The following is a 121,896-nucleotide window of genomic DNA, read 5'->3' as shown; positions in this document are numbered from 1 at the left end:
CCAATTATCTTGACCAAGTACTACATCCTGCATACAAAAAACATGCCATTTCTACTTTTTTTTTTTTTTTTTTTTTTTTTTTTTTTCTGAGAGATAAATACCATCCAGTATAATCCTTGCAGTGCTACAATTGTTTTTGCAATTACTGCCATGTATTCACCGTCTCTGCAGTGCTGTTGACTGTTTTGATAAATCCTGTCTTTAGTCAGTGTTCTGGGGTAGAAAGGGAAAGAACAGTCTGCTTCATTTGTGAGAATTTTCCTACGCACATTATTTATCTCCTTTTGCTGACAGGGTCTCTGTCTCTAGGAAGATGGCCAAAAGTGTTGTGAACATGAAGGTATTTGTCTTGAACCCCTTGTCAAGCAGTTTGGCAGTTATGAACTAAGTGGTCAGCACATTGTTGTCGTTAGAAATGGTATCTGGCAGATAGATGAACCCCTTAACTTAATTCACTGACATTGTTTCAGCCCAAATTTTATATATAATTTCACAGAATGCAAGATAAGCACTCTGGCATGCTTCACTGATTGTTTGGAAGAACAGTTTTTCTCCACACCATCACAAATGGTACATGGCAGCAATGGTCAATCTTGTGATAATCACAGTTCAATCACAGTTCATAGGTTTCTATGCATTCAGGACTTCATTACAAGGGTGGGAGACATCTTCAAATGAAGACAGATGACAGGCTCCTGAAACACGCCAGCATGGTCAAAATCTCCAAAAGCTTTTAAGTATCATTTATATTGATATATTTTTGTCAGCAACAACCAACAAAGCAAAATTCAACAAAAAGCCTTCATGTTCCTTTTCCAAAAGTCTGTTTTCATGTGTTCTTGAAATCCTCTAGCTAAAGCACAAGTGACCTTTTTTTGAGAACTTTTCACTATTGACAGGTAGTTATCAAGGAGGTGAATTGTAGAACAAAATTGAACTAATTAACTTTGACAGCACAGTTATTTGATAAAGTATAATCTTGCAAAGCACAGAGTCAGTTACAGACACCTGCTGCCAGAAAAGAAATCATCATCAATCTGCTTAACCACAATGCTCATGTAGCTTCCAGATGCCTTCCAACACAGGTTCACAGGATTCCAGCGGCTGTGCATAAAGCAGGCAGGCAGAAAATCCCTGCTTCCTTCTTAGATAAAACAGAAAACCAGTGTATTGATTAGTAAGAACTATTTCTGCTAAGAGTGTTGAAGCGTAAACAGAACGGATTCATAGAGATCTGTAACAGATTAAAAATGAACATCACATTTAAATCTCTATTCAAAAAATTAACGTGCACAACACATGTACGGTAACTAGCAAATCTCAAATATATTTAATTCTGATAAATTGGTGCCAAGGAAGAGGTCCTGTGTCAGGGCCCCTCCCAAAGGATTGGCTCAGGGCCAGCGCAGCCATGGGGTGTCCCCTTCCTTCCTTGAGTGACTGGGGACAGTGGCAGAGCCACAGCAGGGCCAACCCCTGACAGTCGGAGCTGCTTTTGAACTAGGCCTCTGTCCTTTGCCCCCTATCTGAACTACAGCTTCCACCATGTTGTAGACCATAGCCCTGCTCAGCCGGGCCACCAGCAGGCCAACAGCCCAGCCCAGCCTGGGCCTGGCCCCAGCGAGGTGCCCATTGCCCCGGCGCTGAGGTTGCCCTGATGCCCCTGGTGCCCTGCTCATGGGGGGCTTGCTGGTATGGGCCCTGCCTGACCCACCCCAGGAGCCCCTATGGTGCCCTGATACTCTGTGGAAAAAAAAAATCAACATTCCTAATTTTCTATTGCTACAGCACAAGAACACTGCTAATGAGAGCATTACCTTTTACACTGCAACTGCTCATTAATATTTTCACTTATTTTGAGATGTGAAGCAAATAAATGACTCTCTACATAAGCTACGTTGCAGCAATTTATTTGCAGAGTAGGAACATGCACTAGCATACAAGGACAGAGAAGGGGCAGGGAGCACTCACCTGCCTGTGCCCCAGCAGTGGCCCCAGCGAAAATGAGCACAGGCAGTGTAATTCCCTTGTAAGTCAAACACTAACATGCTGCTGCACAAGCTTTCCATATTCTTCCCCAAGCCCTCTATCTGTCTGCTCTGGAGGCATGCCCAACTTGACCACAGAAATAGTAGGTAAGTGAGCCAACCCTCCTGGTCTCCAGAGCAAGGAAAGAAGCGGCATATACCATACTGGTGGCCCTGGCAGCAGCAACATTCACCAAACGCTCCTTCCCATCCACATCAGGTGTTTATCTGACACCATTACTACAAAGAGATCTTTGCTATCAGTTTTGCACAAAGCCAAATGTCTTAGCTGCCCAGGCAGAGGCAGCATGTTCGGGTGCTGCAGCCACTGCCATCAGCTGTTTTCAGCAGCAATGTAGGCACCATTTATCACTGTGTGCTTAAGGAGTGACAGTCTCTAAATTATCATAACATGTAACACTGCAGTTTTCATTCGGAAGCTCGAACGGCTACACTCATTAAACAAGCTAAGCTTATCTCTGTTTTTCCCTAAGCATCTTTTCCTATCTAGGAAACCACCTAGAGATGCCTTAGAAATCAACAGCACAAAATGGTTGCCAACCTCAGTTGGACCAAATTTCTACTAATCTAGCAGTTTTGGGGGCAATTTTTGTGACTGTGAAGAAGGACCTCAACTTTCAGAAACTGGAGAGGACACCCCTTAAGGGAGATCATCTCTATGGCCTATCCACCGGACACCTCTGCCTTTAAACAAATAGTATTGCCTGTTTTACTACAGAAATGGCCAAAAAATGCAATGCTTTCTTGTGTTTTGCCAACAACACCTAAATTGAAGAAAAAAATTGGAGTAGGTTCAGGACTTGAAGGACAACTCCAGGTTAAATGTCCTCATGGCAGTTTTAACAGCCTATGGTATCTCTTGGATAAAGGGATAATTTCAGGGACTAGAAGGACCACACCCCTTGTGTTCACCCATATCCCGGGAAGATTACCATCTTTGGTCCAAAAAGCCACAAGAGCTTTAGCCTCCACCCATAGCCAGGGCTGCAACCAAAACTGGAAGGTTGCTATCAGGTCAAGTGGGAGACCAGCTAATACAGAACTTCACAGATGCTACATTAATAAACTGAATTAGAAAGGCATTTATAATTCAAGAAAATAATTTTGTTCTAGATGTGAGGCTAATCTAATAGTGAAAAAAGAAGTTCATTTTAAAATACTTTCTATCTGGTTGTGCTGCAAAAACACTGATAAAATCAACATAACTGCTGATCACAGCAGAATCAAACTTTACCTTAATGCTAATATAAGCAAAAGCATCCCTCAGGTGAAAACACCTATGCATCATCTATTTTGTCATTTAACAATTGAACAGAAACCACAGTTAATCTGTGCTATTGCTGAGATACAAGAGGTACCAGAAGGAATTCAATAAGCAAGTAATAATAAAAATCAAATATGCAGGGTTTTGCTTTTTTCACTCCTGACCTCCAGAGATGTCTCAATATCCACGAGGATAATGAAACATTAGGAAGAACTATCAAGATTTCAAATAATTGTGATAGGATTAGAACTGTCAGACCTATAGAAAAAAATATATAAAATCACAGAATCATCTAGGTTGGAAGAAACCTCCAAGATCACGTAGTCCAACCTCTGACCTAACACTAACCAGTCCTCCACTAAACTACATCACCAAGCTCTACATCTAAATGTCTTTTAAAGACCTCCAGGAATGGTGACTCAACAACTTTCCTGGGCAGCCCATTCCAATGCCTAACAACCCTTTTGGTAAAGTTTTTCCTAATATACAACCTAAACCTCCCCTGGTGCAACTTTAGCCCATTCTCCCTCATCCTATCACCAGGCACGTGGGAGAATAGACCAACCCCCACCTTGCTACAGCCTCCTTTAAGGTACCTGTAGAGTGCAATAAGGTGGCCCCTGAGCCTCCTCTTCTCCAGGCTAAACAACCCCAGCTCCCTCAGCCACTCCTCGTAAGACTTGTTCTCCAGACCCCTCACCAGCTTCATTGCCCTTTTCTGGACATGCTCGAGTACCTCCATGTCCTTCTTGTAGCGAGAGGCCCAAAACTGAACACAGTATTTGAGGTGTGGCATCACCAGAGCCAAGTACAGGGGCACAATCACTTCCCTGGTCCTGCTGGCCACACTGTTTCTGATACAAGCCAGGATGCTGTTGGCCTTGGCCACCCAAGCACACTGCTGGCTCATATTCAGCCGACTATCAACCAATACTTCCAGGTCCTTCTCTGCCTGGCAGCTCTCCAACCACTCATCTCCCAGCCTGTAGCTCTGCTTGGGGTTATTGCGCCCCATGTGCAGGACCCGGCACTTGGCCTTGTTGAACTTCATGCAGTTGACCTCAGCCCATTGGTGCAGCCTATCCAGATCCTCCTGCAGAGCCTTCCTACCCTCGAGCAGATCGACACACGCACCTAACTTGGTGTCATCTGCGAACTTACTGAGGGTGCACTCAATCCCCTCATCCAGATCATCAATAAAGATATTAAAGAGAACTGGCCCCGGTACTGAGCCCTGGGGGACTCCACTAGTGACCGGCCTCCAACTGGATTTAGCTCTATTCACCACAACTCTTTGGGCCCGGCTACCCAGCCAGTTTCTAACCCAATGAAGCATATGCCTGTGCAAGCCAAGAGAAGCCAGTTTCTCGAGGAGAGTGCAGTGGGAAATGGTGTCAAAAGCCTTGCTGAAGTCAAGGTAGACCACATCCACAGCCTTTCCCTCATCCACCCAGCGTGTCATTCGTCATAGAAGGAGATCAGGTTCATCAAGCAGGACCTGCCTTTCATAAACCCATGCTGACTGGGCCTGATCACCAAGTGCCACGTGATGACACTCAAGATTATCTGCTCCATGAGCTTCCCTGGTACTGAAGTCAAACTAACAGGCCTATAGTTTCCCAGGTCTACCCTCTGGCCCTTCTTGTAGATGGGCATCATGTTTGCTAGCTGCTGGTTGACTGGGACCTCCCCTGTTAGCCAGGACTGCCAATAAATGATGAAAAGTGGCTTGGGCAGCTCCTCTGACAGTTCTCTCAGTACCCTTGGGTGGATCCCATCCGGCCCCATCGACTTGTGTACATCTAAGTGCCGTAGCAGGTCACCAACCATTTCCTCATGGATTGTGAGGGCCACATTCTGTTTCCTGTCCCCTTCCACCAGCTCAGGGTACTGGGTATCCAGAGAACAACTGGTCTTGCCGCTAAAGACTGAAGCAAAGAAGGCATTAAACACCTCAGCGTTTTCCATCGTCTCTTGTCACTAAGTTTCCCCCCACATCCAGTAAAGGATGGAGATTCTCCTTAGTCCTCCTTTTCGTGTTAAGTATTTATAAAAACATTTTCTGTTACCTTTAACAGCAGTAGCCAGATTGAGCTCCAGATGAGCTTTGGCCTTTCTAATTTTGCCCCTACACATCCTTACAACATCCTTATAATCCTTCTGAGTGACCTGCCCTGTTTTCCAAAGGTCATAAACCCTCTTTTTTTTTTTTTTTTTTTTTTTTCTCAAGCCGCAACTCTCTGTTCAGCCAGGCCAGTCTTCTTCCACGCCGACTCATCTTTGGGCACGTGGGGACAGACCACTCAGACTACTTCAAGATTTCCTTCTTGAAGAGTGCCCAGCCTTCCTGGACTCCTCTGCCCTTCAGGACTGCCTCCCAAGGGACTCTGCCAACCGGTGTCCTGAGCAGCTCAAAGTCTGCCCTCCAGAAGTCCAATACAGCAGTTTTACTGGTCCCCTTCCTGGCCTCGCCAAAAATAGAGAACTCCACCATTTCATGGTCTCTCTGCCCAAGGCAGCTCCTGACCACCACATCTCCCACCAGTCCTTCTCTGTTTGTGAACAGAAGGTCTAGTGGGGCACCACCCCTGGTAGGCTCACTAACCAGCTGTGTCAGGAAGCTATCTTCCATGCTCTCCAGGAACCTCCCAGACTGCTTCCCGGCTCACCTCTAACGAGTCTTATTTCATCCTTGTCCCTCTTCCTACCTAGTTTAAAGCCCTCTCAATGAGCCCTGCCAGCTCCTGGGCTAGGATCCATTTTCCCCTTAGAGATAGGTGGGACCCATCTGCAGCTATCAGGCCGGGTGCCGAGTAAAGCACCCTGTGGTCAAAAAAAAAATTTTTTTTGGTGTGTGGCTGCAAAATGGCAGCGATGCCTGATTTGTATACCAATAACTCCAATAAGCTCAGTGATAATGTGTTGTGAACATAAGGAGTTCTGGATCAATCATTTAAAAAGTTAAATATATGATCTGTCCTCAGAAGGCAATTTTTGCAATCAAGTAGGAAGGCGGTCTGAAGATTACCTAAATACACAGAAATAACAAAGCTACATAATTATGGATTTTCCTCACAACAGCCAAACTAGTCTGCACTGAATCATATCTCAACAGCCAGAATCCTAAAATAGATTCTGCACATCAGCACACTATGAGCAAGTGATCAGTCCCAAATTTAACGTTGCAAATAACTGCCTCTCACCAACCTAGAAGTTCAGCACAAAGCTACTGGAGGGACTTTTCTGTCACATTAGAGTTACCAAACACAATAAGGAACTGCTGTTTCATAGAGCAGACATGCCATTGCCCAGTTTAGTTCTTATTCTTATGCCCAGGAGAAATGCTGAAAGCCTAGAAAATGTATGCAAACCTGCAACAGAAGAAACACTCACTCTGCTCGTCCTTACCCCCACTGGTGCCACAGAACTGATCAGCAGCAGGACTTTAACAGACTGCAGCCACACAGAGCTGTGTTTCTTTCATCCACTCATCTTAATTAATAAACACAGAGAAGTGATTGTAGCATGGTAACTATTAAGGGAGTAATTAAAATGTTGCATGCAGATAAAATAAGTGATTTTTCTATGATAAAATACGTAAGGTCAGTACGGAAACTAAGATACCCCCCAGTGGAAATGAGCAGCAATTGCCAGCTTATCAGTGACTGGGCCTAATTTGTCACAGAGGCTTACAAACAGCACAATGATGTGATCACTCTCATGCTACAAAAGCAATTATTTTTGCAAAAATAAATAAATTTACATTCTGAAGCTACATAAGTAATTAAGATTCAACTAAATTTGTCAAAATACATAAACACAGTACTCTAAAACATTAAAGACTGTGCTTTATTCACATGATTTCAGTTCAGTGCATGTAACACAACCTTATGATTTTGCCCAAGGGGTATGTGAACCCCCAGAGCTGGAAGATCACATGGCAGGAACCTGGGGCTGGCAAGTTATTTCACTGCATTTGTAATGTCTTTCACTACCAAAGCCCTAAGTTAAATGAAATTGCCTAGGCAGTGTGCATGCTGTGAATCAAACAGTGCTTAAACTTAACATGGAGATTAATCTTTAGACAATTGGCATTGATTCTAACACTGTATTCCCAGTGATTCATGTAAGCCAATCAATGATCATGGTTTCTTTTCCTATATGCCTTTTATCTGCAATATCAAGCCTTGGGGATATGCTTTTTATCTACATCAATAGGATTTAGGGATCCATTCTACCTTTATAGAAACCTAACTTAAATTTTCCAATGGCTTGTGCATAAGTTAATAAGTAGATATAAAATATCTGAAAAAATGGCAAAATACTTTACTTTTTTTTTTTCTTTCTTTTTTTTTTTTTTTTTCCTATTTTATAGACCAATAAAACTTGCAGGCAAAAGGCACAGTTGTTACAGGCCACATTCAACACAAAGATGTGTTTCCTAAACACATTAGGCAGTCTGCCTCTCTGCTGGTCCATCCATTTGTCTTTGACACTCTTCAAGCCATCTGACCATCTTCAACAAATCTTTGACAGAGTAAAAATCTAAAAAAAAAATCCAAGTTTTCCCAGGACCAGCAGATAGTCTTTTGGGGATCATAAGAGCATCTGATAAAACAAATTTTATTTTCCAGGTATTCAAGAATGACAAATAGCTTTCTCCTTGCAAGAAAATCAAACTTTACTGGAAAAAGGCTAACTTGGGGAAAAAATGAAAAAAAATGGCAGCAGGCAAGACTGCTTCAAATGCAAGGCTTTGCTCCCTCCAAAGGCTTTGCTTTGACTCCCTCGTTGCTCTGCACCGCCACTTTGAGCAGATCCCAGTTCCTGTGTACCCACAGCAGTGTGGCTGCTCTCTGTGCAGCTGTGGTGTTGCAGGGTGAGATGCAGCTGGCCAGCTTGACCTGATACATGAGCAGTACATGACCCAAAAGGAACAGCATGTCTCCGCCTTTCTCCTTCTTCACACATGCAGGACTAGGGCAATTTCTCCCATCAAGAAGTGCTCCCAATGGAAGCCTCTGGGTAGACCTGAACTCCCTTTGGGAGCCTTTATTGAACCCCAACAGGACTCTGCACTTTTTCTCTTTCCAAAAAACCCTAACCCTAACCCTTAGCCTAAACCTAATTATGACTCTAGGGTTAGGATTAGGGTCATTAGGGATAGGGTCTTTAGCGTTAGGGTTAGGGTTATGGTTAGGGTTGGTGTTTGGGTTAGGGTTAGGGTTAGAGTTAGGGTTTAGGGTTAGAAGAATCCCCTTCTTCCAGACCAGGCCCCAGTAGCTCAGACTTGTGAATTCTGCTTATGGGAGCTTTGAATCACATGGTTTATCTCATATTGTGACATTTTAAGCAGAGATTATGATGTAGTTTGGATGTGAGAGAGATTGATTATCACTATGGAATTTCATTAACAAAATCAATCTTTGTTCAAGATGACGCCAGACCTAATACAGTTCTTCACAAAATATTTATTTACAGCTGGAAGGTTCTTTTCTTGAAAGGAAGATTTAGTGACCAACTGTTGCATATACTGGTGGGTCTGGGGTTTCTCTCGGGGCCTACACCAAACCCTTTGTGTTTTATCGTGAGTAGGGACAATATTCATGTTAGATAGTTTTAGGAAGGAAATCATTCAGCTTACAAATTTTACTTTTCTAACAGGAGTAGTAATTGAGTAGATTAATTCTGTGTTATTCCATTGCATATGACAAATGTTTCCTGCCACACAAGCACATTTGAAGAGAATAGCATGTTAATCTGAATTCCCATAGGCAGAAATGACTATGTCATAGTGCTCTTTTTTTAAGTTAATCACAGAACTCTGTGGTTCAGCTAACAGAGTTTCATTTCACCTGCATGTGGGAAATGTGTCTTTGGCTGTATCCAAATACAAGGATACCTAGTTTACACAATAAATATACATCATGAGTCTGAGGGGATTGGCAGTTTGATTGCATTGTACCTAAAAAATAAGCAAACAATTGAAAAGTTTGATAACCAAACTTGAAATGTTTAGTTTTCCATGTCCTAGAAAAAAATGTGAATCTTGTTAATGAAATCTCCAGAAGGGAAAGCTGGGGAATTTTGAGTGAATCTCAGGGGAACCTAAGATGCTTTATATCTGCATCCAAATGACAGCTAGTGCTGGGCCTAGTCTCTTTTGTCTTTAATTTTGTCTCTTTTGAAACTGGAGAAAAAAATGACAGTGAAAATGATAAGTGAAGGAAAAATGCCAATCTTTATGTTATTCAACATAGTTCTATCAGCATAAAATAAGATTTCTACATGTGTTAACAAGTTCACTGGGAAAGTGCAAGGAAATAGAGGAAATTTTTTAAATCTTAAACTCATTTTTATTTGTTGGAAGGCATTTGACCAAAATAACAGAATTTATCACTGAGAGATCTTCTGCTGAAATTTGTCAGCTAGTAGACAATTCTAGTAATGTAGGGTCAGGTAAAATGAATTCTCTTTCATCTTTCCATCACTGCTTCCTTTTTTAAGAGGACATGACCATCCTGACTCTGTTGGGTAGCTATAAATAGTATGATAAAGATGATTTTTTTTGTATTAGCTGAAGTTGAATTGCTTTTAGATTTTCACCATTTATTTATTCACCATTATCTACCAATTGCCTTTGTTTGGATAGGGCAATATTGACTTTGTCTGTCTAACCAGAGACTAAAAATTGAACAGGCAACCTTCAATTACCCTGTATCTATCCTTCCCTTATTAAAAGATGTGGTAAACAGCTCACAAGGACAGAAGAGAGATGATAAAGAGTCAATCCATTTTTCAATGGTAAGTATTTTGAGAAGTCATATAAGGTTCTAACTAAACTGTGAGAGCAGCTTGCATTGTTTTGTCAATTACACAGGCTTCTGTTCCATTTTTATTTTATTTTATTTTATTTTATTTTATTTTATTTTATTTTTTTATTTTTTTTATTTTTTTTTTTTTTAAGAATCCCAAATATCCTGATATTCAGGCCTTGGAGGAAATATTTTCAGCTTTCACATGAAGCTGCTTCTCTATTTTTTCATTTAGTTTTTTGTAGTAGAAGACAATGATACAACTTTATCTAGAAAAGAACAACAAATGTCTGAGACCTTGGATAAGAACATTATCCACACACAAATATCTGACTATACTTGTTTTTTAAGTTCTGCTTGTTCTCTAAATACTAATGAACTAACTGGACAGTGTGGACTCTGTCTGTGAGCAAACTTTTTTTTTTTTTTCCTTAAGTTCATCAGAAAAATTTGAATAAACCAAATGATGCAAAAGGGTTGATTAAAAATCTGGGATACATCCTCTTACCAAATCTGCAGAAGTCATTCATGTCCCTGTATTTTGCTTATCTATACAAGAGGGATGTTTTTTGTCCCGGTACTTCTGGTATTGCAACATATATCACATGAGGACAACCTCAAATATGTGGAGCACTTTGGGTCTGGCAGGCAGGCAATGAAAGCTCTGAAAAGTGTTTTGTATAGTTTCATAAATTGGCTATCTTGGCATCTTAACACTTCCTTATATCCTGTTTAATAACATCCATATCATAAAAGTTCAGAATGTTCATTCCAAAAAGGAAAAGCAAATATTTATTAAAGATTCATAGAGGGTGAAAGTAAATTAGCAACAAAATCACGTTTACCTAAAATAGGCACATCTTATCAAATATTATAGTCAAATGGCTAGACACTAGCAGTGTCTAAGATATCAGAGAGCAGTACTGTACATTTTAAAGGTAAAGCTTGCTAATATATTTAAGTCCTAGAGTACTCTGGGAATACTGTCTTTAAGCATGCATATACTATAGTATTTTAAGTCATACAAACACTAATAAATAATGCTTATGCATTTACAGTTGCATATTCACAAATATGCATATTCACAGTTGCATTACAGTTGCATATTCACAAAATCTATTTACAAATATGTTAAATTACTCATTACTTTACTATACATACTATACAAAGGCTATTTTAATAATTGCTTCAGTAACAGAGAAGCTGTACTTGGCAAGACACATATTTAGGACAGACAGTCTCTGCTAAAGAGAACTGGGGAGCATGCAGTATCAAAAGCTTATAAATGCATATATCTGAAACATTTAAACATATTCTCAGTCGATCTAATTGCTGAGTTCAATAGCATAAAAAGGCATAGAATTTGAATGTTTGGAACGTAAATTCAACACCCTCTCAAACGTGTTAGCTAAAGTTGTTCAACCCATAACCTCCATAGACAGATAAGGTTTAATATTGATTAATGTTTTAAAGATACATAACGCCATAAAAATTGACCTTTGCAATTCTTACAGTATTTGTAAGGCTGTGTACTCATGATATTTGATATATAGCACAGCAAGTGATATTACATATAGATGTTTCAGAGAGAAGCAAACAGGCTGAAAAAGCCCTAATGCTTGGATCACAGATGCTAAACGTACATCAGAACAGATTCTGAATTCCAGGTAAATCAGAGTTTGTTAAGTGTATAAGTGCATTGCAATTTATTAACTATAAATAATTTTGGGGAAATATTTTTAAATGATTTTTCGCATTTCTTTCAAGATTTTATGATGCATAAATAATAATCTTTAAAAAAAAAAAATATGTATGATGTATAATCTAAATGATTTTACCTATTAAAAATAAAACTCTAATCCCACAATTTCATCCAGTAACTATAAATTATAGGAGTGAAACCCTGTACACAACACCTCCCACCCACCCAAAACAAACAAACAAACAAAAAAAAACCTGTCGAAAGGTTTAATGTGGTGAGAAAAAGCAACATTTGTATATGTTTGCTTTGATTATGAGAAAGCTAAAGAGATCTCTCTCCTCCTTCTCTCACTCTGATCATGAAACAATGCCAGAGCCTCAGGCATGATGTAAGGACAATGCAATCCCCTTTGTAGTGTACAAGGTTCATAAGCACTGAAGTCCCTACGGAATGCAGATGCCATGCTACACACATTTGAAAGAGAGAAATCTTTAATTCAGGCAGAGCCTGGTCCAGATAGCTTCCTGAAATGCTGTATTTATGCAACTCCAACACTGAGAACAGAGCCATTGGGATTAATCTTCTGAGACATGGCACAGTGTCGCCTTAGTGGAGCCGCAGCTGGGCATCACTGAGTATCTCTGCTGACAGCCCACAGCTTAAAACCAGCTGCTCCCACCAGTTCCCTCATTTTGGAGCTGCTGCAGAGTCACGTGCCTGATGTCTCAGAAGAAGATACAGTTTTGGACTCAGAACACAAGCCCAAAAGACAAATTAGGCTTTTAAGTCCAGGACCACAAATCATACACACAGCTGGGATCACCCCTAGGCATCGGGTTTGAGTGAGCAGCGGAGGAAACACCATTGTGAAGACAAGGGGTACAGAGTAAACATTCCTAGAAGCCCTGTGATAGAGGCATGTTTGGTGCTGGTCCCCTGCTGCAGATTTCCTGCAGTATTTTGATTCTTACCTGAAAAACGAGCCAGGGGCCAGCTGACTGACCCAGGTCTCCTTGCGCCACTGAAAACTGCCATTCTTCTTATCTTGGTCTATTAAGTATTAATAGGAAGCTTCTCCTGCTTCATGAGTTGGGAAATAGCTTTGCCTGAAGCTCCCAATGCACTTGTGTCAGACAAAAAAGAAAGACACGGGCTTCCTGCAGGGCCCCCATCTTTATCATCTAACTTGACAAGCCAGCTGAGGCCAGAGCAGACTGGCCTTAGGGAGGGGACAATTGGAAAGATCATTTTTATTCTTCACACAGAGCTTGTAGTTAAATTTGAATTGGATTACTTGGGCACTTGTCTGACTGGAAACCCTAATTCCTGTTTTCTGATCTTTCATTTCAGTTCTAGCCCTTCATGGAATAAAATGTTATTTAAATATATAGCCTTTTCCTGAAGCATTTCTGTATTCTTTCTAGTTATGAACTTCAGTAGCCCAGAAGTCACAGCCAGGTACGCAGCCCAAGAACACAATGCCCTCAGTAATTGCAGTGACATAGGCCTAGTTTACAATTAAGATGAGAAGGTGTTGTGTATATGACTCTCCTTTGCCTTTCAGGAAAAAGGACAATCTTCTTTCCGAGGCCTGTGAAACAGGCTTTCTGCAGAACCGGAGTCCTGGGGGAAGAAGGGCTGCATCATGCTGGGCCATGAAAATTCCTTAAAACCGATCTTTCGGTCTGGCCAGTCCCCAGACAAAGTTAGTGGGCAGACGATTTTTACTTTTTATTCCTCAATATTAAATATGAATGGTTCTTTTTCCACTAAGTATAAATGCATCTTCTGAGCATTCCTGCAGTAACGTTCAGTCATAGTTTGACAACATTTTAAAATGACAAACTTCCCAGTTTAATTATTGTTATATGCATCAGACTCAATTTCAACTTAAAAGATGTGTCTGCAATAAGCAACCGTTGCAAGAATAACAGAGGACAGAAGCAGAACATGACTGTAGAGATGTCCTTCTGCTTTCTCAGACAGTAGAAGATAGTTGCCATCTGCTCTCTTCCAGCCCAAGGCCATTCAGAGACCAGGATCATTGGCCATGCTGTAGGCCGGGAAACCCAATTTGTCCATCCTACACGGAATAATTGGCTCACAAATTTTGTTATCCGCTAGTCTGAATTTCTTATACATTGAATGTTTCTCAATTGGCAGACTGTAAGGGGAAAAAAAATAATACCCTAGGTAGAAGATAAGGTTTGGAAGAGAGCCAGCAACTCCACAAAGCAAGGTTGACAGCTAAATAGCCAGCTGGGGATGGAAAGACCAAGCACAGTGATTAAAAAAACACAAGACTCATTTTCTCTGGTAGCTAATTAGCAGTAGTCTCAACAACGAAATAGAGGCATCTTTCTGAAGCAAGGCAGTACCATAGCAGGGGCCTCTCAAGATACCCATCTTGTAGCTCTGGTGAGGGGCCTGCTGTAAGTTCAGGAAAGGACCGTGAATCTTTAACACATGTTAAAGCTCATGTGCTGACCTGCATGTTAGGTTTCTGATAGCATGAGTAAAGCTAAATTGTATGATTGCCTCATACAGTCTGCTGGGGGGACATCTTCAGACTTCGACCCTGTTGCTTAAGCAGAAATTACAGGCACCTTTCACTACCAGGCACAAAGAAGCTTTCTGCTGCTATGCTTCATCGCTTCATCGTTTATACTATAAACCACTGCAGAGAATTATGGTATGCAATATATATTACAAAACTGTACACGGTCCACATGGACTTCCATCTCCAGTGACTGCCCTGTTTCGAGACATCCCTGGGCTAGATCTTTTCTATCTAAAGCAGAGAGATTATGTCTAATTATTTCCCGCTGTTCTCTCCGTATCTTTATTATTCCATTAAACAAACAGACAGTGTTTGGTATATGAGTAAGAATGTAGTGTAACAGAAAATATGCTAGAAAGGAAATGATTACTAATCACTGTTTTTTGCCCAAGACAGCTAAAATGACCTATTTCCTCAGCTCATCAGCTGAGCAAACTACTGACTTCAAGATGTAAGAAGCCATCCTTGTTCTTTGGTTCCAAACACAATTTTGTTTCTTTAACAAATTTGAAGGACTAAGTTCTATAACAGTAAATATGACCTGGACTGGAAAAGAAGCATACAAGAACTACATTCATCCCATAAACAGAAGACATGAATGAGAAGACAGACAAATCTAAAAAATAGTCCAATAGTTTATTAAATCAGTTTAATAATTTTAATATCTGGGACTTGGAAAGCATCAGTTATGTTAACATTTTCTTAGTACATTCCTGTACAGGTTATGAAGTAAATGTAAACTAGTCTTAAAACTATTCTATTGCTTTAAGCAGTAGGAAGATAAAAAGTTAATCAGAACTCTCATGTGACCTAATCGGATGGTAATTAATTACAGATGTAAGAAGCCTGATCCACTACCCACTGATCAACTACCTTACAAATACATAATAAATCCCCAAATGGATATGCTTCTGTTACACTCCATTAAACTACTCAGGTGTCTTAGTATTTCCAGGTCTGAACATAATTTAGTGACAAAATAATTGATCACTGTGTATGCTTTATAATTATTACTGTAAGCCATGTGCTCAGTTTTCAAATGTTTTGATTTAATTTTGTGGTGGCTTGTTTTTGCCAGGAATGCGAGGAGGTAGTCCTCAAACATCAGCTCACCTGAAAATTTCAAATGGCAAGTTAAAGTCATATATTTACAAATGGTTTGGGGGTTTCCCTTTCAATTTTCTCTGCTGAAGAACAGCACTAAGTGTTTCTTTCCCCTAAAACAAAACAAAACAAAACAAAAAACACCGCTCTAAACTGAAACAAAATAGCAAAACTTAACTAGAAAATATGGAAAAATATGGAGCTGTGAACAATGTTGTTCCACAATTTCAGCTCCAGGTTCTTCTCAGACCCATGCCAATGAGAAATGACCTCACTCACGATAAAACCCAGTCTTATCACGAACAAATTAGTTACTGACAATAGAGTTATCTAAAAACAAATACAATCTCAGGAAAATTAATGCTTTGGATTATATCCAGTTTTGTCTTCAAAAGCTATTAACTTTGTCCAAAGAAAGTGCCCACCTACATGGATCTTCTGCAGCCTTGCACATAAGCCTACACACAGGCTCTGTCTAAACTGACAGGTAGGTAATCCAGCTTGGTGCGAACGAACAAGTGAAGCAAAGGAGCTGGCACTAAGGCCTTTATCTCTACACTGGAGTTTCTACTCCAGCCTAACATAAGCCTGGTTGCTTGGACTCAGTGCTCCCCATCACAGCCACAGTCTGAAGCTGTCCTGTGGATCAACCACTAGTTCAAAACCCCATGATCCCCAGCAAGGTCTAGAGATGATTAGATACCTCCCTTGAACAGGGCTTACAGTTTACTTTCTTTGGAAAACAAATTAGTTTGCACTTTCCAACACCATCCTGAAAAATAATCACACAACGTTCATATGGATGCAACCACAGGCTGTGCTGGGGCACTGAGCTCTGAATTTATTCTCCTGTTGATGCTTCAGGGGCATACTGTTTGCCGAAGGATAAAGAGGGGGATCTTCCTCTGGAAGACTAAGATAATCATGCTGTTAATTCAAAGACACACTTACACAATTACAAGCAACTCTTGCTCCACGCTTCTCAGTTTGTTGTCCTCTGCTTTACACTGCTCCACTGCCTCATCCCCATGACACCATGCCTGTGGCATGTTAATTGATCTACAAGACAAATTCAGGTTTGCACCCTCACAGGGCTCATAAACATTTTGAGTTTGATCTTGTGCGTCCACAAGGAAGGCTGGGCCACATGCCTGCATATGGGCTTCTACTAGGTGTGCCAAACTCCAACTGTAGGAGGGATAAAACCTCCAGCAGTAGCTGAGGCTGGCTTTGCCCCAACCCCACCCCACAGCAAGCCATCTGCCTGTTAAGGATCTTCAGAGCTCGCCTCCTGTTGACTCTCCAAAATATGTGGAATGGCTCTCGCTCATGTGAACATTTTAGCACAAGTCTTATGGTCAGGAAGGCTGCCACCACTCCCCCGCTGGCCACCGCCCTCCTGAGGAACAGGGACATTTTAGGCTGCACGTGACTTTGGCCTTCCTGAGATACTTGCCAACCCTCCTTTTTAAGCTTTGTCGTCTTGAGATGTGAAAAGTGATATCATCAGGTTAAACGCTACAGAGGAACTCTATTACAAGGAAACCCCCAAATCCCCCTGCGAGATTTAAGATGCTGAAAAACTTCCGCAAAGTGTTCAGAAGGGCTTTGTTTTCCTCCTCCCACACCTTGCACTGAAAGGGCCTCTCAGTTTCCCAAGGCCGTGGCTCAGAAAGCCATGCCAGCACCCAGCCATCAAGGACCCTCGTGCGTGCAGGGCTGGGCCACGAATGCTTTCCCCTTGCCCAGATCTCAGGCAGAGGCTTTGGAGAGCAAACAGATCACGCTGGCAAACATTCTCCATTTATTTATTTCGGGTGTTTTATCAGACAAAAGCCACGAGCATGGCTGGCTACGGCCCCCCAGCTTTCCTGTAGCTCTCCAAGTGCCCCGGCATGAAGCCTGAAGGACCTGGAGGAGCCCCCAGCTCTGTTTCTACCCGGGCTGGGGTCACGAATGCCGGGCTGTGCCCCCCGCCTCAAAATGGCACCGGGCGGGCGTAGGGCGGCCTCAGACCCGCTGGGAAGGCGACGTTTTTGGGGGGTCAGCCCCCTCCGTGCCCCACTATCCGACAGGTGCCGGGGCATGGGGCAGCCTGCCGGGCTCTCCTTCCTCAGGAGGAGCCGCTCGGTGCCGCTCTCTCCCCCCGAGCCTCCGGCAGCACAGCCCGTGTGTCACACACACGTGCCTCGGGACAGCGGCGCCGCCACCACCGCCCCGCACCGGGCCCCCCGGGGCGGCGGGGAGGAGGAGGAGGAGGAGGAGGAGGAGGAGAAGAAGGAGGAGGAGGAGGAGGAGGAGGAGGAGGAGGAGGAAGAGGAGGGCGGTGTTTCCCTGCGCGGCGCTGCAGCCGTCGCCCTGCCGCCGGCGAGCGTCAGGCGGAGGGGGGGGGCTTGCTCCGCGCCCTTCCCCTTGCCCCCTCGCCCCGAGGATGGCAGCGCTGCCCGCAGGAGCGGCCGGCGGTGTCCCTCCTCTTTTTTTTTCCGGCGGCGGCGGCTCGCTGTCGTGTGGGAGGAGGGCAGCGGGGATGGACTTGATCTGCCGGGCGTGCTGCTGAGCCGGCACAGACAGCACCCGGCAGGGCCGCGCCGCGCCGCGCAGCGCCGGGCAGGGAGGGACCGTGCCGGGGGGCTCGGCGCTGCTCTCCCCCCTCGCCCAGCCGCACCGACACGCAGCCACCCTCCTCCTCCTCCTCCTCCTCCTCCTCCTCCTCTTCCTCCTCCTCCTCCTCCTCCTCCTGCGCCCTTTCATCCTTCCTCGCCGCCGTCCCCCCTCGCCCGTCTCCCGCCGCGGCAGATGCGCTTGGGGCCCCCGCGCAGCTGGGACTATGGTGAAATTTCCAGCGCTCACTAACTACTGGCCCCTCATCCGCTTCCTCGTCCCGCTGGGCATCACCAACATCGCCATCGACTTCGGGGAGCAGGTAAGGCAGCCGAGCCGAGCCCAGCCGGGCCGGGCCGGGCCCCGCCGCCCTCCCCCGGCTCCCCCCTGCGCGCAGCCCGGGGGCTGGAGCTGGCTACAGGGAGGGCGACTTCCACCTAAATATATATATTTTTTTCTCCCCAAGATTATATAATAAATTACATAATGTGTTCGGCCGGGTCTTGCTTTATTTATAATTTTATTATTATTTATTATTGTTGTTATTAGTATTATTATTTTTTCCCTCCCCGTGCCCACCGCAGCCCCAGCGCGGCGGTGCCGCAGCGGCGGGGTCCCCTCTTCCCGACGGGGGGGAGGTGGCAGCCGGGGGGGGGGGGGGGCAGCTCCGCATCCCCCCGGGGCCGCAGGTGAAGCCTCTCCCTGCCTCCCCCCTGGCGCACAGGGCCCCCGCCGTGAGGGAGAGCACGGGGAGAAGCACGGATTAGGTTTGGGATTGATGCCCTCGCCCCCTTGGCCCGAGGTTTTCCGTAGGGATGCTAGCTTGGCGTAGCATCGCGATGCGGAGAGCTCGCTGGTCGCTCCCTTGGGTGCTTATGACAGGTAAGGGCCCGGTCCTGTGTCAGGCAGGCATGCACATGTATAGGGGCTCCCTTTATTATAGGGCACAATGCATTGATGCTCCTGCACAAGCGTTAAGATGGGCAGCCACAGTAAGTATTGCATTTCGTGTCACTTTCTGCCTTGTCCTAAATCACTCAGTTTTGCTGAGAAGCTCTTGCTCTCTAACCAGAATAGGCACATGCTCCCTTGCTCTGTAAGCAAAGACACCAGAAAACGAGCGCGTACTTTCACCGATTTGTAAAGAGGAAAATCAAAGGACAGATATTGCGGTAGGAAAAGCAGTAAACATCAACCATGTGTTCATCATGGCTGTCCTAACATTATTTTGCTCCCTTTAAATTTGAGTAAGCCATGATATTAAAAAAAATGCAATTCCATCTTTGTCTAACAACTACGTACTTTCCTAGTAAGCCAGTCTTCTATAAATCACGGCTGGGGGAAAACAAGGAAAACAAAAGGTAGAGACAACAAGGAAAACGGGGCTTAAATGCTGGTAACTATGTCATATTAAAAACATAACAGAAGCTAAATTGAAAGCAGTTTATTTAGCAAATGTGGTATGACAGGTGCATGTATGCAGTTTACTTCATACAAGGTCAGCTTGGTTCAAAATCCTTGTCAAGCTCTTAAAAACATCCCATCAACTTCAGAATGCTCTAGAGTAGAATTTGAAAAATTAGCAAGTAAGAGATTGCAATTTTATAAATTAGGGCCCTTCGGTCTGACCTGGAACAAGTTACATGGCAGGGATGTTAACATGTGGATGTTATTTACCTATCTTATCTAACTTTTACAGCATCATGGAGAAAATGTCTCAGAAATTGGTTTTTGTTTGATAGCCATGTCATAGGTTGGGATTGGCCCCTCCGGGGGAGTTGGGGTATCTGCTGTCTCAGATGACTGGGTGGGTAGGTGCTTAATTAAAAAGGAAAAAAAAAACCAAAAACAGTGAGCAGGGAGACTACTGCAGAAAACCTTTAGTCAGGAATGGAAACTGGAAAGATGATTTTCATACCAGCCTGATGGGAGACTTACCTCCAAGGAAATCTGGAAACTGAGGCAGGGACAAGTTACTCCACATCTGAAGAGATCCCCTTACAGACAACACGCACAGTAATTTTATTTTCCTGTATGTAATACAGGGAGTTATTTTTTACACCTATAGGACATTACTATTAGACTTACATTGCTGAAAATACATTGACTTGCTGAGCCAGTCACGTTTCTGCTCTCCAAAACTGTAATAATTTTAATAACAGGCCTGAATGGAAGCAACATAAAAGAATGGGTGTGCCAACAGATAGCTCCGAAGAGGCTACGGTACATCCTTCTGTGAATGTATGCTTCAGATAAAAAAGATTTCTAGGAATGGTCATGGCAGCCAAATTAACATGAAGTGAAGTTACCCCCTCTGGACAGTGCTGTGAAAGAGACAGGAACTATAGGTCGGAAGTAAGAGGTGACTGTAGAAAATTGGGCAGAGAACTTGCCTTACTTGCAAAGGGAGGAAGAGGTGTTTAAAAATACCCTAACTCATAAACCCTTTTAAGAAGTTGTATTCGTACATTGCTCTCTCAAAAGGGGAAGAGTATTTGGAAGCTGTGTTCAAAGCAGAGCCTTCTTAACAAAACCTAGTAATAGTAGCCTGGGATTGAAAAATGAGAAACAGAGAATTTCAGGTTTTTTTTTTTTACCTGGGAGACTTTTCTAGGTGTTGAACAGTTTTGTTCAACAGCCAGCATCAGTAGGAAGCTGCCAGATCCTTGGTATGCTGCTGTCTCTAGATATCTTGCTTCTTTGTGGGAGATTTACAGGAAGGATATAGAATATTTGCAGAACATAGTTTGTGATTGTCATCCTTGCCCTATACGATACATCTCCCATGACAATTTTGTTTAGTTTGTGGAAAGTAAAAAATGCTGGAGCAGTGCCCATGAAAACTGATAAGCTCATCTCTTGCAGTCTGTTCCAGCACCACTATAGGCAGTGAAATGTCTCCTGGTGACCCTCGGACCCTAATCCAATAACACTTTAGGCCAAGGCTATATGACAGAGTTTTTCCAGTCTAGTCATCTAACCTCATCTGCTCACCTCATACAACCTTCTTAGACAAATACCTGTTGTTTTTTTTTTTCTACCAGAAAAAGCACTCCTGATGTGTGACCAGGTAAATCACTAAAAAGTCTAGTGAAGTAAACCATTTCTAATGCACCATTTCCCTTACAATTTATGTACAGTACAGCAAAGCTTTTAGGAAGTTTTCTGCTGAGAGTAAGGCCTTCAGGAAAATTATCCCAAATATTTTGGTTCAGTTCTCCTTTTCTGCACGAATGTGTGCATGTAGGCATGCACATGCAGATATGTATTTATCTCCATGTATACACACACATACAGACAAATACACACAACAGAGTTTTTCATCCAAAGAGCTTAACGCCACCAGAAGAGAGATTTTCCCCTTCATTCGGCTAGTGAGAGCATTCAGCTCTCAACATCTTGTTCCCAGATTCACTATAATTGGTTGCTGTAGATCAGAGTTTTCATTAAAAATCCTGGCTCCCATGGAAAATTTTGTTAGATGTACTTGCTTGGAAGTAAATAGATTAACTGCTCCCATGCGGTGGAGTGGAGCACAACCTCAAACAACTTACCCAGCAAATAACACTGCTGTTACCCTGTGAGCTCAAAAATTTGTTACCACTTCCATTGATTTTCTTTTTAAAACAGTGTCAAAGCTGCTCACGTAGGTTATGATGGCCTAATTTGTAATTTATGTGTACATTTGCATTAGTGTTATTATAAAGGGGAGAAAACAAGGTGCAAATTAGTTAAAGAACTTTCTCACAAATGCACGGTCAGCCTTAAGCAGGATGAAACGCTATTTGCAAGTGTGGCTGATAACTGCTGCTCACAGAATGGCAAAGGACAGACAAATAGCAGGATTTGGAAAATAGTCTGAACCCTCAGTGCAGGCCTATCTGCAGTTGTCCCGTAGTTATCCACTGAAACGGTAAGTTTTTTCCTTTCTAGCTACAATCACAGAATAGTATCACCAGGCCCTGAACCATTCGTTTCAACCGATGTCACTAGCAGTTGGTTGGGCAATTTTATTTACAAACAAAACTATTAGGTATGCAGACATAATGTTCAGTGGCATGCAGCTGCTTGGAAACTGAACCTAACCAAGCGGAGTCTGACTGCTGCTTTCTGCTGAGATCACGGCGTGTTCTTGTCCTGCAGAGAAGCTGCTGTATGTTGCGCACAGTTCAGTAGCTGGGTTCAAACAGCCAAGCCATAAGGGAGGTGCTAAACATTTTAGATTTTTTTTTTCAATAAGTGCTTGAAAAACAAACCTTCTTATTGTATTTGAATGGATTTCTTTTGTTTGTTTTCCCTAAGAAAACAAAAAAAAAGAGGGTTGCCAGAAAAGCAGAACAAGTCATGAATAATGTATCAAAAAGAATTAGTGAGCTTATCTTCTGTCCATGCCATTTCCAAACCTGGCAGGGGGTTAAACATTTTGATTAATGCTTTATGAAGCTCATTTTTTGGGTAAGTGTTATTGTCTGGACATTCAGAACAAGCAACTGGAGAGCTCATATTCCCAGCTGTTCCTGGGGGATTTGGGCCAAGTTACATAACCTCGTTGAGCTGCACACAGTCCACCTGGCTTTGAAGTGTGCGGGAACACCTGCCTACCTGTGTGTCACGGGGACGTAACGAGAATTCGTGTTTCAGAAGTGCCCTGAGATGAAAGGAGCCGTGCGAGTGCAAAGTATGCCTGTTACTGCTGCTGTAAGAGGTCAGTGACTCATTTAGATCGTGTAGGACTTTAGTACCATATAAACAAGGAACCCAGCAAGGTCTTACTAACTGACGTAGACAGTGACTGCATGTTATTACCACAACCACAGTATTAGTATGGTACACTGATGGAAATGCCTGATTTGTTATAAATCAATGTGAACTACGTGATACTTAATCTTCTTAATATTTAATTTAGATCAAATTGTGTTGCAGAAGCACACATCTCCAGAGTATACCATCAACAGATACTTGTTTTTTGTTTTTTTTTAACTTTACGTTTCAGTGATAATACTTTGAAGGAATTAATTTCTCCTACAAAATTCACAAGTCAAATAGTCAGGGAGTCTCCTAAGAATGATTAGTGAGATACATCTGTCTTCTCTGTTCAAAGTGAGAAAATGCAAGTAAGGCCTTATCTGAAGGTACCATATAGAATCAAAACCTGAACTATACACACACAAATTAGTAATTTTCAGTATTTCATCCTTAGCCGACTCCAGATTCTTTCTCTTTCTAAGCAAAGCACCTTTACTTCATTGTACATGCCAGCCTGAGCCCTGTAGCCCTAGCTCCTTAACAGTCTTCTGCTAAACACTGGAGGGGGTTTTAAGCCAGTGCTAAGTGGTCTGCAGACCACATGTATAATTCCTGAGTGATTAATTATGCTTTATGTGTACGTGAGTTGTGATGGGCGTTAGATGCCAGACAGAGTACTTGCTGGAGTTTCACAGCAAGCAGCACACGGTGATATCTGGGAAGAAGTCAGAGATCTAATAAACCATTAGCAGATAAAAGCCCAATCTCAGCAATGTGTTAATGTGCTTAAAGGTAACAAGGGCACATACTCTCATATTTTGTAGCACATAGGATACAAATAAGCAGGTAATGAAGAGCAGTGGGGCTGTTGAAGGTTTCGGACAGTACTAGAAATTGTGAGAATGAACCTCGGGATGAGAAGCCAGTCCCCTGCAGTGCTCCACGCTACCATATTGCAGAATATATAACCCAAAGCGAGGATCGGTGATACACCTCATTTGCCAGTAACTTTTTTTTTTATCCTACCCTGTTCTTCCTTCACAAAATCCATCAGTTCCCTGCTTCCCACCCCTGTTGCTTCCCACATGGCTGTGTTAGCACAGTTATAATGGTTTCTCTGGGCTTTCTTAAAACTTCACTGTTAAGAACTGGCAGGTTGTGTACTTGGTGATGCCTGTTAGGCATGTTTGAAGTAGTTGGCTAGCTGTGTAGCTGGAGAGCTAACCTATTTCCAGGAAGGAGTTGAAGGAGGGTGGGGGAAACAAGCTCAATCAACACCTGCCAGGCAGTTATGTTTCTGTGGAAGTTTAGTTCATCTCAGAAGTATGAATGCAGATGGCATTTGCCCAATAGTTTGTTGTGAAGTAAAACTTCTAGTCTGTGGGGTGGAAACAACCCTCCTTACGAGAAAATCAGCTAACGTGGTGGGAGACCAGGGGTACTTACCACTTTGCCTAGCGGTCCCGAGTCCCAGTCCCTAGGGCAGAGGGCTCTCTCTGGAGATGTTCTGGTCCCTCACTGGAAAAGGGTCATGCTGTGGCCGAGCACTTCAGCTGCTTCTTTGGGAGATAGGGCACAGCCTCAGTAAGGAAGGATGGAAATGCCCTGAGCCTAATTTTGAAACATAAGTTACAAAACTGAGATGTTGAAAGCGGTTTGAGCCACTGTATCCCAAAAGTAAAGCTTCTGGGTCTGGAGTTAAACTGACCGTTTGATTTGTTTTGGGATTTTTGTTCATTTATTTTGGTTGCCTTCTTACAAAAACAAGAAAGCCGATTTCTGATTGCATTTGGTTTGTCCTGAACTGATTTCTTTTTCATCTTTGCTCTTTTTGTTGCTGCATGGATAAGTTGGTGCTATATAAAAGCTTGTATGACACAGCCAATCTTATGACTGAAGATAAGTGGTTGTTTTTATATGCAAAGAAGGCACAGATGCAAGGCTTCATCTCTAAAAGTATAAATGCCTGCTATTAATTGACTTGCTATCTTGATCCTAGACAAGGCATTTATCCAGGCATTTATCCCTTTCTTTGTGTCAGTTTTGTCACTTCTAAAATTGTGATGTGTTTCACAAGGCAGTTACAAAGTTTATTCCTTCATGTTTATAAAACATGGATGTAAGTTGCTGTATAAATAGAAAATGTAAATATAACTGCCAACTCATGCAGAAACCTTGGTGCACAAAACTGAGCAATTCCAAACAGATTTTGCTTTGTAGCTACTTTCAGAAATCCGTGATGTTCTTAAATAACATGTATTACTGCAAAGCTCAATTCCAGTTTAAATGGCATGTCAGAACATGTGTTTGTGAAAAAAAAAATACAGCAGATTTGTAATGACCTCAGATTTTAATGAGCTCATCTAAGTAGGTATTGGTACCTCATCCTTTCTGTACTTGGCAATCTGTGGATTCTGAAGAGGGGGAAGCAGGAGTGTTAGTATGCAGCTAGAACGTCAGATTATGCTTCCTTCTGCTTGCCTGATTTTCTCCGACATGATGCTCCTGTAGCTATGGTTTTAGACTCTGCTGCTGCCTTTTCAGATAAGCTTTAGCCTGAGAATTAAAAAAAGAATGGCCATAAGAACAAGGGATCTGAATGACCCATGAACTTCAGTGTCTGAAACAGCAAAGCTCTGCAGTTCTCCATCTTCTCTCTGCTCCGCGGTATCACTCCCTTGGAAGGTTTTCCACAGAACTTTGTTACTGTACTTTAAATTTGTCTGCATATGCAGTTTTTATTGACTAGTTCTTTTCCGATATACTACTAAATAAAAATGCCTGTGTGAAATGTTAACTAAGAATATTCAAGTTCCAAAGTGTGGTGAAGCACAGCACTGCTATTTGTGAATGCTATTGATTTCTGTACCCATTTCAAGAGCATGCTAGGAAAGGACAAAGGAGAAGTATTGGAGAGTAAACAGCAGTTAGCTAAAAATAAAGTGTAGTGTTACAATGGTATGAAACCATAGTTAATTATTTTCCCCAAGATGATGCAAATAATTCACTGTTTCTTATTTGGCAGGAGTGTTACTGCTGGAGAAAGAGTGATCACTGTTACCACTGTTGAACACTTCCAGGGATGGGGCATCCACAGCTTCTCTGGACAACCTGTTCTAGTGCCTCACCACCCTCTGAGTAAAGAATTTCCTCCTGACATCTAATCTAAATCTCCCTTTTCTTAGTTTAAAACCATTCCCCCTTCTCCTGTCACTACCTGCTTGTGGAAAAAGTTACTCTACATTTTTTTTTATAAGCCCCCTGAAAGTACTGAAAGGCCACAATGAGGTCTCCCCAAAGCCTTCTCTTCTCCAGGCTGAACAACCCCAACTCCCTCAGCCTGTCTTCAGAGAAGAGGAGCTCCAGCCCTCTATTGATCTTTGTGGCCCTCCTCTGGACTCACTCCAACAGGTCCATGTCCTTCTTGTGCCAGGGGCCCCAGACCTGGCTGCAGCACTCCAAGTGAGGCCTCATGAGAGCAGAGCAGAGGGGGACACTTGCCTCCCTCCCTTGACCCGCTGGCCTCACCTCTGTTGGTGCAGTCCAGGCTACTGTTGGCTATCTGTTAAAAGCTCACTACACCAGAGCAGGTTTGTGTGTTTGCTGACAGATACATTTGAAAGGCTTTTGGCCGGGAGGTGCTCTGTCTTCTCATCTGTGCTTCGTACTTCAATCAGTGACTAAAGTGAGATGAAAATAGTATTTGAACTTTATTGTGCTGGTCTTAAGTTTGTATAGCTGCACTGCTTTGACCTGCATAGGCCTAGGGAGGAGTTGATGTATCTCAGCTGGGACTGAATTTTTCCTGAACAGGTTCAGATGGGTAGCATGTGTAGGTACCAGGGGCAGGACCTCGCTGCATCCACTGTTCTTGCCCTGCGCTCTTCTATTCGTGTTGGGTTTTGTTTGTTTGTTTTGTGGCAGTATTTGACATTTACTTCCCCGAAAATATAGGATTTATATTTATATTTTATTAGGCTCTTTTTCCCTGTTTGCTTCCTACCCAGACCGTGTTTGCTGCTCTTTCATTCTGCTGTGGCTCAGTGACCAGTGTCTTATTTTTATAACCTCTCTGTCAGTGAGCAGCAGCTGCTGTTTCTGTAGCCGTGGCCAAGTAAGGTGAGTTGAGTTGAGTAGGCCTCGGGCAGCTCCCTGCTTGTTATGAAGATTTTCACTGGTGTGGCATTCCAGTGTGTGCCAAGAAGTTGGGATCCTTTGATCTGCAACCTGTAGCTCTGCAGAAGAAAGACAGACTGTTGCACAAGTCCATCGTTACCATTCCCACTGTCACCAATAAAAAGGTGTTTAGCACATTTGAAGAGAAAATGAATAGTTAGCAACATTACAGGGCAGGAAGACGCTTCACATTTTCAGTTCTGCAAACCTGGAATAAAATGTCAGTTACATAAGAGGAAATATTATAGATATGAAGCATGTGTAGCTTGGACAAAAAAAGAAGTTTGATAGCCGTCTACAGTTACATGGACTGCAGTGTGATCGTGGAGGAGAGGAAACAGCATTAGCTAGGATGGTGTTGTGGAGAAGAATGTGGCTCAGAGCAATGAGAGGGATTGAGGCAATTAAACACAATTTGGACTGAAAAGGCTTTGAGATAATTTTTCCAAGTAAAAAGCAGGAGTCATTCCATCTCATACAACACTTCGTTCAAAAATATGTTGGCATGAAGAGTGCTGGGCTTTAGATGGTGGTGACATTTTACATAGTTCCAAATTCACTGAATCACTGAAAGCAAAGACTGTTATGATTAAAGTAACATACTGCATGTGATAGGTCAAGCCTAAAGACCACATCTTCTCGTGAGGGAGACAAGCAACTTGGCAAACTCTCCTCAAAGACATTCAGTACAATCTAGAAGGGCAATGCAGTTATGGACTGATAACTTGGCCTCTTCCTAGGATCTTACACATACCAAAGTAGAGTATGGAAAAGCTGCAACTCAGAGCTTCAGGACTTCTGGTATTAATTTCAGCCACTTTGGATTTTGTGATTATGACACAGTTTTCTTATATGATAACATTTTTCATTTCATACAACTCCAAGTTCAATGTACAGAGATGCCTTGCTAGGGAGAGAAATCAGAGTTACGTACTTAATTAAAGTATTTACCATGAGATCCCTGTCATGTTCATTTTAGAAGCGTGTAATGGGAACAGCATGTCCTTTGCTACCTGGGTAAGCAATATGCAACTCTGGGGTCTTGCTGACAGAACTGGGGAGAAAAATGCAAACGGTTTGAGCTTAGCAAAATCCAAGAAGCTCTCCAGTGCGAAGACGCGGAGTGTTGGGATTCCCTCAGTGTGGAAGTAAGAGAGATCTTACCTCTCCTTTTGCAGTGGAGGCTTGCTGAGTGTTTCAAAGACCTTAAAGGCATAGCTGCCATGAGAAGACTCTCAGCAAACACAAAGCAATTTTCAGGTCCTGTGATGACATGAAACACATGTGCTGTTTTCCTGAAAGACAATAGTCTTTTCAGTTCAGTCCTGTGGGTCATTTGCCTTGCCTGGTTGTCTCTTAAATACTGAAGCAGTTCAGTTACATGGGCGTCAGCATGGCTTCGTGGCCAGATTGAAACCTGCAGTACAGCTCTTTACAGGTAGCTATAAACCCCTGCGTGACTCAGGCAGGCAGGGGCATCATAGAGAAGCCCTGTGCCTGTATATTTCCCAGTTAATTTGCTGGTAATAGAAGAATGGCAAGGCTCAGAGCCCTGGTTCCAGTCTCAGCCTCTGGAAGGGATGTGTGGGCAAGCACTTCTCTCCTGGTTTTCCTCCCCTTCAAACTCTTGGCTTCCCTGAGGGCTGACAGCACAATTGCCTCAGTCAGTCAGCACATTTGGCCCTAGCGTTGTTATTAGCTTTTGTAACTTACTGCATCAATCCATCCCACTTCCTCACCCACTCTGTCATCTTGGAAATGGCTTGGAACACTAGGATTATTTGCAATCCACTGACCATAACCCAAGAGACTGCTTAAGGAGGGGAGTTGAAACCTGCTACCAATGATAGCTGGCAGAGCCAAACGTACCATGGGATGTGCTTGAGAGGATGGTTGGTTTTCCCTTTTTACTAGCACTAGTGCAGTCTGTGGGCTGCCTCACAGGTGGTAGGGAATAAATCTTCCAATCTGAGTGTTTGGATCACCCTCTCCGTCAAATTTTAATTTTTGCCACATCTTGCTCATATTTTTTTGAAGCCCATTAAGATAACCCCAGTCCTGTAACAGTCACAGAGACGTCTTTGGCCATTTTTCTCTGCACTTTCATAGCAAAAGACAACTGGTAACACGGCGCCCCAAATTCAATGAGACAGCACTATCAATTTCCCCTTTGTTTATGTTGAGTCATGAGAATTTCACAGTCTTAAGCATTTGCTTTAGATGAGAAAGGAAGTCCAAGCCACAAAACATTTCTCAGATCCTTAAGACAGTGAAGATAGTCATACGCAGCAAGCTTTCTGTTTGCCACAGGTCAATAAATTTCTCAATTGCTTCTCTAACACAAAAGATACATACATATATAAATGTACATAGCGTCTTATTTGTGAGCATGAAAGCACATTTATAGAAAAATTACTCACTAAGTAGTGCTAAGTACTGTCCTGATTACTTACTGGCTTATATGCAAGGCAAGGTGGTTACAGAAAGGGCGAGAGCTGTGCATGGAGCTATTTAGGTGATTTCACGTGTGTGTGTGGCACACCCCTTACCGTTTGAGACACCTCTGGTTTCATTGCTGTTGTGGTGGTTGCATGTGCAAATGCAGCTTTATTTTTGAATAAATGGTTTTCTACATGGATCTCACCTTTTCAGAATGTGACCTTGAGAGCACTCCTCATCACTGCACCAGTGTTCTTTATATACTCGTGAGCAGTCATTTTGCTTCAGAGCTTTTTATTTCTAAGCATGAAAGCATGACGACCTTTCAGCATTCACCGTCTTGTTCTTATATGAGCTTTCTGAGATGCAGTCAACGGTCTGCTGGTTAGGACATGCTCCAGCATTGTAATCATCTTTAGGGGAACTTTCTTCAGCAATGCCTTCTGGATTTGGTATAAGTAATGTTTGTTCTTTTTGTTGTTGTTGTTTTGTTTTGTTTTCTGCTGATACTGTGCAGAGGCCAATGTTTCTGTCTGTAATAAGTTTATGAGAAAACACTGCAGGTAGCCTGCTTGACACTTTCTTATTTTAGGGTTGACCTATTGGTGAGCTTTGAATCGCTGTTCGGAAAAGGCCTGTAGAGTTGTGGGCTAGCTTTTCCAGATCATGGCTTGCCTTTTTTGTCACCTGCAAGATTCTACCACGTTGTGGGCAGTTGTTTCATTAAAGAGAAAATAGCTAACAAAGGCACAACCATTGCTTGAGGACCAAGTCAGGAAACCTCATGTTAAGCTGCATATTTGTGACTTGAGCTCTGAGGATTCAGTCAGGCTTGCAGTGGCGTGCAGATATGGAGCCTGTTGTATTTGGTGTATATCCACTGATTTAAAAGGGGAAACAGGATGAGGGAGTGGCAAGAAAGAACAGTTTAGATTAAGGGGGAAGCTGCAGGAAAGGAAAAAGCCTGGCAACTTTTGGTTCAGAGGTACCAGTGTCCAGAAAATACCTGTCTTAAGTTGAGAAAGCTTTTCAACCCCCCAAAAAACCACTGAGATGCTTACATACCAAGTGGCCGCAGGGCCATACTTTCATAGCTTGTATCTTGCTAAATAACAAACTAGACATTTTTTCTTCCCTCATCCTGCTGGAAGTCAGAAGTAGACAAAGGAGTCTTGCCAGTATAAATTTAGCTTAACAAGGCCATCAGGTTCTCTATGACCGGTACCAAGAAAAATGTTAAGCAATACAAGTCCAACTGGCGATAAAGGATAATCTGCACTGAACTGTAGAAATACATGGAGGAAAAATCATGACGCACTAATATCCTTGACCTTTTTTCACGTTCTGATAATAATAGTAGCTGCACCTCAAAAGAAACCAATACACATGAATACGGTGATATCTAGAAGAGTTCGCCTTATCTCTTGAGAACTCTGAGTATGGAGCACTGAGGCAAGAAATAAGCAAGTTGCCCGTGTATTTCTACAGACAGAAGAATAAAGGGTGTGACTTTTTTTTTTTACTCTTTACAGGCTTATAGTATTACGGACCCTAAACACCGTGTCACTTTGCTGTTGACACAGCGTAGGGGGGAGTGATGCCTAAATAGCTTGGAATGATTACAAAAAAAGGATTAGTAGCCATGTCGCAAGAGGTTATTATTGCAACTTCTGGGAGTTGGTTTCAAAGTCAGCTCCTAGCCTGAGCATCTCTCATTTGCTCTTCTTGAGGAGTAGTGCCTCTGTGTCATGACGTGCAGCATCAAACACCTCTGCACTTTCTGTTTTGACTAGATGGGATTCTATAATGCCCAAGTCTTCTGTATCTGTCCCTTTGCTTTGCAATTCCTTTGTGAAAGAAAGCAAGCATCCCATTGAGAAAGAGAAATAGAATAGAAAAATAGGGAGCCCTGCGCATCGTTCAGTCCTTTTTTCCCTTCTACTGAACGCTTGCATGGTAGCGCACAGATGTAGTACTAACAGCCTGGCACCTGCAGCCTGCCAAGCTGTACCCAAAAGGATCGAGCATCTTCAGTCTCATCCTTTACCGCCCGTTTTTGGCTTTTTATTTGCTCATAGATGTTTATTTAAAAGTGGTGGTTTGCGTTGCATCGCTTGGCTTCGGCTGCAGGCTGAGTACGCCGGCGCGGGGCCGGGCGGTGACGGCACTGGACAGCTCCTGAGCGCTTCAGCGCGGCCGCTCCTCTGCTGCCGCGCCTCTCCTGTAGCATCACCGTCTTGCTGTCCTGTTCTCCAGGGCAGTCTGTAATCGTCAGCTATCTGCTGACCTGCTCTCCTCTCCTCAATGTCATTTTCCTTTTCTCTGCCTGTTCCAGGGGCTCCCTCCAGAGCCTGTGCTTGCAGGCGCACTGTCCACCGTGGTGACAACAGCAAGGTTCCCATTGCTCACCCCCTCGTAAATGAGAGGCCCAGCTCTGCAAGAGAAACTCTTAACTTGCCATCTTTTCTATGTCTGCATGCTTTGATTTTAGGTCTAAGCTAAGCCATGCCCTGGTATTTATCTCGTATGAGACAGACAGGCTTCAAGTTAGGAATATGTGCTTTGCAGAGCTGCAAGACTTTATCTAGTAAATCACAGAATCACAGAATTTCTAGGTTGGAAGAGACCTCAAGGTCATCGAGTCCAACCTCCAACCTAACGCTAACAGCCCTCCACTAAACCATATCCCTAAGCTCTACATCTAAACGTCTTTTGAAGACTTCCAGGGATGGTGACTCCACCACTTCCCTGGGCAGCCTGTTCCAATGTCTAACAACCCTTTCAGTGAAGAAGTTCTTCCTAACATCTAACCTAAAACTCCCCTGGCTCAACTTAAGCCCATTCCCCCTCGTCCTGTCACCAGGCACGTGGGAGAACAGGCCAACCCCCACCTCACTACAGCCTCCCTTGAGGTACCTATAAAGAGCGATAAGGTCACCCCTGAGCCTCCTCTTCTCCAGGCTGAACAAGCCCAGCTCCCTCAGCCGCTCCTCGTAGGACTTGTTCTCCAGGCCCCTCACCAGCTTCGTCGCCCTTCTCTGCACCCGCTCAAGCACCTCGATGTCCTTCTTGTAGCGAGGGGCCCAAAACTGAACACAGTACTCGAGGTGCGGCCTCACCAGAGCTGAGTACAGGGGGATGATCACCTCCCTCGCCCTGCTGGTCACGCTGTTCCTGATACAAGCCAGGATGCCGTTGGCCTTCTTGGCCACCTGAGCACACTGCTGGCCCATATTCAGCTGACTATCCACCATCACTCCCAGGTCCTTCTCTGCCTGGCAGCTCTCCAACCACTCATCTCCCAGCCTGTAGCTCTGCTTGGGGTTATTGCGCCCCAGGTGCAGGACCCGGCACTTGGCCTTGTTGAACTTCATGCAGTTGACCTCAGCCCATCGGTGCAGCCTATCCAGATCCTCCTGCAGAGCTTTCCTACCCTCGAGCAGATCGACACACGCACCTAACTTGGTGTCATCTGCGAACTTACTGAGGGTGCACTCGATGCCCTCGTCCAGATCATCGATGAAGATATTAAAGAGATGAAGATATTAAAGAGATTAAAGATATTAAATGATCCATGCTTGCCTGTTCTTGTTTCCCCAAACATGCAGTTGTACCAGAAAACCTGCTGTCCAGCTACCTTTATTCCTCCTTCTACATCCCACCGTGCCAGAGCCAGCTCCGGGTCATTGTGGTTGAGATAGGTTTCCTCCGTCCTAGCAGGCATGTTGCAGTGCTGGCAGGATGTGCTATGACTGCTCTGCCACTGCCAGTGACGTGTGGCTCCCTCTTGGTCTCTCCCTGGTTCCTTGTTTTGAATCCCTGCTCAGCACAGTGCTGTGTAGGGGAAGCAGTGAAATTTTTCTCCTTGCATGCTGGTGTCTGACGGCACGTGGTAGACACCTGCTATCCTGACTGTTTTTTTAAGATGTTGCAAACGAAGGTCAGGGCGATTATTCTCTCACTAAGTCTTAAAGCCAATTTCTGGATCACAGACGAGAATAACATTGCGCGCATTCCTCACATGCCAGCTCATCCTGCCATATAGGTCTCATTGCTGAAGCTGACCACTGATGTTTTCTTACCTGCAAGGTCAGAGATAAAGATGTTGAAGTGCTGAAGGAATCTAATCTCACCAAAGCCTCTTCTGGATCACAGAGTAGTTCTGCTCTTTGGTGTATTCTTTTAGAAGCAATCCTTTCTGAAAACCTGGGAGAAGCATGCCACAGTCAGCCATTTGAACACGTGCATGAAAGCATTGCGTGCAGCACTGTAGGTGTTGTGAAGTAGGTGTTCAGTACAGGTTTCAGGCAGAAATGTATCCTTGTGAATGTGTGCATCACAATTTCATCTCGAGGGACTTTGGAGATGTTTATAACCACTCTTAACATTATAAATATTTTTAAAATGCTATATATATAATTTGGCTTCAGACATTTTCAGGTCATAAGTAAACAAGTAAGCTTGTTCCAAATCAGGGATGAATTAACATGAATAGCATGGTGTGAGTCAGACCCATTACCTGTTCTAAATTAAACCTGTTCTGACAACAGGTTTAATCCTGACATTGATCTTAAGACTCTGTGAAAATCTCCCCACCTTACAGAAACTGATGATAGCCTTTCTACAGAGGTTTACAATGAAGAAAAAGTAAAGCAGAAGAGGGGAGGAGAGTAAGGAAGAACCAGGCTGACAACTGTACTGGCAACAATCAGAACATTCAACTAGGAGAAAGTACTCCAAATAAAAAAGTTAGTGTAATAACAGCTTCAGAAGCAGATGGATTTGGCTTACGTAGCGTTCTCAAGAGTTGAGATTGCAGATCTCTGTGTTTACCAAGGCAGGTTCATCTCCTCATGAATACGAATGGGTGTTTCTCTACCTAGGCACTGCAAGCTGCTTGAAATATTACCACAAAGGGCTACTGTTCTCTGGGGGAAAAATAGAGAAGGATATGAAATAGATGAGGATGACATAAAGGAGAGAAAATTGGAGGTCTTGGAGGATTTATCTGATGGCCTGCCTCCCAGCAGAGATAAGAAAATATTAATACATGCCTCAACTGAGATTTCACCTGTGATACTTTGCACAGTTCTGGCTAGGCATACTCAAGGCAGGTCAATTCAAGCTTGTGGAAAACATTAGGCAAAAAAAAACCCTCCAACTGTTGGTTTCTCTGTTTCTTATTATCTGGGAAGGAGAAGCTGAAAGAGCTTGATTTCTGTATCCCAGGAAAGAAGAATAGAGCATGAATAAGGTTCCTCTCTGTAAGTAGGTACGGTAAGGTGTTTGTCCACCCACAAACAAGAGCAAGCTGGGTAGTGACATTTGGGTGTAAACAGTGAATATTTTTAAGCTGGAAATGAAGAAGGCTCCAGGCTACCAGAAAAATGAGGATCTGCAAAGATCAGGGGCAGGCAAGCTGAACTGCATGGTTCAGCTGAACTACTGAGCTCATGAAAGCCATTCTCTTGCATGCGTGCCTGGAGCACAGCAGAGGACTGAAGCCTGTGCTCTTGTAAGTTGCGTGACAGCAAGAGAGAAAGCAGAACTTGGCACAGACACCTATTATTTTTTATATATCATAAATATATACAATATGTAATCCACGTGTGCATAGGTACAAAGGAATGGGAGTCCATGGGTGGAGCTTCAAGAAAGCACATGCTCTGGCTTGAGCTTAGGCTGTACCAGCGATTACGTAAGAGAACGTGCCAGTGCAGTTTAAGCCCTAATTTGAACGCTTTTCTTTTCTCATAGCACATCTTTTAAATCTCTCTGAATATGCAGCAGTTCTAAAATACTGTTTTCAGTGCCTCTTCCTTTAAAAAAAATAAAATCCCGGCTTACTTGAGACCTCCCCAGAACCAGTAGCTGCTCTCTCGGAGGAGCAGCGGTTAATTAGGATGCCTGATTCCCGGAAACGCAAGATGTCCCCTCACCCAGCGCTGTGGAGGCAGGGCTGCTGCTTCTGCTGCGCTGACATGACTGCTGGTGCCGGCGCGGGTGAACAAATGAAGCTCTGTTCATTTCATGCTCCAGCAGAATGAGCGTGGGGGTGGGGGGTGACAGAAGAGGGATGAGCTCAAGGATGGAGGCTGCTCAGTCAAATGAGGAAAAATGTAATGAGAGAAGACAATGTAGATTCAAGTTCATAAAGAACTATTTTCAAAGATAACACGTTAAACAACATTTACAAGGGTTTGGCAATGCCCCTTTATCACTGCTCACAGGGTAGCTTATCTGTTCATTTCTTCTGTTTTGCATGCTAATGATAAACCAAAGCCAAGCTTCAGTGTTTGCTTTGTCATTGCCATCGAGCCTGATTTAGGACAATCTCAAAACATGAAATACTTTCCCATTTTCCCTTTGCTTATGTGTTCCCCCAGCATTCCCAATTGCAGGCTAGCTTTCTGATTTGAAAATCCTTTTAAACATCGCTGCGATAGCATATTCTTAGTGAAGTACAGAAGTGCCAAAAGAACATTGGAGGGGAAAGCGTCCAGCCTATACGGAGATGTTTAGTCCCTTAGGCCACTTTGAAAATCACAGTCTGTGTATTTCCATCCATTTGAATTATGCTGCTTTGGTCCTTCTGAAGGCAAAGCAACCGCTATCACAGTAATAATATATTAAAAGAAAATCTATCTATCACAAGTCCTGTAACATGCAGTACCTTCAGAAATTTAGTATTTTAGAAGCAAGCGGATTTAATATGTTGGCTTCTGCATAAATGCAGTGACCAAGAAGTCATACTTGCGTTGCTCTAGTTAATTAAAAACGTGATTTTAAATTTTTATGATGTGAATAGGACAATGCATCCTGTGAGAAGAGCAAATGATGAAGCATTAGAGGCTTACTTCTGTGTCTCAGAGATTTAGCATTCTCATCTGGCTAAATCATGGTTGAGGGAAATGGAATTGTGTTGTGCTAGGGCATTTCTGTATTCTTTTTAGTTACACCATGTATATGCGAGTGTCAGAGTGCTGACTGAGCACAGTGTAACTACTCTTCTTACTGCAGAGGGAAGCAAGCAGGCAGAGCATCAGGTGCGTGGTGCCTGCTTCGACCTGCTGGGTGCTCTGCCCCTTCTCCTTGTTCAACACTGCCAAGGAGAAATGGCCAGGGAGAGGGCAAGGCAATAGCTGGGGCTGCCTGCTGCCATACGAGTACAGAGGTGAATCCTCCTGCCACTCTTGTTCTCAAGGACTGTTTTGCAATCCCATGCTTTTATGATTGTGAAGGGACATTTGTATTGCAGGACTGGCTGTAGGCCCTGGCCTGTGTGCACGGGGACTGGATGTGTACAACGAAGAGAGGATTCCTGTCCCCAGAACACATTGGCATTAATTAGCATTGGCACTTCAGAGGTTTTTGCAAAGCAGTAGCCTTTGTCTCCAGCCATCCCCAGCTGTGGATGCCTCAGAAGAAAGCAGGAATCCCCACAGTGCACTCTGTTGGGCAGATACTCTCCCAGGGGGGAAATACCTGGATCCAGCTGCATTGAGCTTGTGTCCTCCCTCAGGAGATACGAAGACTTTTGGCTTTTATATTTTTCTTAATTGGAGCAGAGTTTATTATTCCGCAAATAAAGTGGGAAATCTGTTTACCGTATGCTTACATCCTAGACTCAGGAAGGTTGAAATCTTTCTGCAGTGTAGCTGTGCGCCCTTTTCACCTATAATGGTCGATCACTCTTCATTGCTAGACTACATGCATGGGAAAATGGGTGCAGATTTGGCATTTCCCTGAATACATCCCCTCCTTGAAGAGGCACTATGCTCTTGAAAGCCATAGGTTGACAGCAAAGTCCTTAGAATGTGAAAAAAAAACAATGATTTTTTCAAGTCTTCTAAAAAGACTGATCTTTTTCATTCACTATTGGCAGCGAATTAGGAATTTGCTGTATCATTGTTAACTAGGCAAAGACTGTCTACAAATAGAAATTGCTTCAGCCTGTGCAAAGAGATTTCAGCCATTGCTCAAAGTCCTTATTGAAACTATGAAATCATCAGAAATAATTCTCACTAGAAACATGAATGCCATGCAAATGGGCTTCCAAACTGCAGACAGAGAAGCAGAAATGTGGGAAAAAGGAAGAAGGGGAATATCATGTGACTTAAAAGCGGCTGAGTTCTTTTAGGCTCACTGGAAATTTTTCACTGTCTGTAATGTCTGATACCCACAGAAAAAATACCTGAAGATCCGTGACAAATAAATGCAGTCCTACTCCAAAACAGTCCGTAGAGTTTCCATATGCTCGGTGGGAACTTTCTGCACATTAGCACTGAAGCCATGCAAAAACATGACCTTGAAAGTGAACAGGAGGAGGAGATTTTAGAAGGGATAACTTATCTTGTTAATGACACTGAAGAATAAGACACTCAGGAGAAACCCAATAGCATCAGCGTAAAGGTCCCGTTACCACTGTCGAGGATGAAAAGGAAGGCCTTTAAGAAAAAGAGGCAATAAATTTGCTTTCCAACTCCTTTATCACCCATTACATAGAAAGCCTGAGGGAATGAGATCTTACAATTGGAAAGAGTCTTAATGGCCCAAAACTCAGCCCAGATCTTGGAACAAAAGCTATAGTCATCACATTTCTTTGCTTTCAAGACAAAGAACTTATTATGTAAAAAGCAAAATAAAACTCAAGTGTCTTGGATATGCCAATAAGCAAATCTCTCTTTACTCAGACAAAAAAAAAAAAAAAAAAAAAAGAAAAGATCAGGCGAGAGGAACAAATGCAAGGCTTCAAACAGCAGTCTGTTAACCAGTCAGATGAATGTGGACTGAGGATGAAGGTCCACCATTTTTCACCTGCAGGGAGTAACACCATCTGTTCCCTTACATTTTCTCCTGTACAATCAAAGCCACTGGCTCCAACAGCTCTGCACCATCTTTCAGAAGCTTGTGTTGTAGTGAGGGGGTTGTATTTCTTCATATAATATGGTTCAGCTTCATTTACTTCCAATTGTGTAGAGTTGAAATGACTACCAAGTGTTTATTGCATATTAATGGTGTTTCAGAAGAGAAGAGGAAAGAATAAAGAAGATGGTAGTTTGAAGGGATGCAAGACACAGACTCCTGATGGCTCTTAAACAGGAGACGTTTATTGCCCTTTTTCACTACTACATGTGCTTTCCCCATAGCCCCACGCGCTGTCCACGCGCCCAAATCTGTCATACAATCAGTTAGAGACCCTCAGACACGCGCCTGGACCCAGCCAGCAATTGGCCACTGCCCCAAAGCTCATCTTTAACACTGCAGCCAATTTTCTTTATCTCAATCTTGCTCAGGTTTTTGTTTCTACTGCTTGTTTCCTCATTATCTCTAATCCAGGGACGTGTGAAACAGCACGAAGCCACCTGCAAATTCCTTTCCCACAGTAGCTGAAATGCTGCCTTGGAAATGCCTCTGTCTAGTACTAACTCTGTCACCAGGATTTTTTTCGCCATAGTCCAAGAACTCAGTAATGAAAAAGAAGGTAGCCAGCACTCACCACTGGCAGAAAAAGAGACAGGAGCAATGTGTGAAAAGGCATTTTTACTAATGAACTGTTAGCAGATCATCCTAATGAGGTTGCAGGATGTCAATTATAGAAAACAGTTGCAAAATCTCACAGATTTTAATGAATGTGACAAATAAGGCAAAAGATGTTCTTTGTTTTTACTGGTCTAACAGCCTGGCCTTTCTTTGTTACTGAAATTTACTTCTGGGGAGAAATCATTATTATCATTATAGTAAGATGCAGAGCTCTCAGAAAATGATGGCTCTGCCGTCACTGGGTCTCCACGGCATGTTGTTGCAGTGCCTCCTTCAGCAGAAGTGATTTTTGCCCACTGGTGGAACTGGGTGGAGGCAGCTGGGAAGAACAGGCTCAGACCTGCTGAACAACAAAAAGGCTACTTCTCAGTATGCCCAAGTGTGAGATGCTGGCTAGGAATGAAGCTCAGATAAAGCCAATCCTTTGTAATGCTAGTTTCAGGAAAATAAAACTTAAGCCAGTGAGTCAGGTGAGTTTCTATTTGAAATTCTATTTTGAGAACAAGTCTACATGAGTAGTTCTCCTTTCCACAATTTTCTGTGCAAACAAATGTTACAAATAAAAATTACTTACAGAAGAGCAAGAAAATATACTACAAACTATACCCATTCCTAACAATGTTAAATAAAAGAGGACAAATGAGGGCCATGCACTGAAACTATAGAAAGCATTTTGCCCCTCCTCTTTCTTGAGGATGAGTAAAGAAACTCTGTCTCAGTATTTTATTGCCTCAGTTATATTTATAAAACTAATCACAGGAACAGAGAACAGGATTAGTCCAGCCAAATTTACTAACAAGTCATGAACAAACCTCAGACAGCTCAAAGTCAGAAAGGCAATATGAGAGCTGTAGAGAGCAAACAGGATCAGCTGTATTACTATGTTTCAGAAAAAAAAAAAAAAAAAAAAAAAGATTAAAGAAAAAGTTGCTGCTGATGAAAAGATATAACCCTGAGTAAATGCAGTACTACTAAAAAATAAAATAATTCCACTATACAATTCTAGTGATCTTCTTGATTCATCCACATCTAGGGAGTGTGTATTTCAGCCTTTTCTTTTACTATAGAATTACAGTACCTGTTAAGTAGTGAACATGCAGATTTATAGATACTAAAGCAAAGCTTAACATAAAAATTATTAAGTGCTCTTGTGCAGAGGAAAGGATTATTTCATTATGATATCTTGGCCAGCTCACTGTGTCTGTATGCAGAGAATTTAGACTTTGAAGACAGTGCAGTTTCTGTGTTTAAATAAGTGTTGATGCAGATCAGTGACAGTATTCTGAATGTTAATGCCAAGTTTCATTCTAGATCATATAGACTGTAGTGTCTTAGTATCTGAGGACCTAGCATCTTCTGTTTAAAAAGAACTGTAGAAAGTACAAGTTGTTTTCTTCTTTTATTTTTTCTTTCTTTTTTTTTCTTCTTTAGATTGTTTGACACTGGAACTGTAATCCCTTATTTATGGTTACAGCCGTAGTCAGAAAGATGAAAAGATTGTCTCCTCCATTTATCTGAAGAGCCACCTTTTCAGCTGAGTTCATTGTTTCTACAGCTCGTGCTTTGCCTGCTAGCAAACATCAGTCTCCAATTTTTGTGCAGATGCTCTTGATCACATGTATCTGAGTCATGCTTCTTTTGGAAATATGTAATGAATTCTCTAAATATCAGGCTGACCTGATATTCCACTGAACTGCCACCTATTCACTGCCTCCCACAGTTGGGTAGTGCTGATTGCTACAAGCTGGAGTGCTGCTGCAGTCTCAGGGTAGGTGTCAGCACTCCAGTAATTTATAGCCGTGTGGTCAATATCGTTTAAGATGAATTTGAATAAAATGCGTGTCTCAAAGAACCTCACAGTCCTGAGGAAATTCTGTCTTTTCCACAAGAAACACCTCAGCCCTGCCAGATCTGAGGACTTCTTATTCAAACAGCACCCGGCTTTCTCTCCTTTCCTTCCTCAGCTGGGGGCCACTGAGGGATGTTCACTTTGCTGACACTTGCTCTCACCTACGTCCCAAAACTGTTTTTGGCAACTTGACTGTAAGTGTGCAGCAAACCATAGTACAGCTGTGAACTGGGGTGCAAGGACAAACGGAGGAGGACTTGGTGATGGCAGAGTCCCCGCCAGGTACTTCCTGTTAGAATAAGCTCGTTAGTGTTAACACTAATTCTTGCCTAATGAGTTGAGCTGGCTGAGGACTTAAAAGTCACAGACAGGAGTACTTTCAGCAGACAGAATGATAATTATAATTTGTTTCTGAAAGCTTGTAATGATTAAAAATTCAGTTTTCAGGTTTCTCTTCCTTGTTAGTAATTTACTGTCACCGCTTCATCTGCTCTGTCTAGTACCTGGAACTGTACTGTGTGATGCAAGTCCTTTGCCACTCTGCTCAATTTCTTCCTCCCCAGTCCAAAAGTATTTGAAAATAAATGACACTTAGGATGTAAATAGTGCACTTGAGCTGCAGGCAGGTACAGAGGAGCAAATTTAGCCTATCATTGTACACGTGAAATAAAATGAAATCTGTGTATTGATTTTTCCTGCTTTGAACTCCAGGCCATTTTGGGTGTCTGGCTGCTGCTAGCAGAATGAGGCTGTATCTGACAACAGAAGTGAGGCAGAATATAAATAAGATATTTTAAACATGCACGGGGAGATGTGTCATTTCTTTTTTTTTTTTTTCCCCTTAAGTTTCTCTTCATGATTTTTCACAGCCAGTTTCCTGCTTTTCACTGATGTAGTGAGAACTGCCCTTTGCTAAAATCCAGGTCCGTGCCTTTGAACCAAAGTGAATTAAGAAAATGTGCCACCTTCTGCAGATACTATGGTCAAAGAACAGGCGCTTTGTCCTGGCCAACCTGTAGCAGGCAGAGGCAGGGCTGTAGTGCCTCTGCACCCCAGATTTGCAGGCCTGGTGGTGCGCCGGTGATCCTCAGAAGATGTGTTTGTGTTGCTGTTGAGGGGCTCATCCAGGCTAAAAAGAAAGCTTACCAAGTGATATGTGAGGTAAAAAGCCTCCTCCCCCCCTCCACCCACAACGCCAAAAAGAAGGAAAGGTTGGTGTTTGCATTGCATCTGACTGTGGCAGACAAATGTGGTGAAACATCACTGCTGTGTCTGTTCTTTCCCTGTTACAAACATGGATACTGACTGCTGCAGACTGGAGAAAGAACTTCTCACTTGTGGCTGTTTGGGGCAAATGCAATGTGTGAGCTCCAATTTGGAGGTTATGAACTCCATGTAAACACCTTTATTATACAGTAAGCTCAGTTTTGTTTGTAAGCCTTGTCCCTCCTTCTGCTATCTTAACTATATCCACAGTTCAGATTTGGCTGCAGTTCCAAGCAGTGATGTCGCAAGGGTGTCTGTGGAAGGTCACTAAACCTCAGTGACCCTTTGTTATCAGGGAGAGCTTATCTTGCCAGCCATTTAAAAAAAAGAGATTCAGGAGGCAAAGCTTTATCAGTGAAGGTCCCTGAATACTCCAAAAGCCCCAAATTCCCTAGCAAACAATGATCAAAAGGAAAATTTCTAAACCTGGAAAATGCAAACAGAGATTTTTATTTTGTCTAATTCTATTTATTTCTTGTGCAACTGTAAAGGAAACTTTTGCAAAATCTCTGTGCTATATCACAAGCATTATCTGCTCCTGCACTTTCAAACCACCAACCAGCAAATGCAAAGAAAATGGAAAGTCAATTGCTTAAACAAACGTGAAGGGTTGTGCACATGCGTGTATGTAAAGGCAAGCACGCAGGGTTGGATGGGGCGAGGAATAGCTCCAACTGTACACTTAGACCATGAAGTTCTACTCTGTTATATGCTAACAGAGTGAATTTGTGTGAGAGAAGTGTGTCTTGGGGTTACCAGAACAGTGAGAAAGGTTCAGCTGTGGAGGTACCCTAGGCCAATGGAAAATAAGTATATACAGGTCCCTATCCAAGCAGTTTTCTGTCAAGCATAGGACTCTGGAAATGCTCTCTGTCATCATCTAGTTAAAAACAAAAAACGTTAAAGTTGACTGGGCACTCAGGAGCTGTGGGGTGACAACAAGCAGATCCAAATGTGATAGCCAGTTTTTCATGTGTTGTTTCTTTTCCATTCTGTTAGCAGTGATTACTGATACTTCAGTTTTAGCTTAGTATTTGTTAATGTGTAAACCTGCATGTTCAAATAACAAATCATCCTCAACAATTAACAAACCAATGATTAGCATGGGTTGACTTACATGTTGTTAACATCACTTAAAGATGATCTCCTCTCCTCCCTCTTGTGAAATTTGGTTTTAGGAGACAGAGATATTATCCACACTATTTCTTCCAACTTACCTTACCTTAATTCCCATTCCATTGTCTTTGACTCTTTGGACAGGCTGCAGCAGAATTAGAGTCTGCCAGGCAAGGTTCTGCAATTTTCCTTTTTATCTTAGGACTCTGAAAACTCGGTCATTCAGTATAAACTTAAAAGTTTCATCTCCAAGAACATGGAAGCATTCTTTATTGTGAACCACTTTAATTCCTGCCCCAAAGCAACCAGTAGATTTGATACCTTTGATCATCTCCATACAAATGAGGAAAACCACTTGCAATAGCAGAAGTATAGCAGTATTCAGATAGAATCTCCTAATATTGCCCACGAAGTCTAACCTGATAAATGATATGTCATTTCTCCCCTTAACTGCCAGACACCAAGTCCATCCTTTCCCATGTCTATTCCTGGAGTGATTTTTCCTGCCTTTCTCTTGGACAACTTCCTGTGGCCTCACCTATTTCTTGACCTAATCCTTCCCTTCAGAAGCACTCATGCATATTCCAACTTCGAAGCAGCTCTCTCTTCCATGCTACCACTTCATTTTCTATTTCATAGCAGCTAATTTTGTAGACCTTGCTGTCATGCTACCTCCCCATATCTACCTCCGAGGCTTCTCTGACTGGAAAAGTGATAAAGAAAAATATGACCTTCATATTTTTCAGTTCTCTTCAGTTCTGCAATGAGCCAGACAGTGTTACGCTTTCTAGAGGACACCAAATTCTCACTATTGGTATTTCAGGAGAAATATGTATAGAAATGGTTAAGTGATTGCTGCACTTAGAAGTGTGCACTGGAATAAAAGTGGCTTCCTAGTCTTACCAAATATGTTGTACCTCTACACTGATTTGAATGGTGGATTAGGCAAAAATGATAAGTTGCATAACAGAGCAAGGAAAAGACAAAGATCTTTTGCTTGTGTGATTGCCAAACTGATTCTGAATGACAGCAAAGTGACATAGACATACAGACTTCATCCTGTCTAAACACGGATGTTTTAAAGCTAACTTTTTCACTTCCATAGCAGTTAAGAAGGGTGTGTGAATAGCTTCACTCTTGCTCCAATAGTATTAACATTTTTTTGTGTGGAAGAAAATAGAAAAACAAGATTCATAATTCCACAAGAAGAATGAGCCTTGTATGCACATGTGGTCCTGCACATTTTGATGCATATGAGCAGATGCGTCTAGTGCTCCACTGACTTCAAAGCAGGTTTGTGCGTGCCTCAAGAGATTATTTCATGGTGAGGCATGAAGACACGCAGTGCCAGTCAAGTGTGGTTGAATCTGGCTCAGAGGTAGAATAGAAAAAGTCACTGAGCGTGTTTTATGGATTCCGTCCCAAGTGTAGGTCTTCTTGTGTCACAGCTTGGGATGCCAAAATGCATGTATTGTCTGACATGATCTGTAGTGAGTTTTACTAAGCTGATCTTTTATTTTTCTATTCAGCCTTTCCCAAATACTTCCTACTAATGTGTGCTGCCATTCACCTTCCTTCAGCACCTTCAGCTACCTCTCTCTTATTTCCCTGTGTAAAACACTGTTTTCCAGCTCCTGGCCTGACAGTGCTCCGACCTGCTCATCTGCAAGAGCTGACCTATCTAATGTCTTTAGCTCATGAATCATCTCTTGAATTCACTACAGACATTCGTTTCATTTCAGTGAAAGTAATTTCAACATCTACAGTGACTACTCCCTGGCAAAGACTTAGGGCCTTTGCTTTCCTCCTACCTTTCTGCTTTCCTTTTACCTTTTATCTTTCCTTTAGTCTGCATTACAGTTCATCGCTCTTTATTACATATATTTTCCTTTGTTAGGTGTCTTTCCCGGTTTTGTTTATTGATCTTCTGTTTTAACCATCTGTTATCTTGGCCTCTTCTTTTTCTATTTTCCTGTGTAATTGTACCTCTTTTCACAGGCTTTCTTACTGGTACTATTTGATGATTGCATCTGACCTCTCAGCCTGCTATGCAAGAAACCCAGCATCTGCTTATTCAAATCTACACTGATTCTGTATTTATTACTTCCTACCAATCACAAATTCTGTCCTTGAAACAATTGTTATAGAAAGAGAAAAGGCAGGGTGGGACAATCAGTAGGAAAATCACAACCAAATTAACACATTACTTTGCAGCATGTCCCATATGACATTCAAATCTTTTAGTATATACAAAAACTGCCCAGGATATATCACTCTGCTACCTTGCCTTCTTTCCAGCTTACTTCCCGTGTAACCCTGCTTGCTTTTCTCCTTTCCCTAGCTACAGTATTTGTGTTGACATTGTAATGTAAGAGCCTGGTAACAGAGTCCCTTATTTACATGTACAGCAGTACATTGCTCTTGCCCTTGCACTGCTCTGGAAGTAAGGTCTATTGCTCCATGTGCTGAACCTCTGCAATTATTTATACAATTGCTAAAGAGATTCAGAAGCCTCTTGGAAAGTTCAGTCCACTGTTCATTTGAATTTCATTAAGTTAATACTAGTCCCAAATTTCTTTTCTTCAGTGAATGCCATTCACCTAACTAGTCTGGGTAAAACTCATTGGGATAATCAGCAATTACAAGCCAATCACAATTACTAATTCACTGAAACATTCCTGGAACATTCAGTTTCCATCCCTGGATTGTTACATTGGCATTTAAATTATTAAAGCTGAATAATAACAAGTCATAAATTCCCCCTGGAGGACATGAAACATTCTTGCATGTCTGTTAATGAAAATACTTCAAAAAGATAAAGTAAACATCTTAATGAAATATTGTGGGAGTATGCAACCATGTTAATAGGTTAACTGCATGTCCACTCAATTTAGGAAAAGATAAGCAGATTTAGAGAAAAGAGTGCTTGTTAGGATGCCTTTCAGAGTATTTGTCACTTCTTCATTCAGAAACATAAGTATTTCTGTAAGTGTCTTAAGCCAAATGCAGTCCTCTTGGAGTTGCTATTTTTAAGGAGCGCATTAGGATTGATTTAGTGCAAAATCTTCATAGCATAATTCTGCAATGTGTTTTTCTAGTCTTGCTCTTTTACTTCTGTACACATGGCTTAGTTTGGACCAAAACTGATTACGCTGTACACATGGAGATGTTTCCGCTCAGACCACTTCCTTCCCTCCTCCGCATACACTGGGTTTGTTGTGCTTGGCCTTCTCTTGCACCGGCCCGAGAGGTACTCAGGGCTTGTGTCCCTCAACCATTTCATGCTGGTATTGCCAGCAGTGGCAGCGTGCTGTGGACTGTTCCCTGACAGAAGGGAAAAGCTGTGCGTGCCTTTATTTTTCCACCTCAGCCTAGGCTTACTGTGATCACTTTTTCAGGTGTAAGCAACCGCAGAAGCTGCTGCAGAAGAAAACAATTTCTCTTAGTGGTATAGAACCTGGTCCAGTACCAGTTTACAGAAAAGAAATGTTTCCATTGATTAAATGGAGTTTGGGTTGTCAGAGGAGTGCCAGCGGGAACAACACGGCTGAGGCCCCGTGAGCTGGCTGCCAGTGAGGACACCTTCCAGCATCTTCTCAGTGACCATTGGTGTTCTTAATCTGTGTTTTAAAGAGAAGAGCAATGGTTGTTCATACACTATATTGCCATTTGCCAAAAAAAGTGTTCAACAAGACACGCAACGATAATTTCACCGTGAAATTTCACAGTTTAACTGAGGGGTGATAATGCGGAGCTTGGGAAGGTAATCAATACCCGGCCTAGCATCAGCTGAGGGATTTAGGCTGCCTGTGGCTGCTGAGACTCAGTAGCAGCTGGGTGCCTAATTGTCTGGAGAGGTTTTAGAAAAAAACAACTCTTTTTCCTAATTGCACGAGGGAAAACCACCAACTGGAATGTCAGTTTGAGCATATATTAAAAAAAGGAGATCAATTAGTGCGATTTGTTTGATGTCAGTTGTTAATTCCTATATGCGTATCATAGAAATTATTTGGTTGGTCATCTCAGAAGTGGGTCTTGGAAACCAGCTGACGGTTTACAGATGTAAGAGCATGACGATGTTGTTTTTACAAAAATATTTAACCCTGCAAATGCTGAATGGCCTGGGCTTGTCATACTTTTTGTTGCTGTTTTTAAGCACACCAGCATTCCATATGCAAGTTGTCTTTTAAATACCTAAACTGCACAGAAGACAGATTACTTCCCATAAACTTAGGCATGTACTTTGTGCATTTGACTTTTCTCTAAAAATACACAAAATTATTATATTTGTGTAAGAGCTCTGGCTTTAATGATACCGATAAGTATCAGTTTCCTTTTATTCTGTTGAAACAAAAAAAAAGATTTTTAGGATTCAGATCTAAGTCTGATGACCTTCAGTTTCATTAAGCTTGTATTTTGCAGAGGCTTACACAACCTTTTTAGGTTTGTATATTACACTCTCTGAGAATCACAATTTTTTTCTGTATAAAAATGGGGTATCCTAATCCACACAGTGAGGGTCAGCATAGGGTGTTCTTTGTTTATGTAGTATTTTATTCTCCACTATGTGCCTTCTGTATACTTAAATTCCCAACACATGTTGCAAAGACACTATTATAATCAAGGTCACAGTAGTCCAGGGCTGGACAAGACTGGGGACCCAGTTTCTACACCTCAGTTCACACATCCTTAAGATCTCCAGGTCCTGTTTCTCTCTGTTAAACACCTCAGCCTTTGGCACGATGCTGTCACTTGCTGACCTTTCTTTTTAACATAGCCTTTGCTTCATCCCACTGCAGACTTGGTATATGCGTTCATACAAACAGGCACGTCTCTGTGTGCTGTACCTGTATTAACTGTGGGCCTGTATTTGGGGCTTTGTTTCTCTCAGCAGTGAAAGAGCTACAGAGTCCTTTACCTTTTAAAATATTATTTAAATTACATTTAAGAGCATCGGGTGTCACTTTCAGATGGAGAACAGCCCTTGGATACAGAGCTCCTCTTTTCACGTGGTGCCTGGTTCGGTGTATATGAATATGCCATTGTGCTACGCGGTGTTTAGATCAGGAACCCAGGGGCACATTGCGTTAGCCTGTGTCAGCCACAGCTGGGGTCTCACACCGTGCCTTTCTTATGGCATCATGCTTAAAGCTGTTGCGATGTGTGCAGGCGGGATCTAAGACACCTGGCTGAAAGGTACCAACTGTAAGCATGGTGACCTGACGAGATATTCTCCGTAACGAGGCTGTGGGGGCTGGTGGCACGGACTTGAGGAGGGAGAGGTGGTGGCAGTGGCAGGAGGCCACGGCCTGCATGCTGCCCCAGCGGACACAGGCGGTCGCATGGTCACCGAAAGCCACCTTGGCAGGCGTGGCATGGGCACAGGTTCCTGCCAGGGTGACTGCTGCTGCAACAACTCTTTCCTCTAGGACAGCTGATATCATGGCTATCGTCATTTATTGCCTCTCCTTTGTCATATCCCCAGTGAAAAAATGATTCTTATCTCCACTCTTGTCAGAGGATGTTCCTGTTAAGCTAGATATAATGTAATAAATTCCAGCAGTAGCTGTTCCTAGACTGAGCTACCTTTATGTATAAACTCTACAGTTCAAGCAGCTTGCATTGAATGTGCTGTTGTTTTTTTTTTCATTGTAACTTGTATTTCAGCAGCTGGTGCAGGCAAATCAATCCTTTCCTTTCCTTTCCTTTCCTTTCCTTTCCTTTCCTTTCCTTTCCTTTCCTTTCCTTTCCTTTCCTTTCCTTTCCTTTCCTTTCCTTTCCTTTCCTTTCCTTTCCTTTCCTTTCCTTTCCTTTCCTTTCCTTTCCTTTCCTTTCCTTTCCTTTCCTTTCCTTTCCTTTCCTTTCCCAGAGGAGAGCAATAACAATTACCAACTAGGGGGAAAAATGCAAGGTGCTCTTTCTCAATACTAGCAGCAAAGGAAGGAAGATCTCTTTTTCTCCTAGTTCAGTCTTTCAGGTCTCCCACTCACATTATTTGTGCAGTTTTTCCCCCGTCTGCATTAGAAAAAGTGTAGCAACAACAGGTATAGCTTTACTTGAGAGCTGCCTTCTTCCTTTCACACACACTTCAAGGAATGACTTCTGAGGAATGACCCCTCTTTAATGTTATGGCTTTCTTTTATGCAACTCAGTCCTTGTGATGGCAACACAAATCCAACAGAATAGCCACCATAATAAATGCAGCCCCATCTCTATTGTTAGTGTTGTATACAGCAATTTTTGAAGAAGAAGGAAAGGATAAAGATGATCTGGGAAGACTCTCATCAGTTCATGCCTTTTTCTGTCTAGCCCTTAGGATTCTTTGAAGCGTCTCCATCCATGGGGCTGGGCCTAGCCAAAGGCTAAAAATGATGTAGGGAAGTACTGCGTTCATTCAGAAAGCATACTTTCCTCCTGACTGCTGGTACTCCCTTCTATGTTCTCCTAAGTATGATTTTTTTTTAACCTCTCTCTTTTCCTGGGTTGCTACTGCCAAGCAACAAAGGAAATAGAAGTCAGAACCATGGTTTCTTCAGAAATTGCAATACCAAGAGGAAACACTAAGAAGAATATGACTTGAAAACATAAAGAATAGCCTGTAGCCCAAGGATGAAACATCTGCTCTTTCAGCTTCAGAAGCAGACTCTAAAATGACAAACCAACTCATCAACAGTTTTCATATATATAGATTCAAGCTGTATCTTTTGAAGCCTATCTGTTCTTATCATGTAATGCCGGGGTCATTTTGTATGGCTTTAATTAGATAGTTAACAGTCAGTCACTGGTAGGAAACAGCAATAAAGGGAGAAAAGTCTTTTATTTTGAACAAAATACAGTAATGTTAGGGCTCAGGAATGACCCATGGAATTAAAGACGAGAACACTGTATGAATTTGAGTAGTAATAGTATTAACTTCATAGATACTTCTACATAATAAGCCAGTCCTGGTCATCATAGTTTAAATCTCTTAAAGGTAGTCTGCACAGATGAGCTTACAAAACAGGCAGAAAGGAGGCAGGCACTGTGCATTACTTCTCTAGAAGTCATTTATATGAATAAGTTCATGAACGTACTTCTGAACCCACTACTGTAACTTAGTCAGACTTTTTAGTTGTGATACAGTTTTTTTACTGGCAACTTAAAAAAAATATTAAAAAAAAATATTACAATGGAGCTCTTCTCTACAAAAACAGGTCAGGTGGTATCTCATCAATCTTGGTCATTTCTCTGGAGGCACTAAAAGTGAAAAGTGACATGGCTGTCAGTCTAAAAGTGCAACCTATTTAAAAGCACACTATTTGACTAAATTTGAGTTCAAGCAAGAATGACTTGAGTGACTTGGCTTTTTGAAGAATCACACAAAGGTGGCTCTCATGCCAGATCCATCACCAGTTCAGAAAGGAATCTGTCCTTTCTTTAAAACTAAACTAAAAACTTTAACTCTTCTAACTAATAAATAAATAAATAAATAAATGAAACTAAGACTAACTAAAAATTATTTCTATTCCTGTCAGTAGCAGAGGCTGGGTATCCATCCCCCTGTTATCTAAGCTATTCTCTGTAAGCAATTTTCCTACTCTGATTTTTCCATCCCACTTTCTTTATTTGCACTTTGTGACTTGGCAGGAGAGAAAGACATTTTAGTAGCAGTCCCCTCTGACTTCCCACTTTCATAGCATTATCTGTCTTCTGGATTTAAAAGGACTAATGAGAACTTCAAAAGAAAGAAGGCAGCATGTGCCACAGCTCTTTGTAGAAAATCAAGTTAGCTTTGCAACACAGGAGAGGTGTATACTTAGGTAGTCTTCATCTAGTGACTGTTAACTTCTTATCATCAGTGATCCTTGTGAAATGATTCTCTGGCATTACTTATTTATTAAATTAATTATGTTATTTCACTTTCTCTGAAAGTCTGAAATCTGTGAGAAGGATGTGACATTAGTCGTTCCTCTTCTTAGGACACTCACAGAATCTTTTAGAACAGAAGCCAAATTTCTTTCAGCAACAATAGTAATTAAGTTCAGAATTTTCCCCACAGTTCAGTGTGTCACAAATTTGTATGCTGGTAGTTAATTTCTTTCTCCCTCACTGCCATCTCTGCTATCAGTTTTTGTTACTTAGCAAGGTGCTCCATTTTTTACTTAGGGCCAGCCCTATTAAGGTGACAGCTTGTGCAAGATGCAGTTTTTATGCTGCTCAAAGACAGATTTTACTGCAGCTACAGCTTTAAAGGTGAGAATTCTCAAAAGAAATTTCAACTTTATTCTCATACAGATTTGCTATGCTTTTTCACAAAGAATATACACCGTATGCCCTCATTCTTTTTCTGGATAAACATGAATCAGCAAAGCCACATATTCTTCCAATGCAATGGAAAGTTGTTGACAATATTTTTCTTTTTTATCAAAAAAAGGCCCAAACCCAAGTTTTGGCAGGCACAGTGAGAGAGTTTTTTCAATTACTGTTTTGGGGCATCCTGCCATCTTTCTCAGCATACGCTGCCTTCCTGTTTATAACCTTTAGTTCTCCAGAGTCCCCTCCAGAGGAAAACAAGGCTATAACTAATTTCAAGCCAGCTGATGGAGAAAGGTGGGAGATGAAAAGTAGTTTCATGGTAAATGCACACGTCCTGTTTAAAAAAATAAAGAAATAATGCCCCTCAGCAGTGCCTTTTCAGCTTGTTGAGCTTCCAGAAAGCGCTGGGGACTATTGCAAGTTGGCATTGCTACTGAGGTATCATAGCAACTCCAGCAAATCACAGCGGCGCCCTCCAACAATGAATCATTCATTTAGAAACCATATCTCCTCTTTCCTTTATTTGTGGAAGATTTATTCCTTTCAGGAGGAAAATTTATATCCACCAGGCAGACATCTGATACACAATACCTAATAGAGTGCGTACAATGGCTTTGCTCCGGGCATTGCTTTTTACCAAGGCAGTAGTTTTAAAGAAATCTGGAAATGACAGCAGTGGTAGCCACTTGGATGGCTGCCACTTCCCAAATCTGCATCCCTTCAACCTCTGTATTTTGCCTGTTTCACTGAAGGGAATTAATGTCAAGTAATTATATTCTTTGGTTTGTCTTCTTGTGGTAAGGTAAATCACCTAGTGAACCAGTGGCAGAAAGTAATGATATTGCCGAGTTCTTTATTAGTGAGCTGACTCTAACAAGCACCTAAGCTATAACCAGGGGAAAAAAAAAAAAAAAAATCCCAGCTGAGCACATTGGTAAGAAGCACATCAAAAGAGTCAGCTTAAAACACACTAAGTTAGATTTCCTAAGGACTGCTAGATACCTTTGAAACCAATTAAGTGGCTGGAACCAAGATAAGAAGGCATCTGAAGCAGAAGGAAAGTGCCTTTCCAGACCTGATGTCCAGCTGATGTAATAGCACCAGAGTACACGATTTCTTTTTCATGTGATGTGCAGATTGAAAGAGAGGTCTTGGCATGGGACAAATAAGCCAATTCACTTAAATACAAATACAAAAGTGATAGGTCTTTGCACAGTAGGGTGGTATAAAGTTATTCTAGCACTAGAGTTTAGCCTTTCAGGGAAGGAAAACAGTGAAGTAATTTGATTAAAAATACAGGGATATGTCATACATGTGCTTTGTTGGCAACAAAATCAAGAATGTAAAAATTGTTTGGGCATTCACAGAAATCAAATTTAGTTATATTTGGTAGTTCCTAAAATTCTAATTCTTGACTTTCAGATTTTACCAGCGACTCAGTTTTGCAAAGTTGACAGCACTCCAGTTTCGAAGAATGAAAAAACTCACTTAAGAGGGTTAAAAAAGCTTTAATTTTTTTAAGTTAATTGACAGATATTTTTATATGAGTTGTAGATCTTTTTTCTTAGTGTTTCAGGGCTTATAGAGCATTAGGCCTGGTTTTGTGTTTTTTTTTCTTTACCTCAGGTATGGGTTATTTTAAGATAATGCTGCTAGAAGAATGTTACTAGATTAGAAAATGAAAGAAAACTTGGTAAAACCATTTCCTCCATGCATGGCTGAGCTTATAAATAAAAAAAGAAAATCACTTCCTCTTTCTCCGTCTCCAGCTTTGCTCTTACCAGAGCTGCACAGGAAAACAATGTTGAGTGAATTATAATGGTAGTTTCATTGGCAAGTACCTTGTCTTTTTCACTGGGCACAGAATGCCCTGTATTTCAATTATGGCTCAAGTGCTCTTTGCATGGAAGGACTTCATATTTGCTTCATCACAGTGTGTTGCTCTTCAAACATAGCAACTGTTTGTGCCTTATTTTAACAGTGCAGTACTGGAGAATTAAGATGAACTCAATTGTTCATTGCTGTCTTAAGAAACTGACAGGTTATCTGTTACAATTCACTGTAGAATAGGATAGTAGATAAGTGACAGATAAGCATTTTTGAAAAAAACAGGTGGAATTACCTTTGAAAGCTATGGTGGCCCAGGTTTTGTTTTTATCTAGGCACTTTTCATTCCTATTTTGAGGTGAGGGATATAATAAATGATGAAAAAGTCATGATAGGTGTTGAACCTACAAACACCTTAAATAAAGCAGTTGAAAAGGACTTACTGTGCAGGTGAAACTAGTCACATACATCTCTGGTTATAGAATCATCAGCTTCACAAATCCAAATTTCAGTCAGTGCAAGTCATCTTATAGTTTATTTTCTACCCTTTCCGTCATTAGAACAGTATATTCTGTTATCCTGATGTCTTTATTAAATACAAGTATGTGCTGTGGTGCTAAGCAGTATTTGGAACACAGTGTTAAATGTAGAGGAGGTGTTCCCTATCCTTACAGGTATCATCCTTGAGGAACAAGTAGGTTAGGAGAAAACACTGCAGTATCTAAAAATAAAGCTGTGGTCTGGCCTCCAGTTCCTTAGAGTTAAATGGTGTGTGTGCATTATTTTCTTTTTATCATCCTTAAAAGACTTACTGGCTTTCTAGAGAATTGTTCATATCCTTACCAGTCTTTGACAAATAATGGAGAGAGGATTGAGAGGTTAACCTCTAACAGAAAGGTCTGTAAAGGTATGAGTGTTTACCAGGGAGCAAGGCGAACCATTCCATTTTCAATTTCAGATCTCCTTGAAGTTCAGCGGTGGCTCAGATTGTTCAGTTGAGTTTTGGCCTTAGTTAAACAGAACTTCGGAGCAGTAGTTTAAGCCCCACTGTTTGGTTTGACTCCCAGATAAACACTTTGAAACTTTCATTGTTCAATCCATAATATAATTATTTGTGACTTTTTACTTACATATGGATTTTTTAGAATTAATGTCGTACTTTTGTCTCTTTTACACTCGGCTATTAGTATGTTACAATGACTGAGAATAGATGAAATGTAATACTGAACTTCTCGAACCAAAGGCAGGAGCAATTTCTTTTTGTAGAACCCATGTGACTACAAAGATCTTTATATCATCTTCACTTAGAAGTGAATACTCTCTTCTCTGTGTCAGATATCTTTTAAAGCTATTTAGGCTTTACTTCTCTGGGGAATAGAAGAGTAAGTTCTCATTCATCCTTAGCCAAATTTGCTCTATCAAAGTTTCATGTCTGGCATTTGAAGTCATGCCTGTCCTCGTGCCCATGAAAAACTAAAGACACTTTCATAGGCTAAATGAAATCTTAGTCTCAATGACCTTTTCCTTGTTACAGGAGATTGTTTTTTTGGACTATGGCCTCTGGCGTTCAAGTGAAGTATCAGATTTTTCCACTCGTGTGCTGTGAAAACTTAGTCATCAGGAAGTTTGCTGCCAGACAAATCATCGTTCTGCCTTTCCTGTTGTCACTTTTTGGTACGATTCTTTGAACTGTTCATGTGCCGATGAGTTTTTCAGCAATGCATGAAGTGAAATAAAGTTCATGATTCTCCGGTGAGCTACTCACCAGTCATATTTCTTGAAAGGATTGACACCAGAAGATGACAACACTTGGTCTTTATTTACATCCAAAAGATGTCCAAGATCACTCCTCCTTCATCCACTCATTTTCAGGATTTTTATCCTCACTTTAGTGGTCATTCACTCTTTCAGACACACAGAAGGATGCCACTCACTAAAGGACAAAGTGATTAAATGTAGGTTCATTGACTAACCTGTGGTAGGAAGCAGTGAAACCTGTAAGAGACCTTTCCATGTAGGTCTATTTGACAAAAAAAAAAAAAAAAAAGAAAGAGAAAGGAAAAAAACACAGGAGTTGCTATCTTCAGGAATTCAAGCTTTCTGCTTGGGAGTATATTAAATTTAGAAAACATATTAACGTACCGCAAAACCCACAGGACAGATTTCAATTGACTCCACCTAGATTTTGGTGGCAAAACATCCTGGCCACATAAACCAGTGGAGAATTTTGTGTGGAAAGGTTGGCTTCAGCAGTTATTACTCACAAGTCAAAACAGAGTGATTTATTTCATTTTCCATTTCAGTTCTCCTCCATCTTATTACCGCATGAGGAAACCTTCCTTCTTTGCAGTTTATCCAGATGAAAATACCTATAGACAGTAGAAAGCAGTGAAGAATTGTCCTTGAAACTTCATAATACTGAGTTCTTCATGCAGAACTTTGTTCAAAGGGATTTCTGGAGTCACAGAGGACACTTGGAATTCACCCCTGAAGCCTGTGCAGCTGCTCCAGAAAACAAACAGAGCCACTCTTAAAATCAGTCCCTTCGCTAAGTTTTATACATTTTCTTAAACGCATATACGTTTTCTTAAAGTACTACTTTAGAGCAGCTAGAAATACTGAGAAGGACTGTGTTTTCAGGTGGCCAGGCTCTGTAGCCCTCAAAGATCAAAAAGTTCAATGTAAACAAAAGAAAGTCAAGCAAAACCAAATCATGAAAAAGAGAAAAAGGTGGGAAGGTTTTAGGAAAAATATTTATTTCCAGTGGACAGAGGTACCAAACTAACCAGGGCCTTTCCAGTTCCTTGCCTAGGACCATAACATGGTGCATTTCACAAGATACCTCAGCCCTGTGGTACTTGCCTGACTTCCACCTGCATGCTTTCTGATCTGACCCCAAGCCATTTCTTTGTAAGGAAAACAGACTGACAAGGAAGGCTATAAATTACAATATGCTGTCTCAAGCTTTTCTCTCTCACCTCTCTATACTTGTGCTCTGCTTTCTTTTTAATGTCTGTCATTTGTATCTAAACCTCTTGATGACGGCCCTTCCACAATGGATGCTAGACAGCTTGCAGGCCATTATGGATAAAGAAAGGCAGGCATGCCACAAATTGGAAAAGATTGAGGCTTCCTAGTTTTATAAATTATTTCCCCTTCTGCAAATTTAGATAATAGGCACGGAGTAACAGCAGGTGTCTTCACGCCTTACCTTGTTTTGTATGCACTTAAAGTCTTTCTAAGATTTAAACAGGGGTAGGACACAGATCCTGTGACTCTTCTATGAAAATATGCTTCAGAGCCTGCACCCTTCCAAGCCTGAGCACCATATTGAATGCAGAACCCTCATATGATATTTCACTTCTAAAAAATACCACATAAACTCCTCAATCAGATTCCTCATTGTCTGGGCTTGCAGTGCATATATAGTTATCTCCATTATATCATTTAATATATATTCATCTGTTCTGTTTGTACGTGCACTCAGGTGAAAACAGCGACACTGATAAAATATTGGCTTTACTGATGCTAAAGGAGATAGCTTGGGGCAAAGCTAATAAAAACTGAAGCCAACATGATTAAAGAAAGAAAGCGATACCTGTAAGTACACAGTATTGAATGCTGCTGGCAGGCTGGTGCAACGTGAGTGCAGTGTGTAGAGAAAGGAGAGCCAGGCGCAGTGGTAGGTGAGGGCACAGGAAAGAGGGGCAATGTGGTTGTCACCATCCGTCTTTTACAATCTTCTTTCAGAAGACTCAATTTGCCCTGTGTAGTGGGTTTACGTGGCAAGGTTTTGGTAGCAGGGGGCTATAGGGGTGGTTTCTGTGAGAAAGATCTAGAAGCTGCCCCATGTTTGGGAAGGGCCCCATTGTTTTCCAGGTCTGAGCCAATAAGCGATGTTGTTTGCGCCTCTGTGAGAGCATATTTAAGACAGGGAAAAAAACGCTGCGCCAGACAGCAGCCGGGAGAGTCAAGGGAGTGAGGAACAGCACCAAGGTCAGAGTAGAAGGAGGGGGAGAGGTGCTCCAGGTGCCGGAGCAGAAGTCCCCTGCGGCCTGTGGTGAGGACCATGGTGAAGCAGGATGTCCCCCTGCAGCCCATGGAGTACCACGGTGGAGCAGGGTTCCACGCTGCAGCCCGTGGAGGAGACCACGGTGGAGCAGGTGGCCCTGCACCGACGGAGGCTGCCGCCTGTGGAAGACCCCTGCCGGAGCAGATTCCGGGCCAGACCTGTAGCCCATGGAGAGGAGACCACGCAGGAGCAGGTGACCTGGCAGGAGCTGCTGCCCGTAGGGGAGCCAGGTTGGAGCATTTTGCTCCTGAGGGATGGACCCCGTGGTATGGACCCATATCTGGAACAGTTCTGGAAGGGCTGCTGCCTGTGGGAAGCCCACGCTGGATCAGTTCATCAAGGACTGCATCCCGTGGGTGGGACCCCACAGCACAGGGGACGAGAGTGACCGAGAAGGAGCGGCAGAGAAGAAGTGCTGTAGACTGACCATAACCCCCATTCCCCGTTCCCCTGCGCCGCTCGGGGGGAGGAGGTGGAAGGGGGTGGATGGGGGGGGAAGGTGCTTTTGTTTTTTTTTTCCTTTGTTTTCTCACTTCTCTCGCTTGTTAGTTGTAGGCAATAAATCTTACTATCTCCTTATGCCGAGTCTGTTTTGCCCGTTACAATAATTATTGCATGATTTTCTCGTCCTTATCTCAATCCTTGAGCCCTATTCACATACTTTCTCCCCATTCCTCTTTGAGGAGGGGGAGTGAGAGAGCGGCTGTGGTGGAGCTCGGCTGCCCACTCGAGCGGAACCACGACACCCTGTTGCTTGAAGAAGAGAAAGAAGAAACAGGAAAGCAACGAAAGAGGAAGCTGTAGCTGTGCTGTGGTGTGGTGGGCAGAAAAAAAGCAGGGTTTTCAAAAAAAAACCCACAACCATGAACAACCTCCCAACGTAACATACATGACTCTCAGCAGCACTGCAACATGCTGCCTGAGAGGCTGGCCTTGCTTTTTTTGTGTTAGAAAACAGCTGGAGAAAGAGGGGAAAACGTGTCTGGTATAGGAACTGGATCATCTAAACTGGAGCCTGCTGCTGAAGTTGTCCCCAACGCCATCCTCTGCAAATGGAGGAAGGTCTCCTCGGTTGAAAACTGACTTCTGTGGGTGTTTTCTGGTCCTCGTTTTATGTGTTATATGGAGATAAGTTGAGAAGGGGGTGAGAGATCCTCAGGACATTTGTACCAGTGGAAATAAGTCACAAATAAGGTGGAGGCACTCCCTTGGTCTTCCAGTTCATGGTTTTTGTGTGCCTTCAGGCGCACAAATTACGTATTGCTGAGAGGGATTGTGCCACATACCGTTTTGCCTTTAGTACCTGTGGAGGAAAAGCAGTTTTCTGTTTCATTGGTAAGAGAGCCTTCTTCTAAACTACAGCCAAAATGTATCCATGTCCTGTTTATACCCATTTGTTCTAATGCCAGCACCATCTTCTAAATGAAATGGCTCTTCCCTGTTTTTTCCATCATGGTTATGTTGAAACAGAGCAGCCTCTCAGCCTTCTCTTTGCTGTGGAAAACAAGCTCTTCTAGTTTCCTCTCACTTGATCAGGTTTCTCTGTACCCCTGGATCAGCTCAGTAACCTTCCACTGCACTGGGGATGCTCGGAAAATGTCCTTGATCTGGTGCAGTTATTCCTGCTGTGAAGCCTTGCAATGGCAACAATATTTCTCATTTTCTACCAGAAATGCCTCACCAGTCCCATCCTCCAATCGCATTTGCCTTTTTCCATGGCTGCATCACATTGCCAGTCAGTCATTTGGCAACACATACACCCAGTCTGACGAGCTCCTGGCTTGTGGCAGAAATTTTTGTTATTAGTCCCCAGTATTTGGTTTGGCATTTCATACTTTGTTTTCATCCCATTTTTATTACACAAGTTTCAAAGTCATCTGTACTGGTGGTGCTTAATAGATTTGCATCCTTAACATATGTAAATGCATATTCATACTCTTTGTGATGGCGTGAATGAAAATTAATGAAAATACTAAAGCTTATCAGCCTGGTCTTAAGGAGTCCTATCACTAAATTCCTTTGAGCCCGGTACATCCCCATTTGACATTGCTGATTGCATTTCTCTTTGAGCTAGCCCCGTAAGCATTTCAGAAGTCTGCTTCTGATCCATGTAATTATTCAGTTTGTTGAATCCTCTCCTATGTGATACCATATCAGATGCTGTTACCTAATCAGATTGTACAAACACCAGTGTGACAAATTAATTAACCCCCCTGCAATTGCATGCACTGGTTCTTTCAAAGGTTTGAAATGTAGACTGTGTAGCTGTTGTTGTCTGGGCCCTGCATTAAGCTTACAGCTTATAGCTTCTGTCCTCAGCTTTTCCTTTGTTCAACATGGCTGTATTTGACGAAAAATACAGTGGTGAAGGATTCTTTTTGTTTTGGATTTATGTTCGTTACCGTTTGCAACATTTCAAGTAATAATTAAAGGAGAAGAATATTCTGCTTCGGTGGCCATCCTGAAGAGTTCATCGTGACTTTTTCTCCCATGCAGTCACCACTTGAAGATTTTCTCCCATTTTTTTTTTGTTTTCACTGTTCTAATAGGCAAGCTTGGTTGTTTACTTCATGTGGGCAAAGTATGCAACATGGCTGGAGTGCAAGGGAGAAACAGTTCCAGGAATACTCCCACAGAGCCGTCCAAAGGCATCTACAGTAGACTGGGGGGCTTTATGAGCTGAAACCTGCCGTCCTTCTTCCCACTGACTCGGTGGCATTCCGCCGCAAGATCCGCAGCTGCCCAGAAAATAAGATGTGCGTGCACAACCAAGTAGGCTCGTCCAGAGGATGCTTGCAATATGCATGCAGCTCTGTTTCCCTGGTTGCCTTCATGGTCACCGCTGTCATTGCTGCTGCTGGCAGAGATACAGAGCTATCGCTGCTGCAGCGGAAAGGGGGGGATGATGAGTCTCTGCCCAAGCCATGCCTTGCAAACAATTTTTGCTTTGAAGTCCTGATGCGTCTTCCTATGTAAGCCCAATGATCCTTTTCTCACAGCATCTTCCAAAGCTGTACTATCCCTCCGTTTCACATCTACCACCCCAGGTATGACCTCATGTATGTTTCTGTATGTTTTACTGCCTTCCAGTTAGCAACAAACTGTGACCTACTGCCTTGGAGGTGAGCCAGTGAGCTCCTGACAAGCCGGTGAGCTCGGTAAGCATGCTGAATTCATATATCCAGGTAGTCTGAAGAGCTGACTGACGTGCTACCAAATAAAAAAAATGCTCAGGCCAAAATACACTTTCAATGACATGAAGCACTGAGACTTAGGCTCTGCGTGCAGGTTCAAAATGGAATGAGTGTTCTTGCAGTAACTGGATTTCTCTTTCCTCCTTGAAAATCTGTTTATTTCAAACTACCTTGTACTGAAGGGAAATCATAATCTTCTGGGATGCAACATAATGCTATCAAAGAAATAAATAGCAAAGATGTAATGTTGTTAATATCAGATTCTCTAGGAGCAGGAAAAAAGAAGGCTTCTGGTTAAAGGCAAATTATTGAAATGCCCTCTTTGACTGATACGGTATTTTGTGCAGTTCCACAGTATTCTTGTTTTGTAGTTTATTCACTTGCTCTGGGCAAACAATGGGCAGGGAGAGCTCCCCAGTTTGGAATCAGAAAGTTCAAAAGCTGCTTGGCGAGGGCTTGGCAAAGGCTTTCTGAATCAAAGCTCCTGCACGTTCACCCAGCGCAGCTGTGGCACCTGGGCTTGCTTTACACGGCATACAGTAATGCAGTACAAAGCCTGCTAAGTTCATGCATGCTTTAAGCCACTTTAGTTCTTCAAATCTCCGGAGCAGAACTGTAATCCTAATCTGAACCGGCATTTCAGATGAAATAAATAAATAAATACCACTTACACAACTCTTTCATCATAGAACTACCTTGACTGATAACGCTCCAAATAGATAAACATTGCTGTGCAATGTAAACTTGCCTGGAAGATTATGGCACCTTTATGAACAGCTTTCAGATATCTAACATGAGAATTTAGGACGGAAAACAAAGACTGATTTTTAACTGCAACTTCAGGAATGTTTAGCAAGACAGCCGTAAGACAAACATGTTCTTAATAAAACGATATTCAACAAAGCCAAGCTTAGCAGTACCACTTCATGTAGAACCGTGCCATTTCCTGCTTCCCCTTCCTGATATCGTTTCACCTGCTTGAGTTTGTGAGGCTGGACAAGATCAGAGGGGGAGGTCGCAGAACTTGATGCAGTCTTCCATGTCTTCTGGTAGGATACCTGTGGGTAACAAAAGGACTCAAGAAAAGTTCTTCTGCAAAGAAAAGGTACTTTTTACTTTGCATTGAGTTCAGGGGCTACAAGATGAGGTCCTACCACGTGCATAAAGTAGTGTTTTGTATACGTTTACTTTTCATTCATGAAATGTGACTGTGAAAAAGAAGCTTGCATTTCCAGTTATTACTATTTTGACACCAGTTTGAGCCTAATCTCAGAAAGTCTGGGACCTTATTGCAGCCTTTCAACACCTAAAGGGGGCTTATAGGAAAGCTGGAGAGAGACTTTTTACTAGGGCCTGCAGTGACAGGACAAGGGGTAAAGGTTTTAAAGTAAAATAAGGTAGATTTAGATTAAATGTTAGGAGAACATTCTTCACTCAGAAGGTGGTGAGGCACTGGCACAGGCTGCCCAGAGAAGCTGTGGATGCCCCATCCCTGGAGGTGCTCAAGGCCAGGCTGGATGGGGCTTTGGGCAACCTGGTCTGGTGGGAAGTGTCCCTGCTCATGGCAGAGGGTTGGAACCAGGTGATCCTTAAGTGTCCCTCCCAGCCCAAACCATTTGGTGATTCTGTGATTCCGTAAGTCCTTGTGGCTATTATAAAGTTTTAATAAAAAATAGAATGGCTTTTTCAAAAGGCCTTTAATATTTCCTCCCTTTACTTTCCTTACAGCATTTATTTCTTTCCCAGGTATGCTTCTGACAACATGGCTTGATGTTTAATGTTGCTTCATGAACTCCACTGGGACACTTTTTGTCCATCAGTTAGCACCTGCCCTTAGGCTCGCTGCAAGGGCAAGTATTTTCCCACCACAGGCAAGGATGGTCCTTGCCAGGGCTGGGAGGCAGTCTAGACTGAATGTTTGCATTGCGAGTCTTGTTACAAAAGCATGAAGCCTGAAGACAGTGCCAATTCACCCTGCCACAGCCATCTGACGTTTAGCAGAAAACTTCATGCTTTACCATCATTGACAGTAGCTTCATTAGCACCATGGATCTTTCTCCAAAGGTGTAAGAGCAGACAGGGAACACAGTTGTGCTAGCCCAAACTGGCACTCAGAATTTGATCCCCAAATAAATGCCACGACTGAAAAAGGTTAGAACTATTCCTCTTTGTCCTGTACTGCTCGGGTTACAAGATAAGCACACATCAGAGCTTCAGAGTGGAATTGCCTTTTAATTTTACAATGCCTATAATTCAAGGCTTTTCAGTTACAAAGCCCCCAACTTTCAGGGAGAAAAGGCTTAATCCACTAGATACCACTGTGACAAGCATCTGCTTCCTCAAAGGCATCTTTATTAAAACGAGTCAAGATAGCCTCCTGAGGGAGAGACATCACAAAAGATCTGTAATAAAAAGAAATGCCTTATTTTCCTTAAAGCCTTTTGATCAACATCAGCAGATCTGTTGCTGTCTGCAATGAAGAATTTGTAGTAGCTGAGTATGTATTTGAGCGGCCCTGTCTTTTGTTTGGAGTGAAGTAAGTCATGTAAAAAAAAAAAAAATTCTTCACCCAGATTTTAAATATATTTGTTTAACTGAGAATACAATTGAGATGTTAACCGAGTCACAGAATTATTGCAGCTCAGTTCCTGTTATAGAATGAGATTTTGGCACTGTAGTGTGGTGTTGACAAGTAAGTGACACTGGCAGCTTGAATTTGAAGTGATGGCAGTTCTCCTCCACTTTAACATCACCAAAGATTTTCCCCCAATATTGTACACTAAAATTAGATTGAAGCATAAAGTCTCTTCTAAGCATAAAGTCTCTTCCAAAAAGAGAACACAAGTGGTAAGGGAGTTGCCTTATAGATAAGGAAGTTTATATGAGTCGATAAAAGCACAAAGGAGAAGTTCCACTGAAATTATTTCTTCTGCTTCTGCGTTTACGAAAATGCCATCCTTTTGTTATGTTTAAAGCACTTTGGTCTTACCTAACAGCAAGGTAGGAGGTAATTTGCAGTGCTCATAAAGCTAATTCAGCTGTCTGAGGTGAGGTCCAAGACTCACGGGTGGCTGGAAGCTGCAAAGGGCAGGCTGGGTATGCCAGCAGGGCAACGTGTAAGCAGCTGCTCCGTTCCTGAGCGAGAGCTGCAGGGGAAAGCAGTGGAGGAGGGAAAGGGGAAGGGAAGGGAAGCATGAAGAAGGTCCAAACCATCTGAGTGTGGGAAGCTGTGAGTAGCTATTTTCTATGACACAATTTACTGCCCTTTGGTAGAGTGCATGGTGACCTAAAGAAAACCGAATCAGTTAGGTCAACCCACAAGCGAGAAACCCACTGGGATTTGTATGCTACCCACTAGCAGCAGTGTTAGGGAGAAGTTTTCCTGGGGATTGGACTCCGGTGCTCAGTGAGGGCTAAGATCTCTACTGTACACTGTCAAGGCACACTAACCAATTTCAGGAAATTCACTGTTTACAGTAAATGTAGGATGATCTGAGGGAAAAGGCTCTTTTTGGATCATTTAACCTGAAAGAAAAAGAGATTATTTCAGATTCAGAGCCCCATCAAAAGAGCTGTCTTTCCCCTAAATTACAAGAGGAGCTGGTAAGCTTTGTCAAGATGGTTTCAGATTAACCTCTCTCTTGCTGAAGAACACATTATTTTCCCTCTGCTCTCTCTGGGAACCTTTCTCCCTGTTTCAAAAGCCACTAATGAATGGCTTCACAGTGCAGACCTCCCTGTCATTGCACACAGGGTTACAGGAGAGCCCAGACCGCTTCTAGACACTGGTGACTTTCAGTCACACTGAGGGAATTCAGGAGTCCTCCTCGGCTATTTAATTCAGTTCCAGTAGCAGCACTTGCCTGCTTTTACACGGTCTGTGAGAATTGGTACCAGATACTGTGAAGACAGTAAAACGCTTTTGGAAATAGGAGGTATAAGAGGAGATAACTTCCTTGGTGCACCAAACTCTTAAATGCGCCGTTTCTTCATATCCAGCTGCTTTGCTGTCTCAAGCCTAATTAGCCTAAATTTTATGGAAGTAGCAGGAACGCTCATCTAGGTTCAGGCAATTGTTAAGAACACCTTTGTCCAAGATTCACTGTTGAAAAGAGAGGTGTCATGACACCTGCTTTCACTTTGCACTTACCGCAGCCATGTTTTTGACTCTTTGGGGCGAAGAGTTCAAACAGAGAGATCAGAAATGATATGAGCTGTGCAGCATCACTGAAGTGTTTAAACACCTGGAGCAGAGAACTATGCTTTTACACTTCTGGTAATCTGGTTTTGAAAACCTCTCTTTAGGATCACCACTTCGAAATGAGAGTGCTTTGGAGGACCGTCCCACAATACTCCTACAGCTCTAAGACTGTAGCTCCTCGGCTAGAGCGCGCCTCGCATTCCAGCAGAATACAAGCAAGTGTTAGCTCCAGTTAAAAATTGTCCTTTGAGACCTGTGACTAGTGCGAACAAGTCTCTTGTTCTCTCTTGCTCAAAACAAACAGATTAACAGCAGGAACATGACCAGAGGGAGTAGTGATTAAAACCAACAAGTGGCGTTATCTTAAATTTTCTTTGCAAGCATACCTTCCAGATTTTTTTTTTTGCAAGACGTAAACCAGCACTGGCTACTTCAGAGTATTTCAGATGTTTGCTCGCCCTACCACCGTACAAGGTCTGTTCCAGAACCTCATTTTCCTAAAGACCAAAAGAATTTATTTGTCAAAACCAGCACAGACTAATTTGTTCCTGACCTCCACCTTGAGACTCAACACCCTTTGTGCCTTTCTGGCTCTTACTTCCCAGAAGTGTTCCACAGTCACTGTGGTTATCCTCATTTCCACATAAGTCAAAAAAGAGAGTCCTGCCAGGATCACTGTGTACTGTTGGCTTCATGCTAGCTTCTGCAGTGTTTGTATTTTATTATTACACCTCACCCCTACAAGACTTTCATTATGTTTACCCCCAGTTGGTATGCCCACTGTAGTCCAAGCTGGTTCTCTTAGTGTTATGACACCTGGGAAGCTGTTTTGGGAGCGTTCATGATTCTGCCCCAGTGCTGTGCAAGACTGGACAAAGAAAGCCCAGCAGCCTAGCAAAACAGGCTAGGATTTCACTAGCAGAGAAGCTGGAGTCAGTAGAAACATGGTGACGAGCATAGTACCTACTGCTTTTTATCAGTCTTTTCTCATCATGCTTTAAAAAGGATGTATCGACTGTGGGTATTGTTCTAGGTAGACAAACAGTGCTTCTAAATAAACAGATGACTGAGGATAGAATATGTGTGCAAGTTGTGCGGACAGAAGGGTAATAAAACTGTCGTTAAACCCCAAGGTTTAACCCCAGTGGGTTTAACCCCAATGAAGTCATTAAGGTTTCTTCTGCTATGCTTTTCAGAAGACCTGTGCACACAATATAAGCTGTTTACATGCACAGTTTCAGAAACCAAAGCTGAAACGAAACCCACTCTTTGTTTTCTGCTTTATTGCCCTGTCTGAGTTGTCAGTATAGCCAGACAGAACGCAGGCGATTTGGGTAGATTATCATAGAAATAAGCCGCTTTGGGATTTGTGGGCACCAACCCCACCCCACAGTTTTCAAGTTTTGGTAAGGCAAAATACACCTAGTTACAGAGACTGTTGACTTGCCCATAGTAACACCAGCCCCCTTATTATCCGTGCATCCAGGGCTTTGCAAATGAGAGTCTTTTTTCTTTCAGCCTTGTACCTTATGTTGTACTTTATCCTCTAGCTTTGAAGATTTCAGCAAAGGATAAGTTCTAATCCATTGTTCTTGCAGACAGAGCAGTGTCTTGAAGAATTCACTGATTAAAACTAGCTAATAGTCTATACTACACTATCAAAGCGAGCCAGCTCAATTTTCCAATCCCCGCAACTGCAGTTGTGTCAGACTCAACTCTTTTCCCCTCGGTAAGCATCTTGGCAGGATGCCTACCCAAAGCCAATTTTGCATTTCATATTAAAGCAGCTCAGAGATAAATTTTAGCTGTGCTAAATTAATGCTTTACATCCTGTGAACTTACTTCCCTGCACATCAGTGAGAGGACGAGATGGAAAAGAGATTGCATTTCCTCTGATTTTGTGGAAACAGGGTGTTAAATGACTCAAAGCAGAACAGAAATGGTCTGGGAGTGGGGGGACTGTGGCAGGAGACTGCTCTCCGGGTCAGGCCTCTGCACAATGTAGAGTACTCATGAAAGCATGGTAGGTAGTCTGACTTCAGTGCATTTGTTGCCACTTTTGAAATCCAGGAGGAAATGCATGATTTAAAATCAGCCACTCAGAGAACTTGCTAGACAAAATTATCTGCTGTCCTTCAGTGTTTCAGTGTTATCTCTACTTAGGCTTCTGGAAATCTGTCAGTGTTTTTACTGAATGTAGCAAGTCAAGGTCTTGTGCTTGTGTAAGATAAATGCAAATGAGCTATAAGGTTAACTGTCCGGTTCAAGTAGAGAAGTGTGAGGGAGAGGGTTAGTAGGCAAATTTTATCATTACTGTTGAAATGGTGACTTTTATTAATAAGGGATGATAGCATGAGGTGAAAATGAATGTGAGAAAAGGGGTCAGTAAAGATAGATAGTTTTATACTTTGAGCTAAACTTGGTGTAGGCACAGGGCTGGCGGATCATTCAGCTTATGCATAAAATGTCTCCTGACAGGTGGTGCTCCACTGCTGAAGGTATCTGTAGAGATGCTGTTAGACAACAGAACCTGTTTAAGAATTACTACAGCAGCGTTGACAGTTCTTCAGTCAGTGGAGGAACCCACCCACTATGTGTCTGATCACCACTTGAGCTGGAAGGGATTTTAAGATACGTGTATTTTTAAATTTGCATTTTCTGAACCCATGGGTAGACACCTCTGAAATTAGATATCAAATTATATCACATACTTGGCATAATCAGCAGTACTCTCAAAGTAGCTTGTGATTGCACTTGTTAAAATCCATCCCTGCCAGACACAGAGAAATAAAAGTTACAAGTCTTGCTACAACTCCCAGGGTGTTTCTAAGTCTCATCTTCCCTGAGAATAAGACTGCCTGGGTATCACAGAAGGAATTCTTCATAGAAGAAGCCAAGGCTTTGCTGAAGATGTAAGAGGATTTTGCCAGGTATTTAGATGGTACACCAGAAAACCCCTGGCACTAGAATATGTCCCTGTATATTCAGAAGGAAAGCTTTTTTTGTCTCTCTGTAACTTATGTGTTCCCAAGAGGTGCAGAGGAAAAGATTGAAATATTGATGTATTTTTCATTTTTTCTCTTTACTATTGAATACAGTAAGGACCAAGCATATCTAGCCTGATTGCATTTCAGTTTAATTGGCATATTACCTCTACTTCCATTATCGTGGAAGGTCATTTATTATGACAGCAGCAATTGGGCTCCCAGCTGCCATAAAATCACATAAGAAACAGCAGTCATGTTCGCCCACGGTCTCCTGCTCTCCTTTGTCAGAGAGGGTATTTTCAGCCTTGCTCACATGGAAATACTCCCGTGCTTCCTCATGTGAAAGATAGGGCTTTTGAAAAAGGGTGCCTGATTTCAAGAGAAGCTTTTTAGTTATTTGTGCCACACACACACTGCCTGCAAAAGGACGTGTGCAATAATTTAATTGTGAGTTAACTTGTTGACTTCATGTCATTGGATACCAGGAGAAATAGTCAAGCTATTTATAAAAGGAAATGTTAGCCAATCCTGTAAACATCACCTGCAAGAACCGGCAGAGAATTTCAAGGTTCTCAAAACTTAGGCTGGGGGCGTAGAAGATTGGATTTTCTAAAAGAAAAAATTTACTTTGCGGAAACTCTTCCGGTTTACCTTTCTGCCTTTCTCCACTCTCACATCCCTTCCACCGACTTCCCATTTATTTTAAACAGGTACATTAGGTCAAAGTCTGGAGGCAGAATTACTGGTGTGGTGAGACCATTGCTTTCTGCAGGTACTGGAGTATCGGAAAGTGCTGTAATAACTGGAAGTGCTTCAAAGCATGTTTTGTAATAAATTCACCAGTCCTAGAGAAACGAAATCATTGTCACCATCCAGAGTTTGTTTCCAATTCAACTGAGTAACTTTAATCTCATCTGAGTAAATAACTAGTACGAAGAATAAGAATGAAAAGGAAAGAAAAACAGATAGAAATGAAAGGTTTTCTTACTGATGTTATGGACTTGGTTTACAGCAGATGTTTCCAACAGCGGAAACACCAAGTTTGTATTTAGGCTGGTCATCGGGGTGCCTTCTGTTTCTCTCTTCTAAGCAATTAAGACATGAGCTAATCTGGCAGCTCTCTGCGGCTCCACACTCACACCTAACAAACTGTGCTTTGTGCAGCCGGCAGCGTGCTGGAGGGAACAGCTGTTTCGTGACAGACCTTAACCAGCCCTGCTCCCCGCTCCTGACACAGCAGCTGATGAAAATCACAGCCCTCAGACAGGTTCTGCTCAGCTGAAGTTGGGCAGAGCCTTGGCACATCAGTAACCACTTCATGCTGGGCCACACGGGGAGATAAATGCTTCAAGAGTGAGTTAAAAGAGAGCAGATAATTGCATAGTGCACCGAGTACACCTAAAGGTACTGCTGTACTGTGTGCTCAGGGACAGCTGGACAGGCTCCCACATATTGAGTCAGAGACGGAAGCCTTATTTGATGGTTATATGCATTTTTTGTAATCGTAGTATCTTTGACATGTACTTTATAGATTGTTTTGTTTTGTTTTGTTTTTCTTTATTTTCCTTTCTGACATAATGCAGTACTGAGGACAATGAAAGACCTGCAGTTATTTGCCTTTCCTTGGAAGTCTACCCATATGACAAGCCAAGAATGTTGTACACTTGCTCAGCAGGCTCCTTATCTTTTCTGTCTCCAGTGGGAGAGAGAGAGTACATTTACCAAAGCTGAATGAACAAAGAACAAAGTCGGCAGACACTTGCTTCAGTTTGCTTTAACCTTTCAGCATGTGCAAGTAATGTTCATTAAATTGCAGAAGCTCAATCACTTTACATATTTTGACTAGCACACAAGTGTGACGAAGCTTACAGGGAGCTCTGAATGACTAGGGAAACTCCACTGACAATGGAAGGATTGGAGTTTGTTTACTCCAGGTTGATGCTAGCTGTTAATGAATTTGAACTACTTTGTGGGAAGAAGAGAGGGGCAGACAACTAAAGGCAGGCATCTCACAGTTCTGACATTATCAACTTCTGAGTAACTATCTTTCACTTCAGTACATCCGAAAGTGGTTTTAAGGCAAAAATCTATTTCTGCACAATGAGTTTCCACCCTTACAGATCCATAATCCTAAACCATTTTGGTCCCATCCTGCACATTATCACAGGGGCTGAATTTCACTGTCTTCTGCAATCTAAGCATCCTGGGCACCTACCACTTAAACTAAGTGTCTCAAAGGTTTATTTCTGCAGAAGGTTCCCCTAGCATGAGATCCATTTAAGGAGGCTTCCACTTAGGAGTTGCACCAGACACCAAAGCATCTGTTTGCATGGCCATTCTCCAGCTAAGTTACTCACCCTTCTGAACTGATTGCCAGTTCTGGCAGTGGCAAAATTAGTAAATCTAAACAAAAATAGCAGTAGGTTAATCTCTACAGTAGCCATGAAGTGGTAGGGTAATACCTGTGATGATACTGTAATATCTTGCTTCTGTATTGACAGCCCAGAATTCAATTGTTGGCTGTCACAATTTGCTGTATATAATTATTTCATCCCTTAATTTCATGTGAAAAGGGAATTGAGAGGAAATGCCAATTATTTGTCTTCCAAGTAGGAGGATGTGGGATCTTAATCACCAACAAAGAATGGGGAGTGTACAGAACTAAGAGAGCTAAAGCAGTAAATCTTATGGATCTGGCCTTCCGTATACTTTCCACAAGAGCTGAGATAGGAGAATAAATCACCTCATTGTTTCATACAGAAAGAAATCTCATAGGGTACTGCTTTTTCAACCCATGGAAAGAGAAATGCTTTCTTTTTTCTTCGAGCTAATGATAGAGGTAGTGTTTCCTTGTTCTCCTTGAGGACATGAACCTACCCAGTCTCTGCTATGTGCTGCTTGACCTTAAGTGCTCCAAGCCTAATACCCAGGAGCATACTCAATACAGCTGGAATATAGGCAAGATTTGTGTGCAGTTGAAGAAGTCTAACAGGTTCTGCTGAACCAGTGCAACTGGTGGGTGGCAGATGGTTGGCCAAACTTTGGTCTGTTTGAAAGGCACTTTTGATGGATAGATAGACTCTGCCAAATTTCTGAAGCTTTCACCAAATTCCACATATATTAAGCTTTTTTTTTTGGCATGAGAAGTTCAAGAAAAATAGTTTAAAAATCAACAAAACTCATTAATTTTCCTTATTCTTGCAATTGGCAAAAGTATTTTTGCAGATACGTTAAAATATTTGTTTGGATTTTTTTTTTTTTTTTTGGGGGGGTCTTTGCCTAGACTGAATTTTTTAAGGAAAAAAAAAAAAAAGTGGACTTAGATGAAATACAGGGTTTTGTAATTGGGAATGGGAGGTAACGTTATGTGAAAAAATACCTCTTAATAAATGAAAAAATGAGAGAGGAGTAGCCCAGCTTTTCATATGCAATGTATGAACTTAGAAACACAAAAGAAACAAATAATTGAAAAATACTGTTCCATTGTATGGTGAATTATAGCTGTGCTAAAGCTAATAACAGCAGAAAGGGAAGAGTGAAAATTGAAAGGCAAGCAGAGCTAAATAATTTCTTGCAGTGAGGTGAAAATATAGATGAATTATTGACGAGATCTTCAGTGAAAGACAGCACCAAGGAGAGGTAGTACAAAGCGATGCTACAAAAGAGGCTGTTGAAAAGGAAGGTGAAATCTGGGAAAATTGAAATTTTGACTCAAACTGGGATTGTGGGCCCTAATGTGCAGGAGAGATGGCCGTGGATCTTCTGCTCCAGTTCCTGTTGTATGCGAAGATTCAGGTGAGGGTGGCTTTGCGACCACTGGAATGGGATGTCCAGAGAAGCTGTGGAGTCTTCTCTACAACATCTCCTCCAAAGTGCTCAGTATTTTCCCCGTTGCAACCCTGGGCAACCTGCTTTATGCCGGCCCCCAAAAGTCCTTTCCTGACTGAAGCTGACTACACTTTGGAGCCTAGTGAGAAGATCTGATCAGGGAAAAAGTGGCAATATCCATTTCAGGAAAGATCTGTGAGGAATGCTTCAGCATAGATGGAGAGAATGCTAATAAAAAGGCAGTATGATAGAACTGCCAAACTGACAGGCATGGGACCTATATAGATTAAATTTGCTGTGTGCATACAAATAAGTGTTATAACAGTCTTTGCAGAGATTTAATTTATAAAAATGAGAAGATATAGTTTTATGAAATACGTGGTGATAGTAAATCAGCTTGCTTTTTACTTTGGGGATGTAACGCAGGAAGAGAAGCAGTAGCCACAGCTGTTTCTGTGAGAAGTGAAAAACAAAAGGAGGAGCAGTGCTGCAGATACTGTGTCACTTGTGATTAAGGCAAATGTTCTTTGTGTGCATATACATGTGATATTAGTTTGTACCTCCTCCGTGCTTTCTTCCACTTAAAAGTAATCAAAATAGAATTTGGTAAAATAAAGGTAATGGCTGTGGTCCCACCTTAGGGAATGTCTTCCTCCTCAGCAGTCATGGAAACAGCAGTGGTTTAGATCTCCTTCATACAGGTGTGAGTGACAACCGTTCAATGGGCACTTGCTGGGGAATGCATTCCAAAGGGCTTCCCGCTGTCATGCTCCATAGCTCTCATGGCTTCAGGATCCACATTCTCCACCTCCCTGGGATAGTGCCCATCCACAGCAGCCGGCTCACCCCTCCAAGGTTGCTTCCTGTTGTCAATATTCTGGCACTTTGTCAAATGTTTTAAGTGGGGAGCATTTTGGCTTCTCTGAGTCTGTTTTTTTTGTTGTTGTTGTTGTTGTTTTTTTTTCCTGTGGTCCTGCAGTCCCCTGTTGGCTTTGTTTGTTGCTTTTGTATTATTCTCTTCCTTATTATGCTGGTTGTTGTTCATGAATACAGGCACTAAGTGCCCAAGGGTAGTGTGCCATAGCTAGTCTCCCAGCCCTCCCGTGTGTCCTCCTCTGCATTAGTTCTTGAAATGGGAAGGATTTCCCTTTTTCACTGAGTTCATTGTTGCCACTGCTGTCCTAATTATTCATATGCCTCCTGACTGCCTGTTAAAAAGTACCGTTCCTTGGTGCATCTTGGGTCAAGTGAAAGCTGAATGCTCTGAAATTATGTTATTTTGGATTTAGAGTCTTCATTTAAACTTCTCCCAGGGCATACTTTCATACAGCTTTGACATTGGGAAGCGAGTGGATAGTGTCAACAAGTAAAGCTGAGAGCCTTGTGATGGTCACAGAGTAGCGGGCATTTAAGATTAGAGTAAGAGTCTTGCAAAAATGCTTGTTCTTGCTTTTCATTTCTAGGCCATGTTCTCCTTACTTAGGTAGGCAGAGTAAATTTGGTTGAAATTTTAGTACACCAACTTCTTTTTTAAGATAAAGCCCTGATACATGCCCTGCATTTCCAGTTTCTTTCGAAATAGGAGGCAGCAAGAGGCAGAAAAAATGTAGCTCTCCTTTTTGGGACAGCCCTGATAGTCATCCAGAGACAGGTGTCCCTCTCCCCGAGTGGGTGTCTCTTCATCTTTCTGCCTCGGGGCTGGGGCTGCAGCCTCCGATTTCAGCACTGCCGGCGGTGTGGACAGGGCAAGGCCTAGCGGTGGTGGGGACTGGCAGCGGCTGTAGGAGAGGAGGGAGGAGGTGTTTCGGCAGAGGGCTAATAGGAGCTGACCTCAGGTGGCCTTTCAGTCACCTGAGGCATGATCAACAGCAGATGCCAGCCCAAAACTAGAGAGGCTGAATTAGGATAAAAGCATTGCAAAAGAAGAACAACAATAACAAAACAGCACATTACGATGAACACTCATCAGTCGTCATTTTCTAACTACACAGACTCCTACCCCCTCAGGGCTCTCTCTTCATACACAATGTTTGCACAACCTTCTTGAGACATAAAAAATGCCTGAGAGCCATTTCACCCCATTTTCTCCCACTTCCATGTATGTGGAAGTCTTAACCACAGGGCACTAGATATTTCCCTCTAATTACTTACCATTGACTCCTGCCTTTATAAGACACAAAGCTACAGATAGGACAGTGCTCAGCACTTATACAGTAGTCTGGTCATTTCATGCTGATATGTATTGGGTCTGTCACATGCTATTCTGGCAGCGCAGTTCATGCAGGTGTGACAGGGCAAAGCCAAATAGCCAGAGCCAACTGGTAAACTTGACACTGAAAACTTCAGTGTGACAGGATTTACTAAATGAAAACTCAGCCAACAGTTATCAAAACAGGAATTACTGGACACCAGAGAAGGACCGTTCCCTATGTTAGCTTGGTCTTTGAATACTTTGTCTCTCTTCCTCTGTCTTAGGAGAGGAGAGGTTGGAAGAAAGACAATGGGAGGGGGAACATCCTACAAATGTTTGTTGAGCTATTTCATAGGAGGATCGTGAGAAGTAATCAAACACTTTAGAACCAGCCTAAGACACAACTTCGAATTTTTGGCAACAGAAATGTGGAGCTGTTGATAGGAACCAAACTTTTTCTGCCAATATTAGTGAATAATGCGGAAAACCCATGCAAAATAGGACAAGCTAGACCTTTGACATTTTTCTCACAGTTGTTTTTTTAAATCACTGCCTTTCCATGCAAAAGATTGTTGGATTCATCCTTTATGCATTTCCTAGAAATTTGATAAAGGTCACGTATGTTCCTTGTAAGAAGATAAAGCCAGCAACAGTACCCAATTTTGAAGATGTGGTTACTGGCTTGAAATGTCATTAAGCGTATTAATATTTTTCTGACTTGAATCTTTCGGATGGGAATTTTAAAACACTAGCCCTCTCTGACTTTAGCAAACATCAGAGGCAGCACACATTTTTTCATTAAAAAGGGCTCAAGGTGTTGTTTCCATGTCCTCTAGCAAAGATCTCATCTTTCTAGTAATAACATAATGTGTTATACAAGACATTGCATAAAACTAACTGTAAATCTGGATGCCTGCTTTTTTTGAGAAGTGTTTCAGGAATATGACTTATTTTGACTGGCTGGTTCATGTTCTTACTAGGTAGTGATCAGCCAGGAAGTATTCTATGCTTGTTTTTGTATTTCTAAAAGAAGAGTGAGCAAGTCAGTGAGTGGTTTTGTTGTAATCATTTTGAAGAAAAGCAATTTATTGTGGTGTTTTCATGAACTGACACACCAGGTTAGCTGTTCATTAAATTCAGGAGGATGTTCCATCCCCAGTAGCCTTTCTTCTAGCATATGGATTTCATAGTTCTCTCTTCAAGTTAGGTGTGATAAGCCAGTTGAAAGTAGAATGACATCTGCAATATGTATGATCAAGCTAACTTCTTGTATAAGCACTGTCATTATTATTACTACCTAGTTCAGTGTGATTTTGTTGACAAGCCACATAAAGCTTTACAGAGATAGGCTGTGTTCTATGTGAAACAAACACATGCTACTGATCAATTTTTATTACTTTTTTTTTTTTTTTTCACATAGAAAGTGTATAAAATGCAATCAGATAAAAAAAAATGAGTCCTTGCCCTGGTTTATATTTTTCTTCCTTTGTGAAAGATTTAATTGAAAATCTGACAGGAAATTAGACTGGGAGATTATCAACTACCTGTATTTTTCGTATAGCACCCCAAACTGGCTTTACCAAATATCTGGGATTTCTTGTGGATTTAAGGATATCAAATACGTCATTACAGTTTCAGTGGCACAAATAGGTTTGTTCTCGTAGAGTGTTTGGAAGCTGGGGATGAAGAACTTTTTGCACTGTCATCTGAAAGTGGAAATGGAAAAAGAAAGTTACAGAAGTTAAACCAACTGTATACTGCTCCACTGACTATTCATTTCTTCAGGATCTTTCCAAAGAAACATTTAGAAGCATTGCTTTTTCAGGGGTGGCCTCTAGAGTATTTCATCATGTCAGCCAACTGTTCCACAGGACTATAAACCAATGGCAACAAACCTCTTACAAAGTCCCTTTTGGATTTTGCCAGCTTAGATTACCTGGTACACAGTGTCTGTCTGGGGAAAATTACTCAGAAGCATCTACTTGGCTGTCATTTGTTGGTACAAAAGAGGTCAGAGTTCAGCCTGTAAAACCAGAGAGGAAGAGAAATTGGAGCACTCAAGGCTTCCTGTCTGTCCTACTTGGGTGAAAAACTTAGGTACCCAGGGGCCACAGTCACACAGAGCTAGTGTCACTGGCTTGAGCACTGTGCTCTACAGAGGTTTGTGTCCCTAGGGAGGGATCATAATGCCGTGCCACTTGACAGTGTGATTTCTTAAAGCCACACTTATCCCAGGGACCTTGTCAGGTTGTCTTCCTCCACAGACTCTGATAGTCCATAGTTGTCCAAACTGGTAAGGAAGCACTTGTGCTTTTGAAGCTGTGCTGAAAAGATACTGAGCTGTTTGCAAGTGACAGGAAGCTTTTAAATCAGATCACCTGAAATTGGGTAACGGCTTCTCTTTAAATTGAAGCTGCTAGAAATATTTCAGTGTGGGCAAAAGAAAAGAGAGGAAAAAGCCATAACGAAGGAACCCTTTGCATGGCATAATCTAAGGTTACATGTATTTCTCTATTACTGGCAACAGCAACAGGGAGGTATAGCATCTTAAGGAAGTTTAAACGAACAGTTTAAACTGTACGTCTCGATATGAAAAGCAACATCATTACTACCATCATCATAAAACGCAGCTAAACTTAACTATTTATTTCACAGGCCACAGTCTTTTCCACAGATTGCCCAAGTACAGTTTTATGCACCCACTACTGTATTTGCCATCTGCAGATTTAATAATCGGTCACTGGAACATGCTCCCCAGGACAGCACCAAGCCCACCGGCGTTCAAGAAGCATTTGGACAATGCTCTCAGACATATGGCCTGATTTTTGGGTGATCCTGTGTGGACCCAGGAGCTGGACTCAATGGTCCTTGTGGGTCCCTTCCAACTCAGGATATTTTACGATTCTGTGATTTTAATATAGTTTGAACTCTTATCAGTGCAACAGATGGAAGTATCTGTACTGCAGAAAAGGTTGTGTATAGCAGCTGCAGATACTCAGTACCTATCACAGGTTATTTTCAGGAGGGGATAAAATGGAGCAAGACAAATGAAAACATTGGAACTGTAAGTGTTCAGGGCAGCGCACATTGCAATAAAGATTTGGCAGATATCAGGGATTGAGACATTGGCATTTTCTACAGCTTTTTACTATGCTGGTGGTGCAGCTTTAGCTTCAAAAATTAAGCACATCTTACAGAAAGAGTGATAAGAATGGTAGGTAAAATGCTAATTTCTGCTATGCGGATGTGGGATTTTTGAAGTCAGTGGAAATTGCTTGCTTATAGGGTCTTTGAAAAAAAAAAAGGAAAGAAAGAAAAAGAAAATAGAAAAAGACTGCAACAGAAAGTCCATGCTTACATTTGAAATGGAACTTCGAATTATGGACTTCACCACAGTTACCTGATGATACGCTGTCTGTGGTTTGTTCATTCAGAAAAAAAAAAGAAAGAAAGAAAAAAAAAAAAAAGCAGTATTGGAAGTACTGTGGAAGTGGATAGACTGAGATTTGCAGCATGGTTTGGAGAGATATTCCTGGTTGGCCAAAGTGGCGCAGCCCTGTCAGCACACAACAGCTGTAACCCATAGGAACTAAATACTTGTGAAAACAAGTCATGTTTCATCCTTCATGCTTTTTGAAACTAATCCTGTTTTAAGTTTTCTGAATATATCAGATGATTGATGTTGTCACACTGCAAATAAATCTTATCATTCTGTCATTTGTATTTGAAATTTTAGAAGCATTTTGTTACAAGCTGGAATCTGAAGCAATGTTACACATTCTTTGCTGTGGTTTACCATAACAATAAAAATAATCCATTTAATTCTCAGCAATTCATTGATGAACATTTCCTAAATACAGACCTGGAATGACTTGTGAGGTTATCTGAACCTGAATATGCCTTGAAATACATGTGCTGCATTTCTTTTTAAATTTGTTAGAACGAGTCATAAATAAATATAGGATCAGAACCTTGTGGAATCATAGAATCATCTAGATTGGAAAAGACCTTCAAGATCATCAAGTCCAACCATTAACCTCACCTACAAAGTCAGATGACTAAACCATGCCTCTTAGTGTAACATCCGCATTTCTTTTAAATACCTCCAGGGATGGGGGCTCCACTACTGCCCTGAGAAGCCCATTCCAATGCTTGACCACCCCTTCTGTGAAGAAATTCTTCCTAATATCCAATCTAAACCTAAATGCAAAATACATGAAAGCAGAACAGATATGTTTAGTCGTGTGCATATTTGCCCTAGTTTTATAATAATAAACATCATGGCACAGTACCATTATTCAAAACAAATCATAGGATATAGTGAAAATCTCATTACACAGGAAAAAAAACCTTTGAGCTCCTGAAATTTCAGCATTTAATAACGTTAGAGTTTTTTTTGTTTTGTTTTGTTTTTTACCTGTGCAGATGCCTACAAGGACTGTCCATTGTTTAATTTGGACCTAAGGCCTCGAAGTGGCATTTAAAGGGTCTTGTATCATCTATGAATATTAGCAGGTCATACAATTACTCTAAAAAGGAGAAAAACTAACTTCTGGTATAGCAGGAATTGCATGATATACTTTAGAAGTAGATATCTACCTTAGTTCCTAAAACACAGTTTATCTTCAAATCTATATGACTTGAACTTACAGGCTGTATGAAATTATGAAGTTGCTTATGTCACATCGCTTATTGCTGCTGAACCCAGAGAAACAAAAGTCAACTCAGGGTGTAAACAGTGAGAGCTGAACTTGTTCTTTCAGACACCATCTGGAGAAGATTGTTTTGCTATGCTTTCACATTTGCTGCAGTATTTTCTCTGTCTTTTTGTGTTTCAACAGGCCTTGAATAGGGGCATCGCTGCAGTTAAGGAAGATGCTGTGGAAATGCTGGCCAGCTACGGGCTGGCGTACTCCCTGATGAAGTTCTTCACAGGTCCAATGAGTGACTTCAAAAACGTAGGTCTGGTGTTTGTGAACAGCAAGAGAGACAGGACCAAAGCAGTTTTGTGCATGGTTGTGGCTGGCGCTGTAGCTGCTGTATTTCATACCTTAATAGGTAAGGTTACTTCACATCTAATTAACACATCTTTTATTTTGCTTCCTTCAACTAGTCTTCAAACATATTAACTTGTAGGTTTAAGATTTCATTTGTTAGTACAAGGGGAAATGCAGAAGGGATAAACTCTCTTGTGTTGGTAGTATGCCCAAGCCATGCAATTTTTAATACTGTTAAAACAGGTTGTTAAGTGGTATATTCCACCTCCAGGGCTCACCTGCCTGGCTGCTCAACATGCTGCTAATCTTTTTTAATCAGGTGTGTGAGCAAAACTCTGGTAAGGTTGGCAGGTTGCCTGAAGCAGATAGCTCAGTGTTACTGTTAGGTAGCACCTAGCACTATCTGCCCAAATGGTTTTGGCACATCACTTTGTAGCCAGCCTTCAAGATGTTGAAGGCAGAGCTCTTTGCCAGATCTTGGTGGCGTTGTTAGTTACTCCCTCTGTACCAGTTCCTTTGCTACTTATCATGCAGTACAAGTCTCTTAAGTCAGTAGGTCAGCAACATCATTGAAATATCAGGTATTACTCTCTACTAGTGCTAGTCATCATTCACTTCTGTTGAGTAATTAACTTGTGAAAGAAGAAGCAGTTCCAAACAGCACTTTATGTCAAACTGAGGTCAGCTCTCTCAATGTACTCTGAAACAAGGGAAATACACAAGCAGTTCTGAACTGAACATGACAAGTAAGGCAACCGCAGGATTTGCCAATTGCTGATAGCCTGGAGAAATGTCTTATCAACCCAAGGATCAACCAGCACCACAACAATAAAAAAGCCACATGACCTGGAAGGCTGCAACTTCATCCTCTCCAAGAACTGCACCACATTTTCTGCATGTTGTGGCTCATTCCACGGAGCTGAAACCTCTGTAGCTCGGCAGTGAGGAATAAAGGACGCTGGAGGAAGAAGCAGAGTGCATTTCGTTCTACAGGTACAATCCGAATAGCTGGGAGCTCTGAGAAGAGGGTGGAGGGAGGTAACACAACAGCCTGTGGAGGCACATGTTGGTTGATGGGCAGTAGGATGGAGCTGGTTGACCAGCAGTAGGGGGTCATTCTGTGACAGCTGAATGGGAAAAGTGAGTGTGATGGCAATTTCCTGAATTGCTGTGAAATTATGGAGTGGCCTGGAAGCGGGGCACCATTCATTATCAGACACTAACATGTCTGAAGAACAGCACTTGCTCAGCATACTGCTACTGTCTGGGTAGAGCAGGCAGATATGAAGCCCACTGCTCTTACCCTTTAACAGGATGCCAGCTGTGTTTAATGGCCCTACGTGCCTCCCAAGCACTCCAGTTTGTTTCACCATAGTGTCTCTTATTCCTCCACTGATACAGCAGCCCCATACTGTTTACTTTTTCTCTATGTTACAGTCATAATAAATGCTTGCAGTAATGGCTCACTAGCCATGGCAAGTCTGTGGCAGGGTTAAGTAGTTGCTAACTTTGTAAGCTGAATCCACGATAAAAATCCATGCTGAAGTTAATTTATTTCACCAGTATCAACTGGTCACTTCCTCGATGTGCTTACACATCGAGGCTGTTTCACTGCACTGGTGTTAAAGGCTTTGGGCCATTTGTAAGTTTGGCTTTCCAGTTTCTTTGCTTGGAATGTTTCTTCAGCCCCCAGAGCTGCTATTCTAGTTGCACACTTGTTTCCCCACCAGTCCTGGTCAAAGTTTTTGTCTTAGCCAACTGGATAAAAGAAATATTTTCTAGTCACTCAAAATTTCATTTTAAGCTATTACAGATTTTGAGAACATTTAAAGTATAACTATCAAATATCCAGGTGAAAGGCAGCTGAATTTTCCATGTGAGACTTCTTATTGAGGAGAGTTGTTTGGGCAGCCATTTGAAAACATGCCAGATAAGTCTTTTGGTTTTGCCTGGAAATAGAGCCCTGCTGAGTTCAGAACTTCTGAAATGCCCTCTCTGCAGATATTAAAAAATAAATAAAATATGAAGGCTGTACTTTCCATGCCTTAAAGCCATTGGTTAAAGGGCTTTGCACAATCTTTCAGCTGCTTATGGTGGCAGACTGCAAAATATTTTTTAGTATTTTAACTTGTCTATGCCTGAAAATATGCAAAGGCCACAGCAGAGACTGGCAGAGCGCCCGAGAGAATGGAGTTAGTCAGATTCTAGCACCAATTGCCTGGGTGATGGTGCCAAGTTTTGTGTTTAAAATTTCCTTTGAACATGTTTCAAATCCTGATTATTCTTTTCTGACCCACAGATGCACAGTCTTCCTAGCAGAAGGAGGAGAAGGAGTCCAGTGGCAGACAGGCAACTTCTGAGGATCTGCAGCTACTCCCCAACAGCCACGAGCTTGTTGCAGACTATCTACAGGAGAGAGAAATTCAGGTTACTGGTACTTGACAGATGAAAAACTGAGACAAACACCACTTAAGGGACTGAATTTCTTTTGCATGCCGTATGTATGGGGCTAAGGAAGATGGCATGACTGCTTGCTGTGGATGTCGAAGCCCAGGAGAAGGAACAAAGAAGAAAAAAGCCAAAGAAATAAGGAGTACAGAAGGTCAGAAGGAAGAAAACAAGTGGTGGTAGAAACACAGTGACCACAATGAATCACCACATTTCCAACTGTGATAGAGACTCTTTGCAGTCTGTACACACAGTGCCTCACAGGCAGCAGCCTCTACTTGTTTGAAATATCAAAACAGACGATTTCACTCAACTGCCTTCATTTCTTCAGCATCAGCTCCCCACTACTGTTCCCCCATAGGGGCTAACACAGTCCTCTGTGGGAGTGACTGGCTGAGCCAAACCACTCAAACTCACAGCATGCGGTCCTTAAGTCATCACTGTACTACATTCCCATGAACATCCACAGTATCTTCACCAATAGTTCCTATCATTCTCCTGTGCAGGTAGCAGTAAGAACCAAGAAACGACTTGATGAAAGGCAACTGAAACTTTATTCTTCTCTCGCTTAAAGTGCTGCTGTAAGCCTTGGTCAGTATGTTATTCCTGCTTTTGCTGTCTCACTTGTGATCTGGAAATAGAAGATAGTAGGCTGCCTTCTTTCTCTTGTGCTATTCTGGGAGCAGCTACTGCCACCAGAGTTTCCTTGTAGGAAGGAGTCTAAAGCATCTAGTTATTTCAGAGATAGGCTTTTGAGTGGGAATATTGGGCTATAAGAGAAGGAATTCAAGATGATAAACCTGTCTGTGCATACTTTTGACATTTTAATAAACTACCAGCTTGACAGAGAAGAGAATAGAGCATTAAATTATAGAACAGTATGCTAACGTAATGCATTAATAGGTGCTGCTGGTAAGTCCTCCATACTGTGCGAGTCCTTTTAACACTGGTGTCATGAAGGATATGCACATCTTCTTTGGCAAGAAAACAGCATTGTTCAGCCTTTCACTACTTTACTGAGAAATACTATACTGCAAAAGTTTATTTCCAAAGAGGAAGCAGCCTCTTTGCTTAAGTAGACACCTTTCAATGGTGCCTCCTGCACCTGACCAAAGTTCCATGGTAGATCATTTGGCATCACCAAGAAAAAAAAGGTTGCAACTTTAGTAGCAAGGCAAACATAGCAGACTGGATGGCCAATAAGTATGAGTGATCCTGTTGTTTGTGCCAGTTTATTACTGATCTCCTAGTGGGCAAGGGCCCCTCCCTGCACAGGTGAAAATGTCAGCAGTAGCTAGTAATTTTTTTGAACCTGCATGTATGGTCACTGCATATACATTAGTGATCTGCAGAAGAAGTGAGGTATACGTGTAATCCAACTGCTTCCAGTGTAACACTACTGGATTTTTTCCATGACTAGGAATCATAGTAGAGCTTATGCCAAACCAAGCTATTTTTTTTCCAGTCAGTCCTGTTCTGACATGGCCACTGTACTGGTTTGTACTACACTTTTTGCCCTGGAAAAAGATAAAAGCACAGGAACACAAATTGGAATATAATCCAAGCTTACTTTTTATTTTTGTCTACTAAGAGATGATTTTATTTATTAAAAACATGTCCTGCCTCAGCATCTTCAAGTGATTGTTGTTAAAGCAGTAACTTGCTTCCCCAGCTGCTCCAGCTCTTCTTCCACAACAAGGGCAGTTCCTTTTCAGCAAGTTGTTCAGGACAAAGGAAGAATGAAGAAAGCCTACAACCACAGCTGATTTTAGGATATATTTTTTTTAATTAAAACAGGCAAATTTTGAGACTTACGAGATGTTGGCCTACCCAAAGAGACCATTGGACATTGGTAATTTGGAAAAATTAACTAATTGAATTTCGTAACTACAGCTGATCACAGAAGATGATAACTGCAATTATCAGTCTTCACTGAGATGTTCATAAGCTGGTTTTATTATTCATTCATTGCTGTGAGAAAAAAAAAGAAAAAAAAGAAAAAAGAAAAAAAAAAAAAGAAATGCAGTACCCAAGACGCCCTGATCATCTGAATTTTTGCATGGGGAACCCAGGCTTTTGTTTCTGTTTTATGTCAGGCTAATCAAAGACATCGCAAAATCTTTGTAACCTGTGCCATCTCCAATTGCGGACTTGCCATTATAATTTTGTATTTTTAGCAAATTGTCCTTTTCTTATCTGCCTAAATCACTTAGCTGGTTTTGGCCCTGTGAGGTATCTTTCTGACTAGCAGCAGGATAGATGTTTACTTCTCAAGTGAGTTAATTTTTAAAACTGGCACCAAAGAATAAATATGGAATGCTTCTAAAAAAACCCACATACTTAACCCAAAAAAAAATTATTGGTGTTTTCGTTTGTTTGTTTTTTTCGTTATTGATTTTTTACTCCAGTAAAGTGAATATTGACATATGCAGCTCTGTACCTAGAAGTAAGTGATATCACTTCCTGTGAGGGTTTCTTTTTTGTTTTCTTTACAATGTATATATAACATACTGGATAGTAGATAGCCCCAAAATGACTACAGTGTGGCTATTTCTTTGAGACTGCTGGCATCATTAAGCGTGTGTTCAGTTATTTCAAGGATGTCTGAAATTTATGTGGTTATAATCAGCTCATTAGAGAAATCAGTGTAGAAGAGAGTAGATCCAGTTAGGTGCACAGTATTTCATTGTCATTTCATATGCACCCAGGTCTTACGACTCAACTAGAAAAGATAGAAGCAAGAATTCCTGCTTAAATGCTGGTATATCAGAAGCAAAACTGATCCATAGATATCAAAATAAGTGAGTTATTCCAGGAGAGTAAACAGGCAGCTTGTCTTGGAGTTGGACTCCTCTGTTTTGGTTGAAATGATGCAAGGAATGGGAATAGCCATCTGCTTTAGATTCATGTAATACTCTTCAGCTCTGTTGTCTGTTATTAATTTTGTTCTGTGCTTCATAATAAGTATGTAAGGTTTGCCAAGGTTAAGTTCTAATTGCATCAGCAATTGCTTTATTCACAGCTCAGAGACACATGCCTGTATAATTGTCAGTAAATCTCAGCTTGCTGAGTCCTTCTTTCTGAGGATGGAAACGTTCATTGACACCAGTAATAGTGATTGTGTGCTTTCACTGACATGTTGAAGAAAATAGTTGAGAATTTTAAAACTAGTTTTTAAGCTTAGCCACTATTATTTTAAAATAAAAGCCACATTAAAAACTGCGATTAGACTTCTTGTGGATGGGGGAGAGGAAGACAAATCTTAAAGCTTACAGAAGCACAGTGCTGATATCCCTAGAAATCTTAAAAATTTGGTGCTGTGGGCTGTGGTAGTTTAAGTCCATTGAGAGTGCCCTGCCATTCAACTGAATTATGGTGAAGTGGCTGTTCCTAGAAGTGAGAGTAATGCAGTCTCTGACCTCTCTAATTCTGTGAATTTTTCTGTTTATTTAAACTTAAAGGAAAAAAAAAAAAAAGTTAAACATAAAAGGGCTTTAAGAGCCAAAAAAAAAAAAAAAGTTTTCATTACTTACTATTTTCTAAGCACTTTAAAAATCTCCTTTAAAGCAGGAGAAGACCAGAGGGCAGAGTGCACAGAGAGCACAGATGAATTCTGCAGCATGGTGTCTTCCCCCTATTTCACTGCTGATGGAGATCACTCCCCAAGAGGAGGTTCCTCAGCACGTAGACTTGGATTCTGTTACTCCCCATATGGCGAATAAGACCGGTGTGTTTCCTGCAAAAGTTTTAAATCTTTTATGTAGGAGAAGTTTAAAGCAATGTCAATGGGACCTAAAAGAGAACTCAATAAATCTGGCCCTCAGAGGCAACTTGCCTCACATGCCTTCCGAACTTGTTCTTGTTTCTTCAAATAAGTAAATTCAGATAAATGGGCATACTGGCCTGCCATAAAAGCAGCTTTTTACAAGGAGTAACCACACAGAAATCCATATGTAACAGAGTGGTTTCAAAATAATGAGTGAAAATTGGTGTATGAATATTCATACAAAAATAAGAAGGGGCTGTGGCTCATGTGTGACTGAACTTAGCAGCAATTAAATGAGTACTTAAGGAGCTAAGCTGGCCTCCCTGAACGCAGAAAAGGCTAGAGTCCAGTTGTAAAGTTCTGTCCCTTTGGAAGGACACAACTGAAATTATCTGGGAGTGGCTCAGAAGGATAGCTACCCAGCTTGGGGATCACTAGGTGAAGTGAGAGACTGAGCCTAGCAGTAGTAGATAGGGACCAGCACAGGGAAATGGGGAGTTTTTACCATTTTTACATATCTGGGGCAGTCATGGCTGTCTGGATTGAGGCTCACGCAAAAACTCTCAAAAACTCCTCATCAGAGGTTGAAACTGGACAGCAAAGACACTGGTGACTGGAAGCGGCAACCTCCTGATTTCCATCAGTGCAAAGCACCCTTTCCAGACTTGTGGCTTCTGAGATGCCAGCTGTAAATGAGGAAGGAGAGTAAGAGTTGTTAGAGGCTGCCCAGCAAACACACAGTGAGCTGTGCTGTGCCCTGGCAGGTCCCAGCAGAGGTGGTCATTAGGCAGAGCAAGGGAGAGTCACTCACTGGAGCATAATGAGTGTGATTTATTGCATGTCTTCGCAAATCCTAGTGCTCCTTTTACAACTCTGGGCAGGTTTACAGGTAATGTCATGAGAATGCAGTGGCAACAGGTGGTTTCAGAATTTATACGGCACTATATCCCATGAAATACACAGTGTCTGGTGAAAACAGCTTTTCTAACAAAGAGCCCTGAGTTAATGAAAGAGCAGTAGATTTTCTGGAGTACCAGTGTGTTCATTTAGGAAACAGATGTGGCACTTACTATACCCATTTCCCAACCCGGCCATTTGTTATCACTCCTCTGCCAAAGGTTACTTGAAAAAGGGCTGCGAGAGCACTCCTTAGTAATAAACAGCAACTGGTGAGGCTGTGACATCCTGCAGCCCCTGCAGCTGTTTGCTGAGTGGGTATATCTCACAGCTTGTAGGCATCCTACTCTTTTGGGTACTTCTGAGCATCTTATGCAGAATCCATAACGTAACCTTTATTATTCATTCCTATTCTTGTATCTCTACAGCATATAGCGATTTGGGGTATTACATTATTAATAAGCTACACCATGTGGATGAATCAGTGGGAAGTAAAACTCGGAGGGCCTTCCTTTATCTTGCTGCCTTCCCTTTTATGGATGCCATGGTGAGTGCATGATTCAGAACTGAATTTTAATATCAATGTCATTTTTTTCTTTGGTGACCTTAGTTTGCAAAGTCTGTTACCTGATGGGAGGCTGAAGGTCTGCAGAAGGAAGGCATGTCCTTTGCAAGCAATAGCTCTGGATGTACATGAACACATCATCTTCTGCTACCTGGAAAAAGCATCTGGGTGGAGTTGAACATCCAGAGATCATGACAAATGTAAAAATCCTCAGCTGCCTTAGCAGAGTTACTGTATATGCATGCTAGAAAGCACTGGTCATCTTGTGATGGGCTGCACAGATTGTCTGTATGTGTCCTCTCAATACAATTTGTATTGGACGATTTCAATTTGCTGCACATTCCCAAGTCACTTGCAGAGCTCATAGATCAATACTTTCTCAAAGCAGATTTATTGAAAAGATATTTGTTACCATCATTTTTTGCAAGTGCAGCTTAGTCCAGTGTATCTCAAATGCATGGGGAAGAGAGCCACATGTGTGGGTGGGCTGCTGCTCTCCAGATCACCAGGCTGACTGCATGTGGCCTGCACAATGTAAACAAAGACATGGCAGCTCTCTTTAATTCCAGTACTTCTATGTAAAAGTCAGAAAGGATAACCTTCTCATAGCATGCCTCCACTGCTTTTTCCACTTAACACAGTAGCTGACAGTAAAAAGAAGTTGGATCGTTTTCTTTTTAAGACAGGGCTCAATATAGCCTATGAATACACTTCTGAGGTGCATTCAACTGGTGAATGACAGGAAACATTTTTCCCTTAGAATATTTAGTATGATAACCTGTGCAGCATCTGTATAGAAGGAACACTCTTATTGGCTATCCTGCTCAGAAATTTCTATGCAATCTGTAAAATTATTCCCATTCTTCCTGCCAGCCCGGGCAAAGAGGAACTAAATGCAGTAGTGCTTTCTCTGCCCTACTTGCTTAACATTTGCCCAGGTTCACACCAGGTGCTGCTGGTGTAAAAAAGCTGTGTAAGTTTTTTGTATAAAAAACATCATTCTGGGACCTGAAATCCTTAACAAATACCATAATCACACATTCTGTTCTGCCTTTTTTTTTTCAGGCATGGACCCATGCTGGGATTCTGCTGAAACACAAGTACAGTTTCCTGGTGGGATGTGCCTCCATCTCAGATGTCATAGCTCAGGTAATGCCTCCTCTTGGCAGTCACTCTTTCAATTGTGTTATGGACTCAATGCTTTCCTAAACAGTAATGCTTTTGCACAGAGACTGCCTTCTCTCTCTGCCATGGACAGCACACCAGAGAAAATAATCTTGTGCACTGTTCTCTGGTAGTTTCCCCACTCTTTGCTGACATTTGTGATTTAGGCTGGTCTCACTTGACTGGATCAAGTCAGTCGTGAAGCAATGACAGGAGAAGGAGCCGGGACTGTTTGGGTTAGGGACATATCTTCTGGCGCTTCCAGACACTGTGCTACAATGGCTGAGAATCAAGCTATATGTACACATGTACACCTGGGGGAAAGAGAAGTCAGCCAGAAGGATTGATGACTGCCACCAACTGAGGCAGTACTTTGATAGAGACCTTTCTCCCCTGTGTACATTCTCCCCCACACTTCACACAGTTGCAATGAAATCCGGAGTGGGGAGTGTAGGCAGGGAAGCTAAGGCTTGATTCTCCAGCCCACTTGTCAGTTTTGCACATGATGTCTAATCTGCTGAAATGCAGGGGTGTAAACCATCTTCTGAGTGCCGGTATAGCACTGTTCTTGTTACTGGACCAAAAGCTGAAGACTTGGATCTGAAGCAGAAGCTATATCTGTGGTGATACTCTCTGGGTGATAGAGGGAAGACCCAATGTTGAATTTATGTTTGTGAGGGAGGTGTTAAATGTCCTGTTGCTTTGCACGGGACATGCTTGTAAAACAATATTCATATGCATTGCTGATGGCCGGTGTTGTACCATTTGAGAACCAACACAGAGCCCTCTTTTTGAAGTATTTATGACCATGTTATGAATGGAAGATCCCAGAGCCTGCAGTGCAGTTACAGTACTGCCTCATTACCAGCTGAGGTAATAACTGGGCAAGAAAGACTATAATAATAGGACAACATCAAAGGAAATAAGAAGTCAACAGCACTTAGTTCAATTTTCTGTACCATTTCCCTCACACAAAGTAGGAGCAAACTATAAACCGGGTTAAACCATTCAGTCAGCTGCTATTCTATGTTTGGCATGTCTGTCCCTTTACAATACTGCATTAAATCCCTGAAGATAATACCAATTACTTTAAATGACTTTAACACCCAGGCTCTGCTCTTGTTCTGATGTGACCTACAAAGTTTGCTGACCTTAGATGCATGTCAGGTCATTTACACCTAAATACAGAAGCTGGAATTCCTATTTTGGCCATGGTACGCATGCCCTTTTCATGGTGGCTGGTGGGTGGGGTGCCAAACTTGTGAAGAATAAGACACCTGTCATCTTGTCTCCAGCCTGTAATAAAATATTGAACAGAGCAAGCGTAAAACCAGAAGACAAAAATTTGTGGTTCTCCATAGCCCAGAGCTGCCTACACCTACATGTACTACATAGGCAATAGGTGCACAGGCAGTAGATAATTCTCCTTGGATAGCTTCGTGTACACATTTTGTGGCTGACTTTACTTCTGTTTAATGAAGAAGGATTCTTTTGTGGAGTTCAAATGAGCTGTTTTGCAAATCCTATCAAACAGCGTGGCCTCCCTAATAAACATTTTCACAGTGTGATTTAAGTATTTCTTAAGCTCTAGCAATGAAAGAGGGAACCTGCCCCTGAACAATGTATTTCTTGGAACTCACTTGAATGCCGGCTTGTCCTGGCAGCGTTATTCCTGATGCTGCTGTTCACAAAACCGTACACAGTTAGTTTCCCAGTTGTGCCCATCATCCAGAGACACTTGGAATTTAACAGACATACTGTCAGCTCTTTACTTAATGAAAAAGAATTATATTGTATTAATCAATTCCTTTCATTTTCTGGACTGAGCATTTAATTTTAAATGTTTGAATTATAAGCTGTTCATGAGCCAAAAAGTCCTTTTTGGTTACATCAATATGGCACTTAGCTCAAGAAAGAATGAAGAAATACTGAAATTGCACTCAAAAAAGTACAAAATCAGGATAAATTAAGACTGCTTCTAAATGCTGAAGTGAATACTTTAAGACATCTGGCTTTTTAATTCCTGCTCCGCCCCCAAAAAAGAAAGCAGGGCTTGGAAGCTGAACCTAGAAGGACGTCTCCAGCCTCAGTCTGTATCAGCATACCACATTCTCCTGGGAAGAGTGACTCTCAACCATGTGCTTGCTGCCAGACTTTGCCAAGCTTGCATGCCAGCCTCCTATTTATGGCCCCTAGTCTGACACCTGCCCATACCTTCAAGTACTTTTTATATAACTTCTGTATAATATTAACTCTTGTTCTTCTCATTTGTATGAATGCAGAGGGGAACTGAAGTTTCTAAATGCTACAAGTCAGATACTGTAGTCACGCGTGGTTGTTGGCTCAAATGCACTAGCATGGAGTCAGCCAGGGCACACATTGGCCCTGAAGAAACAGACAAACTACTAATCTTTTATTTGTTTGTTTTTCAGGTTGTTTTTGTAGCCATTTTGCTTCACAGTCACTTGGAGTGCAGGGAGCCTCTCTTGATCCCAATCTTGTCACTCTACATGGGAGCACTTGTCCGATGTACCACACTATGCCTGGGATACTACAGGAACATACATGATGTCATTCCTGACAGAAGTGGGCCTGAAATGGGGGTATGGCTTAATACGTGGTGATTTTTTTGATTAAATAAACTTTCTTTTTGTGTTATAAGGCTCTGTTAAACCACTGTGAATGAAGGGCCTGCTTTCTCCATCCTGCAAGGAAAAAACATTGTTTAAACAGGCATGATGGAAACCATTACAGCTACGGAGCACATGAGGCAGTGCTTTAGGTGCTATTGATGCGCTGTCTACTTAGCATCTCAGTGCTAAGCTCTCTCCTTTTGGTGCTGTGAGACAGCACAGAATGAACTAAGTGGACGCTTTATTTCACAGGGAAGAATGTCTCAAAACTCCTCATTTTCTCTGAATGTTACATTGGCTTTCACATTCCTTTGTCTAGTAGCCAGAACATGTTATGCAGATACCTTATGCATTATTTATTGAGATCCATGACACAGTCTTTTGAATCAGTCTTACTGTAGATGAAATATACTTTTCAAAACATATTTTGAATCAATATTTCTATAGGTGAAAAGGAGGAAATATTTTAGCCTTCTGCTATTGAAGCGTATTGAAATGAATGTACCAAACTGATGGTGGGTGGGAAAAGCAGAAATGCTTTCTCTGTACTTTTGATTCAGTTCAACTTATTTCTTTCTGGAGCTATTTATTTATTTATTTTTGTTTATTTGTTTGTTTTCCCTTGTTGCAGGGAGAGGCTACAATAAGGAAGATGCTGAGCTTCTGGTGGCCTTTGGCATTAATTTTGGCAACTCAGCGAATAAGTAGGCCCATTGTCAACCTTTTTGTTTCCCGGGACCTAGGTGGCAGTTCTTCGGCCACAGAGGTGAGAAAGTCAGTAAACGATCATTTACATGGAGTTGCCTCTGTGTTTCTCTTCTCAGCCATACTGGCAAGAAAAAAATGTCCTAAATAAATTGCTTTTTAGTGATTTCTTTATCCTTAGAAGAAGATTGTTCAGAGTCTTAACGTGGGCATTTTTACCAGGCATCTCACCCTTAACAAGACCGGTAGATTTTTTTCACTGAACAGTTCTGGCATCCCATGATTTCAAGCTCTACATATGGGTATGTGCTGGAGCATTCAAATCCCAGAGATTTTAGGACAGTCATCAGTAGTCGCATGTGCTGCTGTTCTGTGTCATATATATTTACGGCTATGCAAATAGATGTGAAACAATACTGCTGTTAGAATCCAGTGCATTACACAGAATAGGGCAGAAAACATGAGGAAGCACATAAAGAACATCTGTCTCTTGGCTGGGATATGCAGTGTACCTTGTTTCTCTGGAGGATATTCAGCTGTAGCATGTGGTCTCCTACAGCTGATGGTAGCAGGACTTCTGTTTGTAATGCAAAGCCTTCACCAAATGCTCATCAGGAGCTGACCTATTCTCTTAAGAAGTTCGAGGGACCCTTGCTGCCAGTTTTAGTGGGATGAGGTGTAGCTCCACATAGCCATTAGCAAATCTCTCACCTTTTTTCTCTATGAAAAACAAAGCCATAAGATACTAAATGAAAAGGAAAATTGAAACTGCTGATGCCTAACAAGTATTTTCTCAGCAAAGCTAATAATTTGTTATACATGATACCACATATTTCACTCACTCAAAAGTTACCAGTGACTACAGCAACTGCGGAGAGAAAATTTAGGAAACCTAGCACTTCGACATGTGTAAATCAGGGATTAGTCTATGTGTTAAGTAGCAGTCTTGGTACAAGGGGAGGCAGAGCAGGTTAGCAGAGATCAATTGTGCATTTCTTGTTGATACCTGACTTTAGATGCATCATGTTTCATGACTAGCCTGTTGCATTTTGTTGCTATTAGGCTGTCTCCAGATACATGTCATAGTTGGTGATTTGCTGGTCTTTATACACTAACATTAATTGTCACATTTCAGCTTTCCCTGATTTATGAACTAATTGCCTCTGTAAAAGGAGGTGCAGGCAACACAGATAACATCAGTGTCTGGAACATCACTATAGACAGGAGTTTTATAGTTCTCCTGTTCAACGCTGTAAGCAAATTTCAGTGTGTCCAGGATGTGCCTTTGAAGAGCTGGGCTGTAGCATCTTCATGAGGACAGCAAGTCCACTTGCATTGACCTACTCCCACAGCTCCTGTTCAGACTGCCAGCACAATTATGGTGATTTTTTTTGGTGTTGATTTTCATGGGGAGTTTTCTTCCCCATGTCAAATACTTCTGTTCTAGACATTTAGAAAAACTTTCATGGATGTAGTTTGGGATTCCATCAATCAGGTGAAAATTACAAGAAGAATGATCAGTGTTAAAAACTCAGTAATTTAATCCAAGTGGAATTTAGCATACCAAATTAGACCATGAATTATTGTTTTCTTTAATGGTTACTGCATCTACACAGTCTTATTGGACTTCATCATGTAAATAAATGAAACTTCAGTATCTTTCATATTCTTCTTTTATTTATTCCTCACTTTAATCTCATTAGCTTTCATATAGATAGAAATTCTGATGAAAATAGAGCAATAAGGAGGGGAAATTGCATTTTAAAAGGGTACAGTTTTAAAATTCCAATTTATTTTCTTTGAACCAATTACTCTTTCAAGTTTCATTAAACATCATTTACAGTAGAAGGTTAGCAGAGAATATCTTTCCGCCTCTATTCCGGTTCACTCTGTAGATTTGACTGTTTTTTCCCATGCTGTTTTTTTAAACAGCACAGGGTGCAAATTAACTTGTTGCATGAATATATGGACTTTTTAATGTCTGATGTATCTCTTGTCTGTACTTGTGAAAATGCAAAAGGGACCTAGTTTAACTTGCAGATAGTGAGTTGTTTCTCATTATCAAAATGGTCATCTGGAATTGATTTTGTCTGTTTTTTGCTTTTAATTGATTAGCACCAAAGTTGGGAGAGTGTTTTTGTTTGTCTTATAAGTGCCTCCGACCCCATAGCAGTCAGTTTGAAACCCAGTCAGTCAGCCACGGAGACCTACTGCTTTAGAATCAGTCATACTTAAAGCATTTTACATACAAATAACCAAGTCAAATGTATCTACGTTTATGAAATATGATGAAGGGCTCTTAGAATATGAGCCATAATGCATTCTGCTGCTCAGGTGTCTCTAGATAAAATAACCTGGGAGAAATGTGGGAGGGAGGTATTCAGCAGAACGAGCACACACCAACTCAAGGTAGCTATCACCCCAGAGTATCAGCGTGACAGTGAAATGGCAAAGCTGAGTAATGTAGCGCTATTGCATGATATATTTCCTAAGCTTCAAGTGCCTAGCAGAATGATGGCTGCTCTGACAGTGGTCCTGAAGCAAAGAGCTTCCAGTTTCCTGCATCGTTTCTCATTGCATCAAGGTCCATGTGGCAGTATTCATGGAAAATGGCATACCGCGTTAGTTTAACTGTTCTGTTCAAAGATTTGAAGTTTGCGTTTCCTTGTAATTTTTCATAGGCAGTGGCAATTCTGACAGCTACCTATCCTGTGGGACACATGCCGTACGGCTGGCTGACAGAAATTAGAGCAGTATACCCAGCTTTTGACAAGGTGAGTGCCCATGTTAGGAGTGTAGCAAATACCACTAGTGTGATTTCACATCCATGATCCTCCTCTTTCTCTCTGTTACAACATTTTAATCTGAGGGAAGCTTCAGTGATATCAGAGGAATTTCTGCCAAACAAAGATGAAGAAAGATAGTTCATGTCTCTGTAAATATGTGTAATAGATTCTTTTTAAAAAAAATAGAACAACCAAAGATTAAATAGGGCTGTACTAATGGTCATCTATAGTTTTGTTTCTCTCTACTTTTGTCTTTGATACCTATTGTTCCTTGTCCCATTGATAAGGTTTTCTTAAAATCCTAGTTTAAATGAATTATTTTTTCAGTGGCTTCAAGCTGTTGTCTAATTTATGATTTTAACTTTAACTCTGTGTTGCAAGGTATTAAGCTACCTTTTGAATAGACAGATGCTATTGTTTTAAGGATTTAAAAAAAATCCTCACTTACTGTGACATAGCTTCATAGCTAATGAAATGAGGTCTCACGAAGTATACAAAATGCAAGAGCTCATGTCTTTGCTCCAGAGACAGCCTGTTCTTTAGATTCTGCATTATCTCTGACATGGGTTTGGGTTCTTTTGCTTATATTAATATTTAACAAAAGGTTATTTCTTCCAATAACAGTAAACACAGATAATCTCTTATTTTAGAAGTATTGACTTAGCTGACCAAGTCTATGAAGATTTTTGTTGCCAAATCATGTAATTACATAAGAATGCAAGGACTGCTTCTGGAATTGTGTGCTGAGTAAAAATATAACCAAAGTTAATTTTGTTTAGACTCTGTTTTGCTCTGTTTTCAAATTGGTACTCACTAGCCCATATGTTGTGTGAAGGACAGTGATGTCCTATGATAGTCTAGTTCAAATGTCAAATGCTATCTTCCCTCCTTCTCTTTATTTACCAATTAGTTATGTCAACTGAACTTTCTGGTTCCAAATATTAATGAAAAAATAATGCTTGCTTGCTCAGGAATATACTTAGCTGAAGCAAGACCGTTTTGATTTGATCCACAGTACTTCCAAGGAAAATTTAAAATAAAATAAAAAAGTCGCATTAGTCATAAGTTCCTAACTTGCCTGTATACAGCTGAATTGACATCTCAGGTACAAGACAACACAGAGACCTTCTCAGAGGTCATGCTGCTGAAAAGAAACTGCAGAATGCTGAATTAATAGACTGCAAGGTAAAAATGGGTTGGAACAGGAAACACAGCTGCTAACCACATGTGTTAAGAGCTACAATCAAATGCATATCTCTTTCAAACTACTGCCTTGTAAAATTAACAGTAATAAAGAGACTTAAATGCAGGTCTCACTTACCTGGTAGAAAATGCACTACTGACTTAGATGGTGGCAGGATTAGACCGTTATTTGTCTGCTCTGGAGGAATAAATGTGAGGAAGAAAACGTTAGGATAAGGCACAGATAGGTGCCAATGATCTAATTGCCAAAAATGTATGGAATAGTGGTTTTAGTTGCATGTTTTAAGAATAACTTGGCTTAAAATGTGCTAACTGCAGTAGCAACAGTATAAAGGGTATCTCTTTCTGGCAGTCACTTGTGCCTTTCAGACAATAAATACCAGACCAGAAACAGTGCTTTTTCTAGATTGCTGTGAGAAGTGTTTCACACCTGGTCACGCATCATTCATGTGTCACTAGGCCTTTCACAAGCTTTGTTTCCTTAAACTAAGCTTTGCTCAGAGATAGAACCTCCTTTTATTTTCAGACTTCATAAAACCTGTTTTGATTCTCAGATGTTGAAACAGTTTGCATGTATGTGAACGTTTTCTTTTGTCAGTCATTCAGAAAACTGGTAATGCAGATGGCCATCAGAGGCACACTGAATTGCCTTAACAGACTGATGGGATTTGGGATCCAGAAAGTATGTCCTTCTTCAATGCCTATACTGGACAAGTGAGATTCTTGTCTTCAAAGGGAAATTCACTTTTAAATTCACATTTGTAAGAGATCACATTTGTACAAGAGATTCTGAGTCATGCTTCAGTGTTTTATGCAACTCTGTGTCCAGAGCAACCTCATGGCCTAGTAGTTGCCCTCAGTTTAAGGGTACTCCTGATTTGCTAAAACGAAACAGGAATGCTCTAGTTCTGCACTCTGTTTGCTATTTTATGTAGTGATAATGCCATTATTCTTAAAGGACTGTGCCACTTGTTTCAGAGCGAACAGTTGACTGACTATGAAAGGACTTGTGAACACTATTGAACTGATGAATAGATGGGAATGGATACTTCTTTACTCTGTAATCTGCATGGTGTTTTGTTTCAAGAACTAAGCAGCGTGCAAGAGATGGGAATAAAGAGTATGTGGTTAAGAGTTAGGGTGAAGGGCAGAGCCAAACAGGGACAGTGTTAGAAGCAGCAAAATAGAAATGAATGAGAGCTCTTTCTCCTTCATCGCAGCCTTTTTACATGCGTGGATTGAGATGTGCCTTTTTTTCCTGTCATTTTAGCCTTATGAGAAAGTTGAGCTACGCAGCAGTTTGTTTAAACCTTGATGAATGAAGTAAGCAAGGCCCATCCTCATTTACATAAAAGCTAACAGTAAGAAAGTCTTTCTTCAAAAACACAAGAAATAATCATATAGTAATAAAAAAATGTTTACAGAAAGTTTTATTAACTTGTTCCCAAAAAGGGAAGACTTGGAAGTAGCTTCCTTCTAAGTTGACTTGCCTCTATGCAAAGGTCAAGCATTTTCATGCACCGAAGCTTCCAAGCAGGTTTTTAGTTGAGATGGTAAAGCTGTCATGTGCCATCACTGCACTGATCACCACAATAGCTTTACGTTTCGAAGTTCCATCAACTACTCAAATGTGTATGAAATGGTGTACCATTCACAGAGCTTATGTTCATTTTGTCCATTCCCAAGATGTGTTTGTGCAAGTTCCTATTTCTTACAAGTAACTTTAGTAAGGTACGATGACCATGTGTCAGGTACTGCTGTTCTACTTGAGCTACATTAAGGATGAATAAATGTTGTACTACATCTCATAGTACCATTCTTACCAGTTTGGTCACGGCCAGGTGTGTCTCAAACATCCCTGGGATAAATGCAGGTACATGACCCAACAACCTATTGCTATAGGGCTCCTAATGGTGCCCTGCTTTTGATATCCTTTCCTTTTCTTTCACAGACCATCTGGTTTGTGTTAATGTGTTCCCTGAGGGTAATTTTAAATCTTCAGCTTCATTTGGTACATTAGACATTTGGAGAAGAGTTTTTGTTGTTTTAAGTAAAACTTAGCTGCCATGTGTACATGAGTACAGGGCTCACGTTCAAGGTGGAACATCTAATAGTCCTAATTATGTTCTGTTCATTAAACTACATTAACAGAGCCAGCTGTTCCAGAAGCTTTGTTTATATTACCTGCTTGGCTAATTGGATCAGTAAGGGTGTTTACACGTGTATATGGATTTGGTACCACTCTGTGGTAAAAGAGAATGGAATCCTATTTTTCCTGTGAAAACATGCTATGGACTTTAAGGTTAAAAAAATCACATGGTGTTTCCTTAGAAAGAGTTACAATTCTTTTCCAAAGCTGAATTTGTTAAATAGGACTTACTCCTTAGAAAACTAGGGAGATTACTCAGCCATCAGTGACCATAGGAGGAGTTACCATCAGTTTAAGCAGAAAATATTTACTCAGAAAGCTCTAGATGAAAAGGCAAACAAGCAAAGAAAGACGTGTATACACACAGACAGTCAGATACAACAGAATGACCCTGGTGCTGTCAGCTTCCCAGTAGTCTGGAGCCACACTAATGCTTTTTATCTCTTTCTCTCACCGTAGAATAACCCCAGCAATAAACTGGTGAACACCAACAGCACTGTCACAGCGACACATATCAAGAAGTTCACTTTTGTTTGCATGGCTTTGTCCTTAACGGTAAGAAACCTTTGTTCCAACTGTCTGTCTTTCATATAAACCAGGAAATTATCTCCTATATCTAATGATAAAAGCACTAACAGTTCAAGAAAGGTGAGTTTTCTGATGAAGTCTGTTGCTTTTATCAGGGCGAGGATATGTGATCATAATACTCAAGTACTAAGAAAATCATCTGTCATTAACTCAGAGTAGGTATCTTATGGGCTAGAGATATTTTGTTTAATTCCTCTCACTATTTTTCATTTCACGTCAGCCTCCATATGCAAAGAGATACTAGAGATCTGCTTTTCTTTTTCCTTTTCTCTATTGAACAAAACTTTTGATAAATGGCTCATCAGGAAAATGAAAAAATGCATTTGTCTCTTGAGAAATGGCATGAAAGCCTGTCCCCTGGCATCCGTAATTGGCTGTGAATAATGGGAAGGGCAGCATATGTTGAAACTACTGTAGCCATTCCCTGCTGTCTCACAGGGCACTAGTCTTCCACGCTAGGGCTGCTTTCATGCAAGCTGGTTTTGTTTATTCTCAAAATGAGCTAACAAGGGCAATCTCAGAGATGGTGCTGACTCTGTCAAAAGGATCTAAAGTCATATCTAAGCTGGGCAGAATTGCAAGAACTGATGTCTGAGTTCTGTAGTCTGCTAGGTTTGTGTGGGTGATTATACTCCATCCAGAGAGATCAATTCTGATATTTCAGTTAGAAGTACCTACTCTAACATTAAAAAAAGTGTAAAGGGAAATTGATTCTGTAACCATAACTCAAGGCCTGAATACTATGGGGAATATTTATAATCCTTTTCATTTTAGTCCTCCTTTAAACCTTCCATTCAATTTTCATTGCTTTATAACAAGCAAGTTGAAAATAACCAAACATTTTAAAATTACTACAGTATCACAGTTTTTGTTTTGTTGTTTTGTTGTAATCTATCCAATTCAGGTCATATAGATTAAACTGTGATATCCTATGAATAGGGTCTGTCAGGTGCTATGTACCCATGTATGTGCAGAATTAGAGGTAGGAAATCAGAGGCTTTTTTTTTGTGTTTTTTTTTTTGTTTAATTCATCTGTGAAGTCTGTAGTTGGGCACAGGTACAGCAGAATGCTGAACTGCTGCACATGCTCTGAGAGTGCCAGCTGAAATCAGCGCCTGCTGCCAGTTTGTTGGAGATTGCTGTGGAATTCGAGAGGAAGGAAAATCACATGAGACGACTATTGAGTTTTGCTCTGAAGGAGGATCGGAGGGATGTTTTTTTCATGTTAAATGAGAAGTAATACAGACACAAATATGTGCAGACCACAAGCCTGGGTTGTGTTTAGGCCTAAGGATGACATTTTGCTGAATCTGCAGCATTTCCAAATGATCAGCTTGTGCACAGTCACATAGTACATCTTTAAGAAAACTGTTTCTGCACAAGTCTAGCAACAAATGGGTAGTTGTGGAAGAAGAACCACACAGGGTGTGTGAGTGAGTATAACAGCAAATAATGGAGCAGATGATAACCATAGTAATGCAAGGATAGATTTACATTAGTACTGGTACCTAGTAAAGCCATCACCTTCCCTCTTTGCTTGGACTTGTGTACCTCTGTCCACGACAGAGATTTCAGATCTGTGCATGGTGTCCTAGGAAGTCCTGAACTGCTTCCTGTCAGGGCACCATGGATCTAGGCTGTCAGGGACATCAGGGTCTCCCTGGGTAGCCCAGTGCCCCACCAGAACCAGGGCATCGGGGGCACTGGGACAGCTGCAGCCTTGGGCAAGGGGCACCTCCATGGGGCTGGGACCAGGCTGAGGCCAGGCCTGTAGGCCCAGGCATGGGCCCAGCTGGGCAGGGGCCATGGCCGGGCAGGGCAGGGCTGTGGAGAGTTGGATCCCGACCCTGCTGCGGCCTCACTGGGGCAGGGGCTGGTGGCCCTGGGGCTGCTGTGGGAGCCTGGGCCTTGGCAGGTTCAGATGGGGCTGGTGGGCAGTGCCCATTTCATAGTTGAAATGAAGCAACTCAATCCATCAGTAGCTGAATTCGGAGATTTCTTCTGTCCTTTATTTCCTATATTCTTCCCCAGCCAGCTACAGCTGGCCCCCATCAAACACAGGATGGCATGAGCCAATATGGCATCTTTGTCCATTTCCTAGAGTTAAGCTTGACTCTTTTTTCACCTAGCTCAGAAAGCAATAGCTCTAGCTCTAACTTGCATTTTCTACAGCATGTAATGGACAAAGGCATATTTCTCCACTGAACTGGCCATTGTCTGAAGATTTCCTGGAGCTATTGTGTCATCTCCCATCACACACCTTGAGGTTTTCTCTTGTTGGTGGACCAGGCCAAAGATGTGTTCTCTATAGCTGGAGCCTCCCTGGAAGTCAGTTAGTGTTTCCAGAGATCACAAAGGGGAAAGCTTTCCTCTTAATATTTATTTTTTTTTTCTGAGAATGCTACTTCAATCTCAAAGCCTTCTCTAAACTGATGGGTTTCTTAACCCTTATGGGCACTTAACATACTTGACTTCTGGTAGGTCATGAGCTTCTCACATTACCAGCACCTCTCTGTGCAGAATAATTTTTAATCACAACTGTTAGGCTTTTGTATGACTTTACAGGATATTTTTTCAAAAGCTCTCCATATTACTCTCAAGGGTGGTTTTTTCTTAAGCTTATCCTGAGAGATTCATCTGCACTGAAATTCCAGAAGTGCTGTTGAGGTCCCAAGATTTTTCTGTCCTGTCTGTTTTTGCATAGTAGTGACAGATTCATAGGATTACTTGTCAGTGGACAGAGGGGAAAAGTAGACACAGGAGCTCTAAACACTTTGGTTCAGGGGCCGGGAGTTGCATCATAGAATCATAGAAATGCTTCATTGCACAACCTCTGTGGAAGTTGGTACGACTCAAGTTATGTGCCATAGGTTGTAAGGAACTGGACTTCAAATTTCTTTCTGTTACAACTAGATCAGATGACCACCATAGCTGAGCTCCCATGACCATCAGTGATTACTTTGTTTTCCTGAAGAGGCTCTATTGCAATGGACAGCAGTCAGACTAGTGGCATCACTGTTAATAACATCCTGTTGGTCAGGATGAGAGGGAAAGTGGGAAACAGGCATCCAGACTGGCCAAGAGATGAAAACAAGACTGATACTTTGACTTGTCATATGAATCCATTCTTCAGTGGATGATCTATAGAAGGATTCCAGAAGATGAATAGATAAAAGGATAGTAATCAAACTTTTAATATGAGCAGCAGTCATGCAGTATAAAACTCTGGGAAACCTCCCAGTCATTGGAGACCTGCTATTTTGTAGACTCCAAACCTACTACAGCAGATGCATTATTTGACCCTTGATGGTGACAATATTTGTCCAGAAAGAAAAAAATATGCATAGTTCTGTTAAGAAACATAACTTTGTTGTTTGTTTTTTTTTTATTATTAAATCTTCATAGGATATGAAAGGCTGCACTTGAGCCTAGCCAAGCTGACTGGGCAGCGTGCAAATGTGTTCTGCTGAGTGTGATCATATGTACTGTCTTGTGATTTTGAAGCATCAGGCTGGTATTAAAAGTGCTTTTTCAAAAAAATGGAAAATAGCTGTATTGCTTAGTGAAAAAATTCTAGATAAGCCATTTTATTTAAAGGCTGGAAATAGAAGTAATTGGACTTCCAATATGTAAGAGAGCTGATATGATTAGTCATATTGATGTGGTTTTGGTTGTAAGCAAGCAGTGACTCCTTCCAACAGTCATATTTTGTGCAGCTATGAAATTGAATGTAAAATTTATATAGCAGATGGGAGGGACTCAGCTGAAGAATTTTGCTCATACAGTTAAGTGGTTGGTTCTTATTTTAGAAGATAAGATATGCTTCATAATTTACTCACCACGTGCCATTATTTATTATTTCATTGTCATAAGACACTTCAGGCAAAAATGCCTCTTTCTGTATTTGAGCTATTGCTCCAAATACCAGTCTTACTGCCATTGCTAGATAAGGCTGTTGAAGAGCTGAACATTTTGATTTAGTGATTGACCTATTTAGATGACCCTAGGCGTCAGCTCTGAGGTCACTGTAGAATTGTAAACTAAGTGAAGACACAGACCCCTGAGAACGAACCACTTGTACCACACATCCTTCAGTTGTAGGATGTGTCAGCCTCAGTACATTCAGAAATCCCCAGATATTTTTTCCAAGTGGTAAATTACTGCACTTCTCCACTGCAGTAAAGCTTTGCTCTGTCGGAGAGAGCATTCTCTTGTGAGATGTGTGTAGAGGGGGCTATGTGACAAGTGAGCTATTTAAAGCAACCCTGACTTACATAGCAGTAGTAACAGCAAATGGACTAGTCTTCAGCAAGGGTTTTTCTCAGAATAGCAACAGTATGGTTCCTATACGGCAGCTGCATGGTTCCCATTAACTAAGACATACTGCCAGTTGCATCTTTACATTCTTGAGCACTTTATGTGTTTTTTTTACCTCATTTTTTTCCTTACCAATATTACAGGCTTAAGGTGCCAAGGGTGGCATGCTGTGCACACCATGCCACGTTCATCTGTCTGTCACCAAATTAATGCACAGCAGGAGAGCTGAGCGGTATCAGTTTTTACGTTTGTTTTATTAGAAACAGCTCACAGCTCTTTACAGCTTTAAGTATAATAGCACCAGTGCTATTATAAAAATGATGTCGGTGCTGCTTTGAATTTTTTTATGTGGACGCAGGTAGGGACAAACAGGGAAAACAGTAGATTTCGTGAATAACAAGGGCGAGTAAGGGGAGAAGCTAATTGCATAAGTACTCCGTAGTATGTTTAATTAGCAGGCACCACTTAAGAAACACAATTCTGATGTTTAAGCTTGACCTTTGGTTCTTCATTCCATTTTGTTCTAGGAGGCTAAAAGATAGAGGGAGGAAGTTTTCGGATTTACACACATATATGTATTGTGTTTTATGCAAAGCTTACACATTTCAGATTTACTTGCTATAAGTCACAGACTAACAAAACTCTTAAATCCATTTTTTATTTTGGAAAAAATTGCCATGAAGTTTCAATTAACATGAAGGCTCAGGCACTTAAGCTGTACAAATTGATATGTAGCAATTGAGTCATGACAACCAAATTCAAATGATAGGTAACCTGCATTAGATTTAAATTGTGATGGAAGTTTAAATTTAGTATACTTAGGAGCAAACGGCTGGTTGGGTTATTGGCTCATATGCTTGGGCCTGAGAGCTGAAGATGTGTGTATCAATATATGTCAGGATGTCACCTTTTGTTTGAACAGCCAGGTTTGTTCATACTTGAGGAGTCTAATAATAGCTTTAAAATGTAACACTTTCAGTATTACATTCTACATCATATACTAGGCCACCTTTTTTGTATTCTAGAATAAAATATTTCATTAATTTTGTAAAAAACGTAACATTTAGATTCATATCTGAGATTAGTCTTTTGACAGGGAAAAATGCTTAATGATCTCTAAGGGCTCTTGCTGATCAGCATCTATAATTTAAGGAGCTACTATTGGCAACTGTCTGTTTCCTTCATTTGCTGGAAGTTAGGAGCCCCTTAGGAAGAGCAGCAAGCAAGCATTGTGTCAGCTCTCTAGTGCTCACAACTGGTAGCATAGCAGCATAAACTGCCATCAGCTGGTACTTCTCTTCACTTTTTATGTAATGTAACATACAGTGCATATAATTATAAATATGTATTTCTTGTATATAATTATATGTTATATACAATTATACAATATAATTATATGTAGAATTGTAGTTATATACAATTATAAGTATAAATATTATGATATTATGACATAGCCATCAGAGGTTTTAAAATGCAACATTTAACATGTTTGCCTGTGCATCTCTTATTTCCACCCTGCCCATGAACAGAGAAATGGGACAGACCTCTGGGGACCGCAGGGTCTTTAACTGCAAGATCCAGTAGAAAGACCCCTTAAAACAGCAGAAGGGGCTCCACAGGATTTCTTTTGCTAGGTCCCTGTGATGGGATAACGTAGTTTCAGCTCTGAAGAGGGGAGAAAGAAATTCTCTGTGCCATTTGATGACAGTTTATTGTGGACTGTCCTATCATTTGACTAATCTCCAGTCATCATCTTCTTGGTTATCATAATTAAGCAACAAGCACCTAGGAGACAAGAAGAAAACCCTAATCAAGAATAAGGCAGGTAGTGTAACAACAAAAAAATCCCTACATAAAAGAATTAAAGTACAGAATACAGGGCTCAGTAGTTGCTGCTTTCTGCTTCTCTCTTAATTCCGAAAGATTTGGAACCAATTGCTGTGGAAGAGAAGCAGCCATGTTTCATTCAAGCTGAGAAGCCTTGTCTAAAAGGAAACTCCAGATGCCCAACTTTTTGTCCTCTTCTTTGGATTTGGTTTTGTCCATCTAGGAACTGTGGAGTGCCAAGTAGATGCCATCTGCTGACTCCACTGTCCTTGATCAGCAAGGCTTCACCAGCCACTAAAACGTAGGCACTGATAAAATTGGAGCCCACGTGGGTGAACTCAGTGGGCTCATATCAACTCATACCAACTCAGTATATCACTGCAGTAGTATTGTTTTATTGACCAGGTCCCACTCTGATTATTTGCATATACCAGATTTTTTTTATTAATAGATGTTTAATATCCAGTTGGATTCCCAGGCATCAGTCCTGCAGCTGATCTTTTCCTGTGAGGTGCACCAAGAACTACCTGGTTTTCAGTTTTCTCAAATTTTCAATCTGTAGTTTAATAAATACACCATTTCATATAGGTTTCTGCTTTTACCTTTTATTTTCCACATTATGAAGTATACAGAGTAGAGCTCTTGTATATGTAAGAAACTAGTGTATTTGATGTTTCCAGCTACATTTTCCTATTAAACTGTGAAACATAAAGCACTTGTTGGTAAAGGACAGGAGTTAAAGCCATTTGTGTCTCTGCAGTGAGACTGACTGATGTCTTACTAGGCATCCTTAGCTTGTGTTACTGGTAACGTGACTTAAGGTTGTATATCGAGAAACACCAAGGAACATGTAAAAGTTTCACTCATGAAACCTCGTGGAGGCAGAAGAGGAGTGTCCATAGTTCAGTACAACTGCGCTGCAGTTCCCTGCAGTGTGCATCTCTTGGTGCTTGATGTCTGGAATCACACGAAGACTGACATTTAGCCACTGTGAATGCATTTAATGAGTCACGATACCCACAAAAGCATTGTGAACTTTGCTTTCTTTTCATCTTTGAAGACCAAATACCTGAAAGGTCTTATTTCAAGGCTGAGAGACAGTAAATTGCATTCAGGACCTCGCAGGAGATTAGCTTTAATTTTTAGCTGCCTCAGGCATCATCACTGTAGCCAGAGGGTGTGCAAAGAAGTATTTTAAAATAGTATTTGCTACAAGCAGTGTATATGGAACATACTTTCACCAAAAATGTGTTTTGTTTTATTTTGTTTTTTCCCTTTCCTAAAGAAGATAAGGTCAGTTACCACCATTTTTGTGAAATCACTATTAGACTGTCAGGTACCAAAAAGAAACAGAAATGCTGGAATTTATGCCCTCACCTTTGTGCATTTTAGCAGAGTGAGGAAGTTTCCATATACACAATTGATTAAGTTTGGTAAAGATCAATCTGGAGTAGAGCAAAGTGATTTGCAAATTCTGACCAATGCAAGAGACTGTCAGGGCTCTTATTCCATTATTCCTTCATCCTTCTCACACAAAAGTCGTTCAGGCAAATATCTGATGCCTCACTGGCATGGTTTCAAATGATTCAGGTGCTGTAAAGGAATACAAGGGCTACTGTTTCTATTTCCCTGAGGCTCATGCCACAGTTTTCCTCTGTTTGGCAGAGGGTTACTACCAGAGAAAATTGCCCAGTCATTGCAACTTCTATCATTTTATTAGTTACATATATTCCAGGCTCCTAATGCTGTTTTTTCAGTTCACAAGATGAAGAAAGCATTTTCAGAACAAAGCCGTGGTTGCTGAGGTCCTTATTTTAGGCATTCCTCCTTTTTAGTGCTTTACTCCTAACCTGTATGCAGTGTTGAAACCTTCCCACTAGCCCATCTCCACTCTTGTGTAGCTGACTGATGTGAGACATTCAGAAGATGGCCCACTAGGGCCAAGTGAGGAATTGAGAAAGGTGGAGGGAAGGAAGATATGAAGATATTTAATGCTAAAGAGAAAGACAAGGATGTAGTCTTTCTGCAGTGAAGGTGCAAGAGAGCCCAGCAGCTGAACAGGTACTTCCAACTTGACCGAAGTTGACAAAGCCTCATTTTTTCATGAGTTTATGAGTCATGATTGAGGGAGTAGCACCAGAGTCTGAAAAGAAAATACAGTAGTTAAACTTCCTTGGCCTTTTAGATTCTCTACATTCTTCCTGAAAAAATGGAACGGAATGAGACACTCATTTACAAACCATATTAATCTCTCCTATTATTAGGGTTTGACTACTCTGTAGTTTCTGTCTTACTAGAAGAAACAGGTTGGCTGCACCATGGAAGACAGGAGTCACTTACATTGATTTCTTTCATGCAGGCAGTAAAATCTGTGAGATTATCAGTGTCCGCTATGCTTGACCCAAATTATAACATTACACAGCACAAATTACTCTGTAGAAGCTGACTGTAGATAGCTTGAAAAATAATTATTTTTTTTCAATGCATCACACTATCAAATCATAGTTTAATATTTCTTATCCCTATTCCTCTTGCACAAAATGTACAGTAATTGCACTTCATAGTACATTGTCTGGTTTGTCCAGATTAAAGTAGTGGTTCATCTTCCGCTGTCCAAGGTCATGCTTACAACTCTCCTTAACAGATTTTCCCCAGATATCTTCTTCTCTGCTTGGGAGAATAATTAATTGCCACTACATACTGCTAAAGAGCCACTGCAGTGTTTTTCTCCATTCTGGATAGTTGTTCCCATGTTTTATTGCTTGCTTTCAGGAGTACCTTCTTATAACAAACCAGGACTTAGTCATGGTTAGTGAGTGGCTTGAAGGAACATTACATTTTCTGTAGAATCAAAGTACTGTGCAGTGTTACTCAACTTTCCAGTTAGTTATTGATCCCAAGTTTAAAGATGAATGAAGGGAAATGTACGTCAGAATCACATTTTGCTGCCACCGTATATACCTGCAACTTCCAGTGTGATGAAAAGCAGCCAAAAGTTTAAGCCATTGTAGAGGCCACTTTGTTCAAGGTTCATTCATTTTTTTCCTATCTTTTATTGGTGGCCTTCATCTTACGTCTCTGCATTGCTTTTTTATCAACGGTTGCAACCGGGCTTTACTACAAGTCATGGGCTAATAGAACTGAGGCAGTAAAATCCACAGGAAGAAATGTCACAGTAAGAACCAGGTCCCTCTCAGAGGACACAACCCCAGCTGCTGACAGTGCCAGTATCTGAAATTCTCTGGGTGACTGGGTTCATCGTCATTATCTCTAATGAGTATACAAAAAAAGGCAATAAAAAAAAAAGGAACAGATTTCCCCCACACTCCCCTGCCTTATTTCATCAATGGCTTAATTACAGCCTCATTATATTGAGAAGACATCACATATCCTATCTAGGATCTTTACACTAAAAAAAAAAAAAAAAAAAAAAGACAAATTTTAAGACAAAATCCACATTCTTTTTACTTTACTATCAACCATTATATGCATGCCAAGGACAGCTTTCAGAATAATGCCATCCATCCAGTGAATGAGTTTGTTTTCACTGCTTTTAATTTTGATCTTTGAACTCCCAGATTTTTTTTTATCTTCAGGCTGCTGGCACAAATATAACAATTTGGAAATGACATATTGGCTGACAGTCACTCAAGAAGGTTTTTACCTTTTCAGTCAGGTTTAGTTCCTGCTTCAGTAAAGATCATTTCAGACAACATGAACAGAAGCATTCCTGCCTACTCAGGAAGATGTTGGACCACCAGAAGCTGACTTTATAAAATCCTCACAAGCAAGCCAAGGGCCTTGTCCCATCCATGGTACCGCACTGAGCTTTTGTTCTGGAACAAAGGATTTCTGTTTGGTTCAGTGAAGTGGAGACTGATGTCTTCTTCATCATTGTTCAGGTTTCACACAAAGAGTCTATTCTGCATGAATGGCTGGAGCAAGCAGAAAAGGAAGGGTCAAAAATTGTCCCTGCAGCATGTTTCTGCTCAAGCATTGTAACCATGATAGGAAGCAGCAAGTGCTGCAGAAAATTTAGGACAGAAGAAAATGGCTAAGTTGTGTCAAAAGTATTCAGAGAGTCTAGGAATCTGCCAGCTTTGGTTTGTTCAAACTTTCTTAAAGTGTCGCTATGCCTGGTAAATCATTCTGCACTCTGTAAAAACTACTGCAGGATTCAACAGGCCGATACAATGACTATCTTAAATGCTGCAGTGACCCAACCCTGCCTGAAAAATACTACCCAAGTATTTTCAGCAGCAGTTGGTGGGGAAGTGCATGTGCCATCATCTTAATGCTGTCAGAGGATCAGTGTATTGTGCAGCTGCTGGACCTAGCTTTATTTCTGAAGAACGATGTGCTTCATCACTCTGAATTATAAGAAAAGTTGGGGGAGGCAGGGGTAGACTTAAATCTGCAGAAATCAATTATTTCCAGGGTTAGATGTGAAGTTACAGTTTTCCTGCAGGCAGGGTCTGGTTTCTTTTGCTCCCCCTGCTGCTTGGCAAATTTTATGACAGCTGATTTCTGCTTTACAACACCCTTCACAGAAAACAAAGTTCACAGAAAACTATACTGACCTGCAGGTACCTGAGGGGTAATTGCTATAAGGGAATGTCTTTGTGATCCAAGTCATTACCATTCTGATAAACAGCTTTCAGATATGTCTGTGGTCTGACATTTTTACTGCACACAGATCTGAGGCTTTTTGCTTCATAGGATCACGGGATTAGTCATGTTGGAAAGCCCTCAGGAGTTCATCCGGCCCAGCCTCTGGCTCAAAGCAGGTCAGCTGTGAGGTCAGGGCAGATCTTCCTTCGAGCTTTACCCAATCAGGGCTTGAAAATTATACTGAAGAAAATGACCAACCCTCCAGTCCGCTTCAGAATTAAAAGACACGTGAGCATATCACCATGCTGTATCCCAACAGCTTGTTGTATAAAGAGAAGCTTAATCACCTCCCTTTGGACTGATCACACTTTCTTTTTCCTAAAAGGCATCATAGAACCCCTCAAAACTGCAGGGGCTGGTTGAAAACTGCTTTCTAACGTGATGTGCAGCCCACATGGGATAGGATTCTGCAGGCCTGTTCTGTTAGGAGCCCAGGTTTGGTATGCAACAAGCTTCCATAGCAAGCCAGTGACATTGGCCTCTGATCTTGTACCATGCACAGAAATTTCTGCACAACTTCCAAAGAATTTGATGATGGCTTGTAGCTGTATGCTTGAAAAACAAGCCTGTAAAGACAGGAGACTTTTCCCACTTCATTATTTTCATCTTAAACTCACTCATGATTTCCTGTCAACAGGGAATAATGTCTTTATAATGAAATATATAAATGTTTTGACCACAGTAAAACATGAAAACCTTTATAAGCCTTTATTTGTAAATCGATAAGTGGTTGGGTTTCTTTTTTCTTTATAAGAATCCCATTGAATATTTTTCATGTTGTTCAACTACTTGAGAAACTGCATAGTAGAATGAGTGCTTCAGGAGGTATTAGGAAATTGTATTCTGTTGCATAGCTACATTCAACATGAAAACACATTCCAACTATAGCTTGGAAGATGGGTGTAACTAATTAACAGTAACTAATGCCATTGCTTCAGTACTAGTAGTTAATTTTTTTTTTACTGTCCATGATAAACATACAGAAGAAGAGTGCTATTTTCTGTAATGTTAAGATGCTAGAGTTAATTTTTGAAACAAGTCCTGGTACACAGTCATTTAGAGGACTAAAGTTTCAAGGTCAGTGAAGGTATAGATTTATAATGGCCAGAAGAACAGCACTAAGCACAAAATTGTTTTGTTTTGTTTTTTTTTTACCCCCCAAAATCTTGCAAATTAAATGTTGATCAGAGGAGTCAACTCCAGTTTATTCACACAGATTTGAGTTGGAACAGGACATTCTTTTGACTGCAAACATATCTACAAGAACAGCTCATCCTTTAAGAGTGATATGGGCTCTGTAATGAGATACAATTATAGAAGCTCTGTTTGTATGAGAAAGGCAGAGGCCATGGAGATGTTTAGTAGTTCAGGAGACCGGACTGTGTAAGACTCTGGGTACCTTTTAGATCTGTTTATTGCACACTTCAAAAGTCAAAAAACATGTGGCATTCTTCCATATTAATAAAATTGATAAATTTAACTAATATTGGTCCAAAAAAAATCAAAGATACAGTTCAAAGCTGAAATGCATAATAAGTTGTAAAGTACATTTATTCAGCCCTCACTGGGTGTCTCGTACCATAAGAGGTCACAAGAGGTCATGAACAAGGTTTGGGTTAAATTCCTTAAGATGAAATCTTCAAAATATACATAGAACAATATTTGGACAGTTAAACACCTTCCTCAGACAGCCCCACTTCTGCAAACATATCAAGTTCAAGAAGTGATAGGGATAACATATTTAACCGGGGATGGAATAGTTAACCTGCAAAACATACTTCCGTGATGAAACACAATTCATTTTTCTGCTTCAAAACAACACTGAGCAGATGTTTCCTTTCTCATTCCAGGCTGGTGTATATATAATCCATTTTTTGAAAAAATACTTATTTTAGATTTCATAGCCTCTTTCTGAGAAAGAGTCTTATCATGTCTGTCATCAAGCGTTGTTTTTTCCAACTAAAGGTTGCACTGAAGCCTAGCAGTACTATACTGTTCATAGCTCACTAGAATACTCTTATCCTTGTATTTATCAGTGAATGTCCCAAAAGACACACAGCTCTCTACAAACGCCTAAAAGCAAATTAATCTAGCACCCTGCAGATTACTACACACATGCCAATAGTGTGTATTAACATAACATATTATCATGCATTATGCAGTGGGTCTCTGAGGTTTAGTAGCCCCTGTCAGCAACAGGAATGAACGGAAATAGCTTCCAGGAGACATAAGACCTCTGAAAAGGCCAAATGCTGGTAGCTCTTGAAAACAAGAGAACTTGTGCACGCAGCATCTGACAGAGTATCATAAACAGTCTTTTGTCAGTAATTTATGCAAGTCACATACATGTAGCATGCTTAAGAAGAGGTTAAAGGTAAGTTTGGGCACTAGCAGCATTGTACTCCCCCTGCTGCAATAAAAATTCCATGCATTCTGTCAGGCTTGTTGACAGCAGAAGTTCTGATGTGTCATCTTCCAGTATGCCTGGACAGTGATTTTGCAAGCTGAGAAGAGCAAGGTTCCACATGGAAATAAGCACAGGTACCTAATGAGAGAGTCCAAGTCATTACTGAAAGGGCTTGATTTTTGTTTGCTTGTCCTTTTTTTTTTTTTTTTTAATTCGCAATTGAATTGAAAAAAAAACAAAAAAAAACAAACAAAAAAACACCAATATTAGGTATTTTGTATACACAACATAATGCTGCATGGGATAAAGGTACATCACTGCTGTCAAATGTACTTCTGGAAATACCTTGCCTAAGTAAGGAATGCCTAAAGCTGTAGCTGCCAGCAGCTCAGACCATACTTTGGGGGAAGGACATCTCCTACATGTATTCTGCTCTTTCCCCACCCTCTGTGCCCTTTCCTCAGGCAACCCCCAGCAACATTTAGCCCAGAGGACAACACTAATCTAGCTGGAACTTTGATCTCATCTAGAACAGCTGTACTGACTCTCAGGCAGCTCTAAGTTGACATTTTTAATCAAGTCTTTCAAATTTCACCGCCCTAGACCAGTTAAAGACACATTACCCAATAGCACAACCATTCAGATTGGTTCAAATGATTAAAACATTTTCAGAAATTTTCAGACTAATGTTCATACAGAGATAATACCATAATAAATGCTACCACATGTACTCAGACCTGCATATTCTCTAGTGTTCTGTGCTCCTGCCTGTATCTCTTTCCTATAATTTTGAAGTGCTTGTCAGTTCTTAGTTGAAGGTCCATTTAAATGATAAAAAGCTTTAATATCATCCTTTGCTCATACCATAAGAGAAAAAAAAAATAAATGAAGTCACTTCCATTGCTAGAATTCCACAAGAAAAATCCTTACTTCCAAAGCATTAAGATGTTCAGCTGGTAAGTTCCTAAGTACGACATTCATTACTGTACGTAGGCATTGTAGTCAACTGCCATCACAGCCTGAAGCTGCAGGGTGTAAATATGCACGTTGCTAGTCTGTGCCAAAGCTCTTAATGTTTCATCTTCACCTCTTGATTAGATTAAATGAAGCTATAAATGTAACCTTACCCAAGCCTGTTTATTCTATTTTTAACTTTGCAGACATACACAGAGAGGCATAAGGGGGGTGGGGGGAAGGAGTTAACCAGAATGCTTACCTAAGAGAAGGATGGGAGAAATACAGGTTGTAAATCTGTTCCCTAAAGTATTTCCTGATCTGAGCCCCAAGGAGCTGTAACTGCTTCCTCCAGTAGATCCCATCCCCAGTTGGATGGACCACGCTGTTTCACTGACTACTTGCATCATTTATTATATGGCTCTCTTCTCCACTTTGCTTTCTGAGAATTATTTACTCTTTACCAACATTATCACAACTCCCAGCATCACAAAAAGCTATGACTCCATCCTACTTTAACGTATCTTGTCTGCAGACAAATCAGTAGACAAAATACCTTGCCTACTCTGTATGTAGAGTGTTACTGTTTACCTGAAGCAGGGTTTAATTTCTTGCACTACGTTTTGAATGTCTTTGGTATAATACAGAAACTTCCCAGACTTCAAGTGTTCTAGAAAAAAATTGCAGAGGTTTTCCATAATACACAGCATTAATTTATTTTCTTGAAGCTTTGTTCCCTGTTGGTAATGAGGAAATCATCTGCTCATAAGATGACATAGAGGAATCTCTTAGCAAAGTGAAATTAGCCATCAACATTAAAAACAAACAAAAAAAAAAAATAGAAGCATGCTGAGAAATAGATAGACTGCCCTCCTGCTACCTTAGCTCACCCTCTGAAACTGCTTGTTCATGAGGGTAGCAACCACTATGATCCTTACCCACCAACTGCTGTATTAGAAGTGCTCTTTGAAGCCATTTACCAGCACTGGCTCTGCTGATGGGGGTGGGACTGTAGTTTGCAACAGCTGAGGCGGGATGCCTGCATACCAGCTGGGTGTAAGTCATTACCCCTGATTGGCAAACTGGCATTTCTTCTGTCTGAGTTGGCTGCAGACTGAGTCTGTTCCTGCAGAGGCCAGAAACAAGCTTTAACTTCAAAGAAAACAAGATGGAGAGTAATGCTTTTGGTCACTTGTTTGCTGGCCTAACCACACATGCTGTTTCAAATACCTGTTCAAAGAAGGAAGGACTGCTGTATTTGCTGTTTGCTAGCAGTGAACAAACTTAGCTATTTAGCATAAAAGTATGGAGTCTTGCAGTGGGGGTAACCACACTGCTTGGTAGGTTGCTAGTGGCATAGGGTAGTACAAGCAGCATAAAGGCCTTCGTTTTCATGAAAACAGCAAATTGCAGTTGAAGAGTGGATGTATTTATTTATTTATTTTATTTTTTAATTGGACTTTGTAAATAGATTTGACGAAATACTCCCTCTATGGTAGCTTGTGTAAATGACTGCAATCTGCCTAATGGTGTCTGTGGCAGTGAAAGAATTTGCTCTGCCCTATACAGTTACTTTTTAATAATTGGATCCTCAACCATACAACCTTCTCTGCTCTGGAGTGTCCCCTGCACTTCAGTTGTGCCCTATACCAGTAGTTTGGCAGGGGGAGAGAAATGCTGACTGAAGAAAAAAAATTTGCTCAGCTCATTTGCCTTCTACTCTTACCTTCTTCCATATACTGTTCTCTGGCTAGGCAAGGGAAGTACACTGCAAGATAGCTTCAAAGTAATAAAGTAAAATGAGAATAAGAATTGTTTCTTACCCTAAGAAATACAGAGAAAAGCTAAATACTGTTTTGGCAGGAACATGAAGTGTTTTGTTCACTGCATTGGCTGGCAGAATGGGAGACCTCCCACAGGTTGCTCCGTGACAGACCTTGAGAAACTTCTGTGGCCTGGATACTTTTAGGCTAAATAGAGAGGACAATCTCTGGCATACGACCAAAGAACAGGAGTGAAATACCAGCTGTCGTGGAGGTGGTAGGATTTCAAAGACCAGCTTTAAAAGCCATCTGAACGTGTATGGTTGTAACACCTGGACAGTAAGAAAAGAGCTAGATAGTATGATATTAGTTTATAGGATTAAAAATAAGAGTGCTGATGTGCATAATTTACCTGGTACACTGGCTTATAATGTGACAGAGGAATAATAGAGCATTTATCAGTCTGAGTTTTGCCCTCTTCACTCAACTTGCTTCATTAACATCTGTTTTACTGGGAAAATAACAGGAATAAATTGCTTTTTAATTGGCAAAACACATTAAATATCAAAGAGTAGGGGTTTATACTTGAACTCTGGCATCCCTTCTTGCAGAAGAAAGTCCTGCAAGGGCTGTTGGTACCAGTCCGTGGTGAGGGCCTCAAACCAAAGCTGGAACCACCAGCTGCCAAGAGGTCCCTCAGCCTGGACTGAAGCACAGACCTAGGATTGACCCAAAGATTAAATGGCACGTACTACAGCTGTATTACTTCTTGCAGGCTTTTTATGGAGGTTTTCTTTCGTGTATAGACTAAACAGCACACTCCAAATGACAGCATCTGGTGGATTTCTGGCCTTGAGGGCACCATGTCTGCATGGCTATGTGTATTACATACTAATGGTACTAGTATCAGCACTGTGTTTAACCTCCTAATCTTGGATTTAGATCAAATCTCTGCACGTCGGAGTAGTTAAAATCTCTAGTTACAAAAACATTTGATAATGTGTTTAGGAGTATGAGTATCTCAACCAGCACAAGTCCTGTAAAAATCAAGCTCGTTACTGTTTTTGTAAGACCATTCAAGTGCAACTATTTGCAGGCACCATAAAAAAAAATGTATATATGCATATGGGAGGAACCCGAAGAGCATGAAATGCTTCTGAAATGAACATGGTTCTTATGTACACTTATGTGGTCTGTGTCTTTGAACGCAAACTGAGCATACATACACTGTATGTACATTAGAGTCTTACTAAATTTAAATAATTGAAAACTTGTTTAAATTGTTGCAAAAACATTGCTTTGAATACATTTCTTAACACAAATTCATTCTGTTTATGAGCTTTGTATGCTATTGTTTATTTTCTACTATTTTTGATTGATCTGAGATAAGTAAGAATCTGTTTTCCACTTCTCGTTGAGAACAATAAAGTTGGTTGTAAGTTTTGTAGGGTTCAGCACCCTCGATTTAAGCTGAAGTCGGGAATTGGTGGTGGTTCAGGTGGCTCTCTGAAGAGTCTTTTAAAACCCTACGTCCAATTGCTTATTGGTGACAGTCAGACTGAACCATAACATCTGAATCATTAGAATCCAAGCACAGCAAACCAATATTCTGTTAGGCTTGCATATGTGTGTTATTTTTTACTGTGTCTGCTTCATAACCTGTTGAGTCAGAACTGTTGCTTAACATTTAAGTTTTATTTTCTTTCATTGGTCTTTGTGCAAAGAGGCAAAAGCCCTGGATAACAGTTGAAGAGGGTGATTAAAAGTTAACGATAAAATATGCCTGATTTAGTGATGGTGAAAACCTTAATCCTTTCATGCTATAGTAGAAAGGTAAATTTAATTTTTTTTTATTATTTTTACTTTGTATCCATCTTCTTCCTTCATTTAATACCAAAAATGATTCATCAGTAGAGTAAAGAAATGTTTTAGATGAGAAGATCCTGTCTTTTATTGTACTTCTGTTCTGAAATGTAAACCTTTCTTAATTTTGTTCTTCTGGCTCTCCTTCCTAGCTCTGTTTTGTGATGTTTTGGACACCAAACGTGTCAGAGAAGATTTTAGTTGACATAATCGGAGTAGACTTCGCTTTTGCAGAGCTGTGCGTCGTTCCTTTGCGCATCTTCTCCTTCTTTCCAGTTCCAGGTAAAAACAAGAAAACAAATACTCTGTAACCTCCAAGCAAATGCAACTCTGAGGTGTGGTCATAGGGTCTGACTTGGCTGTACATGTAAGAGTGGCTAAGTGCATACCCAGCATACATAATAAGAACCATTTTCATCAAAGTCGGTATAGACCAAGACTATTTCCATCAGCAGTCAGGCTACAAAAGTTGCAGTAAGAGCAGTCTGTCTTAGGCAGACTTCTGACTGTCCAAAGTAAAACCTGAATTCTGCCTATTGGGGTTGACCAAGAACACACACATCAACAGCACGGTGCTATAGCACATATGAGCACCCATGGTTCCGCTACTGAGGCTGTGAGTAACTTCAATATGGCATCAAGGACTAACTGCACAAGAGCATTGCCTCCAGCAGTCTCCCCTTCAGCTGCCAGTCTGAGTGACACTTCCAGATATCATCACAGCATAAACAGAATAAAAGTAAATGCCCCTATTCAGGAGAGAGACGAGCTTGGCAGCAGTGTTCAAAATGTATCCCCTCAAAAAATTTCTAACTGCTGTAAACAAATGCTACTTGATGTAGTGTAGCATAGATCAAAATGGACTGCCTAATAAATTGTTTCTAAGGGAATGGCTCCCATGAAGGGTTGCTGTCTATAAATGGCTTTTTTCAAAAATCAGAAAGTTTAAGCAATTTGGGCATGAAATCTTCTTTATTTCTAGTAGGGTTTCCCAGTGTGCAGAGTTACCAAAAACAAGTTTCACGACGTGTATTTCTGAACAGTACTCTCTGTACGAAAAAACTTTCACATGAGATGACTGACGATTGCTACTCTTGTGTCCCTTTTTCCCCTTCCTCTGTTCATGAACAGTGACAGTCAGAGCACACTTAACTGGTTGGCTGATGACTCTAAAGAAGACGTTTGTGCTGGCACCCAGCTCAGTGCTGCGGATCATCGTCCTCATCACTAGTCTCATTGTTCTGCCTTACTTGGGGTAAATCTCTCTCCTCTCCATAGAGATGATGGAATTGCTCTTCTCTTCGTTCCTGTTTCCTATCACTTTGTAGCTGAATTTGTCCAACTCAGAACATTTTCCCCAAATACTAAGCATAATATAAAGCCTAAACAGTGGCAATATCTGGAAAAGAAACATCTACAAATTTACAAGTGATACTTTGCTGTAGGCAGTCAAGATATCGATGCCCCTTCTGAAAAAATTCACAAATGTCAGTGAGGCAAAAATCTGTCCTACGAGAATTTATTTCCATTCTATTAAATGCACTGTTAAGAAATCTAATAGAAGAATATCTTGTTTATAATGTTAAAGGATCCATTCTGTAGCAGTCTGTGCACTCTGTACACAGACTTTAAATTCTGTGTTCAGCTTTTCTTACTCCAAAATTTGATTCAGGATATGTTTCTTTTACTAAATAGTGAAGCACGTTAATAAACAAAGTAAGTCCTTTAAAATACTAGTCACTCTCCTTGCCAGTACATTATGTCTTTGAAAGAAATACTTCTAACAACAGATTGATTCTATATACCACTGGAAATACAATTTTGAATCAGCTGTTGTCACACAAACATGACTAATTATTTATTTTTTTTTTTTTTGTGCTACCGACAGAGTTCATGGAGCCACTCTTGGAGTAGGATCCCTTCTAGCAGGTTTTGTGGGAGAATCCACCATGGTTGCAATAGCAGCCTGTTACGTCTATCGGAAACAGGTAAGAAGTAGGCTCTGCAGGATCTGGTGAAAGCAGTTGATGGTGGACTTTATTTCAGACTAAAAGTACATTTTTGAAATGTAACTCCCCAGCATCCCCACTTTCTTTACTGACCATCCTGCATAAGGTGCATAAGAAAATAGAAGACCTTGATCTCTGTCATGATTAGTCTGTTACATTTTTCTTGAGCACCAAAGAGCCTGAACACTTTGAAAAAGCTATTCTTGGCCTGTGGTTTCACACCATATATTTGTTCAGACTGACCTTCTGATTGTTTGTTACAGCGGTAGCTCAAAGAGTGTTTCTGGCAAGGGACATTGTGCTTAATTTTTTGCAGGCAGTACTAGTAATTGCTCTGCCAACCTAATTTATTTCCTTACTGGAATTAGTATGTAACTGACACCATCATCTCAACAGCCAATGTGACAGTGGCAAAGCCAATTAGTAGCTGTACGGCTCAACTTGTTTTCACCTAAAGTGGCAATAAATGGGCAGCATTTGAGAGCTGTAAACCAGGTGTTGTGTAGACACCTCTGAAACTTTGTAATTCTGATATGCGCAACTCTGCTGAATCAGTAATACCTGTGGGGTTTATTTTGTCAGTTTTACAAGTGTTTTCTGTAAGACTAGTCAGCTTGCTGAAGAATGTATAATAAGGAACAGATGCTTCAATTTGTTTTGTAGCGGGACTAAATACCTCTTAGCTTTACTAATCCAGGACATCCTGGATGAATCATAGGACTCTTGAATGCCCTCCCATTCTTGCTATCCAAAAATATTCTAATATTACTAGGCTTTGGGATGGGGACTCGCAGTGAATCCAGCAATAGCAAGAGAGGCCAGAATGCTCACTTCTTGAAAAATTCCTGAAGTTTGACATTTGAAAAATTAAGAAGCCACCTCTCTCTTTCCCCCTAAAGCAACTTATCTTCTCTGATATTTTGTTTGCTTTTCTTTTTTTATAATAAAAAGTCTGTGATGTAAAAGATTCCAGATGCTTTCTTCCCTCCAGTCACACTGAAGCCTGTCTTGGATGTCACTTAGCATAAGAAGTGCCTCCATCATTGCATTCATGTTAGAAAGGAGAAAGCTGAGCCCAGAAAGGTTATGGAAACCTTCTAAGTTAAGACAACTTGTTAGCGACAAACCAGGAACATGACACAAGTGTTCTAGCTGTTTAGAGTATACTCTAAAAAATACATTACTCCTACCTTGCTTCTCCTGGTGCCCAAAGTTTGTAAGCCTGTGTTCACAAACAACATATTTGTATGTTTATGCATGGTTGTTTCAATCTAGAAAAAGAAGCGGAATGAGAATGAAACAGCTGCAGAAGGCGAAGACTCTGCTATGACCGACATGCCTCACACGGAGGAAATGACAGACATCGTAGAAATGAGAGAAGAGAATGAATAATAAAGGGGATGCAATTGTTCTCTACAGGGACGATTGGAGTGATACTTCAGCATCTTGTCGTCTCTCATACTTTTTTGTTTGTTTGTTTTTATTTTTGTAATAAAGAGGCCTTGATTTAAAAGGTTTCAGATAAATTCTCTAGCATACTGAGTATGCTCACACTGATGAGGGACCTAAAAAGAGGTCTTTGCTTTTTCTTTTTCAATTGAATTTGTTTTCTCACTCCATGCAGACATAAAAGATACAATTGCATCGCTGTAGAGTCTTCCTTACTTATGCATCCACCTTCTCTGGACAATCTGCATTTGTCAACCAAAGCCCTGCTGTGTGTGTATGTGTGCGCGTGTGTGCACGCACACGAGTGCCACTGGCTCAGTGCTACTGCCATAATCCTACTCCCTCCCCTTTCTTTTTCCTTCCTTTTCTTCATGAGAAATGTTAAGGAAAAGAAGTTTGGAATACAGAGCTTTATTTTACTTGCTTGAAAATGACTTTGCTACATAAACTAATATACTATGGTGAACTATATCTTTTGTTTGGCCTCGTCACTAGAGCTTATACTGCACAGGGTACAACACAGGGAGGAACGTGTAAGTCTCCGCATGGAAAGTGGAGAAAAACAGGCTCCTCTCTCCTGTTAAAAGTGTGTGGTTGTGTATATACACACACAGATACATAAACAGAGTCATACATATATATATTTATATATATATGCATACAATAAATAAAATACACACAGGACAAGAACTCTATTTACCTTTCATTCCGTCTGAAAGATAGAAATCTGTTGAAAAATGTAAATTTATAATTCAGAGTCTTCTTGAATAGTTAAGCACCGTGTTATATAGGTCTCTTTAGGGAAAAAAAAATGCACTTTCCTCTTGTGAAGAGGGTAATAGCAAATGATAGAATTTGACTGTATTTAAATAAAAAAAAAATAAAAAATTGACAAGCTTTACCAAAGTTCTTGTCCACTGATTTAACTTTAATTTTTAAAGGATTATTTACTCTAGACTTATTTCTGGTGCCTATATATTTAAAAACAAACAACAGATAACTTATGCAGGATACCATGGTATATTGCATTACTACACATAGTTCCATGAAGGTCTTTATTTGGTGATGTACACATGCTCACACGTACATGTATATATATATAAGTATATATATACACACACACTTCTATGTATGTTTTGCTATGATGTATTTACCTATGCAGTAGATCAAAATCAGTATGGCGAAGCTCATGTACTGATGATCCTCCAAGTCCTTAATTAGGGACCATGATTGCTTGTTAGCTCTCAATACAGCAGTGTCATGGAAGCAGAAAGCTGCTCAAACCAGCAAGCACTGCACTTTGCAAACAAGGCAGGCACTGTGCAGTTTAATTGGGCCTTAAATAGGAGAGCATGAGGTTGGATGGTCAATCTGTGTCAGGTGGAAGTGAAGCCTGTGTTAAGAGGTCACTGAACCAGAGATGGTTTGGATGCCACCAATGGTGGCTGCAGGAGCAGTTTGTACTCCTCTGCTGGTTTGTGTCTGGCTGCGGGGCAGCATTCCTGTTACCAGTTTGTAGTAGCTTGGGTTCTTTCAGCTGTAACCATGCCTGAGTTTGGATACCGTTATCCTACATACTATATCTGCAAGTCAGTTAATTTAAACTTTATTAAGTAAAAATATATTTTTCTAAGTTGTGGGAATGATTATTTAATTGTGGACAACTTCAGTTTCTGGATTATTTGCCAGGTACTCCCAGCACTCAGAGAACTGATCGGAACTAGGCATTACTTTCAATGTTGTATCAATATATGTGTATATATACATACACATGTGTATAAATATATATATTGTATATTATGTATATTTATTTTAAGCTAGAATACATTTCCTATTTTTCCAAGTTCAGCTAAAAATGTCTCTAAAACACTACAGAGTTGGATAGTAACCAGGTATGGCTATAATGAAAGGCATTGTATCAATGAGCTTTATTTTAAACATTTGTACCGATTTTTTACATGCACAAATGCGGTGAGAAAAGACTTAGAAGTGATGACATTGAATGGCAGACTTGAAAAATCAGTTTGTGGTTAATTAGCAGTGGCACTAAGAGGCAAGACTAAACCTAGTAGCCTCACATCTTCTGTGCCACCACAAGGTTGTTCTCATTGTTTCTCACAGTAGATTAAACAAACCAACCAACCAAAAAAAAATAATAAAAAAAGACAAACCCTCAGACAAATGAACTTTTGCAGTATGCAGACTGTATACACAAGCATTCATGAATACAGACTCTCAAATGGTCATGTGTATATAACATGTATGTAGACTGTTACAGATCACGGTGGCCATTTAATGTCTTCTCTATTCATATCATTTTGATTCCTCTAGCACATTTGTATCCAAATCCACAACACACAGATTTTCAGGAAGTATAGAGATAAAGCAAGAAACTATATTTGTGTAATATTTCTTTTGATAGGTTACTGAAATTTAAACAGCAGTATTTTTGAAAAATTCTAAGCATTACCGTTTCATTACCATAGGTTTCAAGGTAATTATTTTACCCAAAAGTAAGAATTTGAAAACAAATTAGGTGAAACACTGAAACTTGTTTTAGATAGAAAACTGAACATCAAAAAATAAATTTTTCGTCATAGAGTACTGAACTAATGGAATAGTAAAAGTCAATTTTTCAATTTTATGGGTAATATTTAATATTCCTGTATTTTGCAAAATAACAAATGAGTACAGGAGTGATAGGATTTGGGCAGATATTCAGGCAGCCCCATGAGGATGCTTGTATAACATTTACTTCTGCTTCCTGTGTGTTGTGTATTTCTTTGCATTGCTCATTTGGGTTTGCCAAATAGGCTGATGTTTCGTCAACGAGCAGCTCCATGTGGGAACTCAGTGCCCGAGCGATGCTCACTCTGCTGCAGGTGGCAGCCTCAGCCTGAAGGCACGTTCA

At 41.2% G+C, this 121,896-nt stretch overlaps 1 protein-coding gene across 1 annotated transcript; it reads left to right on the top strand.

Annotated features, from left to right (window-relative positions):
• The first annotated feature begins 17,811 nt into the window (after positions 1-17,811).
• ANKH (ANKH inorganic pyrophosphate transport regulator) lies at positions 17,812-119,838 on the top strand. The gene is made up of 12 exons (XM_084306774.1): positions 17,812-18,416; positions 78,666-78,882; positions 86,361-86,479; positions 87,563-87,646; positions 90,094-90,264; positions 90,926-91,060; positions 93,681-93,773; positions 97,597-97,692; positions 115,680-115,809; positions 116,659-116,782; positions 117,416-117,515; positions 118,812-119,838. The coding sequence occupies exons 1-12, from the start codon at positions 18,321-18,323 to the stop codon at positions 118,926-118,928; spliced, it is 1,482 nt and encodes a 493-aa protein (XP_084162900.1). The 5' UTR covers positions 17,812-18,320; the 3' UTR covers positions 118,929-119,838.
• The last annotated feature ends 2,058 nt before the right edge of the window (positions 119,839-121,896 follow it).

This window comes from Netta rufina, assembly GCF_964035555.1.
Source record: "Netta rufina genome assembly, chromosome: 2".
NCBI classification, from domain to species: Eukaryota; Metazoa; Chordata; class Aves; order Anseriformes; family Anatidae; genus Netta; species Netta rufina.
The sequence above is the reverse complement of the archived record's forward strand: the minus strand, read 5'-3'. Positions and strand labels throughout refer to the sequence as shown.

Bases quoted from the DNA above. Each gene is read 5' to 3' on its own strand.
- ANKH (XM_084306774.1), top strand. From the start codon at position 18,321: ATGGTGAAATTTCCAGCGCTCACTAACTACTGGCCCCTCATCCGCTTC. The intron at 91,061-93,680 runs GTGAGAAAGTCA...AATTTTTCATAG, and splicing joins GCAGTTCTTCGGCCACAGAG to GCAGTGGCAATTCTGACAGC. The intron at 93,774-97,596 runs GTGAGTGCCCAT...CTCTCACCGTAG, and splicing joins TATACCCAGCTTTTGACAAG to AATAACCCCAGCAATAAACT.